This window comes from Homalodisca vitripennis, chromosome X (genome assembly GCF_021130785.1).
Source record: "Homalodisca vitripennis isolate AUS2020 chromosome X, UT_GWSS_2.1, whole genome shotgun sequence".
In the NCBI taxonomy this organism is placed as follows: domain Eukaryota; kingdom Metazoa; phylum Arthropoda; class Insecta; order Hemiptera; family Cicadellidae; genus Homalodisca; species Homalodisca vitripennis.
The window spans coordinates 40,628,647-40,772,825 of NC_060215.1; positions in this window are offsets into that span (position 1 = coordinate 40,628,647).

The window sequence follows — 144,179 nt, forward strand, 5'->3', positions numbered from 1 at the left end:
GCAGTCTCTACAATATTACGGCATTCAGGAAATTACATTATCTGTGAATTCCAATCAGTTGACCTACTTGTCTACCTGGTTGTTTAAAGGTATTAATTAAACACATTTTACCTGGAGGTGAAGAAATTCAAAGGGGCTCTTGCCACTGTTACGTAAAACACACATTCAATTTCTTTGATTAATACCCGTGTCATAAAATCGTCACATCAATTCCGATTTCAGTTCATGAATCCGTAAGATCCTGATTATTTGTTTATAAAGCGAGTTTGATAGTAAAACTCATCTTCCTTGCATCCGAAAAGGGTCAAAACATTATTTGATAAATATTAGTCCCATACGGAACGGTTGTGATTAAAGCCCAAAGACTAAGGATATTTACAATGGACTGACCTTAGAGGTCTATCACTTGGGTTTGAATGGAGCTGATCTTTATGAAAATGTCTCCAAAAACATTCATACCGATTTAAGTGCCATAGACTTATAAGAAGTCCCTTTAAGCGAAAAAGGCTTAAGCCCTAGGGCTCAGTTTTCTTGGCTCTAAAAGCAATCAAGAGAATACCCTCCCCCTTTAAAATCAATTCAGTAAGATTTAAACAGCAATTTGGGCCAATATCCGTAGGCACAGATATAGGCATACGTTTTCCGTATTAAGTATCTATGGCTCTTGAACTTTGTCTCCTTGGCAAAAATAATACTGAATAACTATAACTGGTTACTATTTATATCACAGATGTTTTTTATGGTGCATATTACATTAAGTACATTATTGTTGTGAGGAGCTGTCTTCGGCCCAGAGGCTTTGCTCCTTTGGATCCAAAGGGACTCTTACTCTTAGTTTAAATCTGTTGCATGGAACGTTTATATGAGTTTATACCAGTGTTGAGTCAGATCAATACACTCATAAGCCGAGCACGATAGCTGGGCCCCAATCCTTTGACTCAGAGTTTTAAACAGCTCGTCTGGGTTAAAGTGTACCCTAAAAAATGTTTATGCAATGTTTTGGACCAATGCTTCACTATGGTATCAATTATTGTAGTATATATAGATTTTATCCTAGGGCTGTGCACCCTCAGATCCAAAGTTACTCAATAACCATCCTATTTTATCAATTAGTTATTTCATAGAATGTTCATGTCATTTTTTTCTTATACATTGCTAAAAGACCCGAGGCTGTTACGTTGAAAAATGTTCAAATATGTCCCATAATATATTTATGATCATTACCATCTAATTAATTCAACTGTAACTGGTTTAAATTTAGTGCTCTGCTTCCTTTGGTGGGACAGGCCCAAAACAAAAAACTTGACTGCAGGGTTTGCCACCACCGAATTCGAAAAGATCCCTTAGAATTAGGAATGAATATAATAAAAGGTCGCATTCAAGTTGCAAATAGTAGCCTAGTTCTGCCAAACCCTGAAAAACGCTCTATTGATGATTCTAAACTATCTCTCTTGCGACGTAAATTAATGCATGTAAACTGGAACTTTATATTAGATCCAGAAGAGAGCTTTGCCGATCTGTTTACAACCTTTAAGGACATCTTTGATAGTGTTTTTACTTCTAGAACCATTAAACCCAGGTTTACATCCAGTGGCAATGCTGATAAAAATAAATCAAACCGTGTTAAATATGAATCTTTGTACACGCCTGAGCATGCTGGTTTAAAATCATGTGCTGTGTTGTTTTAGGTGATTTCTATAAATTTGCCCCTGATGGAGTCTTGTGAAATAAATATTATAACATGTATACTAAGGCTAAAAGAAACTACTCGTTTAGGGTTATGGAAACAAAAAAGACATATGGCAAAATCGTAAATGAAGCTCGCAACTCCTGCAAAATAAGCGCGGGACAATGTAAATAGCAGATTTAAGAAAGCACTACGTGAATGCCACTACATCTAGAAATTCAGTTCCTGAAAATAAGACTCACAACTTTCGGCTATTTTTCTGCTAAATGTTACTTTTGTGGACAAGATCAGCATTCACGCACTGCCCTGCTAAATATGCTCTAAGTATAATTTGTTCTACATCGGGACATTAATACAGAGTCTTTAGGTCAAAACAAAAGAAAAATAACATTAAAACTTTGAATGTTGTTATGACTAGTTCAAATGTTTTTACTCCTATTAAAGCAGCTTCTCCTTCATTCTTAAATGTACTGTTGTTAAAGTATGCATCAAATTAGAAACAGCACATAATCAATCGGTATTTTATTCTAATGTTGATGATGTTGTCAATGCCACTACACCAATAAAGCAGCTTCTCGTTCGTGCTTAAAATGTACTGTTGTTAAAGTATGCATTAACACGTACAAAGTAGAGGCATTAATAGATACCGGAAGCCCGGAGAATTTCTTAAGCGATTTCTTTGCTCCTCGAAATAACATAAGACTTTTCCCTGTTTCTGGGAAGGTTTAAATGACATCTACTTGACTTAGTTCTCAAATCGTTGGCTACTGTATTATTAATGTAAAACTTCTTAAGCATTCATACACAGTACTAAAGATTGCAGTTTTAAAAGAACTTTCTGCTGATTTTGCGGTAGGTAATAATTAATTGAAATATTATTCTCTAATGCAAATAAATTTTAGTGGAAATAAATCTTCACTTAATTTTCGTTCCCTAACTCATTCTTGAGATGAACCTTTACCTTTATTCAGTAACCTGACTAAAAATATTTGACCGATTGCTATTAAATCTTGTATGATTGATGAATGATAAAATATCCATTAAAGTAAAGTTGGAAAATTATTAACAGGAAGAGTAATTGAGGAAACTCAATCATCGTGACGAGATCAAGCTCTTGTTACTACTAATAAAAGTAACAAAAACGAATATTGATTGATTATTCTCAAGCTATCAACCGCTTTTCTCTATTTGACTCTTATAATCTACATAGCATAGAGCATGCTGTCTCTGAAGTATCGAAATACTCTGTTTACAGCACCGTCGATTTGACAAGTGCTTAATCATCAAATATTATACCAATACGTGAAAATGAAAATAAATTGAGCTAGGGGTAGGATTTATCAATTCACAAGACTTCAAATTGGGGTAATAAATGGCGAATTTCCAGAGGGTGATTGATGACATAATACAGCATAATACGATCTGAAAATCTGAACGTAACCTTAGAATACTTGGACGACTTAACAGTGTGAGTAGTCAACACGAACTTGATATTAACCGAAATCACTGCCTTCGTACGGTCAAGAAGTTTTGCCTTATTATAAAAGATCAGAAAGGCAAATATTTTCTCCAATCAATAAAACTATAAGAGATAAGTATCAGAACTATTAGATCTCGTCAGGACAGACTTAAACCATTGGAAAATCTACCATTTCCTACAGACACAGCTTCAATTTGGAACAATCTGTACGCTCACATCATTCTAAATTGGTTCCGCACTATTCAGATTAAGTGTGAGGTCTATAAACAACTAATAAGTTCCCAGTTTCATCTCAGTTTGCCTCAGATATTGGAAACTTAAAACGAGGAAATTGGAATCAGCCATGTATGCAATAGATGTAAATTTTGACGCTGAAACAGATGCATCTTAACATTCCAATGCTGTTAGTCTTTCACAAAATTGACGTCCAATAGCATTTTTGTCGAGAACCTTGACGTTAAGTGAACAAAGATATTCAGCAGTTGAAAAAAGCTAACGCTAAAGCTAACATCATGGGTCAAAAATTTGTTTTCTTCATGTTTAAAAATACTCACTCCCTTGAAATTAAAAATGAGAAAATACTTTAATGGCGCCTAGAACTTGCGTGCTTATAAATACGACATAGTTTACAGTCTTGGTCGACAACATTAGATAGCTAACACGCTATCTATGGTTAGTGGATTACCAGATAGCAACCAATTGTATCAACTGCATGTTAAACTTGGCCAACTGGGTAAGAACTTAAAATATACCTTACTCTTTGGACGAAATAGAGAAAAAGACTGTTACTTGTCCCATTTGTGAAGAAAATCCCTCGCTTTCATAAGCCATACATTTATTGTTTACTACATTTACTATTTACTGGCAATAGATTCTCGCATTTTCCTTTGCTTACCATGCTCTGACATGACATCAAGCACAGTAATGGAGAAGCTATGTGAATTGTTTTGCATACTTGGATTCTCCTCTAATATTCATGCTCACAGGTGTTCATGTCATATCAAAAGAATTTAAAGGCTTTCTTAACTCAAAAAGTATAGCGACAAGCAGGACTACATATCATAAACCACAAAGTTAACGGCTAGTTCGAAATTTTTGTTAGGCACTGCTACAAATATGACACCGCAGAAACTAAGGTTTCTTCTTTCCACAAAATCATCATTTAAGAAATTCTTTAAACGGCCAAGATTTGCCAACCCGGCTACGTAAATGTGGTAAGTGTTCTTGAAGAGAAATGTAAGGCAGAATAGGTACGATCCTCTGGTCGACGAGGTTAAAGTAATAGACGTAAATCTCAATTATGCAAATGTATTCCCAATGACAGAGATGAAAAGACAGTGTTACTGAAGCAGCTAGCTCCGAGGGGGCCAATGCCAATGTATTCTCGTAAGACGACCAGAATTGGTCTCCGTTTGTTGTTCTCAAAGAAAGTCTGATCATTACGGAGTTACGGAGCCCAAGAGGGTGGCCGATCTCTTAGCGAGATACGGTTCCTTAAAGGGTGCCAGATCTCTTTGTAATTTTGATCTTAACAAAGTCAGAGATTTGCAAAATGCTGTATTTTTGGGAAAGGTAATATTTTTGTTTATACCAAACCACATCCTGTCCTAAGGTGTCAGAGTGTTAGTTGAAATAAGCTTATGGTCATAACAGAATCACAGTATTCCATGCGGAGGTCACAGTTGTACTGAAGTGCTTCTGTGAGAACCTGAAGAAATTGACACCTTTACAGACCTGTAGTTACTTAACCTGGTTGGGTTCCAGGTTACACTTGATTTCGAGGTAATAAAACCACTTATGTATTGGCAAATAAACATCATAAACGACGTCCATGGGGCCTCAGCCGTTGTGTGTGATATTCCAAGAGATATGCATCATGGTAGATGGAAATCCACGCCGGAGTTCAGGATGGATGTTGTTTTACTCTCTCCTTCCAGAGAGATTGCCAATGAGGCATTACAGCTGGGGAGAGGTGTTTGGCGACGGATAAAAAAGCTTGATACTCACCACTGTCATCTGAGAAAGCATATTCGACCAAGACCCTGTATATTGGATGACCGGGAGCACGCTGAGGCGATTGGTCACATAGATTTTGACTGCGATGAACTGCTTGGTGAGGGGTAGACCTTTGGAACGGTAATCAAAGTTCAGGTGATATCTCACAGGGAGCACACATGGATACCTTGCAGCACCTCGTTGAACTTCTTAAACGGGCTAGAATTTTCTGAACCCCTCTCTTTACTTGATCGAGTACGGAAAAACCCGTTATACTCGGATAATGTGTTTAGATTTTTAGGACTGCCCTTTTTGAATAAACTGCTTTCTACTGAGTCCTCTCACCTTCCATCTGTAACGGTGGGACAGCAGTCAATAATGTTGGATACCATATGTCAAAATTTAAATATATTTCTAATGGCTTGCAAAATTATCTAGTTATAAATCTCAAAATTACTTTTCACAGATTATTAAGAATTCAAATTAAATAATTCCTTTTAATATAGATAAACCAAAATAAAGGGAGAATGCACTATGATTAGAGTAAAGAATGCAAACAACTTAGTGTCAGTTGAATCAAGGAGAGGAAAATATTATTGCGTAAATTCTACTAAATATCAGAAAAAAGTTTAAAAATTGTCTGATATCTGACCTAGTATTTTTTAATCTAAATTCCAAAAGATACTGAACGAAAACGTGTTCTTAGTTTTCATATGCGTGTGTGTTATTTTATTAGTGTTAACAGTTGCAACGTTCACAACATTCTTATAATGTTTTCAAATTATACTCACCTGCAATTATCAGCTATAAACACTGCGGTACTACAAGGTTCAATAGTCATTGGATATTCAGAGCCACCCCATTAATACTCGCTACAATCCTTCCCGTCAGCAGGGGATAGCTTGCCGTATTGGGATAAGCCGCCCATCTAAGTGTTCTTACTGAGGGGCTAGTTTAACGTTGGCTGCAATTATCAGCTATAAACACTGCGGTACTACAAGGTTCAATAGTCATTGGATATTCAGAGCCACCCCATTAATACTCGCTACAATCCTTCCCGTCAGCAGGGGATAGCTTGCCGTATTGGGATAAGCCGCCCATCTAAGTGTTCTTACTGAGGGGCTAGTTTAACGTTGGCTGCAATTATCAGCTATAAACACTGCGGTACTACAAGGTTCAATAGTCATTGGATATTCAGAGCCACCCCATTAATACTCGCTACAATCCTTCCCGTCAGCAGGGGATAACATGCCGTATTGGGATAAGCCGCCCATCTAAGTGTTCTTACTGAGGGGCTAGTTTAACGTTGGCTGCAATTATCAGCTATAAACACTGCGGTACTACAAGGTTCAATAGTCATTGGATATTCAGAGCCACCCCATTAATACTCGCTACAATCCTTCCCGTCAGCAGGGGATAGCTTGCCGTATTGGGATAAGCCGCCCATCTAAGTGTTCTTACTGAGGGGCTAGTTTAACGTTGGCTGCAATTATCAGCTATAAACACTGCGGTACTACAAGGTTCAATAGTCATTGGATATTCAGAGCCACCCCATTAATACTCGCTACAATCCTTCCCGTCAGCAGGGGATAACATGCCGTATTGGGATAAAGCCGCCCATCTAAGTGTTCTTACTGAGGGGCTAGTTTAACGTTGGCTGCAATTATCAGCTATAAACACTGCGGTACTACAAGGTTCAATAGTCATTGGATATTCAGAGCCACCCCATTAATACTCGCTACAATCCTTCCCGTCAGCAGGGGATAACTTGCCGTATTGGGATAAGCCGCCCATCTAAGTGTTCTTACTGAGGGGCTAGTTTAACGTTGGCTGCAATTATCAGCTATAAACACTGCGGTACTACAAGGTTCAATAGTCATTGGATATTCAGAGCCACCCCATTAATACTCGCTACAATCCTTCCCGTCAGCAGGGGATAACTTGCCGTATTGGGATAAGCCGCCCATCTAAGTGTTCTTACTGAGGGGCTAGTTTAACGTTGGCTGCAATTATCAGCTATAAACACTGCGGTACTACAAGGTTCAACAGTCATTGGATATTCAGAGCCACCCCATTAATACTCGCTACAATCCTTCCCGTCAGCAGGGGATAACATGCCGTATTGGGATAAGCCGCCCATCTAAGTGTTCTTACTGAGGGGCTAGTTTAACGTTGGCTGCAATTATCAGCTATAAACACTGCGGTACTACAAGGTTCAATAGTCATTGGATATTCAGAGCCACCCCATTAATACTCGCTACAATCCTTCCCGTCAGCAGGGGATAACTTGCCGTATTGGGATAAGCCGCCCATCTAAGTGTTCTTACTGAGGGGCTAGTTTAACGTTGGCTGCAATTATCAGCTATAAACACTGCGGTACTACAAGGTTCAATAGTCATTGGATATTCAGAGCCACCCCATTAATACTCGCTACAATCCTTCCCGTCAGCAGGGGATAACATGCCGTATTGGGATAAGCCGCCCATCTAAGTGTTCTTACTGAGGGGCTAGTTTAACGTTGGCTGCAATTATCAGCTATAAACACTGCGGTACTACAAGGTTCAATAGTCATTGGCTATTCAGAGCCACCCCATTAATACTCGCTACAATCCTTCCCGTCAGCAGGGGATAACTTGCCGTATTGGGATAAGCCGCCCATCTAAGTGTTCTTACTGAGGGGCTAGTTTAACGTTGGCTGCAATTATCAGCTATAAACACTGCGGTACTACAAGGTTCAATAGTCATTGGATATTCAGAGCCACCCCATTAATACTCGCTACAATCCTTCCCGTCAGCAGGGGATAACATGCCGTATTGGGATAAGCCGCCCATCTAAGTGTTCTTACTGAGGGGCTAGTTTAACGTTGGCTGCAATTATCAGCTATAAACACTGCGGTACTACAAGGTTCAATAGTCATTGGCTATTCAGAGCCACCCCATTAATACTCGCTACAATCCTTCCCGTCAGCAGGGGATAGCTTGCCGTATTGGGATAAGCCGCCCATCTAAGTGTTCTTACTGAGGGGCTAGTTTAACGTTGGCTGCAATTATCAGCTATAAACACTGCGGTACTACAAGGTTCAATAGTCATTGGATATTCAGAGCCACCCCATTAATACTCGCTACAATCCTTCCCGTCAGCAGGGGATAACTTGCCGTATTGGGATAAGCCGCCCATCTAAGTGTTCTTACTGAGGGGCTAGTTTAACTTTGGCTGCAATTATCAGCTATAAACACTGCGGTACTACAAGGTTCAATAGTCATTGGATATTCAGAGCCACCCCATTAATACTCGCTACAATCCTTCCCGTCAGCAGGGGATAGCTTGCCGTATTGGGATAAGCCGCCCATCTAAGTGTTCTTACTGAGGGGCTAGTTTAACGTTGGCTGCAATTACCGTGCATCTTCAACAATACTGCGGGATCTGTAGCTGCAACATGGATCACTTAATAAGAACTGACTCACTTTAAGGTAATGGAACCACCCCTTATTCCCCTTATTCCATTCTACAGTGTACATATTAATTGACTATGGTTTGTATATTTCAATGACAGAAGGTGATTATACTAAAAATTTGCATTGTGATTTGTCTATTACAAAGTAAGATCTACATAAGTAATAGATTACACAAATAATTACTAATGTTAAAGATTATACTTGGTTATTAGTATTCTATAACCTTAAATATGACATGAATAATTAAGTATGATTAAAATTAAGCGTTAATTATCATGGTTACTCGAAAGTGCATTAAAAGTATTTTCTGAATAATCTTAACCTAAGAAGTATCATTTGTGTTGAATATGCCATCATTAAGGGTACAAATAATGATCAATAAAAGATTTCGGAGTTTCAGAAATTTAGTAATTGAGTGTAATATGATTAAAAACAGTTTATTAGCATCACCTTAAATCATTGATTTAATCACCTCAGTTGTGAATGAGGTGAGTAAGCAACTGAGTTAACAAGACGTGTTGTAGATTATTTGGATTCTAAAGCACTGCATTACAATACAGTTTTCAGTCTATTTTCTAAAGTGAAATCCATTACCACCTTTACTCCACCTCGAGTTCTTCCACTTAGAGGTGTAGTGGAAGAGAAGACTTTTAAGTCCTATATTTGCATCATTTTTCATTTTATATAATAGAAAACACTCTTTTCTAAAGTAGGAAATTATATTTAATTGTTTACTGTTATGAAATTACACTATGGCAATACCCAACAACTTAAAACATATTCCTTGACACTTTTAGACATGGGGATTGAATCAATTAGATATGTTACAGTAAACAACATGTTTTCCATAATGTTTTATTCAAGAAGAGATAAGCTGGAATGGATATTGTCTGTTTAATATCCGTAACAAAACGGTGACCCGTGCACAGAATATAAAACAGTAATTTCAGGTTGTAGGAAGGAAGCTGTCGCTGAGTGTAACACGTTATCTATCACTCAAGAGATGAAGGAAGTTGATAGCAACTTGGCCGCTCGCCTAGAGCTTTTAGCTCCTGGGTATGATGAAGCAGACGACTTTCTAACAGTCAAGAAAAGTTATGACACTTTGATTTTGTTGTATTGATTAACGCCTTGGTTTGAAATTTTAAAATTAATTTGACACTTTCTTTCTTATACAACAATGCACTTAACGGGCGCCATCTGTATTAATTTTAAATATAGTTTGATATTTACTTGTTATTAATTTGTATTGAATAATTTATGTTTAGAGGTGTACATATTTTTAACAACATAAGTTTAAATAGTGATTGTTTTAAATTCGGAGTTTAAGGTTTGTATATAAATGTATCATGTTTGAAACGTATTTCGGATTATATTACATATGTTATAATCATTATGTCTAATTCATGGTAAGCTAAAACATTCATAATTATAAATTTTTAATAATAAACTCTATAAATTAATAAAACAGTTAGCACTACTAATGTGTAGTGTTACTGATTTTTTGCATCACTGAACGATGGGAAATGTCCGGAAAATCCGTTTTCCTTCACTAAAAATTTTCAGTGAAATTAACATGTAAAGTGTCTTTTCAGTTTGGATATAAAAGAGTACTGTGGTTATTAAATGACGACTAAAATTACTTAGCCAACTTTTAATGTAAAAAAATTAGAAAACATGAATTTCAAAACACGTGTTAAATTACGATGCTCGTTTCATTTATGGAAAGGAATTATTTTGCTTTTGTTTTTTTATCTTATTGTCGAAGTTTAATCTAGTGAGTTTTTACGGATTGGATATTTAAATAAATATTTAATCTGAGACTAGTTTAATGATTCTTACATAGAAAATGTAACAATTCAGAGAAATGCTATGTACTGTATGCTTATTGTGAGTTTAATTTTGTTCAAACACTATAATAAATATTCTTCCAAAATTAAAGATAACACTGATTAAAGCACATGGTGATACGTTACTATCTAGAAATACAAAACCGGAAATTCATCGCCTTTGTGTAAATGTTGATATGACAACAGTGAGGGACCTACTGTAATTATACACGAACACACTAGGTACGGGTAATCTCGTTAAGACCCTCCAGCAGGAAGATGAGATTAAGTAGCTCTATTTAGTTATTCCAAAACCGTTTCGCTGATTCACCTCTCTTGCTAAGAGAAAGATTATCTCAGTAAATTGTTCATTAAGAACTTAAAATAAATATAATAATAATTATTATGTCTCTTTCAGTCCTTCAGTCCAGCAATATCTGTGTTCCTTTAGGAACAGCGATGCTACTTTAAATAAACCCTTTGCTACTTTAAATATAGTCATGTTAAATTGTTTACATACTTATAGGCCATCACAATTTTGTTCTTATGTATTGTAGCCACGTCAATATACGATGGGATAACTCCCAGATTATGTTTAATCAACTGTCTCATTACGTAAAACAGTTTTCAAAATTTCAAAAGGACTGTCTCAAACAGTTTTTTTAAAAATCGATGAAAGTGTTTTACATACCTGTTAATTGAAATTTGGATGTTCTGAAAGAAATAGCTTTGTAAGAATACATATTTAAAGAATGCTATTAATAGATACATAGATAATGCTATGATAAATTGTAGGCTCTTTATTGAATGAGCTCTTAACTTTGCTCTTGAGTTCAATGTTATCTTGTATAAATACACTCCGCTCTACATGCATCAAGCTATTCTAATGATCACAGATAGCTCGACAAGCGCAGTCCCTTGTCATGACAGCATCAGAATTGACATAACACTTGTAACAACTTGTAACATAAAATAGACAGATAAATAATTTTGTTTGGAACTGGTATTTAAATATTAAAATTAGTGAGAAAACACTTTGGCATAAACCGTTAATTCATTAGGTTGGTATTACTGCTAAATATATTATGTTGACATTATAACAAATAAAAAATGATATTACCTGATAACATTAATTAAAGAAAATTAAATGATGTTTACAAATTACATTAGATACATAAGGATGTGTGCTGCTCCTTTCATTTGTATTTCACACACACACACACACACACACACACACACACACACACACACACACACACACACACACACACACACACACACACACACACACACACACACACACACACACACACACACACACACACACACACACACACACACACACACACACACACACACACACACACACACACACACACACACACACACACACACACACACACACACACACACACACACACACACACACACACACAGGAAATCTGAAATAAATGCCGTTAAATTCTACGCATACCTTAATGTTGCCTTCGTATTCCGTCCCACTGGTCTTTAGCGTTAATCAACGCTAGTTAAGTCCTTGAAATTAACTCCCGGAAGGTGCAGAATGAAATTCAATTTAAGTTTACAATGTTCAAAGCGCATCGATGTTTCTTTAATAATGATTTCTAGGTAATGGTTATACTTTGAATTTAGAGCTCTGGTAACCATTACAGTTTTCAATTTTAATTAGAATTATAACAGCAATGCTAGAGATTCCCTAATTTGCAGCAGCGTTCCCAAAAGTGTAATCTGTATTTTAGTCCTGTTAATTAAAGTAACAGGTTTAGATTGCTTTATGCTCACGAGCGTCTGGGTGTCATACAGGGAATCAAGATAGGTTTTACAACGAATATTTCTCACAATGATCACAAGGACACACAGGGATTATAAGATACATTTCACCACATTTGCAGGAATTTGTGATGTTATGCTGTTGAAAACGCAGTAGTTTAGAAAAAAATGTTTAAACAATAAATGTAGGCCATTGCAGTATTTAATATCCTCAGAACACTGGGTAGTAAATTAGAAAATATAAATAATTTTATACACAATACCAAATCAAAGCGAGCTATACAGATTTACATGACAGTTAGCTTTTTTATTCGAATGCTTACACCGATTGGATTGGATTCTTAGTAACTTTATTTTCGATGCCGCAAGATAAACAAAATCAACGATCGTAATAAGCAGATTTTTGTATAAAAAGAGCATTCTCGTCTCCAAACTAAGCTCCTTGTTTAGCCAAGACCGCTCGCCGATATAATTTCCCCCCTCCAATCAAGTGAGCTGATTCAACAACCCACAAGAGCTTCCGGAGATGGGGATATCTTCCCAGTACAATCTCAGGATGATAATATATGGTTATTGATTGGTATGTCTTCTGGTTTCTCCCTGTATGCCGTAGGGAGACAATAGTAGTACCGAATTTTAATATTTTTCAGTTTTAAGGTATTGTTAATAACATAACATAGAAAAAGTGGCTTTTTAAAGGTTTTGCCCTATTTATTCCATAATAAAACTAAACTACAACGCAATATACATACAACAAGTTTAAAACAGTATGACATGTTTTTACCAGGAAGTAGTCTTTCGAGGAGAGTAGTAATTGAAAAATTAATTTCCCCTTACCTTCTGTATTACCACTATATGAATTATTATCATAAGACAGTAACGTACTAAATTCTCCTAAATATATAAGGTATAAAGGAAATGTCTTGAAAAAGGTTACCTTAATTGTAATTTATATTCTTCATATTGGAATATAGGTATGTATTCCATAAGCAAAACATCAGTGTCAGAAAATCATGGTTAATGGCTAACTAATTCAACGCTTATATAAAAAACAACGAACATAAATCGCTAAATATGTTTTTTATATTTGATTTCATATTTTTCAGAAAAAGATACTGATGTATAAATGTAAACACTGCAAAAAACATATTGATGGATCACAATGCCCTATTAAAAGGAAATGGAAATAAACGTAGTAATACGAGTACAAATGATAAACAGATCATTTTAATACACGGTATATTGCAAGTAGATAAGGTCAATAATTATTAGTCTGAAAATCGTGTTTCTCAAAAGGTATCATTGATAATTAGTATGATTATTATTATCAATAGCAAAAATTAATAGTAATATTAATAAACTATGGTTTCAAACCATAATTTTTAGGGCGTATGGCATTTTACTGCGAACTATTTTTACCCTGTACGTAGATAAGGCAAATATATCTCTGTACTGCACATTATATAGTGCCGATGATTTTTTCCCGATAGTTTGTAAAAAGTGGTATTTACATATCTTTGTATTTTCATGTTTTTAGAATAGGTACTTTTGGGCATGTTATGAAATATTCCTATGCAAACAATACGGTTTTGTTAGAATAAAAAGTATCATTTGCGCATAAATGTGATAGAAATCTACGTATAAAAAAACAAATAATAAAAACCTTCTTTAGACATGGTTGATACACTGGCCGCAGCGTTTAAAATGGGGTTGTTTATAGGCGCCCTGTAAAATTTCGGAGAAATTCGTGCAAAGTTTCTGGCAACACATTTTTAGTAATACATTGTAACCACAGAAGAAACTAAGAATAATAAATTTGAAACGGTAATACATTAGACAATCTTTGATGAAAAAAGTAATGCTACGATGTATAATACAATGTTAATTTGCCTATACAATAAATGGTATTGTTTCTATACTAACAAATATCTGTGATGTTACTACATATTTCAATTGTAAAGAGTGAATATTTAAATTTCAGTATGCTAAGAGATGTGGAAAACCCATTTTGAAATGTTTTACATGTCACATAAAATAGTTCTTCCAGTTTTAATTACAACACTAGAACAATAGAATATATTTAACAGTCTTTTTAATACATTAGGACGGACAGTTCTATTTATATTTTGCATTGTAATGTTTGTATTGTTCTGAGTTTGACTGTTCTAAGCTTTTAATACATGACATATGTTTGTGTATTGAAAAGAAGTTTCAATTTAACGTTATTTTATTTTATTTCCAACGGATCAACCATTACAAAAGCGAGCATAATAATTTACAATAATAATAATAAGTTAGCAACAATGACTAAGACAAAACTAAAAAAATAAATGAGGTGTATGGATAGTTGCCTTGTAATATGTGTATGAGATACAATAAACAATAATAAATATCAACAAAAGGCAACAAGGAACAGCCGTAAATACTAATAAAAACAACAAATAGAAACAGATAAACTATATGAACAATATAAAAATGATAAATGTGATATACTAACAACAATATAAATAATTCAATAAAAATAACAAAACGAAAATGCCCACTGCCAGGCAATAAGGCACAGTGAGCCTTGCTCCACTAAGACAGTTAGTATGGACCTTTAAGGTGCCATCAATACACTGAACTGGGTGGTCACGATGACACTGATGGGTATGGCCCTTTAAAGGGCACCATAAAAAACCAAACACGAGCACAGGTGTGTGTGTGTGTGTGTGTGTGTGTGTGTGTGTGTGTGTGTGTGTGTGGGCGCGTGCGTGTGTGTGTAGGTGTGCGTGTGTGTTTTGAAATTTAAAGTTGCGTGGTTAAGCACTGAGAAGTACATTATAGCTCTCTTGAAGGCAGCCAAGGAAGCGCATAAAAAGTCCATGTTTATCAATTCAGTTGCCATTCGAACAGTGTTGATTTAGCTAACTCGAGAACTATATCAGGTGACTTAAAAGTCCCCCGCCCTTATTAACGTTCTTATGAATAGAGATGATGATTTAATTTGGGGAATGTTTATATGACCTGAGGAGGAACTGAGGAGTTTTTTGAGGTATGAACATTTTTGATCCCATACCCCTTACAAATAAGGTATTTTAGGAGTAAGGCAACATTTTTAAATAGAAACCCCTAGCAAGTAACGACTAATTTTAAAAGTATTGTAAAAACTTATTATGATAAGCATACATTCGAAAACGATATAGAGACATTACGTGCGAATATATCAATTTACCACACTTACACATATACTCATGAAACGCCTTATGCGTATTAAATCATAAAAATTAGATCATATTGTATGCTCATTGCATGCTCAAATTAGATAGTACAACACACCCATTACTATTATCTTTAATATGGCATACGTTCCATAATTCTATGATCAAAGATAAAGGTATAAAGATGTTTGCTGTTTAACATTGTTTTTATAGGGTCAAGCTTGTTTCATTAAAGCCATCGTTTTATATCTCAGAGTAGAGCAAAAGCGATTATGCAAGGAATATTTTACATTAATAACCTTACCTGAAAACGAACAGTTTCTAATTTATTTATATTTTTATGCATTGTTGCCATTAAGATTAAATAATCGTTTTAAAATATCAATTGTTAACTTTAATTACATAATTTTAGGCTAAAATGTTTTTTAAATTTTAAACTTTTTTTACACTACCAATAGTTCTTTGATTCTTAATGATATAAATAACAATAGTCGCGTGTAGGTGTCGGCAGCTTCTCAAGAAATCGACATATTTCATACGGTTTTACTTTGAGTCCCGCAACAAAGGCGTTTGCATGAATGTCACCACTTTGATGTCAGCCGCACGGTCTCAGTCTCACAGTTCAGTGCGATTCACACAAGGGCCCTACAGGCCAGCCCTTCTATTTTCCACATCGGCTGCTCTTATAGGGACGACATCTAGTTGTAACATATTAACAAAACAATTTTAACTATTTACATTTCATTAAGAATGTTTCAAAACAATTAGTGTTAATTATATATGTGGTTGAAAATTCTTGCATGCTAGTTAAGAAAGTCAGAACTAAACGGTTCATTATTAAACCGACATATCAGAGTATTGAAAAACCTAACAGGACACCAAAAGGATAGTTGCATAGACAAAAAACAGAGGGCATGACCGCCCTTTGACCCTTTAACTACAAAGTCAATACAATTACTTATCGAGCCAAGGAAAACCTATTCACCAAGTTTCAAGTCTCTAGGGCCATTCTATTTAGTATTTCACACAGACGGGCTGACTGCCCTTTGACCCTTTGACTACAAATTCAATACAATTCCTTATCGAGCCAAGGAAAACCTATTCACCAAGTTTCAAGTCTCTAGGACCTATCTATTTAGTATTTCACAAAGACGGGCTGACTGCCCTTTGACACTTTAACTACAAAGTCAACACAATTCCTCATCGAGCCAAGGAAAACCTATACACCAAGTTTCAAGTCTCTAGGACCTATCTATTTAGTATTTCACACAGACGGGCTGACTGCCCTTTGACCCTTTAACTACAAAGTCAATACAATTCCCTCATCGGTCAAAGAAAAACCTATTCACCAAGTTTCAAGTCTCTAGGACCTATCTATTTAGTATTTTCACACAGACGGGCTGACTGCCCTTTGACACTTTAACTACAAAGTCAACACAATTCCTCATCGAGCCAAGGAAAACCTATACACCAAGTTTCAAGTCTCTAGGACCTATCTATTTAGTATTTCACACAGACGGGCTGACTGCCCTTTGACCCTTTAACTACAAAGTCAATACAATTCCTCATCGGGTCAAAGAAAACCTATTCACCAAGTTTCAAGTCTCTAGGACCTATCTATTTAGTATTTCACACAGACGGGCTGACTGCCCTTTGACTACAAAGTCAATACAATTCTTAATCGGGCCAAGGAAAACCTATCCACCAAGTTTCAAGTCTCTAGGACCTTTCTATTTAGTATTTCACACAGACGGGCTGACTGCCCTTTGACTACAAAGTCAATACAATTCTTAATCGGGCCAAAGAAAACCTATCCACCAAGTTTAAAGTCTATAGGACCTTTCTATTTAGTATTTCACACAGACGGGCTGACTGCCCTTTGACTACAAAGTCAATACAATTCTTAATCGGGCCAAGGAAAACCTATCCACCAAGTTTCAAGTCTCTAGGACCTTTCTATTTAGTATTTCACACAGACGGGCTGACTGCCCTTTGACTACAAAGTCAATACAATTCTTAATCGAGCCAAGGAAAACCTATCCACCAAGTTTCAAGTCTCTAGGACCTTTCTATTTAGTATTTCACACAGACGGACGGACTACCTTTTGAGCCCAAAATCAATGCAGTTCTTCCATAGACCATATTTACGAGAAACATATTTACCAGTGTAGCGTTCTCCTACGTTGTAACTAAAACCAATGGGACAACAGACAGAAAACTATCCTTATTGTTTTTTTTTTATTTATAAATAACATAGTACCCGCAATAATATAATATTGTATAGATTAAATAGGTAAGGAATGTAAGCTAAATGAAAGCAAAATTTATTTGAGTTGATTATCTACGCTTCGGTATACTAGTATGACAAATTTATGGTTATCCTTTTAACAGAGCCCGATATTCCAGCATTATGACTCAGATTAGTTAGAGTGAGAGGGGATCAGCTGATCTAACCGATGTTTTTAGTGATTGACTGACTGCCTCATAGTTTAAATAACCAACAAGGGATGGCCATTCATGAAGAGGATGATGAGTAACAATGCTTAATGGATTATGTTGAATGTTGAATACGAACGTATAATATAGAGAATTTTATATAATAATTTGCCTTCTATTTAATTACTACGTTTGTACTGTTATAAGAATAATATGTTTAATACGTAGGATATATAAATGGTTTTTTTACTTTTCAGATTTATGCAAGACGGATACATGGTATATCTTAGGGCATATGATAATAACCCGCCGAGAAAAATGTATCCTTTTCACTTTTTTATCAGTATTTGAAAAATTATGTGGGTTTTTTGACAACTAGTGCCTCATAGTATGAAATCGAATTTCATGAGAACTAAAATCCTCATAACTCCAAATTCTTCGGCATTAGAATCCTCTTATTTATTTTGATGATTTACGTGTCTTTTGGGAAACCTCTTGCTCTACTTAACGACACCTCTTTAAATGTATCGGATTAAAAAAAATATTATATGAGGAAGCAAATTATATACTTCAGTGATTTCATGAGAACCGCCTGATTCTCAATGCAGAAAATACAAGCGTTATTGTATTTTTCATGTCTAAATCAAGAACTCGTAACTCAATCTCTTTTCTATTGGGAATTAATAAATGCCGTCGGTTTTTGAGACTAAATTTCTCGGAATCGGTCGTAATAGACGTCTTACGTTTGGCGCTTACTTCGAACAAGTTTGTAACAAGTCAGCTCTGGAATCTTTCCTTTGAGGCGGCTTTATCCTCTGATTGACAGTAAAGCTTTCCTTGTGGCATAAAATGGGATTATCTATCCATACCTCTCTAACGGAGTTGCTTTTGGGGTCATGGAAGCGCAAAACTAAATATCTTCTTAAATTGCAAAAGATAGCTTTGAGAATTATATTCAATAAAAGCAGTCAATTTTCGTCTTTTACTCTATAAATAAGGAAAATAAAATATTACAAGTTTTTGTGTCTGGCATATTAATCTCTTTCATACTGTCATCTTCGGTGGGCACTATGTAGTGATTTGAACCATGTATTTCTGCATATACAACTACCGTTTTCAAAACCACCTCGTTGCGTTTTGAAAACGGTGTGAAACTTTTTGGTGCACTGACGGAACAGTTGAGGAAGGAGAACGGTGATGATTTAGGGAACAGATTAAGAAAAAATGGAATTTTTTGAAAGAGAACGATTATAATGTTAAAGACTTCCTGACTTATAGCAAAGTTAATTAAAACATTTAGTTATAAGGAAATAAACTAGTTATGAATTCATATTATCTTAAGCTGTACTTAGACTAGATACATAATATACTTTAAAGTTGATGTTTATTGTGCAAACTGGTGCTTACCTTAAGTTGGTTGAAGTATGCTCTCGAGTTTAACAAGTATTCTCTTCTATTTTTCAATTAAAGAGGATTAAATTTGAAAATTAAAGAGGATCGCCATACTCCAGTCCAATGGGTAATGGATTCTATCAGGAGACTCCTTTTATGGTCAAATCTGATCGCCGCTCCGTGATATTGTCCCTTAATAATAAATATCATCTTTCGCAACATGAAGCGAGGCTGAGTGGGATAGACGATGCCAGATTGCTCTGTAGCAATCTATTGTTAACAAAATTCTTTCTCATCCTTGGTTCTTGATTCTGAGACGGTTTTGCATGATTTGATATGTGGGGTATATGTGGGGACAGGACTGTCTCTGCTGTATGGAGATGCCAGTGACTAGGGACTTGAAGGGAGGATGGGTCAAAATATATGCCAGGATACCTTTTAAATCCTGACTTGTGATTTAGGGAGCATCATGCTATTGGAGAACCAATCCCAGGAGAGTTTACTTCTACCTGATTTATATCTGCCAGTAGAACCCATACTAAGTACAGCAAAAACCTATGTGTCACTTAAACCTGGGCGCCCTACTGAATGTCCAGGAACGGCACATCACTAATCAGAAATGTCTAGATATTGCGGTAAAAAGGACCTGTCGATTGGTCTTAATTTACTATAGTGGATGACTGTTGGAGTTGGTGGGGCTCCAATGTTAAAGGGTTTTCAAACCGAGAGAAGAGAGAATATCGTCTTCCCAAGTCCGCCTTATCCGCTTTGACTGGAGAAGGTTTAGAACAAAGCCTCTCCTACTTTCAAGGTGATATGACTAAGATAGTATAGTGTCCCTTCTCATGGGAATTCGGCACAAGGTGGCCCAAATCCCCAACATTACCCATAATCATTAATCTGTCACTCAGAAAGCGGCATAGAGGTCTTTGTATGACCAAGCCCAATGAGAGATTTCCTTATTAAAAATTGTCATAATTGTCCTAAGTTAAAAAATGTTATTGAAGGACAGATTGACAGGATGGCATTCAAAAAGAACTTCTGAATAGCTGATGGTGAAGGCTTTTATTTGAACATTACTGGTGATGCGGGTGTTGTTTGTTAAGAAACTATTGCCTGCTTGATTTATAACAACCTCAGCTATCCCTATAATATTTTCCTTTATGCCTGAAGTTGTAAACCTCACACAATGTTACCATTTGGTGATTTCGCAGTCGTGCAATGAAGGACGTGCTTATGAGTGTTTCTTAGATCTCAGATTCTTACACAATCCAACATATAGTAGCCAGCACATAGCAATAGTCCTCAGATTAAATCTGGATTCAGTCGCTGGATTTTCACACCCAAGGCCTGTTTGGGCGAACTCTGCCAGAAATACCTCAAAGTAGATTCTGACACTTATCAGCTCTTCATAAAATTAACAATAGTAATAAATGCACGATAATAACTAAAACAAAGCAAACATTGCCAATAAGAAGTAAAAATTACAAAATTCCGTTTAATCTCGAACCCCCAAAAGTCCTTGAAGCCCAATTAAGGTACGCATATCTTACTCTGTGATAGAAACAAGCAAACGCCAACTGCTAGTAATACATTAATATTAATTTGGAACGTACAAAATTGTGAAGATAAATGATTACCTGAATGAAAAAATGATATCAAACTAAATAAGTGTGTCATAAACATAATTTTCTTAATTAGTCTAGTTTATCAGTATTCCATGAGTGGTGATGAGGCTTACTGGAATAAGCAATGGTCAGTACTTATTATTCGTTACTTTTGTAAAAACAGCCAAAGTGCTTTTAGTGATTTAAAACAAACGCAAACAATTATATTGAATGAATAGGGTGGTTAGTTTTACTGCAAAGTGGATGAAATGGTGCGCTGTGTCGAATGGAAATTAGAGAATGGCCCTAATTGGCAGAAGTGCCGTCCACTTTGAGCGCGAGTTGTTTATGCATGAACCTTTTAAAGTGGCTGAATCACCGCTTGAAACATCACTTCCTATAATCATCAAACGTCTTCACGTCAAGAAATCATATTTCACTTTTTATCGATATAGATTTTATCAGCCTTCATCTCCAAACCTTTGTAATCCAATGATATTAACATCCTAACACGTTTTTCTCGGATAATATATGAGCGAGTACAAATTGCATTCATTTTACCAATTATATCTGTCTTCCTCATACAGCTCATTACGAAATCAACTAACTATTTACTTAAAAAACATGAAGATCAAGTATTGTATAAGTTATAAATTAAAGAATATTTAATAAACTCTAAAACTCATAACGAAAAGCAAAAATTAAATTAAAGTTTTAGTTTATTAATACACCACTTTCATAAATATGCTACGGTATTATGAATATGGCTGAATTGGAACTCTTAACGTAGATGAATCTCTTGATGTGATTCTCTTCCTGCCAAAAGTTCTTACGGAAAGACGGCCATTCTTTGAAATCGTTCTGCAAGACGTACGAGATATGTTTTTTTTTTTTGTATATTTTGGTTACTGGTCTTTCCAAATTTACTTTTGTTAGTACGTTTCACGCCTTCGCGAGTTTTATTTTGGACAGTAAGTAAATCATTAGTACATAATATATCATTTAACTTAATATAATTTAACTTCATATAATACTGTAAAGCGTGATTTAGATAACACTTAAAACAATTCAAATTTAAAATGAATCAAAAGCAATAACTTATTGCATCTAAAAAAATTAATAACAAGTTCCCTTAAGAGTATGAAATTTAAAGACTGTAATCCAAAATAGATATTACTCTATACAATCAGCTCTTCCAGGTTTTTCCAGTACCGGTAAGAAATTTCATATTTTATAAATAGAGCAGAATTATTTTTATTCTGACTTAATTATTTAAAATAAAACTGTGATCTTGTAGGGGTAACTTCAGATCATACAGATGACATATTCGACTGTACACGTACTTTGGATAAATGAAGTTACTTCTCAAAAGATTAGTTATTTGTAATACAGATCGTATCGGAACACCGTATATTTTCCTACCAATCATGAAAGCTGATTCTAAAGTTCCAGTTTTAGACTGTGGATCAATGACAATAATAATTAAATTTGTTCTATTTTTAGTCCCGAACCATTCTATGAAGCACCATATAGAACTCAAACTGTCCACTGGGAATTGTACAGTTGTTATACCCAAGGGCTAAACACGTTAACTCATTTAACCCTGACTTAAATGTTCTATGGCATGGACTGTATCACGTGGTTTAAGACGTAATTTTTGGCTCCATACATATAACGTAAATGTTAAAGGTTATTTACTATACCGTCCATCTTAATGAAATAAACATAAAAACAAACATGTAAGTAATAGATGCTATTCACCATCCGTAAACCATAATCCTCCACCACCGAGCGTTTCACAAGGGGTAATTCATGGGTTCGAAACCATCATTTGAATTTAAAAAAAATGATTTTGAATACAATTATAAATCTGTAAAATAAAAATAAAATTTGTGTAATGAAATCCATCAACTAATTATAAAAATGCTTTGTCAAATACTTTTAAATTTTGCCTGTTCAAGAATATATTGGCGTTTTTGGCTTTATAATATACGATTATCCATTTTTGGCTTATGAACATAATAATAATTGTATAAATAAAATTAAAATTTGTGGAATAGTGCCGCAAATTTTAATGTTTCGTCTTAGATCAGTACTTCTTACCATTTTAGAGGATGTATTTGATTTACTCACTCGACAGCAATGCTTAGCCAAAGAAATAAAATTTGTAGTTTTAGGCTGTGATTCACCTTCTTAACTTACAATTTGTAACTAAATTTAGGATACATTTTCTTAAATCTATCTGTACGTAGATGTTCACCTAAATTCAAATATAAACATGGTACAAAATTATTGTACACATATTCGTAGAAACAATGTTTATTATTTATTTCACGTATACGACTAAAAAAGTAAAACACGTTCAAAATGTCTCACTCCTATAGTATTAGAAAACTAACTCAAATGCCATTGCCCTTGTTTGAATAAAAATATAAATTTTACTATACAATTTTTCCAGTAATTGCTCTCTTAACTACTCTAACTCTTTTTTTCCATTTTTTGCCTTTAAGATATATCCATACTTTTAGACAAACATTATTATAGAAGGCATCTTCTACACACCACATTCGTCAAAGGTTTTAGATATTATGGTCAGTGTATAAGAATCCAAGCTAATATAAACATGCACTTGTCGCTGGTTTTATTACTTGGAACCACAATGTACTAGACTTTTCCTGTTATTAATTACTAATCTCCACCACCAAATCACAACACCCACTACCACCCAAAAACCACCAATATCTGATTATAAAATCTCAACACTATCTCCTCTCTTCATATTAATTATTTCGAATCTCAACTAGGCTCTCCCTGTATATAATTTGTTTGGAGTCTAAAAACTAGCTCCACCCTGCTTATTGCTTTATTTGAATCTCAATATTACTCTCTCACTGTTATTAATTACTTGCAATCTCAAGTCTAATATATCACTGGATATTAATTAATTTCTTGGAAACTTGACACTAGTTTCTATAAATGACATATCTCTTCTAGGGTGAATAACGCAAATAATTTTGATCAACTTTGATTGATGAATGTTTGGCTAAAGGTTCAAATATGTATCCTATAACATTATAATTGATATCTGATATCCCCTGGAAGTCCCTTCTATACGTAAAAATACTTTTAAATACTTATACACATTTTAGGAGATGACTGATATTGCAGCACAGTTATTTAAGCTTTCTGCAATAAAAACATATTGCACTGTAATATCTAGTACGGTTAAAAGTTATAAACTAGTTCTCCAAATATTAATGGGAAAAAAACGACATACTTGTGCTTGGTAGAATACGTAGATTAATATTTTATCAAGGTTATTCTAGGTGAAAAACATTGCAAAATTCTGTTTATATAAAAATATATTATGATACAACGAATTACGTTCACAGCAAAATTAATTAGTTCTCTTTATTTAGGTAATTTCATATTCTGGATAATCAATAATGTACAAACTTGTTGTTTATATAAATAATGTTGGTTGTAATTGTCCAGGTTATAATACTCAGGTGATTAGAATGTCACTCATTTTAGTGTGAAGATGGTTAAGGATATTATTTCATATTACTTGAAGAGTACTTTTGAAAATTATAACTAATTTCGTTAAGGAAACAGGGGGTTTCCCGGACATTTGCCATCGCTCAGCGATACAAAATGACAAATGACCAGAAACATCTGTTTCCTTCACAATCCTTTCATCGGAAAAAACAATAAACAAAGAGTTAATTTTGGATATGAGAAATTAAAGGAATACATGGTTGCTACTCTGATGAATTGATGTAACAGACGTGATAATTTATAGATATTAATGGGTTGATATTCAGAACTAGACGTTTAAAAATTAGCAAGAGTCTATTTTGCTAACTGTAAATTTGCTAAGTGTAGCAGATAAATTTGCTAACTGTAAATTTGTTCTTAGTAGTAGAAATGTAGGGCTAAGTATAAATCTAAGGGTTTTACAAAATGTGTTATTATTATTGCCTGGTTATACCATAATGATTATACCAAAATATATTTGAAAACTGAATCCTTTATTCATATTACTTTATTAAAAGGGTTGACATTATTTTAGCAAATATAGTAAGTAGTGTGTACGTTGCTTATATATATTGATTTGTAAATTAATAGAATTGGATATGCCAGGCACTAGTTGCGGTTTAAAGGTCACATTTCAATACTATGACTATTCGCAATAAAAGTAATCAACTGGCCGAGACGTTACGTAATTACTTATTTCTGTAATCATTTCATAATGAAGGTCACTACGTAACTGATAGGATAGAATGGGTTTAAATGTTTAGATAAACAACAGGATTAATGGCAATGGAAATAGTAATGTTTTCAATAAACATGAAATACCATTCATATTAAACAGTGGTGCACCAACAAAGTAAGTTCTGAAATAATGAGGTTAGAGTCTTAACTCAAGAATGCAGTAAGTTAAAGCTTAGATCAAGAGTTTTGATACAGTACGTGCACTTCAGATTTCGATGGTAACTTATTGGTTCTTGCCCACCCCATCCTACTGAACTCCGGCAAGAGTTGATATAGAGGGTATGATAGGGCAGAGTGGATGGGGAGGGGGTGAATCCCCCTGATCTGGCCAGTCCATTACTTATTACTGGTATACTCCGGTCACCAAAGTTATCCTCCAAACCATTTTTTCCTCTCGCACGTGTATTATCGTAAATAATTCAATGTTTGTGTATTTTTCAAATGGTATCAGAAGATCTCAAGTACACCACTCATACATTACAATCTGAATTGTGTTTTTATTTTTCCTGGCTAATCTCTAACAGGTTAACTACTCCTATTCTATTTTTAAAGTGGGACGAGAATTATGATATGAAGCTGTATGTTTTGAGATATTTCAATCATAAATAATTTTCAATACAAAAAATATCCATCTAATATTTTATAACAGTTTGGTTAAAATTCCCTTGGCCTATTTCCTTAGTTTTAATTTACCATTTCTGGGAATATACCTTTTGATAGTTAAATTATAGAATAATTACATACAGTTAAATTTAGTTACAGATGTAAATAAAAACTAACTTTGTCAGCTTACTCCTGGATGAGTAATGACAATTTCAATATATCATGGTCCAATGTTTTATATAATCTAAATAAATTGGGACACAATATTTTATGTTGTGTCATGCAACTTAATTCATTTAAAATCAAAATATGGAATTAATCAAAATGTGAATGGCCATTGCAATGTTTTGACGGCTTATATTATTTTGGTAAGTACAAGACCACTTTTCAGTGTTTGGTAGTTACAATATAAAGACTTCTGATGGACTACCTCGACATATGAAAGTTTCACATAGATGTAAAAACTAAACATTATAAAAAACAATTTATTAACTCATCATAATTAACAAAGTTGGATATCCAACACAGTTACCAAAGCCTACGAAAGCATCGCCAAAGAAGCTAATTATAATGACATCTCTGAATGTTTAGCATATTTTTAAAGTTTTAACACTGAAGAAGAAAACAAATGTCAGTTCTCGAGATGCAGTATTATATTTTTGTATAAGGTTATCAAATGTCCAAATTCCTTATAAGATTCCGATATTATACGAAGTTCAACGTGAAACAATGCGCATGTCATTTAAGAATTTCAGTAGAAACATATGTTATAATATATTGTGTTTTGTGTATTTCCGTATAATACTTATTGATAAAATGTAAAATATTTTTGATACAAAACACTATAATCAAACAGAGATACATCCAAGAGTTGGGTATGAACAATCATTACAATAACTCGAAAAATATTTCTTTGCTCTCTAATATTAGTTTTGGTATTATTTCTTAATTGACAACCAAGCGTATTTTGATTTTAAAATCTAATTGTTATTACTAATATTTTACTTTTACGTTTTACTGTTATGGTATGTGGTGACGTATGTTACTTATCGTAGAAAAATTGTATTGTTCCTTACATCGCTGAATGAAATCTATATTTTGAATACAGTACTACGTTCTAAAACTATCAAAAATGAAAATAAAATGTTCAAAACACTACATTTTAAAATAAAAAGTTACTCTGTAAAAGCCAATTTTAGAATTAATTTTACTAAGAATTAATTTAGAAAGTAAATTTACATAACAAGCTTTATTTTTATAACAGTATAATTTTAGATTGCAGTGTATAAAAGAGAGACGGGGATGTTAGAAATGGAGAGATGGCGATTTCAAAGGTAAATAATAAAGATGCCTGGGTTTTGCTATTAAACTTACGGCGAGTATCTCTGGCCTGTTATGAATTTTTTACAGCGTCGCAGTATCTGCATACAACGTCGTATCCTCGAGACGGCATAGAACTATCCACGGATGACTGAAGTAGAAGGAAAGCGATATCACAGAGACAGAAAGAGTGAGAGAGAGGTGGGCATTACAGTTAGATGAAGGTAGCTTTACCACGGTTACAGTTACCTGGCAACCGGCCTACACTGATATTAAGGTTACGTCACTATGACATCTCCTTCCTTTTTTGCGCATTTTAATATTTATATGTGAGAATTTTTCGGTTTTGTCACAGAAACCGTAAGTAAAGGTTACAATACTTGATCTGCTGCACAAAAAAGTTGTCATAGTGCGTATTCAGTTACAAGGGTACATTTTATAAATGGAAAAATATAAAAATGAAAATTACATATATATATATAATTAAAAATAATAATTATAACTATATTATTATAATATTTATATTAATCGCATATATTAATTTTTATGTTACGTATTCATGTTTTTGCTATTATTTTAATACAACCATACCAGAAGGAGAACTATTTCTGCCAATATAGGATTCAACAGTTTGAAATTTGTGTTATGATTTACTTTAAAAATATAAATTCTACTTCCCAAACTCGTACAGATCTGTTCTAACTTTAAATTAAACAATCCTTCTGGATTATTGCTGGAGGACCATGTTGTTTTTGTCTTTTTCAGAACATTCTGGTAGATATCACATGAGGGTCACAAATGCCTGGAAGAAGAATACTCGTAAATATACCCACTGCTTGTTCAACAAGTAATTATATTCAGTAATATTCAGGTGAATAGGAAGACGTAAAATTATTGAGCTATCTTTCGTGGTGTTGTTATCTTTGTAATTTTTATTCACTTTATTTCCAGAAGAATCCGGGTCTACTAATAAGTAATTTATTTATCATTATTTATTATAACCACTGTGACCTGATTATACTATTGTCCATTGATGCGTGATTAGTCTAGAATCTAAATCTAGAAAAAATCTATAATAGTTTCATCATATCTGAATTTTATAAATCTGGACCATTCCTTTAATCACGTATGTCCTTCAGAAACGTGGCATTAAATTACAATTGGGCTGTCTTGGCTCATTGCCATGGAGTTTGGTAAAGCCAACGTAACGAAAGTGGTTGAAATTTAAAATATCCTAAACAATATCACCAAACTGTCAAGAACTTGCCACGAAAGTGTTTTAAAGTAGTGGGATAAAACTGGATTTGTCTGGGAGAATAATTTTTGACACTAAAAACTTAGTTTTCTAGTCTGAATTAGCGCAGTATTTAGTAACTTGCGCAGAGTTCGATTGCCTAGAAGAAACAACACTAGAATAGGCTGGGAACAATAAAATTTATAGCCATTGGTTACTTTCACAAAAATAAACTATAATAACTATAACATAAGTATTGCACTATTCTAGGTTTATCGGCTGATCTACAACAAAGACGACACGCTTATTTTCATATATGACAAGGCGAAATATGATGTTTCTAAATCTATGAGCAGCTGGTTCCAGGATATATCGATCTGCAGGTAATATATAATATGTGTTGGTTTACCTCACCTGGTAAGGATGTAATAGTTGTCTTTGGCAAAGATCGATAATGGACGAGGCAACAGGGGCTTGGAGACAAAAGTTTTCTGCCAGTTAGTCTTGGAGTTTTCTGGGCTTTAGCTGTGGATCCTGTGTGAGCGTTCAGATCTCCGAATCATAGGTTTTTTCGTTTCTCAAAGTGTTGCTTAGTTACCGGTTTAAGATTTTATTCTTTGGCAAAAATATGGGGATGTGGTAGTTGATTTGGACCGTAGTTTCTTTAGAAAGACACGTTCGTCGATTGTTTAATGAGAGCTGCATCCTTATGTTTTCTCCTTCAATAATAAAGCGTTTCGAATATTCTCAAGACTATGTAATATTGTTATAAACAGAAATTAAACAACAAGATAGCTATCCAATATAATACAGCCATTAATAATGACATAGTTTACAGAGGTTATTTTAATTGATAAGAGGAATGGCAAAAATGGAGTCGAGATATCCCGGCATTACTTACAAACACACAACACAGCAGTTTTACGGATAATAGTATTGTAAATGTAAAAATTAATATGCGTCTTATATATTCATTCCTTGTCGAGTATCGAATTGAAGACCTGTATTCTGATTAGAGCTGTTGGTGTTATTAGAACTTCTTTGAAAATGTATATAAATTATTGAATAAAACTAAGCAGGATAGAAACATCGTTTCAAATGTACCCCTATATTTTGTAACCAATTCAGCCTTTTATTTTTAATCTCTAAACATATTTTTCAGTTGTAAACATTTTTAAATTTAAAAAATCAAAATGATTTTTAAATGTCGAAATTTTTTGGAACTGCACTGTTATTTCTTGGAAGGTTAGGTTTTCAAATAGTTTTTGGTTCACATTTGGAGTTTCATAAGTTGTTGAATAATTTAAACAATACATATACAAACATGTTATTTAGATTTTTCAACCCTGTACATTTACAGCAAGATAAATAGAAATCTTCTGACCTGTGTCAAGAGGCCTTTAAAATAAGGTACCACACGCCCCACACTTACATTAAAGATATCCCAAAAAACTCTCCCCCAAAAACTCATTAAATATTTTGTGGGCTTAAATTTAATTTTATCGAACTAAAAAATAGGGGGGTACAGTTAAAACGCAGTTTCTATATCTACACTTGTCATACTGCAAAATACAGTGTCCCAGGTTGTCTGGTTCACCTTGTATTTAGTTATTAAAACTGTTGTCCACAATACTTAGATTATCCCTTATATCGTATAAAACACAATTAAAGGTATTAAAAATAACACCATAAATAAGTTAATCATTAAATTCTTAATAATATTTTCAATTAATGAAAAATATTGCATAAGACATTTTTCTTTAATAATAAGTATTATTTTAAGGTAAAATGAGATAATCAACTTTAGCATCGTTTTAAAGCTTAATTATAAATAAGCCCTTAATTATATATATATATATATACGAGGTGTGTTAGAAAAATAATGAGACTGATTTCATACTAACCAAAGTTTTTATTATTTTCAAACAACAATGTTATCCCTTCAAAGTAGTTTCCTTGGGCAGCTATACATCGGCGGAGTCGTCGTTCCCACTCTTGGTAGCAGCGCTGGAAGTCTTCAATTGGTATGGCTTTTAACTGGTCGGTCACAGTCTTTTGAATGTTCTCCAGAGTTCCAAAATGACGTCCTTTTAGGACATGTTTCAATTTCGTGAAGAGGAAAAAGTCACAAGGACTTAAATCAGGTGAATAGGGGGGTTGAGGAACAACAGTAATGCGTTTTGAGTTCAAAAATTCACAGATGGAAATGGCCGTGTGACATGGAGCATTGTCATGATGAAGCATCCACTTGTCTGCAATTTCCGGTCTCACACGGATCACTCTTTTCCTCAAATTTTCAAGGACACTTTTATAAAACACTTGGTTGACAGTTTGTCCTGGTGGAACAAATTCTTTGTGTACGATACCTTTCCTGTCAAAAAAAAAACAAATTAGCATGGTCTTGATCTTTGATTTGCTCATTCGACATTTCTTCGGCCGAGGAGATGACGAAGTGTGCCATTCTTTACTTTGCCGCTTTGTTTCAGGATCGTACTCAAATATCCAGGATTCATCACCAGTGATCACACAATTGAAGAATTCTTGGTCATTAGCAATCCTCTCAAGAAGATCAACGCACACATTTTTTCGATTGTCCTTCTGTTCAGTTGTGAGATTTTTCGGCACCAATTTGGCACAAACCTTTCGCATGTTCAAATCATCTGTCACAATTTGATGCACGGTGAAAGTGTGTTTAAATTTTAGCTGTTCACTGATCATCTTTATTGTTAAACGACGGTCTGATCTCACAAGCGCCCTCACACGATCCATGTTTTCGTCCGTTCTTGAAGTCAAAGGTTCTCCCTGAGCGAGGTTCATCTTCAACGTGTTCTCGGCCTTCCAAAAATGATTTGTGCCAGCGGAAAACTTGTGCTCTCGATAAGCACTGTTTCCCATAGACCTGTTTCAACTTTTCAAAAGTCACACTCGCGGATTCACCAAGTTTAGCACAAAACTTTATTGCACAACGTTGCTCTAAATTTCGATGCTCCATTTCTGTGACGCACAATTAAAACACAACTTTACTAATGGCGCTGTCAAAACTAATGTGTTAACTGTACGGAGTTGTAACTCGGACTGAGGAAGTGGAAGGGATAAATAAACAGGTTTAGCGTCAGCCGGTAGACACAACGTTGCCAGATCTCCCGCAGTGTTACCAATCTCATTACTTTTCTAACACACCTCGTATATATATATATATATATATATATATAATGAATAAAGTATTTAATTTATAAATTTAATTTTGAGAGACGTCGCTTGTAGTACATTTTATTAATATTTTTCAGCTAAATCAAAATTAAGTTTTTTTTCAAAATATTTCGTTTAAAAGATGTACGAAACGACATGCAAATGATTTAACATCCAAGATATTACAAATAATTTATATAACCACAGTTTTTTTTAGGAAAAAATCAGTTCTCGTTTAGTTTAGAATATCCTACTACTCATCCTAACCGACATTTTTACTTTATTAGACTTTTCAAGATTTATCGCTCGCGTAAACAATAGAAATACACGGTTATTAAGATTATATCAATTTTATCACGTTTAATTTTGTTTTTAAAAATTAAACACAACGTAGTCATCCGAATATTTAAATGAGTATTAAGTCATTTATTGGTTTTAAATATCTATAACTATTTTTTTACGGGTGAATCGAGCAGGACAAAGAAGCAAAAGCCGGAGGAGAGGAACAACGTGGTTGACATATTGCAAGATTGATGCTCAACACTTGAGTCCCCATAATTTGTCTGCAGTGGCTGTGAATAAGTTGAGTTGTCTGAGCCCACACGTACCTCTAGTGTTGCGACATCGCTTCGTCTTGCACAAACAAGACATCAACTTAAACAGTTACACTAATCTTACATAAGGTGAATACACATCGTTACGTACATGACACTTAAAAAATATTTTTATTTGTAACAGAACATAAACTAATTTGAAATTATATATTTACGTTTAAACATATTATGAATAAAAAGGAAATACATATGATATTTTACAGAATATAGAATGTGTTTAACATAGTAATCCGTATTAATGTGCGCAATTGCCAATGTAGCCAATATGTATTTCGTACAGTCAACTGAAAGAATTTAAATTTAAATCAATATAAAAATTTAGCTTAGATTTTTAGATTAATAAATGTACAAAAGAATATTGTATATAATACGTGGAAATCATGAGTAGAAAATACAATATGTTAGTGAGACATAACAGATAACTTCGCGGAATATATTATACGAGCACTACAACCATTGTTTTTTTCTTTTTGCTTTGGACTGGAAAAATTGTATAAGCCATCATCCCCGGTTCGATATAGGTGTGTTTCCTTCTGCGTGGATCGAGAAGCGTATTTCTTGGTCTCAAGAGTCTCTTACGTTTTACGAAGGAGATCGGTTATTTAAACAGCACGTAGTAGTTGTGGATTAGAGGAAGGAAAAATGCAGTTAGGCAGGATGGTTGTAAACAGGTGGGAAGTCCAACTAGTATCGCTGACTCAAACGCATTGATGGTATGTGCTTCCGTTCGGTTGGTAAGTTTCTAGGACCTTCCTATCGAACACGCAGACAGACAGGCCTGGCCTTAAACCTTTTGACCCCAAAATTAATAGTGTTTCTTCTTCGGACAAAGAGGATCCTATCTACTCAGTTTCAAGTTTCTAGGACCTTGCTAACAAGATTTATCCACATACAACCGTACGACGGACAACGACATTATTTCAACAAGGCCTTTCGAGTTTTGATAATAGATGTTGTCGGATTTATCTGATGTTTGTTTGACCTTGTTATATGAACAGGTTTTTGACTCTGACATGGACGTTATAATCCCAAACTGAGTTGTAAAAGGGGCGATGCCATATATATATATATATATATATATATATATATATATATATATATATATATATATATATATATATATATATATATATAATTGACTCCCAGATTGTATTTGGGATTTCTACATTGAGTGGCATGCATACTGAAAATATATATAAACTGAAAGTAACACTGGATGTCACCAAAGTACAAACATCCTTGCCTCTTCGTGGGCGATCAAGTACTGCAGTACGGGATTTGCTCTTGTCAGAGGACGGAAGTCTTTGTGAGTATATGCCTAAAGTCTTGGCTCAAGAGGGAAATTACAATTAAGGTTCATCGTGTCAGGAATGTGAACTTTAGTGCGATTAATATAATTACCACCAGAGCTGCAGGGGCTGCGTGGGGACAATAAATCTGTCCAATTCTGTCATTTGTTATAGTTGCATGCAGCAAACAGGATCCATGATATCATTCCTTTAATTTTATATTTATACTCCTGTTTAACCCTTTCGACCTCACAGGCTTTTGGAATAGTACTTAAATGCCAGCGATTTACCGCAACAAATATGTTAGAAATGTCAACATTATCTTACCCGCTTTGGCATTCATTTGCAAAATAGATACTTCTTTTTTACTTAATTTTCAAGATTTAATTATCTATGTGTAAGGCATATTCAGGGCTATAATACTTGTGGAACTTATTTATTCGTGCAATAAATTCTACACAATACTAAACACACCTACTATAGGTTGTACCTTAAGGTTTATACCTTTGTAAAATGCTTTTATTTGGTCTTCATGAGAGGTACATAAACAGTATCAAGCAATTATAAGAACATTTTCCCTTGGCAGACTACTTTGCATAAACGTACAGTTAAAGATCAACATCCATACAAAATTGTATCTGTTGACCTCTCTTAAAAAATAAAATATTTTTTTTAATTCATACTCTTTTTTATAAATTTACTTGCATTAGTAGTAAAATTCAAACAAAATAACCTTAAATAAAACAGCGTTGATTTGAAAGAAGAATAATAGTGTAAACAATAATTGAAAAATAACTAACAACTAATTAACAAATGAGGTCCAACAACTCAACAACTTTACATGTTCTTTTCATTTCTGGGTTTACCAAATTGTATTATCATATTATTAATATATCATTTTAATATTGTATTATATAAAAATAACTATAGTAAATTATTGTCATACGGTACAATTATTAATAAGTATTAGTTACAGATCTGTCTTATAAACAAAATCCTGTCCATGAAATCTGTCCTGTTGTTGTTTCATAGACGGAACAATGATGGTTGTCTTGTACAATAAATAGATACTATCTGAGACTCTTAACCAAAACACAGATAGGTGGTCGACCTCTTGGGTTAGATTTATTTCTCTTTATCTTAGTAATTATCTTTTTTCTGAGTTGCGTATTTATTTTTTGTCATTTTTCACGTAGTTTAGTGTGACTTAGTAAACTTTCTTGTTTAAATGTTTTAAATATTGAAGGTAATATGAATTGTTTGTTATTATTCAGTGATGCAAGAAGTTAGTAACACTACGTTTCTTGATCTGTTATGTGATCTCTTCTTCAGGCGGATAGCTTATCTAATGCATAACTACATTTTTAGAATTGGCCGCAAAAGATGTTTAACTTTAATAGAAGGATGGGCCACTGAGCAATAGCAAATGTCCAAAATATCCCGTTTGCTACCTTCATAAACATACCATCGTCATAAATTATCTTTACAGTAAGAATTTCAAATCTTGTTCTAAAAAAAATTAGGAATATTATTATTAGTTTTAAGTATTCCTCCGAAAACCAACCTCTTGTTTCTTTACTCTGGAGGTTCGTCTTCTCTCGTGATAAGGGCACTATTGCACAATTCACCGATAAAAATATTGCGCGCGCGTCTGCTCCTACGCGAACGTCGCAAATTCGTTACGACTTCAATACCAAACTTCTGGAAAGATTTTTTGCTTTGTTGGAAAAGAAAATTTCAATCTTCATTGTACACATTGCTAATGAAATTCTAAATGAGGGAAAAAAACGTTTTAAAATGGAAGTTAAAAACGTAATTTTCAAAAACGAAATGTATACCTAATAATGGTATTACTCTACATCTCTGAAGCATATGTTTTATATTGTGTGTATCGGCGAATTTCATAACATGTAAATAATTTTTGTTAAGCACTTGAAATACATAATTTATTTTTAATTATTATAGACATTGATTTGATTGTTGATATATCTGTTAGAATTAACTGAAAATTATTTGTTGATTTGTAGTCATTTCCAAATTGTTGATATTTTGGTTAGGATGCATCGTAATAAACTGATAGTTGATTTTTACTTGTGCTTTTTTATTGTTGATATTTTTTTTAGAATTGAGTTTTAAATATTTTGATATGGAATTTACTGTTCAGATACTTGTTTTGTTAACCATAAAAAATGCATGTCAGTGCATGTTATTATAAAGTGAATAAATGCTAATTGTTTTCAAGGAACACCTTGAAAAAAGCATTTTTATAATGTTGTGATAAGGATGATAACAGACTGCCTGACAACTAATGATGAATGAAATTGTTTTTTGTTGTGTTCGTAGTATTTTATTTATTTATTGTAAACTTTCTTAAAATAAAGGATCTCTCTCTCCTCCTCTTCTGAATCTTTTCTCTCTCTCTTGCTTCTAAATTCCTTAAATGTTGACGTTATATATTATAAGCACTTGCTATTGTTATTTGCTTTATAGTTTATGTTACTATATTAACCTTGTATTGCTAGTACTGCTTTCCAACCTTGTTACTTGTTTACAACTTTTCCTTTTTATATTGTTTTATCGTTTATCACACGTCAACTTTATATTTTAGCAGTCCTTGTGTTTGTTATTTACGTCACAGTTTATGTGAATTATGGTGATCCTATATTGCTAGTATAGTATATTTCTGATCTTGTTCCTGTTTACAAATAGTTCTTGCTATGTTGCATACTAATAAGTAGTTGTTGTAATTTTCGTTACTTGTTAAGAAACTTGTATATAACTTATCTACTTTGTTGATGAACTGCTCAAAAAGGCATTGCCATTGATTTTTAAATAAATAACAAAACAAAAGTGTAAGGTATGTCCAGGCCAACTTATGTGATGGTGCCCAATATACCAATAGTCAATTTAGTTCCCTGTATGACAGTTCTTAGTACTTTTCACCTTCTAGACAAAATTATTTACCAGACAATGTTTAAAAGTCACACATTTCAGTTTGATAAATTATAATAAATTTTTGACATGACCACATTTGTGCATATGCATAAAATACGAAAATGGACAGCATACAATACTTCATCTAAAATGATCTGGGAACTCCAATTCATATTTATATTTCTTTTACCAGAAATATATAAAGATTACACGTTTCGCGTACATTAAGATGGTGGTTTAAGATTGAGAAGAAATTAGATTCATATTTCCCATACATGTTTATTTATTTATGAACGGACAATCATATTCGATGAGTAACTCCATGTTTAATAAGACTCAATAAAACTGCAAAGTCCTTTTTTAAAATGTAAAAGTAATATACTAGTTACATCTTAAATCAAACACGCACAAGTGGGCACAAAGACAAATATAATACTAAAATTAAAAAATAAATTTTAATGTATAATATAACAAAACAGGCTATAAACAATGCAGGAGATAATAGCCATAACAACAATATATAGCCTTCAAAACCAACCACTAACAAAATAAATATCTAAGCGAATATAAATGTATTTTTCTGATATTATAAGCTCTTTCAAGCTAATGCTCTTTCAATGTTGGAATATTTTGAGTTGACAAACCTCCGTAAAGAAGGTAAGAAGCAAACAAAATAATATATTGGTACCGCGCGGGTATTATGGTGCGAGGGCGTATGGTTGTGGGCGGTTTCATACATTTATATCTCAAGAATATATGCTCACTATGATTGGCTGTAATATTGAATTCGTTAACAATCTTACTATGACACAGTATAAGGGAATTATTAAACAGTATTAACTTATATTGCTTTTATATTATACAGGGTTAAATGCATGCATACACTCTGCTTAGTTTTGATTGATAACGATGGAGGGATGGGACTCGGGTTACCCTTCTAGGAAATAGAAGGGACTTTTTTAGTCACTTTTATAACTTTTTCCCCCAAAATGGTATGTGGGGGTGGGGCGGCTCAAAATTTTAAAATAAAGTAAAGTTACAGAAGCACTAGTAATTACCATTACGTTAAGCAATACAGCGGCTAAAACTTACTAACCCGTGTTTTTTTATACCAGATGTTCAACTGCTGTCTAGGAACCAAAAGTTCTATTTCCTAGAAAGAACTGTCACGAGTTCCTTCCCTCCATGTTTATCCATCAAAAACTAAACAGAGTGTATCCATACTTTTAAGTCTTACTGTATAACTCTGTCCCTTAACATCTGATTATGTTGTAATTTTCAATTCAATTTAATATTAAATAATAAACTGAGGTTTTCTAATAAGCAAGAGTATTTTATGAGATTTTTGGTACATGTACGTTATTGTTTAAATTCCACTAAACTACAGTTCTAAACCGACCGATTGTAAGATTGTACGATAAAACAATCTTCATGAACGTCTTTTTTATGTTTTTTTTAAATTACACGAATTGGCCTGTCTCAGCCACGAAACAAAACTACCGCGAGATGTGATCTTAGGTATTATTTTGCGTGTTAGGTAAAAGTAGCTAATAAGGCTAGTACTTGCTGTAAATAGTAAAATTAATTTATTGTACAGTCAATAGTAAAAGTAATTCAGTTCATGCCTTTTTGTTTTTGATGATTAAACCATTATGATTAAGTCATCTTATATCTAATTAGTTTGGGATTATTTCAGGTGTCTTTGTGGTCGTCAAAATCTCGTCTTAATCATCCAACCTTCGTAAAGCTAAGATCTGTGGTCGTCAGCTTAAAATTAAGTATTTTTATGTGAAAAATGATTTGGGGTTATTTGCAATTTCAAGAAGGAAGTTTTCAGGAATCGGGCTTAGGACTATTTTTCTAAAGGCTATGCCAGGACATAAAGTCAGTTAGCAATATTCGTCCCAGGGAAAATGTCAGCACCTAACAGTGTTGTAATAAATTATTACCACCAGCTCTAAAAGCTAAGATAGATTTATTAGTGTACACCCCCAGTACTTCGGTATAGTCTTCAAACTCAATTTCAGTAAATTTATGATAGTTGAGTTGCAAGTTCCCATTACAACTTGCATTTAGGTTTAGGTTAGGTTAGGTTTAGGAGTGAAAAAGGGCAGAACAGTCAGACTTATTATTAGTGTAAATGAAAAAGTTCTAAACGATATGGCACAGTAGTAAATAAAAATGAAAAGTTACAATGAATATTTACAGAAAATATTACAGACAACACAAGGAAATAAAATTTAACAAAATTAGACGTAAAGGGACAAAGCAAAATATAAAAAAATATATAGAGCAAAAATGTAATAAATTAATAACAAATGGCGATAGAACATGTTGTAGATGGCCATGATTAAGAATCCAAGCTCATCAGTATAGCTATTAACGATTTAATTACTTCAATATCATAATAAAATGTACGCAAACATAATGCGTGTTACATTATTTTAAACGATAGTGTTCGAATTTGTAACATAGTAATTAATACGTAATGCTGTAACTCTGTCGCCAGGTTAGAGCAGAGCAAGCGTTCCCTTCCAAGGTGACACGAGAACAACCTCCCCATCCCTAGTATCGATTGAAAACAACTGATTCATTCAATTGTTGATAAAACCCCTATTCAATCGGTTGGAGTTTATCGTATCGGTTGAATTTTTCATTCAGCTGTTTTGCTCAAATGACTGAAACCATTTGAGCACTTTCAGTCGGTTGGTTTTGTTCTATCAGTTGTTTTTATTCAGTGACTGAGTGCAGGATAAAGGATATTAGTTTATTTAATATGGTGTAAATGTGGTGTCAGTTCTAGTAAATATGTATTTTTCATTATATTTACTTTAGCTAGTTTATATTAGTTTGCAAATTGTATTTGAAAGTAAACACGGAACATAAATATGTTTTCAATATTAATTGTTGTTAATTCAGTCATTCGACTGAACATATGAAAAACCAATTGAAAAGTCGGTTATAAAATTCAATCGGTTTTCCCATCACTATTATTGACTACAATCCCTAATCATTGTGGAATTACCATAGAATCGCTGGAATAGGGAGGCTAAACCCTCCACCCTTACCCATCCTTAATATAGTGTCACATCGGAAGACCTTTTAAATTGAAGTGTAGTAATGGTTTCTTTAGGTTTTATCCTAGACAACAGCAAAACAATTGATGATGAATGCAGGCCAATTGAAAATTACAACCTTTAAACAAAGCTTTTGAAACTATTCCGATGTAAAAGAAACGAAAATATTCTTATTAGTAGTAGCAGTAGTTCATATAACCAGATGGTGCCAGTGTCGCTAATAAGCTAGATCATTAGTGCGCTCTAAATGTGATACTTGATCTTCCGTCCTGGCGTATTTTTTTACCTAAGCTAACATACCTGAAACATGTTGTTTTGTAAAAACTCTACATGCACGCTATTTATTTATATTTGTTTATTTATTTACTTTTTCAAATTTAAAAAAACCATTAATGTTTAGAAAAATTCAAAACCAAAGAGTGGTTTCTTGTGAAATTTAATTTTTTGAGAAATTAAGGGCGATTCGATCAAACTAGGTGTAGTTTTCTTCTTCCATCGTAGGTAGAACTTTAATAACCATGTCTAGTGAGTACAGTTGGGTTATCGCAAGATACGCAAGTCAAGCAACAGAGAGCGTGGCTACTCCTTGGATGGGTGACCGCTGAGCGATCCTGTCCTGGCAAGTAATCCAACTACACGGCGTCTGGTGATGGTTCGGAAGTTATCCGTTGGTCCCTCGTTTAATTGATAAACATGGCATCTTAGCTATAATTAAATAACCCAAATACTATTAGCCATATAATAGTAATAAAACTATATTTTACTTTCACTTGTTTTTCACATGACGGGTAAATGTACACAACTTCATATACTTATTCCTGTTTCCAGATAACACGATATTATCTTTCATAATATGCAAACAAAATGTCTACTTGAAATCCAAGCTTGTGAAGGGTTAAATATTTGTAATCAATGCCTTGCAAGCATACAATTTAGGGTAATCAAAGGTAAATTACATGAATTCTGGTGGATTACACCATAGCAGCAGAAACCTGCTGTAATGACAGACGGAGTTGGCTGTACGAATCTCCTGGGAATATACCTCGATACCGGTTTCACTTGGAGGAATCATGAGGGCAATACTTTCAAACAATGTCTCTCCGGAGAGGATTAACTAAAGCGTGATGTTCTGATAAGGTCATGAAGACATCTTATTACTTTTTGGTCCACCCACAACTAACCTTTGGAAGAATATTTATGAGATAGACATTTAAATCTCGACGAAACTATTTATTTACCTATCAAAAAAGAGAGTTGACCGTATAATTTCATATATATATATATATATATATATATATATATATATAAATTTTAGAAATTGAGGAACTGTTTTTTCCCCAGAACTCTACATGATTTGCATCTACATGAAAGAAGCAACTTGTGTAAGGTTATCAGAAATTTAGCTAATTTTGATAGAATTGATCAAATCCATAAAATCTTAATTCATTCAAAATATATGGATTAAGAGGAAAGATGGACAGAAAGACGTGCATCTCAAACCGGATTAGTGTATATTTACATCGTATTACATATCTTTCGTAATAAAATGCTCTCATTTACTTCACCCCTAATATAAATTTAAGTTAGATTGCTTGTTATTTGTGCTTTCAACATTTGTCTGGAGATAACAATAAAGTTAGACCAGATTACTTGTAGCTCCTATCAGTTTTAGGGGGTACACCTAAAACAATAATTAAATTACGGAGTCTTGAAGGGTTTGGTAATTGGAAGATATGATCCGTAAAATAAGGTAAGTACAGTCTGTAACCCTATATAAATAAAGTATATTAAATAATTTTTGTATTACGTTTATAAAACATACATGATTACAAAGAAGCTACTTCCTACAAGCCAAAAACTCATTTCTTCCTAATTAAGTTATAGTCTTCGCAAGCACACATATTGGACTTTGGGGACTAGTACATAGGAGTGTGCAAGTGAATGGGAATAGGTGTTACTTTTTCATAGCTTATTTATTGGAAATCACCAAAAACATGTAACGGCTTACTGCACCACAAACTTAGAAGTGTTTCTTACGTAAAATCATTGATTTGATTATGAAAAGAAATGTGGTAGAGAATATTAGTACATACAATACATACATTGGTATAATATGAATGTTGAGTTTAGCTGCAGTTTAACTTCCTCTTAATGCAACCCCTTGAATTTGATGTTGTTACAGATCTGACTCTTGGAATTTGGAGCGGTGTTCTTCTGAAGATATCGCAAACAAATTCAACAATTCTCATCAGGTGCACAATTGTACTACGATGTATTGACATGACCTCTAAGCACTGAGGAGCAATGGAATTTTCTACACACAACGTTGCCATGATGGGAAGGATTGAGCCATGTTCATTTTGAGCTTTTTCTTCGTCGACTTTTTTCGATCTATTCAGACGAACATGGCTCCATCCGGCAGTCAAGTCTGTAACAGCTTCAGACTCCAGACGCTGCATCAAGAGGGAGGTGAATTGGATCTCAACTCAACATTCATATTAAATCAACCCTTCCCAACTACATTGATATAGTTGCTCAATGTCAATGTTCAGTTTACTGCAGTTCACCTTCCTCTTGGTGCAATGTCTCAGATCTAACACTGTCACAGACTTGACTCCTAGAATCAGGAGCCCTGTTCGTCTGAAGAGCTAAAAAAGGTCGGTGATGAAGAAGCTCAAAACGAACTCTTCGCATCGTTTCGACATCAGAGACACCCAGACTACAAAATACAGTATAATGTATTCTCACTGTCTCACCAGGAGCAGAATTGTGAGACTACCTGTTACTTGGAAAAATTCAACATTCACATTCAATCAACCCTTTCCACCATAATTACGTCACGCATGTTGCACAGTTTTCATAAAATTAAAGCAGAAGTTGCCAGAGACTATTCCTGTAGTGAGTATATGGATGGTTTGTAACTGAAAAACGTTGTAACGCTGCAAATATTCCTCAATAACAACTGCAATATTCACCTGACACGTGGTTATGAAATAATAATATTGGAGGAAGACGAACCAAAACAAATCCCACATATGTGTGTGTGTGTGTGTGTGTGTGTGTGTGTGTGTGTGTGTGTGTGTGTGTGTGTGTGTGTGTGTGTGTGTGTGTGTGTGTGTGTGTGTGTGTGTGTGTGTTCTCTACTTGAGCTGTCCCGTGTTCCGCTAGTAATGTGTAAGGAATCTACTTCTTACACTCAAATCGTTGAATGGCGCCTTCATTCAGTGCGACACTGTTAACATTACGTTTCTGCACTGTTGGTGTGGAATAACATCAGTGAGGCTACGAACGGACGAATTTGTTTTGGTTTTCATTGCTCTCTAATTCTTACTATCATAAACAATCATTATTGATTATTCAATTTTATATTTATTTGCTGTTGCCTAAGTTTCATTGTTTGCTATCTTTTCTCATTTGCTGCATTTAAGAATTTAAATTTGAATGTATAATGTAGCAAGACATGCCGAGAAAGATTCCACATGACTTGATGAAACTTCTTTACTACAATAATGGATTCTTGACGCGTTTTATCGTGCCAGCTTCTTTTTTGTACGCTTGTCTTTCTGCCTATCTCCAAGTCTTTTTAATATTGAGTTCAAACCATACGTCCGTAGGACATCCAAGGGTGATTGAACTAGATTTGAAATGTTATTGCTACCTAAGAGAAGCCTGGTACAACATGTGGTGTGGCGTATTTCTACGTTATTATAATTATAAAATACTAGTCACATGCACAAACTAATTAACCGATACGTACACTTTAAATGCGACTAAAATTTATGTCAGGTATATAAAACCTATTTGTGTTAAAGCTAAGTTAAACTACACTTAAGAAATTGTAAACATATGAAATGTTTAAAGTTTAAGAACTTTGAATTAAGCCGCAATTGTTCGATGGATTTAATCTAAGACAATATAAATGTTCATATGACTATAAAATATATCTGGACTCGAAAAAAGTTTCCCTGCGTGAATTGCTTCCTTTCAACAACAGTATTGGAAACTGAAAGTCATCACGGATTGAGAGCAAGCTGAAAAGATTTCTTGTTACCTGGGCTTTAGCAAAGAAGATTGACAGAACCGTTTGGAACAATAATTTATTTCTACTTTTGTTCGAAATACATCGTGAAAGGTTTTATATTTTCCAATTTTCTCATGGATTTTTAACACTTTTAAAAAGGGAGCAATTTAGATTCAACTAATTCATAATATCATGTTTTTGGAAATGAAGCTGTACGTTAAAGAAATTCTAATATGTTTTCTTATGACCGCATATTTTTGTTAATAAGCTCGCATTTATGTAAATTTATTTACATGTATTTATTATTTTTTATCACAAATTTTCATTAGTCCTGGGAAATAATACTCTACTATATCTAATTGAGGTCAATATTAGCACCCTAGTTTATCAATACACGATACAAACATAAAGTAAATAATAATTATTTCGGTATATAAAAGTATATAATAACTTTTTGAATATATATCAAAAGTTTGTTAAAATATGCAACAATCGAAGCCTAGGACCCATAATAAAGTCAGTGACGTAAGATAAGTATAGTGTGAAAATCTGACGTTAAGCAGGAAGATGACGTTTTGAATGAAATAGGAAAACACGAGCTGTGACCCATAACTTGTACAGACTCCATTCATAATCAGAAGAAGGAAACATTTCAAAATTGTATTAACAAAATGCGACATTCCAGAAAATTCCGAAGCTCACAAACCTAATGATTGAATAAAAAGATATAAAAAAATAAACTAGTTGTTTATATCACTAGTTATAATAATATTACTGTACAATAGGCACAGTTCATACTTGTTTTATTGTTTCACATAGAATTAGTCTCGGTAGAACCAAGATTCAGCCTGATTTACGGAGTACAAAACATTGTTCTCAAGGGGTCTGAGCTGTAATGTTTCTGCTGGTACCATACGCATTCCTGTTGCCACATTTCACGTCGATTTATCATGTTTTGTACTTTGTGAGGTTCTAAGTTGCACCAACTATTAACCTTTTAAACAAGGAAATAACAATTAAATCCAAGTAAAAGATTCAAGATTTCAAGATAAATATATACAAGAATCCAGTTTAAGAATCAAGTATATAAAAGCGCCAAAAGAATAGAGGACTGATTGTTACATAAATTTAGGGCCACAACGAATGTTAACCAATAATGAACAGTACTCATTTACGGGAACAATAAGATATTATGTAATAATGAACAAAATATACGGCAAGATGGAGGTAACCCGCAGTAACTTTTCTGCAATGCCTGGTGGTTCTAGAACTCTAAAGGGATCTCATCTATATCTCGAACATTATAATCTCTCATAGAAATCTCGCTTTCTACTTCTATTATTCTCAGCATCCTTCTCTCCCTGGAGATACATCCTGTACAAAGATCGTGAAACTGTGAGTAAAGGAAGGAGGCGCGAGATTGACTCCGGTGCATTGTAAAGCTGGAAGATATAACATAACAGAGCGGTCCTTCATCTAACATTAATGTCTCATCTACCTGCCAAATCGCACTCCTCCTGTTTCCAGTGCCCTTAGATCCCAGGAGATATAGGATTGTGTGTAGGTGTCATGCACGATTACAAAGAGGAGAGAACGTCAGATTTTATCGCTCTATACTGTAGAACAGGATGTTTCCAGGCACCCCAATGCTGTATGCACTTTCACATCTTATTTATCGTTCAAATAACTTTCTTTCTACTCTGTCGTTCTCGGTTCCTTTGATCTCAGAGGACAGGGTCTTGTACAAAGGTAGTGTGAAAGTGATACAAAGCAAAAGGGAGGCAAATTTACAATAATGTTACGAGCTAATTAACCACATCTTGATAAAATATTATCATTTCACACTTTTCCTTTCCAAACCATTACCATACCAGTGATGAACAGTATGTTAAAGTAAATTTAATGTAAATTTTTGTCATCTACTTGTCGTGTTGTTCGTTCTATTACTATTTCTGAATGCCCCTGGCTTAAATCCTAAGATATATCACTTCCTGCTAGTAATCTGTAGAAATTAATTAAAAGAGAGAAAAACAATACGTAGACACCGAGAGGGAACGTTAGGCTCTGTTGAGTAATATAGCTTATTAGGAACGAACTTCATACAATGAACGAACATCATTTTTGCTAAAACGATTCCTTTCTATCAATGTCTTCTTCGAACTTCCTTTGGATTTCCCTTTTAAACGCGCAGACTTAGCAACGGCGTAAGAGAATTCTCGTGTAGTTTAGAACATAATAATTGTATGAGGGCTTAGTTGTTATATCGATTCGTTCGTTTTACATTTCTGCCTACTCCAGCTTTGTATCTCCAAATGTTATAAATACATTGTCTACTGGTTCCATGGAAATGTTATAAAAGAGAACAGTAGCCACACCGACAGTCACTGTACTGTTAATGGCTCGGAGATTTGTATCGCATCTAGCTTTAATGTCTGATCATTCACCCGTATCGCTTTCTCTGTCTCCTATCCTCCACGTTCCTGATTTTTTACCGCACTATACTTGGTACAGGTATAGACTGCTGTAAAAAGTTTTATTCGTGATAATTCTTTAGCAGATTTCTACTGTGACATTTTTTGACATGGTTAATCACTAGTTTGTAAATAATTTCAGTTGCAGTAAACATGTTGTGGTGAACATGTTATGAAAATGTTATGAACTTTTATTATTGTTTTCAATATATGTATGCATACACTTAGTAGATCTAGTAGTAATTTATTTATAAATATATAAAACATTAACCTCTATACAGGTATATGTGATACTGTTCATTAATTTTAATTATGTAAGAGAAAACATACGATTTATCGTTGGAAAAAATAACAGTAATAATCACTTCGACAAATTACTAGTAAATAAATTCGGCGTCAAATGAAAAATTGTAAAATATATTAACTATATTAGTGATATAACACTGTGATATACCATCAAGCAAAACACAAGCAAAAATTACTTTCCAGAAAGTCGATAGGAAAACGATGGCTGAACGACGAAAACGGCTGATTATTCAAGATTCGGATTTGACAAATGTGAGTCGTTTTGTGCGGCGGCTCCAACATCTATCTTGAGCTCCCCTAGCCTTAACAATCTCCCTCCAGAACCCCCTTCCAGCCAGGCAAGTCTACTCTCTCTCTCTCTCTCTCTCTCTCTCTCTCTCTCTCTCTCTCTCTCTCTCTCTCTCTCTATCTATCTCTCTGGATAATAGCTGTATTTGGTAATCACGGAAACAATTTTAAAATCAAGTATTTGTAATTTGAATGCAATACTACTGTATTAGTATATATGTCTTAATATCAGTTACGATTGTCATAAGATAGGTTACATATTAGAGTTACAAGTAGGTTTCATATTAAATACCAGCAAACCCCACTCAACATAAATGTCGCTATATTTAAAGTTATTATTATCACTCCACTGCTCGGATTATTCCAGCCAACTTTGCAAACCACAATTTTCCAGAGAAAGGTAGAAATAATATTTTAGTACACAAAAGGAAGAAGCTAAATGATGCAAAGCACCCAAATAAGGTTTTAGTGTCGGTACACATAGCTGCTTATGTTGGCACAACTGGAACTGAGTAATGGGCGGCAGCATTCCTGGGGTTGAATGGCTAAAGTGTGTACAAGCACAGTGCATTCCTGTGTGTTTTGTTGAATTCAGTATCCCTCACAACAGCATGTGTGGACATCAAAAAGATCTTTGGAATAATTTCGTTAGTTATGTTGAAAACACTTGAAAGTACCGGTAGCAATGTTTTTAATTTTGCCTAAGAAAAGTTTAATTTTTACGATTGTTGCTTTTTTTATATAAAATTAAATTTTCTCCAGCATATTAGAAAGTTTTCCTCCATTAATCGCAAAATACCATTAAAAGATAGTTAAATGTGTATAACCACTATTTCCTTTGCATTTTTTTATAGTAAGACATATACTAAGTTATTGACTGAAATGTTGACAGTTGCCTGTATACATCCTCGCATGAAATTCTCATATACCAGTATAACGCCTCGTCTTTTGTGATGTGCTACGAAGCTAAATATGTTCACTGGGCCGTATGTGCCAAGTTTGGCGTAGCAAAAAAATAGATTTTTGCGATGAACAGATACGGTGTTCAGATTTTGGTACTGCTATTAATATAAATTATGCAAATTCTTGTTGTGAAGTTTCATTACCCAAATACTTCTGTTTCAGAATTCAAAATGTACGAATTTGTAAAACAGTAGGTTTGACGCATTGATAGTCTTACTAGATTAATTACTTTAGGAATCTTATATCTCATACGTTATGTAATAGGTTATGTGGAATGTACAAGCTGATACCTTTCGATTAATAAAATAAATTTCTATATACAAAACCAAACTGTCTTTAAAATAAACTTAAGTTACTTCATAGCTGAATTGGAATGTAACGTAATTACCTAACGTAAATAAGCCTATTCAAACAGATAATGTCAGTAACTAAATAGATAGAGCATCAAAATAAAACATAAATATAAAACACGCATTGGTCAATTGGACATCATTCATTGAGATCAACAAGACTAGATCAAAACGCCACTATAATCAAATTCACTAATTATTTTATCAAATCCGTACATTTTAAAAACAACAATCCTTGTTATCATAACCTCTAGGTTAGTCTAAAGTAGTATTAACGTTATGTAGTATGTAAATACGATACAATATTAACTGAGTTAAAACAGTACCCTCACATTAAGCACGTGTACAAATTGTGCATAATTTAACGAAGCATTTGATACGGTGATGCTCATGAGACCAATAGCATTAATCTGTGAAAAAGTAAGCTTTCTTTATTGGTAAAGCATGGTATTGCTTATCCGTGGCTCTATGATTTCTTAAAGAGTCGTTTTTAATCTTGAAACATTACAAATACCAAATAAAAGTAGTGCAACTGCTTAAAGGTGACTTTACAAAATTTAAATCACTAAGCTTATTGGAGTTTGATATTGATGACATTAAAATTAATTGGCAAAGGTTTTAAAATGTGTGGTCATTTCATGAGTTATTATAAGTAAGTATTCCTCGTGAATAGGTTAAAAAGGTATTTTTTTAAGTTTTCCGTCCATTACAGTGGCGCAGTCTAGCGGGGACGGCAGTTCGCGTGATAACCGAATCAAGCAATGTCGAGGGTTGACTGCTGAAAGATCGTGTCCTGCTTGCCCATTATAGTTTGTTTTTCTAAAGAAGATCCCTGACGTAGTCTGGTCCCGGCGACCTCTCTCACACGCTAAACATCTCACTCAAATTCAAATAAACACCTATATTACCTAGGAAATAATTTTTTTCCCGTTTGGGTGTTATACCTAGGGCACACTCTAGAGTGTGTATGAAAGAAGTTGGTAAGTAAATAAAAACAATTTATCTTTAAACTAACCCCTGAACACTTTAAGAGTCTTAAAAAAGTTAAGAGAGAGTTAGACAATAGAATTATGGCATATATAAAACTTAGGTGGTTACACAAAGTTTGAAGCAATGGTAAGAAAAGCCACAAAATTACAAAAGTTCACACAATTACAGAGTATAGCATACATTTTGGCCGGCTTTTAAGGTAAATTCTCTTCTGTGCGACACGGCGCGGCGGTTTAAAGTTACAAACTACACCTTTATCATCTTGACATTGAAAAAGGTATTGACTGTCTAATTTTACTTGGTGAAGATGGGGCTAAGAAGCCCATTAACACTTACCTTTGGAACCTACCCAAAGAGAGGAGATCGGCCTAGAGGTGAAAACAAACTGACTTCAGATCCACAACTGTAGTTTGTTTTTCTAAAGAAGATCCCTGACGAAGCCGGGTCCCGGTGACCTCTCTCACATGCTAAACATTTCACTTCAAACGTCCACCACATTAAGATAAACATCTATATTATTTCGGAAATAATTCTTTACTGTTTGGGTAATATTCACCCATGTATTCGAGTATAAGAAAAATATTTAGTGTTATAGTGGATTGTGTTAACCAAAAATATGGACAAACACACGGTTTCCTATTTTAAATTTGGGCTTTCTCCACTTTAGCTCATCTTTATTCCAAAAGTAATGGCAGAAAAAATAAAGTCTTGTACATAATTTTTTGCATGTCTCTTGAAAAATGACTTACCAAAAGTTGAGAGTTAAAGTTAATAACTAAATGAAAATAAGATTAACAATGTTGAGACCTTAAGATTTTTGAATATACTATGTATGATCATTATGCTATGTTTTCTTAAATGACTAAAAATTTTAGGCTTAGTATTATAATGCTTGCATTATGCAATAATTTATTCCGATTAAGACATAAACTAAATGAAGATAATGAATCGCTCTATAAAAACGTTATTCAGTCTATTTTAATTTTCTGAGCGTCAGCGAAGACTATTTACTCTGGAAGGTGGAAAAAGGGTGTCTATAGTCAGTTTGTCTGTCCGCAGGATATCTAGAAAATCTACAGCCAAAGCGCAGAAGGCTGCTGTGGCACTTAGCAGGCTTATGCCAAACAAAGGTGGCCCACGAGCCAGTGTAAGGAAAGTGCTTGGCTCGGTGGCGCACTCAGTGATGCTGTATGCAACACCCATATGGCAGAGAGCTATGGACCATAACCAAAGTAGAAAGAAGCTGGAGCAGACACAACGGAGAGTAGCACTCCGGGTGTGCAGTGCATACCGGACTGTTTATACGGAAGCAGCTCTCGTGACATCTGGAACAGTGCCCATCAAGCTCCAGGTAGAAAAGAATAGCGAAGCGGACAGGAGTTCTGCAGGAAGAAGAGCATTACACCAGACAGTGGCAGGAAGCGTGGTCAAAAGACACTGGAAAGGCAGCATGGACAAAGAGACTAATTCCTGACATTAGACCTTGGATCAGCAGAACTCATGGACAGTGCAGTTATTATCTAACCCAGGTACTGAGCGGACATGGGTGCTTTGGCTACTATAGGCTAAGAGACGCTTTGCTCGGAGCGACACAGATGCCTGTGCGTACTGCGGAGAGTGCGACACTACTCTTCATACTGTGTTTACATGTCCACGGTGGAGATACCAGCGGAAAGGAGTCGAGGAGAATCTGGGAAGAGCTTCTACAGTGGAGAGTATGGTGGCACTGATGGTGGAGAGCGAAGACAACTGGCGCACAGAAGCTGACTACCTGGGAGTGGTAATGAGAAGAAAAGAAGAAGATAAAAGGCATGTAAATGTAAATTTAAGAGCTGAAATAAGAAGATGCCTAAGACAAAGAAGGTAAGCAGATGACTGTCCTCTCACTTTGAAGAAATACTGAAAGGTGCTACCAAGATGAAGAGGAGTAGAATTATAGTGGGAGGTTTTTTTAGTGGAACCACCACATACCCCCATTGAGCGGACCCAATGGGAAATCCGAAGGGATTTTTCCCCCCTCTCGAAAAAAGGATATCTTGAGAACGGATTAAGTTATGCACTTGAAATTTGACATATTTTCCAACCACTCAGTGGGATGGTTCAATTCTTCTTCTGTCTTTCGCATGATATCCTGAGAAAAAAATGAGCTATGGTCTTTAAATTAGGCATAAGCCTTCATTTCTACGAGGGAAAGATCGAGTTTCGGATAATCCACGTTCGCCCATTGGATATTTGTTGAACGTTAGCTACGCCTATCACTCAAGCTGGAATCTCGCGTACAAATTGATTTATATATTTTTCATTTTGCATGAACAAACAGCAAAGCCTGTTATGCGACACGTATTTTGACGTTCTCTTTATGTTATATGATACTTCTAAATTTCTTTACGTGGCGTAATGGCATAGTGTACATTTGTTTGTTGGAAATGAAAATCAATTCCAATCAATGACAACTTAATCTCTAAATAGTTTTAAATATTTCAATATAATTAGTATTATTTAACCCATTATTGCGATGTATTCGTTCAACCAAAAGCTAACTTATTAAAAATATTAAGTTATTAACTATGCACACTTTATGGGTTTGATATGTTTCGACATCGAACTTGTATTCTTGCAATTTCTTTCTCGTTTGACTCCAGATCGAGCATACTGTATATTCATGACTACTACATTTACTACATTTCTTTACAGACTTAATTGTAACTTTTTATGTATTTACAGTGATTATTTTCTTCCCCTAGTGAAATAAGTACGTATGTTGCGATTATAACTATTACATTACAATAATGTATTTGATTTTAATTATCAATACTAATGCGCAATTTAAAGTAACACTCATAGATGCCTATTAACAGTGTACCAGTATATAAATATGAAAGTTCACGTGGAGGGATGTTTACCACATTATGCAGTATTTCTCTTGAAGGCTTTATTGTACGAGTATATTAGATCCTTACAAAATAAAACCATCCGGAAATGCTGCTGAGATGTAATAGTTTTGAAATATTATTATATAGTACTGATTTTCTGGGGAAGGGCTACCTTTGTTAGCCAATAAGTTTATTCTAACGGTTGATTTCATATATCAGTACATACAACAAATAAAATTGGGATAAAAAAAATGTACTCTTACTCCAAGATTAGTTCATAAATAAATAAATAAATAAATATATATATATATATTTATGTATACGTAATGTATTTATATATATAAATTTATATATGAATAAGTATGTATGTATATAAAAAATGTATGCGATGATTTACTTATTTATTATTATTTTTACTTTATAATTCCAATAATAACTTACTTGTAGAATGAAATAGCTCATTTCGTATTATTTTTATTTGTAATTTAAATTAAAATCGAAATCTCGGTTTAGGTTAGTAATACGTATTTATTAGTTATTTCCACCAAATACTGGGAAGCTAACATTTACACAATTAAACGTTTGGCTTTTAATCTGCAGCGTTGTATATAAGTAAAAGAGACCTTTAATTTGATGTACTACTCGAGTTATGCTCTCTTGCTATAAGTGAAAACTAAGATATTTTCTGCAAAAAAGTAGATATTTAGGTATAGGAAAGAAGTGAAATGTTTAACTGTGTCATTTGCAATGGTTAAAAAATATAACGCCACCTCCGCACTTTTTGTACACCCTTTACATAGTATATATGTATAAAGCACACCGAGTACAACTCCCTGTGTCTAATGTGGTAGTGCAGGTAAAAAAACCAAAACCATTTCATTAGTCACAAACTTTACGTCGTGTATCGGATCTTGCCGAGAGACCTGCAATTAAATTCATGAAGCAATGTATGTTTTTAAGTGTGTGGTTTCATCGTTTAAATTCTCCACTCCTATATAGACTCCAATTATAACTGTTTCTATAACATAACTCACTCCTCATGTCTCCTTGGAAGGCTGCAACTTTATAAATATTTAGTCGTCAATTTAAACGATGATTTAACTGGACAAACAAACAGAGACGACAATAGAAGGAGCTCATAAATTTGCCAACTCGATGGAATTTTACATCCATCAAGGCCATGAATGAAGCGGGTGTTTCCTGTTCCGCAGCAAATGTGAGCGTTAACCTGCACAATAACACGGTGATAGCTAGAATTATGACAGCACTGCGGTAGTCACAGAGAGGGATACTGGAATGGCAGGTATGATTTATACAGCACCTGTGGTGAACACTGGAAACACTCAAATACTTTCAGCTTTTGCAACTGAAAACAATCTTCCATTTTTATGACGTAAAGGAACTAAGAATTTTATACACTTATATTATCTCATTGCCAAATTTATCGGATCAAAAATAAAGTCTTATTTTGCCAAACAGGTTATATTGATTTAGTACGGACATTATTTTATTTTACTCGGTAAGTTCTTAACAGTTCTCTAATTTGTCTATGAGAGAGAATGAAGTTCATGTATGTATGGTTTTGGTTACAAACTTAACTGTAATACAAAAAAATTGGAAAGTTTGATTCAATATATCAGGCAGCACTATTAATACTCTGTTTATATTCAAGTATCAACAAATAAAAACCAATAAAAATTAAGATAATTATGTTTAACAAAACCTTATAATAATATTACAACTAACATAAGGTGACTAAATGGTCTCTTATTATTTTCACACGCATTTCTCAAAATTACAAAAATCAAATAATCATAATTAATAGATTGTCTAGCATGTGATCAAATCAAAAAGAAGAAACGCTCTTAACACCATATACCAAAACTGTATATACATATTTAATCACAGAATAAATTAAATTAATTTATCGTTAGTGAAATCATAGCAAATTGTTTCAAACTATTTAATGTAACTGTAGGTTTTTTTTTAAACTTAAATGAAATAAGTATGAACGTTTTCTCTGCAGTTTTTTTTTATTCATAGGTAATTTGTAATTCTCAAATAGTTGAAAAGGTCATCACTTTTCATATAACAGTTCATGTGATGTATTCCAAATGTCCTTTTCATGTATGTGTTGAACATTTGCATTTTTCCATCCAAAGTGGAGAGAAATTACACACTAGCCGATGTTTACTGGGAGAATGTAAATTCTGGAAGAGGTCGCAAGGACGGAGTTCGCCGTTATGAACGTTAGGGATAAATTCCATTTTCGGTGTAGCCATTTTATGCCTTGTCATTCCGGATATTCTTTTTGTTAGTATAAAAAACTGCTCTCGCGGGATAGAAGTATGAGGGATAATTTAAGGCTAAATTGTCGTAACGATCAGAATCCCAACTTAAATTTTCCAGTAAGAGTCGTGCACACCGCTGTGTTAAAGATGGTTCCTCCAGGCTCAGCGAAAATATTTCAGACGGACTTTAGTTGTACTGACCAACACATACTGGTTTAGTATCGCCGGGCAGGAATAAAATCATACCATTATCCAAATCAGCTGTGACAAATGGGTCGAATTAAAAGTAGTCCAACATGAAACTTTCAGATCAGGGTGGAAAGAGATATACGATACCTGATTGATGCGGAACGTAAGTCATGCACGAAACTGCTGCTGCTGAATATTTACAACACTGTCTGTAAGAAGACATCGTCCAAAATCTCCAGCAACCCATCTTACTTTTCAAAGCATGTCACGGGAGGACAAAGAGCGGTTAATAAGGTACATATATTTTAATAACACAGTGACCGGGAATCTCCGCCAGTAGGAGCTATATATCTTAACTAGTAGGAACTATAAGCTTTGCACCGTGAAGACGAAGGGGACAACGTAACTTTATGAGCCTTTAGTGCCATTTTACTACGGAATATCAGTTTTGTAAACCGACATTCACTGTGAAAATGACTCATTGTCCTTATTTTTATTTTTCCGTTTCACTAACCCAAAAGTGTTGGGAATTAATGAATTTAGAAGCAACGTAGCCTGTGGGATACCTGTGGAACTCCTTAAGTGCAAAACTTGCGAAGCTCTGGGCGGGCGGACCTTCCTTTACCTGCGTAGGAGCACTACTGAGAATATAATAAGACCCCACGTAACCCCATTTTTGGAATGCCTTGCCTGAGATTTACGCCCTCTCTCCACCCCATATGCAGGGAGAGAAGGACTATGTGATAACCAGGAATGAAAAAAGTGAATTTAGGATCCCTGCTCGATGGAACTAATCTTAGTGTGAGCCCTTTGAGGGCTTAGTAGGCACCCTCTCCTACTGTAATGCACAAAGACGGAACGAGAGGGAGCTATGCCTGAGCCGGTAGGGTTTTTTTAGTGGGGCGAGTGTCCTACTCATCAGCGCTCCTATTGTGAAGGCAGTAAGCTATAAGCATTCTTCCATCTATATGTGTATGTGTCAGCCAAGGTGACAATTACATTTAGATTTTTTTTTAAATTAAAAGTTATCCTAGGTACTGTGTGTAAGTTAACTTGCATTGCATCCTGGTGGAAAAAGACGCAGCCGAAGGATAAAAGCAACTTGATTATTATAGAGAAATTGTAACAACCTCACACCATGAAATGGTTTTTTTCTGTAAAATTTACGGAAAGGTAATGAACACAAGAGACAAAGAAGGTAAGCAGATGACTGTCCTCTCACCTTGAAGAATATACTGAAAGGTGCTACCAAGATGAAGAAGAGTAGAATTATAGTGGGGAGGTTTTTTTTAGTGGAACCACCACATACCCCCATTGAGCGGACCCAATGGGAAATCCGAAGGATATCTTGAGAACGGATTAAGTTATGCACTTGAAATTTGACATATTTTCCAACCACTCAGTGGGGATGGTTCAATTCTTCTTCTGTCTTTCGCATGATATCCTGAGAAAAAAAATGAGCTATGGTCTTTAAATTAGGCATAAGCCTTCATTTCTACGAGGGAAAGATCGAGTTTCGGATAATCCACGTTCGCCCATTGGGATATTTGTTAAACGTTAGCTACGCCTATCACTCAAGCTGGAATCTCGCGTACAAATTGATTTATATATTTTTCATTTTGCATGAACAAACAGCAAAGCCTGTTATGCGACACGTATTTTGACGTACTCTTTATGTTATATGATACTTCTAAATTTCTTTACGTGGCGTAATGGCATAGTGTACATTTGTTTGTTGGAAATGAAAATCAATTCCAATCAATGACAACTTAATCTCTAAATAGTTTGAAATATTTCAATATAATTAGTATTATTTAACCCATTATTGCGATATATTCGTTCAACCAAAAGCTAACTTATTAAAAATATTAAGTTATTAACTATGCACACTTTATGGGTTTGATATGTTTCGACATCGAACTTGTATTCTTGCAATTTCTTTCTCGTTTGACTCCAGATCGAGCATACCGTATATTCATGACTACTACATTTACTACATTTCTTTACAGACTTAATTGTAACTTTTTATGTATTTACTTACAGTGATTATTTTCTTCCCCTAGTGAAATAAGTACGTATGTTGCGATTATAACTATTACATTACAATAATGTATTTGATTTTAATTATCAATACTAATGCGCAATTTAAAGTAACACTCATAGATGCCTATTAACAGTGCACCAGTATATAAATATGAAAGTTCACGTGGAGGGATGTTTACCACATTATGCAGTATTTCTCTTGAAGGCTTTATTGTACGAGTATATTAGATCCTTACAAAATAAAACCATCCGGAAATGCTGCTGAGATGTAATAGTTTGAAATATTATTATATAGTACTGATTTTCTGGGAAGGGCTACCTTTGTTAGCCAATAAGTTTATTCTAACGGTTGATTTCATATATCAGTACAACAACAAATAAAATTGGGATAAAAAAATGTACTCTTACTCCAAGATTAGTTCATAAATAAATAAATAAAAATATATATATATATATTTATGTATACGTATGTATGTATATATATATATATTAAATTTATATATGAATAAGTATGTATGTATATATAAAATGTATGCGATGATTTACTTATTTATTATTATTTTTACTTTATAATTCCACTAATAACTTACTTGTAGAATGAAATAGCTCATTTCATATTATTTTTATTTTTAATTTAAATTAAAATCGAAATCTCGGTTTAGGTTAGTAATACGTATTTATTAGTTATTTCCACCAAATACTGGGAAGCTAACATTTACACAATTAAACGTTTGGCTTTGAATCTGCAGCGTTGTATATAAGTAAAAGAGACTTTTAATTTGATGTACTACTTGAGTTATGCTCTCTTGCTATAAGTGAAAACTACGATATTTTCAGCAAAAAGTAGATATTTAGGTATAGGAAAGAAGTGAAATGTTTAACTGTGTCATTTGCAATGGTTAAAAAATATAACGCCACCTCCGCACTTTTTGTACACCCTTTACATAGTATATATGTATAAAGCACACCGAGTACAACTCCCTGTGTCTAATGTGGTAGTGCAGGTAAAAAACCAAAACCATTTCATTAGTCACAAGCTTTACGTCGTGTATCGGATCTTGCCGAGAGACCTGCAATTAAATTCATGAAGCAATGTATGTTTTTAAGTGTGGTTTCATCATTTAAATTCTCCACTCCTATATAGACTCCAATTATAACTGTTTCTATAACATAACTCACTCCTCATGTCTCCTTGGAAGGCTGCAACTTTATAAATATTTAGTCGTCAATTTAAACGATGATTTAACTGGACAAACAAACAGAGACGACAATAGAAGGAGCTCATAAATTTGCCAACTCGATGGAATTTTACATCCATCAAGGCCATGAATGAAGCGGGTGTTCCTGTTCCGCAGCAAATGTGAGCGTTAACCTGCACAATAACACGGTGATAGCTAGAATTATGACAGCACTGCGGTAGTCACAGAGAGGGATACTGGAATGGCAGGTATGATTTATACAGCACCTGTGGTGAACACTGGAAACACTCCAAATACTTTCAGCTTTTGCAACTGAAAACAATCTTCCATTTTTATGACGTAAAGGAACTAAGAATTTTATACACTTATATTATCTCATTGCCAAATTTATCGGATCAAAAATAAAGTCTTATTTTGCCAAACAGGTTATATGATTTAGTACGACATTATTTTATTTTACTCGGTAAGTTCTTAACAGTTCTCTAATTTGTCTATGAGAGAGAATGAAGTTCATGTATGTATGGTTTTGGTTACAAACTTAACTGTAATACAAAAAATTGGAAAGTTTGATTCAATATATCAGGCAGCACTATTAATACTCTGTTTATATTCAAGTATCAACAAATAAAAACCAATAAAAATTAAGATAATTATGTTTAACAAAACCTTATAATAATATTACAACTAACATAAGGTGACTAAATGGTCTCTTATTATTTTCACACGCATTTCTCAAAATTACAAAAATCAAATAATCATAATTAATAGATTGTCTAGCATGTGATCAAATCAAAAGAAGAAACGCTCTTAACACCATATACCAAACTGTATATACATATTTAATCACAGAATAAATTAAATTAATTTATCGTTAGTGAAATCATAGCAAATTGTTTCAAACTATTTAATGTATCTGTAGGTTTTTTTTTAAACTTAAATGAAATAAGTATGAACGTTTTCTCTGCAGTTTTTTTTATTCATAGGTAATTTGTAATTCTCAAATAGTTGAAAAGGTCATCACTTTTCATATACAGTTCATGTGATGTATTCCAAATGTCCTTTTCATGTATGTGTTGAACATTTGCATTTTTCCATCCAAAGTGGAGAAATTACACACTAGCCGATGTTTACTGGGAGAATGTATTCTGGAAGAGGTCGCAAGGACGGAGTTCGCCGTTATGAACGTTAGGGATAATTCCATTTTCGGTGTAGCCATTTTATGCCTTGTCATTCCGGATATTCTTTTTGTTAGTATAAAAACTGCTCTCGCGGGATAGAAGTATGAGGGATAATTTAAGGCTAAATTGTCGTAACGATCAGAATCCCAACTTAAATTTTCCAGTAAGAGTCGTGCACACCGCTGTGTTAAAGATGGTTCCTCCAGGCTCAGCGAAAATATTCAGACGGACTTTAGTTGTACTGACCAACACATACTGGTTTAGTATCGCCGGGCAGGAATAAAATCATACCATTATCCAAATCAGCTGTGACAAATGGGTCGAATTAAAAGTAGTCAACATGAAACTTTCAGATCAGGGTGGAAAGAGATATACGATACCTGATTGATGCGGAACGTAAGTCATGCACGAAACTGCTGCTGCTGAATATTTACAACACTGTCTGTAAGAAGACATCGTCCAAAATCTCCAGCAACCCATCTTACTTTCAAAGCATGTCACGGAGGACAAAGAGCGGTTAATAAGGTACATATTTTAATAACAGTGACCGGGAATCTCCGCCAGTAGGAGCTATATATCTTACTAGTAGGAACTATAAGCTTTGCACCGTGAAGACGAAGGGGACAACGTAACTTTATGAGCCTTTAGTGCCATTTTACTACGGAATATCAGTTTTGTAAACCGACATTCACTGTGAAATGACTCATTGTCCTTATTTTTATTTTTCCGTTTCACTAACCCAAAAGTGTTGGGAATTAATGAATTTAGAAGCAACGTAGCCTGTGGGATACCTGTGGAACTCCTTAAGTGCAAAACTTGCGAAGCTCTGGGCGGGCGGACCTTCCTTTACCTGCGTAGGAGCACTACTGAGAATATAATAAGACCCCACGTAACCCCATTTTTGGAATGCCTTGCCTGAGATTTACGCCCTCTCTCCACCCCATATGCAGGGAGAAGGACTATGTGATAACCAGGAATGAAAAAAGTGAATTTAGGATCCCTGCTCGATGGAACTAATCTTAGTGTGAGCCCTTTGAGGGCTTAGTAGGCACCCTCTCCTACTGTAATGCACAAAGACGGAACGAGAGGGAGCTATGCCTGAGCCGGTAGGGTTTTTTAGTGGGCGAGTGTCCTACTCATCAGCGCTCTATTGTGAAGGCAGTAAGCTATAAGCATTCTTCCATCTATATGTGTATGTGTCAGCCAAGGTGACAATTACATTTAGATTTTTTTTAAATTAAAAGTTATCCTAGGTACTGTGTGTAAGTTAACTTGCATTGCATCCTGGTGGAAAAAGACGCAGCCGAAGGATAAAGCAACTTGATTATTATAGAGAATTGTAACAACCTCACACCATGAAATGGTTTTTTTCTGTAAAATTTACGGAAAGGTAATGAACACAAGAGCAGAATACGACTTCAAATTGATGTCGTATAACAAGGTGCGAATGGTAATTTACGGCACTCTTTGTATATACTCGTATTTATTAGTCCTTAGTACTGCTTTAATTCACGATACAGGTTTCCTTGAAATATATTTTATAAAAAATCAAATAGAGTCAGAATGTGTGCAGTACAACAGTATCATTTAAAAAATGTACACAAAAAATGAAATAATGTTTGCCTGCATAACACCAATTAGAGTTTTATAGTATTTCCTCGGTATTTTTTATATTATTGTTGTTATGGTGTTTTGTGGACATACCTTTATTTCTTAGTTATACTTGCACATTTTAAATAAATATGTATATTGTAATGCAGTTAAACTGTACAATTTCCAGTGTTTGTGGATTAATATATTAAAAAAAAAAACATCAAGTAAGAACAGTCAAAATAATAACAAGCAATATTTGATAGTTAAACACATTTAAATATAATAAAATAAAGATATATGGCTCTGTGATGCATGTTCTAAAATGTGTAGTTTTTGCCTATCTGCGTGTTTTTTTTTTTTTTTTTTAATTGTGCTGTTAAAGTAATTGTTCCAAGTAACTGTTAAACTTTAAAATTGAAATTTATAATATGCTTATCTATTAAAATGTCAAAATACTTTACTCAATAAAGCTCAAAATGGTGAAATGTTTAATTAAAAAAAATACATAAAACACGTAACCTTTTATTTTACATATATTGTTTACTTCATAGCATTTCCCTAAATAAAAATTACAAAACCGATACGCTTTTTTAAAGCTTCATCCTCTAACAAACGTTTTTATTGTTTTCGGCCAACAACTTTTGGGGGATTGGGGGGATTTGGGGGAACTTGGGGGGAGGGATTTGTGACTTGGTTTTTTGTACAGTAAAATGCTCGATTTCATGGGCACTTCCGTATGTGATACTCATTTCTGAAGCAAATTTTATCACCAGTGAGCTGAATTTCCCATCTGAGAATGTTTGTGACGTGCACGGATGTTGTTGTCAGAGTTAGTTTGACCTTGTACGTCGATCCATTGTTGGCTCAGCCAAACACTTGATGCCAGGACAGGTTATCGTTCTCAAACCGCGCCTACAACTTCCCAATCTTCAAGTGAAGGTTTGTGATGACTTATTTGACACCTTGTGCTGCTAAAATTTAACACTACGTTGCGCAACGGATGACGGAACGTGTTTCAGTTGTAAGTATTGTGAGCAACTGGCCACCGAGCAAGTTTTTCCAAATTTAACGCATCGATCCGAACCCGGCCGCTACTTACTTGCTTTTACTTGGTGATATCCCACTAGAAGCTCTTCTGTGCCTTGGTCGTCATATTGAAATGGGCCTCTTCACGATTCTAAGTATTCTTCTACTGAGTAGTATGGCCGTTCCAGCAGATATTCTTTGAATTACACAAGAATATAATCACTGAATCACTGAATCACTGAATAAGTGCTACTCATTGTCATCTAACTATTACTGTTGCATTGTTTTATGTAATTTTTGTAAGATATTTAAGCTGTCTTGAAATGTTAATATATAGCAAATAAGTACTTTAATGTAAAAATGGTGGAACCGTTGATAAATAAATAAATAAATAAATAAATGAATTTAATCTTGAATTTTTCATAATTTTCAATTTTCTTGATTTCAGCTGGCACTTTGTTGTAAATTTTTCCATTCATTAACCTAGGGCTCTCCTTTGCTAAGCTGGATTTAACTTGAGGATCATATATATTTTCTTTTTGTCTGGTAGCATACTTATGGATTTCTAAATTTTTCCGGAATATTTCAGGCTTTCTTCGAACTATTAGTGCAGATTCAAGAATGAATTGTGCCGGTACTGTAAGAACTTTTAATCCAGTAAACAAAGGCTTACAGTGGGTCAGATATGGCACCTTACATATTGTTCTTATAATTCTCTTTTGAAGGAGGAATACCCGTTGGGATGATGGACTGTTTCCCCAGAATAAGATGCCATAGTTCACAGTGCTGTGAAAACATCCAAAATAAACCTTCATTAGAATATATTTTTCCACTAAGGGCTGGAGACGACGGACCATGAAGCATACAGCTGACAATTTAGTTGACATTTGCTCGATGTGGTGTTGCCATCTCAAGTCATCGACAATAGTTATGCCCAGATATTTTATACTTCTGTCTATGCATATACTTGATCCTTCTAAACAAAGTAAGGGGTCGCAGTCTAATTTTTTTCGGTTGTGAAATTTTAATGCCTTGGTTTTTCCTCTGTTTAGTAACAGTTTGTTCTGCTTGCACCATTTACTTACTTCATTTAATCCATCTTGTGCTTTGTATTGAAGAAGCCCCATGTCTTTATCATGAATCAAGTGACTGACGTCGTCTGCAAACATCCAGATTTCACCGGTAGCGACAGATTTTGGCAAGTCATTCACATAAAGGAGGAACAACACAGGGCCCAAATTTGAGCTCTGTGGCACCCCTGTGTTAATAGCAGGTGAGACAGCAGAGCGGAAGTGTCTCGTGAGTCCATCTTGACTTGAATGTCTAATATTTACAACTTGTCTTCAATCTTTCAGATATGAGATGATCCAATGTAGTGGTGCACCCTTAATTCCTAATGTTACTAGCTTTTTAAACAGTGTAGGGTGTGACAGGAGGTCAAAGGCCTTGGTCATGTCATAAAATATGCACAGTTGTTCCCCAACCACATCTAGGTTGTCGTACAAGTTCACTACCAGGTCAAGGATTGCATCGACAGTAGATCTATTCTTCCTAAATCCATATTGGTTAGGGCTAAGTAAATTTCTACTGTTCAAGAATGGAATTAATCGTTTTAGGAAGACCAATTCGAAAATTTTTGAGATGGCACTTTAAACTGCAACTGGCCTATAGTTTTTTACTAGGTCTTTCTCACTATTTTTATGGATCGGTACAACTTTAGATGTTTTAATTCCCTTCGGAAATATACCTTCATCGAATGATTTGTTGATAATTTCAGTGAGAGGCTTTGCAATCGTGTCTTTACACGTTTTTAGTAAATTACATGGGATATCATCTACACCCGCACTGTTTTTAGAGCTAATCTTATCAATTATATCCAAAACTTCTAGTTCATTAGTATGCTGGAGGTGAAAATCCTCCGCAGATGGATGGTAATCCACATCATCATGGAAAGATTCACAATATCTATCCTCAGTTAATTTTCTTATTTCCGAGATAAAATAGTCGTTAAAAATATTCGCCACATTACTTGGGTTAGTAATGGGTTCGTCATTAACCTTAAGTGTAATATTACAGCTATTTACAATATCGTCACATGTTAAACTTTTTACAACATTCAAAGATTCCTTATTTATATTTTTGGCATTTTCGATTTTCGATTTAAAAAACTGTTTCTTAGCGTGGTGAGCAAAACACTATGCCGGCTCTTAGCGTTGTGATACTCACGCTTGGAATTTTCAGTCGCCTCATTGCGCGTTCGCCAGTACATTTCTTTAAGGTTCTCTTGCGATACAATAACCTCTTGGGTTATCCATTTAACATGTGAGTTTCCTTACAGCTAAAAATTGTCTTAGGAAAACATACCTCAAACATATATATATATATAAAAGTGGAGTAGAAGTCATCAAATGGATCGTCAACACTTAAGTTCATATTATTACTATATACAGGCCAGCATTGCTTGGACATCAAATATTCAAATGTGGTTAGGTTAGGTTTTGTTACTTTCCTCTTCTCGATTTTCTTAATTATACTAGCAGAATTTAGATTTAGGCTAAAAACTATAATACTGTGGTCAGAAAGAAGTGGTGGCAGCACATCTACAGAATAAGAGCGAATTTGCAAATTTGTGATAAAGTAATCGAGTTGACTTTGTCTGTTCGAAACCTGATCAATCCTCGTAGGGCTTTTGAAGGTAACATGAAGGTTACCCGATTGTAAGATATCAGCAAGATACTCTTTTTCTAGGTTATCCTCTAGATTATCGACATTTAGGTCACCACAGACCAAAATTGGAAAATCACAGTAATCATTCTTAACCGTTTTGAACGTGTCTTCTAGGAGTTCCATGAACTGTAAGTAATTAGCCTTGTAGGGTGGCCTATATACATTTATTAGAACAAATTTAAATTTGTCACATGTTACGATAATTCCGCAACACTCAAATATATCCTCAACTGACAACGTATTAAGTTTATTTATGAGACTGGTCTTGAGAGTACAGTCTGTTCACATAAAGATAGCAACACTGCCACCGGTTTTATTTGATCTACAAAAATTAGTAACTTGAGTATAGTTTGCAATTTTAAAATATTTATTTTTTTCATTATCTAACCACGATTCTGCTACACACACCAGCTCTGAGTTTTGTTTGTACAAGAGTGTCTCTAAAATTTCCACTTTCTTCACAATTGATCTACAATTTAAAAATATTAATTTAAGGCTAGGCCTACTACTAGGGTTGTTAGATACTGACTCCACTCCCCTATGACAGATGGAGTCTAAGGATATTTTTTTTTCCTTAGGCACGGTTTGAGGCCCATTTACTTCTTCAATTGGCCTAAAACCTCTCTTTGATAGGATAAAGTTATTTATTAAAATACCATCGGGCCATTTATCACTGTCCATAACTATACTAGAAAACTGTAAAGAAAAGCCCACCTTAAATGACTTGTATGTAGGATACCTAGTCTTCAGTTCCTCACATACTATTGGTTTCCCTTCACACAATTTACCAACATATTCTTCCACTGCTTGCTTATCAGTGTTCGTCTCAAATCGAGATGCAAAAATCCACTTGGTTTTGGATACAGCTCCGAAGTTGTTCCCGTCAGTTTTACCTGTTCCAATAAAAGGCTTGTTTTGCCGTCTGGCCACGTTGCCGTTATTAAGTTTGCGATTTCTCTTTCTACTGTAAACTACAAATCCATCCTCCTCTTCAGTATTTTCCTTGTTACCGGTTTTAGGTAATGCCTTATTTAGTGTATCTCCGTAACTAACGCTTAGATGATTTACTATTTCACAGTTCAGATCACTATTTTCCTCACGGTTTGCCTTCTTTGATTTCTGTTTCTCTGTGACGTCAACTTCCGGCTTGTCGGCAGTCACATTGCATTTTAACCTTATATTTCCATTAATTACATTATCAAGTTTTTTTGTAATAACAGAATTATTATTTGTCACTTCTCTTAGAATTGAATATATCTTCCCAATACTTTCATACAAGTTACAGTAATCGTCAATGTTCAAACTTTAGTTTTTCACTTTATCCAACCTGTCATTGCAGTCCACACAAATCCATTTGATTTTGTTTCCTAATTTCTGGATTCCATGAATATCTTCATTTCCCAGCCCCACACAACTCATATGGAACAATTTATCGCACAATCCTTCGCACTGTATACCCGGATTACTTTTATTTGCTATTTTCCCACACGCACCGCACGGATTACGCACTGACCGAGCCGACATCTTGACCGGAGAATTGATTAACTGATAACAATAAATAATAGAGTCTGGCTTACATTTCTTCATCCCTATCGAATTCGTTCCAAATCAATACTCTTAGATTTAGGATAGGGATTTAGGAAGATAAGATTTAGGCTAAAAATTACTTTATTCAATATCCGACATTACAGCATCCAATAAAACATTCTATTCACAGACTCGTACATACTGTGTTCCCGTGGATTGCAACTATAAAACCGTTTTAGTAACGAGGATGACCTAATTTACGTCACCGACGACATCATGCTGATATAAGTTTACTAGGGCAGTCATTTCTGAGGGTAATAAAGTTGAATTTTACTTAGTGGTGGTTGGAAGTATTAATAAATAGACCTCATCTTTTTCGCAAAAAGCTGCAGTTCCCATTGGATTTGAAAATTGAACTTGGAAATTAGACTCTGATAAGGTGGTTGCCCTAAATTAAACCCAACTTGAACGACGCAATTTATAAAACTAAACCAAAAATAAATCATCCCTGTTGACATATTTAACCATAATGAAGCAATTTACTTCTTCATTTTTTAGAAATGTAAATAAAAAAATAGGATAATATTATCTCAACACTTGGCTTCTATCGGCGAGAAAAAAGAATTCCTTTTAATACAACAAATGTAATCATCGTTATTTTAAACTGAAAAGTTTTTTCTGTATCCACTCTCTTCTTTATTCTGTTTGATTAGATCCTCGCACAGGTTAGTGATCCATGAGGACGGCCAGAAGAGAACTTTAAGAAAGGAGAAGGAAAGTAAAAAGAAACTGCTGATACCTCTTTGTTCTTGCATCCTGAGCTAATAGACACATCGGAATATAAGTTCTTTACTCTGCTGTAAAATGTATGAGTCCTAAACAAAAGTGAAAGACAAATCATTATTTTAACCAAAAATTTAAACTAAATAGTTTTGAGCAGACTGCAACTAAATACTTTGAATAAGGAAGGCTACTCAATACAAGCTCTAGATATAAGGCCATATATGCTTTTTATTTGTTCAATACACTTGAAATGCAAATAAATATTTTTATTCTTATAATTTCACATTAAAATGTAAGTGTATTTATCTTACTTCGAAAATGAAAAAATACATGAATTTATGTTTTTGTGGTTTTAATTTGAAAGTATTCTTCAATTGCCGAAAGGCATGAACAGTGAGAGCTGTACAGTCTGTTCCAGCGGGTACCATTTTGGTCGAGCTTCAAGCATTGTTATGTACAGCCAGTGCCTTGTTGCAGTAGCTTATTTTTTATTTAGAGTATTAGACATTCGTGTTATTATTGTTAATTAATAACTGATCCTTATATAACATAACTCTCCCTTCCTCCGCGATTTTAGTAATGAGTAGTCTCCGTCATATATGCATGTCGTGTAAAAGTGACAATATCTTTGCTCAACTTTTAAATACGAAAATCTCCGTAAGAATATTCAAATTTATATGCATATGGTATTTTGTGATAATTCTTTGAGTTGTTTGAAAAAAATTTCAATATCTTATTATATTTGTTAAATAACTGAACGAATACCTGGGAGAAAGAATTTCTGATATTTATAAAGGAAGAATTAAAAGGGTGTACTGTATTATTATTTTACTGCTACCTGTAAAGAAAACTGCGATGGTTCAAATAGTTGTGAAATAATGATAAAACTGTTAGGACTTAAGCTCACAGTCCTAAGAGCATGTAAATACAAAAAAAGTACTGGAAGAATCTTTTTCTTGGAAGAATATTTGAAGCGTATACTAAACGTATAGGTTCAAAAGTGACTTTTGTGAATCATCTTGAAGAACATGTGCCTAATTTTCCTCAAATATTTTAGTTTACACTTCTGAAACAACAAAACTTTACAACTTTTATTTTGGTTTTCCCGAAACAATTTGTTTGGCGAACTTGTTCTTACGGAGTAAATGGGCGAAAGGGGAACTATAATGGGCTGAGGTGCCCGTAAAGATTAAAAGGCTCTACAATCCAAAATATAACACTGAAGAAACTAGGTATGCCGCCACCTACCAGTCTATGATGACCGAATAGAAAGATCAAATCTTGTTAAGGGAAAGTTTTCTTAAGGTTAACAAATATTTTACTGAGAAAAATGGATTACTCTGCCTGTCACGAGGAAAGAAATGGAAAACATTAGAAGGAAAATTATTCTTATATTACGAGTAAGGAGAAAAAATGACCCTGGCAGAGCTGCCCAGACTCGAATGTCCCTCCCTTAGACACGGCGAGAGTCCAATCCTTCACTTCCAATACCTCACGTGGGATGTTGCGGTATAAATGGTACAATAAATAAAGGAGGGTTGTTAATTCTATATTAGAAGTTGGCCTGGAGATAATGTATCCAAACTACATCATATTTCCCATCAAATAACGTTGATTACTCTCAAAAGTTTGTCTAATGATAATAATAGGAAAACCTTAAAATAGTATCTTCGGTTTTTATTTACATGGTGGCTCATTACGGTATCGGTACCGACCCCATACCACAATGTTGTATTGTAACACCGACTGCATGTAGACTACGTACACAATACTTCAGTGTCCCATGGACAACACCTGAAAAAGCTGTGTGAAGGCATAGCTCAGGGTATTGAAACGTTTTTAATACCCTACACATACATACCCCTTACAATATATCGTCTGATAACTTTTTCCCCATTATTCTTGTTGTGTTGTTAACTGTTGTTGTTGCTCGGTTATTGTTTCTGCTTGTCTTTTGTTACACATTTATAATTACGACTGTGCCTCTTGGTTATATATTTACATTTATTACTTGCATTTGTTGGTTTTTATAGTTTTTATTTTCTCTGTTGGTACCTATATATATTTTACTCTTGTTATTCATTTACAGAATTTTTCCCATTGTTGTTTACTTTATATAGATTATTTGCAATGTTATTATTTATCTCTTTATTTATTCATATGTCACGTCTTAGACAGTAATGTACATGGATTTAAGTTAAATATTTATTTTTTTCAGTTTTTATTTACCACTATCAGTCATTAATATTAATATTTTTTTACTCTTGTTATTCATTTATAGTTTATTTTTCATTGTTATTAATAATTTTATAGTTTACTTGCACTGTTATTATTTATCTTTTTTGTTTCTCCATATGGTGTCACATCTTTTACAGTAGTGTATTTAAGTTAATACTATCACTAATTTATTATATACTATCACTAATTTTTATTATAATTTATACATTCTTACTACATTAATTATACGTTAATTATGCCTAGATTTGATTTAGAGTCCAGTTGCATGTTTGGTTTGGCCCTTTTATTTAGGTATTATTTAATCATCTATCATAAGTTTATAAATGTAAATTGGTTCTTGACAGTTGAAAGGAAATAAATAAATAAATGCACTGAACGTCTAGAAGCTAGCTCATTTTTCTACCTATTAATACACCAAGGTACTTATTATATTGACACGTTCGTAATTACTGCGCAGCAACCGCAGACAGCTCCACGAGGATCGCCGCAGGAATGCAACCTGTCGGCCTGGACCTGGATCATTTGATTTTTTTATATAAATTACTATTTACGACAAAGTCTTAAGGGGAACCTTCTGTATAAATGATTATGTGTTACTCTTAAATTTTGTTTGTTTGTGACAGCCTCAAATAAACAACCTGAATTATTGTTGCTTTCTTTTAAAAACCTAATTCCTTTGTTCTTTCCTGTAGTACCAACACAAAATAAAAAATTCTGTAATAACTGAAATTGCAAAACATACCCAAATGACTTATTACTATAACTCCCAACCATTAATTATTAATTTTCTTAACCAGGTCATGAAACTGTTCTGGTAACCTTGGTCTTGATTTTGGTTTTATTGTTAGCTCGGGAGCCGGGAACCAATTTGGATTGTGTAAGCAAAATACCTGATCTTCAACGGAATCAGTCGACGAGTTTATCCTAACAAAAGAACTTCCCATAACAGTGTTACCATTAGTGAAAATTAAATTTAAGAGGGCGACTTTATAAATTGCTAAGCAATGTTTTTAATGGCAGTATTGTTTAACTGTACATACTTATAACCAATCGTCAATCACCTAAATAGTACAGTAGTTTTATCACGTTATCCAACGATATGAAGATACTAAAAGTTGCAATGTTTAGTCAAATATTGGCTCTTATATCGTTTTCTGACACAGTATTAACTTTTAACTAGTACCTGTCTAACGGTGGTATAAAGTGTGTCATACTTAAAAATGTGACTCATAAAAATATATAAATTTTAAATGTGTTTGATACTTTTAATCATTAGTTAAAATCCCATTTTAATACTCACAATAAATCTTACGATTGATTTATTTCTTACGGAAAATTTTCAAATATTTATTTTAAATTGTTTATTAACTAATAGAAACGAAATGTGATGCAATAAGACTTTACAAATGTTTATTTTGTAAATCATTGTAATATGCATTAATTTAAAAGTAATTTCCAGTTTTCTTGTGATAAATACCAGTTTAATTTTATAAACCACAGCCAGTATTTACAGATGGCAGGAATTGATTCACATCCTTGCCAAAACCTTTTTGTAAGTAGAAAGTTAGTATTTTTTGGACTGGGTGTTAGGCATAAAATGGATCTGGATTTTGGTCATTTGGTTTATTAAGTTGGTTAAGTCATATGTTTTCTCCCCAGCCATAAATCTTATACCAACTAATTATTCGGTAACGATCATATCTACAATCTGTGTAATTTATTTGACAAACAAATGGTTTTAAAAATGTTTTAAACGTATATCAACATATACTTATAACATCAACTAACACTTAAAACAACATGAAGCTATTAAACTCACGTTGTTGCGAAGATCGTCATCAGTGGAGACGGCCTTATCGGCCATGTCAATCTCCTCAGTCATCATGACACCTTCATCTTGCTTGGCCTTAGTCCTAGAGGCCTGAACAGTAGGCCTGAGGCTCCGCACTACACTGTCACTAACACTGCACTACCACAGGCAGTTTGTAGCCACTTCGATAGCCTCTCCACGTCATGGTTTCTTCTGGAATCTAGAAAGGTAGGTAAGTACTAGGAACGGTGAGAGGTACTATTGCTCGGAATTAATCTAAAGGATTTTGGAACTTCAAACCGCTTTCATCTAAATCAGTGTGTTTGCTTGTGGAAACAAAACTGGATAGACCAAAACATTCATAAGACCCAATAATTTGGAGATTTCAATTACTTTATAAATGGCTTGTATGGAAAAACTGTCATAATACAGGAAAATTATATTTAGAGCTCTAAAGTCATACTTACTTTCATGAACGTTTTGTTAAAAACGCAAAATAAGAAATACCGTGAAATAATCAATATTTGTTAATTTGTTTATATTAATCAGTTAAATATCAATTAGAGAAAACGCAAAGCCCGCGAATATTATTTTCGTTACTGTCATATTGACTCGAATACCAGTTTGTTAGATATACATTTGACATCACGATATAGTTATCAAGTTTTACTACAAATACAGTTATTGCAGCTTTTTATGAAGTTGGCCAATTTTTGATATCAATATGTTAAGATGATGTTCTTAAAATAGCACTGCATATTTATTAAATTATAAAATTCCATATATTTTACGGTTTAGGTTTACATTAGAATTATGGTTGAATATTGTAAGTTATAATTAATTAAAATACTATATATAAACCAATTTTATCTGCTATTTATGCATAAGAATACAAATATTAATTTACTAAAAAAAGGATGTGAAAATTTCTTTTAAATATTGTATCCCGAACTATGAATTTTGTTTCACTGTATTTTATGTATATATATATATATATATATATATATAGAAATATATATATATATATATATCTCAATGTTTTCACAAATTACATCAATAGGTCAACATTTACATCAACATAACCATAGCCTTAATAATTCAAGAAAGAGATTATAATTTGAATATAGACTGTTATAACACTTAACAACGTAGACTGTTACAACGCTTAACAAATGACCGTTAGTATCTTGGCACGAGAGCACTCTAATCACTTTAAACTTAAAACGTTCGGTTCGAGGTAAGACGAAAAATAATGGAGACAGAAATAATTAGATCCTAAATAAAATTGTTTCCTTACTAGGAAATAAGTAATTGAAAGAGGAGAAATAAATCGATAGAGCGTTTAGTTGGCGAAAGGTATCGGCGGACCGTATTGAAGGTGGATGATAGGGGGTGGAAGTCAAGGAGTACAGTAATTATGTCGCCATTGAACACCCAGTGGGTGGGTGACTTGCAGGGTGGCAGAGGGGGGTGGTGAAGGGGGGTAGCTCGGAGATTCCAGCCACCCGCAAACACCTGCAACAAAAACAGTTGTTAGACTTCAACAACGCTTAGTCAGTCACGGTTCGTGTGTTTTAAGGAAACTGTGGACATTGTTGTAGCCATTGTTCTGTGCAGCATTGCGAACTTTGACTTGTCCACTGATTCTGAGTGATTTAATAGAACAGATTTCAAGAGTTAAAATAAGCGAAATGCAGATTTGATATGAGTTAATTTGTGTGACTACAATACATGCAACCATAGCAAGGACATAAATCAAAGTTGAGATACTAACACAAAATTTAAAAAATGAAATTGAGAATGCTGAATGTGAGGTGATACAGAAAAATGTGATTTCTCTGAAAAAAAAAAAAAAACTTGAATATATTTTACTCATAAACTGGCTATAATATGGTATTGTATCTTAATAGTGAAACCCAATGGACGTAATATTTATTTCTAACTTTGATATGTATAAATAATTCCGTGGAATGTTTGTCTACCCATTCTTTTGCAAGTTGTGAATTTTATTTGGCAAATTTTTCTATTTTCAGAAGCTGAGGTTTTTCAGAAACTTACTGAGATGATTGAATCTTCTTTGTATTGAGCAAGACGAAAAGTCTGGTTATCTATTAATATCCACCATATTTCTAATTTTTTCTGTTCTTGATGTTGAGACTATAAAATGAGTTGTTCTACGCGAGTTTATAGGGTATTTTTATTTTGAAATCTTCTTATGATAGGTTCGACACAAGAACTGCGACACTCCATTGAAGTTTCTCAGTTCTAATCGAAACTAGCTTTAGTTTCCTTTATCCTCCACTTACAGATACAGAAGCAGTGAAGCAGTCTAGATGCTCAATTCAAGTTGTTCCAGTTAGTGTTCCCAGATGATCGGAGCAGTGTACACAAACATTAATATTAAATTCAATATCTTTAGTGTCTTAAAACACTTGAAAAGAGTTCTTCTCTTGATCTTATTACAAAAGGCATACTAAGAGATATATAATAAAATGATATAATTGACATTACTTGTTTATAAACACACACACACACACACACACACACACACACACACACACACACACACACACACATATTTGTGTGTGTGTCTATGGTATAATTATCTATTATTTTATATCGTATTTAATATGGTATTAACCCTTTACTTTGCCTGAACCCATGTAGATAAATCACGTTGGCTGTGTCTTACTTTACATACTGTTTCTCCCTCACTATATACAGCCAACAAATTGTTGAACTAGCTAGCACTATTACTGGTTAACCCTTTACTTTGCCTGAACCCATGTAGATAAATCACGTTGGCTGTGTCTTACTTTACATACTGTGTCTCCCTCACTATATACAGCCAACAAATTGTTGGCTGTGTCTTACTCTGATTCATGTATTTCCCTGTATACGGTATATATTTTAATCAAAATATTTATAAACATACCGACATAATGTTAGGCAGATAATTATAGATCATGTTTACTGATAAGTTGAATGTTATTTATTTACCATACACTAAAAGTAATACTAGAATTAAATTATCAGTACATCGATAAAACCTTAAGATTATAATTGGTATGAAAAGTAGTGGTATAATAATTAGGCAGACACTAAATATTACTTTTATTATATTATTACTAAATGGAACATTATTTTGTTATACTTCAATTACAAATGTATATTTCAATAATGCTTTATTGATTTATTTTATTAGCACTAACTAATAGTTTGTTTCGTGATATGACAAAATATTGTAAGTATTGATTATACAACAACTAAGTACTATTTTGCTGATTACAAACACAATGCTCTATAAGATCTTTAATGATTTAAAGTTAACTAACAGTTTGCTTTAGTTTCCTCCATTTGTTATAAAGTAGATATAACTCTTATTGACAAGTAAAATCATATTTATTTTATGAGAAAAATCTATCAATATGTATAGTTTTTTATTACTGTATTATTCGTAACATTAAGCATTTTTTCTAAAATAAAATTTCCTTCTTGTTGTTTTCCAATTTATAGTATTTTTAGTTTCTACAAGTGAATGATTAAACATAATTTTTAATGTCATTCCCTTCATCTAATGTAAACTCTGTCCTGCAATAATGGCAGTTTTTTTATTCTTAAACTATTCAAGTTCTGCGACTTATCTTGGTAGATTTAAAAGAATATCATAAAATTTTAATATCCAGATTATTATCCTTCCTCGCTGTCTTAAGTAGTATTAAGTTATAAGTAGTTTTGTCCCTCTTCATAAACGGTTTTCATGACTCATTGAATTTTATTTAAATATAAAACCGTATATTATCTTTTGTTATTAATTTGTCAACAAGAAAATGTTTAATTATTTCTGTATCCATTGAAAACCTTTAACTATCGATGAATAAATTCTGTTACATTATTCAAGTTTTAAAAAGGCCACCAATACTCTCGTTTTGTGCAGCTTTGTATAGGTTATTTTCAACAAACAATGCGTACTGAATTTAAAGCTTATCTTTTAAAATTCGCCAAAAATAAGATAATAAGGTAGCCGAAAAACATTTTAGCAAGTAAAACTAGAAACGTTTGGAAAAATCAGCGTTATAAGTTAAAGCTTACTTCAATTCCTCTTAGGTAAACCTTAACCAAACGATCGCTCTACACAAAGCTTAAGACTTTAAAAGGAGAGATCAGGAAACAAGTTCCTAAAGCTTCACTTTTCTCTAAACGATATCGTAAGCTGCTTCTTTGTGAAGAGCTCCACAAAGATAATTCAGAACGAAAGTTTACTATCATATTAGGCATTAGTGAAATATAGAGTGTTTTGTGGTTCGGAGCAGTAATGATAACGTTCGAGGAGTTTATCCAGGTAGAATATATGTATTGATAATATTGAGGAACGCTTTGATGATGAATTTTCGTAAAGCAGCTCATAATTTATACCTTAAATGTTTTATGGTGGGGAGGGGAACTACCAAACTGCAATTTAGAAACTAACCAGCTTCAAAGACATTACCTATTTTAGATATTTTATTAATAATGAGCATCATTCAATTAAACTGGAGACTATGTTTGGGCTTGATGTCCAACAAAGCCAATTTATGTGAAATACCGCTCTCTGCAGTTCTTTAACACAATACCCACATATTTTGAAGTGGAAATTGTAGATATATTCATAAAAAAGCGTTTTTGTACGCTTTTCTCGTAGTGTTTTAAGAGGATCTGCTTTACTATTTGGAAATTTGTTGCACTCTTTAGAATATTAGTTTAAACAGTTTAACGATTTGCTTTTTAACGACTATTTAAGAACCGTAGTTTCTTTAAATAGACAAAGAAGTGTGAAGAAAATATGTTTATGAGTAAAAAAAACGTAATTTTTCTTCAAAGGCGATAAATTCAGGTCTAAACCATTTGTTTTGTAACCACCCTCACCCAATGACAGTACAATTGGCATCGTGTTATTCCTGCAGGAGTTCCAATGTCTTTCCACAGGATGTGAATTCATTGTAAAAGTTACTGCATCGTTCACTTTTGACTTAGAGTCTCCTTGGAACGCTGTGTGATAAAAACTTTGGCTGTGACTAAAGATGTCCGGTAATCGTTCATAGTAACCTATCATAAGGTTATTAAACACCACATCGCTTTAGAATATACCGTTGTAGTAAATATTAAGTAGAATGGAGTGGAAATTGTCGTGGAAAGTAACAGATGTGAGAACCCCAATAAAGGTTTAAAAAATGCAGTGATATTTATATAAATATTGTGTTTTATATATGTAACAAAATGTTGTAAATATGTACTAACCTAAGAACCGTTGACAATATCGACACTCACTGCCAACTTTACAGCCAAAAGCATAAGTTTTCTGAATAATTACAGAAAAAGTATAAATTGGCTAATATTTATTGTGATACGGGCTACAAATACTTTTGTATAAAATAGACACGGATTTTCACAGCCAACTCACACAACACAGCTTTTATAGTTACATATACACCATTAATGTCCTGCCTTGCTTATACAGCCATGTTATGGCATATTGCCACTACAAGTCTACATCCGGGAACATCCATATTGTTTTTCTTCGTCTTCAACCTTCTAAATTTCTTCTTTTACAGTTATTGTTTATAAATTTCAGATGACAAACGATATTTTTATTTTAAAACTACATTTTTTATATTGGGCTTAGGTACTTTAAAATGAAATTTTTATAGGCAACAATTATGAAATGAAAACTGATAAAGTATATTGTTTTTACGACAGTAAGATTATCACTACATTAATAATAATCATTGAATTTTTACTTATGTTATATTATATTGTTAGTTATTTACAAATGTTTTTATCAATTGATCTTTTGTGGTTCATTAAAATGGTTTGTGTACTTCCGTTCGTAATACAATTCAAATTATTGGAAATACAGAATTTAATTTATGATACTATTGTACCCTGTAAGCTGTTGCGTTGGGTACATTCGGATGTGTAATATAATCATTGAATTATATACATAGTGAATATAATTAAAGAATTCTAAATACATTACAGAGCGTTTCAGGACTTTATTTTCAGAATAGATTTATACCTCAGTTATTTGTCCCCATGATATATAATTTTTTTAATAGATATACATTCATATACATAGTAATATACGTATTTATGCACCATAACAAACTACGTATATGATTGTAGTTTATAACAGGAGAATTCGAAAATTTATTATTTTATACACTTATTGTGTATTTTTTTATTTTATTATATCGGTTCGTCAACAATTTAAATCTTAATATTATTGTCGAGTTAATTTAAACTACGGTTTTTATCACATAAATCCTAAAACAGGTAATAATTTGTTATACAAAATTAAAAATCAAACACTTTTGCTAATGCTTTTATTATTGCTTATTACACTGAGCTATAAAATCTGTGAACGTTGAACCATTAACCATAAGGATTTACTAGTTTAAATTACAAGCTCTCAAAGAACGTGTTTCAGCCATTTGAATGGCGTGAACTTGTGAATAAACCTACGAGAGTAACAGTAATTAATCTGAGCCTCTCCTTGACAATGTTGTAACCCACCTTGATTGTCATGTTTCGTGTTACACCTTTTTCAGCGCTTTGTTATATCACGACACATAATTAATATGAATGCAAAATATCGTTCTCTCCCTGTTGAGTATTTTACAAACAAAATGTTTCCTTCTCTTCCCATAGTTTACAAACTCTCTTGATAGACAGAAACAAAATCAATGGAGCACACATCTATTTTTAATCTGATTTATTGACACCAAAGATTTATTTTTTCTGCCTTAACTCCTATACTTCGAAAGAAAATCTGAGATTACAATTTGGTTTGTACCTGAAAGTGAAGCTGCAAGTATGAGAGACTAATAGTTTCCAACTTGGACCTATTTAATCTTTATAGGTTATATTAATAACATAACACATATTCTGAATTGTTAGGTCCAGCTTTATGCTTATAGTATAACGATATCTCTAGTAAAGGTGGATCTGAAATCAATAAGGGTAAGCTAGACTCAATCAATATCCATGAACTTCAGCAAAACTCTGATAGTTCCTTTACCCATTAACCTAATTCTTCGTTTTATTAATTAGATTAGAAATAGTGGAATTAAGAGATAGCACATCGTACAGGATATTGGTGTTCTCTTTGATTCTAAATTGATATTCTCAAAAAAGCTTTTCAAAAGCTACGAAGAACTTGGGTGCTTGGTAATGGATCGCCAGGTGTTTTAACAAGAAATAACACTTACAATCTGTGGTCCTTACCCATCTTCGGTTCGACATCGTCTTCCACATGAAGGACAATACGTCACAAATATTTAGTAATTGACGCTGCACAGCAAACATTGTTTTTCTGGATGGTCTGAAAGTGTTCTGAGCTGATTTCAATAGATCTATGAACGAAGAGACGACTGCCAGTAGATACGGCGTGATCTAACAGGAGATACATATGAGAGTTCCAGGATGTACGTTTTATAAGAAGGATCTATTTGTTAATCCATACTTTCAATTATGCACCTAAAAAATTCCTTTTTTTAAATTCACTTGTTTTGAAAATTATTATATAAAATTAATTCCTTAGAAAATAAATTTAGATATTTCTAACGGAGCTTGGAAATTAAATGTGGGTGTTACTGAGGAGCTCCTGTTCCGATCTTAGTTTTAATAAAGTCTCATTTTCTCAAGTGTTCAGGGCTGTTTGGGATCCTTAAAGATTTAGATTTTGAAACTGGTTCACAAAGCATATTTATCATTTAAGTTGTTCACAGGATCACATCAGACGGAACGGTTCTCATATTCCAAGTGCTCCTGAAAATGAACAGATCATTTCAAATCATATTAGACAAAACAACTGTTGCTTGTTAAAAAGGTTTTCCTAAAATTGGTTCTATAAGTCCCTAGGATTATTTTTATGGCAATGCACACGGGGTTGTCATATGCATAATATAAGACAAGATTATATTCACCTAAACTCCCAGGGACCATTTGAATCTTTTAGAAGAGGATTCTCAGTTTATTAAACTCATTTTTGGCTATAAATTAAAAGAACTATGTTTTCTTGAATATGTCAAGGCACTTTGCTACAAATTGATATATTATAACTTGAACTGGCATCAAGGTTATACATAAGTAATGATATATATTTCAATTAAAATTTGTATTGCGTGTAATTTTACATGACCTAATTCACTTGAAATGTAATTTTTCCTTGAATGACGAGTGACATATACACACATCTCTGTACAGCACGTATTCAATAAAATGAAATAAGCAATAGCTGTTCGGAGTCAATAGTTCCCAATTATGTAGCTGCACGTTTAAAAGTAGAATTTGAGACGATTCGTATGGGAACAGTAAGGTTTTACTGAAGGCATTGATTTAGCAGAACACAATGGTAGGTCTGTGCACGGGTGGATGGTCTGGTATATCCCCACTCCACTGGTTCTCTATAGAGCTCTGTTCGATATTTTCACTTCACTAAAACCCGTTACAGAATGTTATAAATAGCGTCAGTAAACTCCTCAACACCGCATCAGTTCTGTTGTTGCATAAAATGGTAACTGAATAGTTTTGTACAATCCTCCAAACCGTTATAGTTTATCATTTTCAACACATTTAAATGAACGCATTCGTATGTATGACATTTTATGTAAATGTATAGGCGTTGTTACATTAGGAGAGTAATGGTTTATAAATGAAGTACCTGAAGATGAATTCATCGAATTCGAAATGTACATTGTACACAATAAAATCTATCAAAAAGTGTTAAAAGTTGTTTCATTGTATATTATATCGTTTATCAAACCCAGTAACAAAATAGGAAACCCTTTAGGTAAAAAAGTTCTTAAGTGAATGAAACCTGTTTACGTTATTTGGTGTGGACTGAATCAATAAGGAAATAAAATGCTTATGAGATAAAATCTCAAAGTCAAAGTAAATAGGTATATGAAAAGAAATACCCGGCCTCAAAAAATTTATGTAAATAACTGTAAACTTTTCACAAGGCTTTTAAATATAAAAGTAGGAGGTTTAATAAATACATTTTATTAAATATATGTATAACATTGAAATAATTCATGTATAATAAATAACTCCTTGTAAATTGAGAGGAACTAAAAAGAGTAAGCCGTTACGAAATACGGTCTAGATTGCGTAGAAACCTAAGAAGGAACACTAGAATCTTCATCACTAGATGGAAACACAAATCTGGTAATGAGGTTGAAAAATACAAAAGTACGAACCAATGTTAAAGAATGTAAAGCATGTGTGCTTGGTGTTAGCCATACGTACTTTAGAACACATGGTGGTCTCATTAGGCAGATTCTGGCCAAGTACCAAATCATATCAGACGAAACGCCTTTGCAATTTAGCAAGGTATTTTTCTTTTCTTCGATAGAGATACATGTCTCTCTATTCATTGCATGATGGGAAGAAATGTATTTTTGCCGATTAAGGACATTTTAAGGACTGTATAATTGATATTTGTACAGTCTCGATGTTCGTGAATAGGATTAACCTGCGTGGTTGTAGCGTTTTTAAAGCTACATTGATTTATTTTTTTTTATTAAAACTTAAATTAAATAAAAATTTTGGGATCGAAATATTGGGACTTAATTTTAGATTAGATTGTGAAATTTCAGGGTAAAAACGAACATTTAATCCTTTGGCAAGTTAGTACTGGTAGTTTTAAATTGTTAGGAAGGCAGGTTGACTGCCTTGAATTGATTAGAACTTGTCTTGTTGCGAGTATTGTTCTCCTGGTTTGATACAGCTGGACCAATGAGAAAGCACCACGGATGTCCTGCAAAGTTGATTGGAAAGGGAAGTATTTAAGCGCCCGCTCATAATTTTCGCCCTTCTTTTGGTTTTTTTTTCGTGAGTAAAGTTAATTGCAGTGCGCCGTATTCCTTAAATTTTTCCGCGAGTGATTTTGAGGAAAAAAATAAATTCAAAGAAACTGCAGAGCATTCTGAATAGCTTATTCTCGAAGAACAATAGAGCATAATAGAATCATACGAGTTACATTTGGTTCATGCTTGCAAGAGAAGTGAATTAAAATTGAACTTTGTTAATAAGTTTAATTGAGATTTGGAAAAGTAGTAATTTATTAATATTTAACTGGAACTGTTTTATTGTGAATTATTAATTGAAAATTAATTGAACTTTAATAATTGTTAGAGAGAGAGTTGTAATCTGAATTGCAGAGACTTGAAAGTTATGGTTCAAATAGTGTAAAGAGAAGTTTAAATTTTTATTTTGAATTTTGAGTGAATTTAGAAGTGAACATTTTTATTTTAGTTATTTCCAAGTGGTATTTCATTTTTATCTTAAAACTTTATTATTTTATTTTAGATGAGAGCTCTGATTTTTATTTTGATATATTTGATTAATATTTTTATTTCTTGCCAAAGGAATTTTTAAATTTACTAAACGGTTTGTCAATTCTTTGTGGAAAATAGAGTGACAAAAATTCTGAAACGTTGAATTTATTAATTTGCCAGTTAAAAATAAATCCATTGTTTTTATTTAGAACTGTGATTTTTATTTTAGACAAACCAGATAATATTTAATAGTTAACAAATTTAGTAATACATTGTACTTAATATTCACTAGGATCTTTACTAATAAAAAAATATTTTATATCGTCTTGGATGTATTATTGATGATTTAAATATTAATACTCTGGAATATTAATATCAACAATCCAAGTCGTTATAATGACTGCGCCACTCTGCTTGTAAAGTATCCAGTGAATTAATAAACTTATACAAACTGTTATAAACTTTGTTAGAAAACTTTGGCAAGAACTTGTGTTGTCTAGTTAAGTTGTGATAGTTAAGTTAAATTTATTTAACCAAAAATGGCTCTCAAGGTAGACTTTTTAAGTAAGGACAATTTAATTTATGAACTGTGGTTCCGTGGTGTATAAATTATTACTGACGACAATGTAGATAAACTTAGGAAATTATTGAGTAAACATACCAACTGGCGGGACCGTGGTGAGCTGCATGCAGAGATATTTCGGCACGTCCACTACACAAAGTCCACATGGATGCATTTGGACCTCTGCGTAGATCTTCAAGGCGGGATGAATTCATACTAATCATGGTGGACGACTTCACAAGGTGCAATTGGGGTCGTACCTCTCAGTAAAATGAATTCAGGTATGGTGTTGTAAACTTTAGAGAGTAATATTTTTAAAAACTTTTGGTTTGCCAGAAATTATTGTGAGCGACAACGCTACTTACTTCACCAACGAGGAGTTAAGGGCAAATCTTTTCAAATATGGTGTGAAATTAATCACTACAATCCCGTACAACCCCCAGGGTAACAAATCTGAAAGATATTTAAGAAACTTAAATTCAATTTTGACTTGCTTGTATAGTGATTGCAAAAGGAACTGGGACTCTGATTTAAGTAAAATTCAACAAGCAGTTAACTCGTGTGTGAATGACAGTAGAAAAATTTAAATAAACAGTTTAATTAAAAATTCGAAGTTAAGGCCATATAATAGAAACCACCGAAAGTTTAAAATTAATGATGAAGTGTTTTGTAAAATACCTGGACACAGAAATAAATTGGATAGGAAATTTGACGGACCATACAAGATTGTGATTATTATCTCAGAGAACAGTTATATAATACAGCACACCAAGGACTTAAAAATTTTTGAAAAGAGTGCATTTACAAGATGAGACCCGCTTAAAGTGAAATTTAATTGGAACACTTGGACAGTTAAGAACAATAGGAAAATTTTTTCTTTCAGCATAAAATTTAAAGAAAATCCCCATATTAAAATGTCATAATTTGAGTAACCATAGGCCAAGTCAAGGTTTTGTGTTTTCTTTCAGGTATTAAAAGAAAAAGGGGATTTTTATGACATATAAATAAATATTTACATGAAGAGGATAATTTACATGGCCTCAGGACTTTAAAATTAAGAAATGTAGTATTTAATAATAGTGTCTAGAACCATTATACTGTCTGATATTAGTATAAGACATTATATTATTGTTTGTACTAACATTCCTTCTTGTGTGTCCAATTTCATGTTGTTATTTGTTTATAGTGAATGAATGAGACAGAGAAATTTTGGTCAAACCCCCCCCCCCTTGTAATCCAATGTAAATAACGTGTTAGTAATTAAATAAAGGGTCTTAAATATTTTAATAAAGTTTATGAAGGAAAGAATGAGCAATCTTCGAGTTGGATAAAAATTAAAATTTTTTGAAAACGAAACGAGACAAGCTCTGAAAATTTCGACATAAATGGTGACAAAGGGGACTTATGTCATAGTAAGAGAGAATGTTCTGTTTATATGTGGAATGCTGATGGAGGTGAGATACGGAACAACACTCGCTATCACTGGTCACACCCGCGGACGGCGCGCCGGCTACAACAGCGAGGGGGTGGTGACCTACACGACGGATCCAAGGGACGACACATGCGACCGTGAAGACGAGCACTCACTGACTGAGGAAGCTGATGTCCATACATAGACATCGACAGGAGGAGACCGGAAAGGACAAAATTCCTTGGACTGGGAACGACTGGTCAACTATAGATATAGTAAAATTAGAATTGTGAGGGTATTGGTAAACGGACTGTAGGTCCAAGTCCTAAAACTGTCGGGGTAATTTCTTACCTGCTTCTGAAGGGGTGGACCTACTGTCCGACCTACGGGTTTCTTTTGACGAGGGTTTGACAGGAGATCGCCGTACTCACTCTACTGCCCTTGAACGGATGTTTCGAGATCTATACTCTATATCTGCTAAATATTATTCCGTTGACTACTGCCTTTTTACTAGTTCTTTCTGACTTGCTACAGAAGAAGACACCTACAGAAAGATTGAAACAAAAAGATAAATGCATAAATGAAAGTCGGGTTTATTTTCTTAAGTACGGTATATTGTTAAGTAATACCACCATTTGTAACTTAAGAATTGCTGTTTCGGTTATAATGGTCTTTGCTTTGTGGATTCGTTTTCATCCCGCTATCCAAAACAACTATTAAAGTAGGTATCGTAAAATGCACGGAAAAAATCAGGTAATCAGAACAAGAATTTACACTTGTTTTTGTACAAATATATATCAGAGGAGTAATAAATAATGTGCAAGTACGTTTATTTTATGTACCAATGCTTAAAGGACTTCCTTTTTTTAGAAATTAATTTACTTTAGGTGGATCTAATGACCACATAAACATTTCCTCCATGTAATATGAAAGGGGCATGTCATCTCACCTGGATGTAATCATCAGCTAAAATAGGTCCAATGCCATTAAATACTTTCCCCGCTGTAAATGTAATGATACAATTATTGTTTGAATCCTAAATGTACTAAAAAGAAATATGTCAGTTTTGTAAGATAATGCTTCTGGTTTAGCTCTTATATTAGGACAGGATTAAACTTGTCATAGCAAAACCGTGAATACCAAATAACATAGCAATTCACTGAGCAGAACATCTTACATAAAAAACGTATACTGGTATTTATTTTTATCAGCTAGGTTTTCTAACTTTGTAAAATTTACAGTTTAATTTAAAAAAGAGATATAATATTTATGTAGGGCTATCATATAAATATATAGCGCTAAACAATAATAAAGTACACAAAGATGCAATAAACGTCATTTTCATAACATTTCTGTTGAAAAATATTATTTTATTGTTAATCGTCCTCCTTTTAAAATTTTACTATGGATATAAATACATAGATGAGTAATATACGTTGTTTTAATTTGTCACCTATCTGGACTTAGGGCAATAGTCCCACTTATTAAAATTTGTATAAGTTATTATTTTCTTCAATAACAGTATCCGTCGGTAAAGTAATTTTCTTCCAGAATTATATTTAAAATTTGTAAGTAGAAATTTAACTTACATTTTAGGTTAATCTAGTGTTTACTATTCAATTCAGCATTTATTTGTAAATTGTAATTAATCATGTATTGGTAATTCAAATATAATAATTGTTTAATAAAAATCATAATTAGTTTTCATAACCTTTTGTAAAATTGTCCATACTGCAAGCATGTTTTTTAATAAACATAAAGTTCGTTGTTAGTACAAATAATCACCAAATTTCCCTAATTTAGTTATACCTCTTTTAAAAGTTTAATTTTTAATAAATCTTACCTCCTGATATACATGTTAGTACTCGTATATACTCGCACTCTTTTGTGTGAGCTATGTGTCTCTGTAGACAGTTTCATTGAATTTTTGGTTTATAGGCCAAGAGCCACTATTTTAAGGTAATACAATATTTTGTCTATGTATAGTTATCTATTTAAAGTAATTTGATACAATTATAAATGTGATATATTTAATATGATCTAAAGTGTTGTTTTAATTAATAACAGTAAAAATAAAACAATCAACTATCCATTTCAATTAACGTGTACTATGAGAACGTGTCTACTCGCATATACCGTATTATACTAACGATGGAACCAAGATAAGGTATAATTAAAACAAACTGTAGATGTTTATCATTCATTAGGATATTGCGGAATTACTCAGGTAGTAATGTAGTGATGTATGGCATTTGTTCAAATTTAATCCCAATTAACAATTCACTTTATATGTGATACCTTGAGTTTTGGTTTGAGTAAGCTGTTGTTTATATTTACTGCCTAAGCAGTACGCTGTGCGTGTGTAGTGGAAGTATCACTCACATTCTTCCACAGAATGAAGATTAAGCGCAGGTAGAAAAGTTATTTCACGGCCAGGTCAGTTTTGAAACGGGTGTCGGCGTGGACTAACTGTCCTACCCTGCAAAAAAAGTGACGTCAGCCACCCTCGTCAAAACTAGGCGTGGACCTACAGTCCTACAATCGAGGGTATTAGGATCTTTACTAATAAAAAAAATATTTTATATCGTCTTGGATGTATTATTGATGATTTAAATATTAATACTCTGGAATATTAATAACAACAATCCAAGTCGTTATAGTGGTGTGTACGCTGCTGCGAAGCTTCTTAAAAAACACTCAATTGTTCATTCATTGGAACAGAACTTTCTTGAAGGTAGAATGTAAATCGAAACATTTTATTTTTTTACTGTATCTATTAAACAAAAACGTATATACAATTAAATTTAGATTTAATTAATAGAGAGTTATAAACGTAAACCCTGTTGTAATTAACGATTGCACATTGAGTACAACCCACTAAATTCAAGATTTTAGACAAGTCTGTGCTATAATTAACCAGATTGTTATGTATATTTAGATTTTTCAAAGTAACTGATATTCAGATCCAAGGGCTCTCAGTTATAGCGCCTGATTAACAACGCCCAACTAAATGTTAATTTGTATTGTACGTCACGTGTTGAATCCCTGGCTCCGCAACGAAAGTCGGTGGCACGAGGTTTTACCGTCGCTGGAGATCACTTTGTCTGAGTGGAACTTAATCTCTTCTTCTCAACAGCTTAGAGCAAAGTTATAAAATATCCTAGGACCATTGAGAAAGAAATGAAATTGATTGCTAAAGGAGACTTTACTCAGGGTGTTCACAATTTACTCTACATAACTTCACTATATGATTTTTAAGATCAAAATAAGTAAAACAAATGTTATGTAAGTATAGTCCTATATTGCTTAGTTTGCCGTCTATCTGCAGATTTGTGTTTTTAGGAAAAATTTATATATGGTCATATACTGAACTTTTAGCATGTTTAGTCTAATTAAGACCTGTTTCCAAATAAAGTTTCAGACAAATTTTGTATCAGTTTTCAAAATTTGCGGCCATATAATATTTTAAAACATTAATAACTTATAAACGGGAGATTTATGGAAACTCCATAAGAAGAGTACAATATGGATACCTTTAGATGGATATTTTAATGCCAAATTTATTTCGTTGCTGCAAATAAGAATGAAATAGTAAAGGATTTCCTTAGCATCACCCCCCATTTAAAATACACTAATGGAGTTATTAATGATGTTTAACTGCTGATTAATGATCATCTGATGTTGTAACTAACGGCCGAAATTACTTACTCATTGTTGTCATTTGAACACATGTTATTATTAAATTTTCTTGGATGCATCTATTGTTGTATTGCCGAATTACAATACAATTTTTTTTATAAGATCTGTTTTATTTGTTTATATAATATAACCAAATACCAGTTATTAAGCATGCAATAGTTTACACTGTATTGTGCTAATCATTTTTAAAAATTTACAGTTGGTTATCATATTTAATAGTTACAATATTACTAGATATTCTTGTTTATTGAATTTAATAATATTATTAACAGTAAGAAACATGTACAACAATAATAAATAATATTTACAAGCTACCTTGTACGTGGTTTTAACTTTGATGTCTTTGCAATTTCTGAGACCTGGCTCCAATCCAACACCCCTTCTGACTACTGCATAATACCAGGGTACAAACGTTTAGGGAATGATCGGCCTGCTGTCAGCGTGCAGGGACGTACACGGGGAAAGGGTGTAGCCTTGTATGGCCTTGTACATAAAATATGACATCGCCTATGAAAAATAGTCACTTACTCAAGAATTGGACCCTGGTTTAGAGACCCTGTGTCTAGTTGCGAGTTAGAAGGGAAAAAGATTTGAGTTGTGCTTGGTTAACAGACCTTCAAATGTTAGGCACACTTCTCTTTCGGCTATGTTCACTCTCTCTTTGTTAACCTGGTAGTTGAAGTCAGTATTTATTTTTTATTGAACAACTGCAGTAAATCTAATTACTTATACATACTCTTGAAGGAGACAAACACAGTACAAATGATCAATGAACCAACGAGAGTTACTGCACCCTCAGCTACTTTGTTAGATCACCTTGTAGTGGACAGGCTATTTGAGATCAAGAAGGCCGGCGTCAATGATGATCCTAGGAACCAGGATCATAGAGGGGTGAATATGACGGACCACCACCTTGTATATTTTAGTGTACTGTGTAAAAAACTGAACAAAAGTTTATAACACATAGATATTTTAAAATTTCAATTACGAAAAGGCTGTCAAGAATGTGTCAGAAATTGACTGGAATAATGCTAAACATATCAAGAATGCGGACATAATTAAACAGTAAATATAAAAATAGTTTTTGATGTGCAAGCGCCAGTTGTTTGTAAGCGAATAACTAGAATGAGAGCACCGTGAAAAATACTTTGATAAATAATAAGATTAAGAACAAGAAGAAACTTGAAGAAAGTTATGGAAGACCAGGAGTAGTGGAGGCTGGAATAACGACAAGAAATCAGTTAAATTCCACTATCTAGCTTTTAAAAAAGAAGTTATTTACAGCAAAAAAGCTTATTTTCAAATTTAAGTGGCTTGCTTAAGACAATCTTATGTTCTCTCAGTGGTAATGAAAATGGAAACATACCACAAATTCCAGGATAGAAAATATTAATAAGGATTTTGTAGGAATAGAAAATGAATGTAAAGTTGACGAAACTGTAATAAATTATATAAAAAAATGTAGTGAGAAATTAATCTATCAACTACTTTTATTTTTCACCAGTATTTATGAATTTTATTAAAACAGCTATGAATGAAATTTAAAGTAGAGCAGTTGGCAGTGACAATCTGTCAATTCAGATGGTAAAAGCTGTCCGTTAGCTTTGCTGTAGAAGCCATCATGCATCTGGTGAATGAATAATTATTAAGTAGAACATTCCCAAAAATATGGAACTAGCATTGTTTCTTCATTACTAAAGGTGAATTCCCTTAACTGTATCTTTTAGTTACTACCCATATCAATACTGCCAACCATGTCAAAGGTTTTGGAAAATATCACTTTGCGCCAAATATTAGTTTACAAGAAGCATGAAATAATATTACCAAGCAGACGATCTGGGTTTAGGAAACCCCAGCATATTTACTGCCCTGGTGAATCTGTTTAGTGATTTTATTGATGCCAAATGTGTGAGAAAATATACCTCTTTGGTTTTATTGGATTATTAGCAGGCTTCTGACTCTATTGATCATAAATTACTGACTGTTAAAATGTATTTCTTTCGGTTTTGTTAGAATTCTATTTTGTGGATCACGTCAAAATTAGATGACAGATTACAGGTTGCAAGGTTGGGAGGTGAAACTTCAGCTGGACTAGAAAAAAATCGATGAGTTCCTCTAGGAATCTGCTTGGATCTTATATTCTTTGACATGTACACCTCTGACCTCCCAGTTGTGTGCGGAACTGCTCTATCCATAGATATGCAGATGACTGTAATCTTCACTTGTCATATGATTTGGAATTCATTGAAGAATCCATTGCTCAGATCTATGCTGACCTTCAACGTGTATACACCTGGTCAGTGACTATGAACTATGAACTTAAGCTAAATATATATGAATCTAATGTGACCCATCTGGCACCCCAAAAATCTTTACAGAATCTCAGTGAGAAAGGCGTGAGGGTTGAACTTTGAAGGCATGTGCATATTCGCTTACTACTAAAGCAAAAGTATTAGGTTTTATACTTGAAAATGATCTCACATCTTCTGATTACGTCACTCCTCGCAATTCAGAGAGTTTTTGGTAGTCTGAAAGGCCTGTAGATTTAGAAATATGCAGCCAGAATCTATCAAGTTACAGCTCATGCAGTTGCTGGTTCTTTTAGTATTCTATTACTGCAACAGAATATCAAGGAAGGACACTAATAAGATTTCAGAGAATACAAAACGCAGCATTACGCTACGTATTTGAGAAGTTTTCAACACGTATCCACCTATCGGTTTGATGCTAATATGCTTCAAATTGAACCGCTTTGAAGGGTATTGACCAACTGATTGCATAGTATTCTAAAGTCTGTAGATCCTCACTACTTGTGGGAGAGGCTGCGATTCCGAAATGAGGTCTCCCAGCGTAGCACCCGCCATGATAAACGGCTTCACTTCCGAAAAGTGAGGCTAGAGGTGGGCAGGAGAAACATCTCTTATTTCTGCCTCAACTGAGATTTTAAGGAATATCTCCAGCTTAAAATTTAAGAGCCATTTAAAAGCGTTGTACCTATATAGCAATGTAGGATTGTTTCTTTATATTTAATAATAATATTATTCATAGGTGTGATATTTGGCATTGAGTTGTTCTGTAAGCCAGATATATTTCTGCGAAACGCTCGCAGTAAAAGGCATTTTTATTTATTTACAATACTGAAATTATGTAACTTAATTTATGTTAATTATATGTCATAATGAGAATTTGGAAAACACACAAATAAATTAAACAAAATTTAAAGCTCAATTTAGCAAAACAACATATACTGTATACAAACAAACGTTATAACAAGTGTACACATTGTCAAAAGTTGATTTAAACTGTTGGATACAACAATAAGCTGATCATTCACAGCATTTAAAAATCATAAGACCAATATTAGGGTATATTAAATAGTGTATTTAAATTTAAATTCCAGAGTATCAATAATGTGTATATCGGTTTTTAGAAAATTATTGATAAAATCCATCTGATGAGCTACAAAGTTAATTTAATAAAATAGATTATTACTCATATTGTCATTATAATTTAATGCGAATATTATTAAATGTTTAGGTGTAATGACTTACTGACCCGCCTCTCACTACTCAGAAAAAAGAGAGCTTCCGTAGTTTGATATATATGCAGCTTTCGTTTATATACATTGATGGCTACAGCTCATGACGAAGATCATGTACTTAGGTCCAGTTAGATTTTGTTAAAAAATTATTTCATATTACTTCTTAGATTTCATGACTATCATTTATTTTTTACTGCTAACACGTTTAAATCTTGAGATACCTCGGTCTCACTGTGGATAGCCATCATCAGTCCACAGATTTTGAATCAAAACTGGCAGAGCCAATAATGCAAATCGGCTAAAAAAGTAAGTCGGAGCTGTATTCCGATTGGCTGAAGTTCACCAATCATCGAGTTGGTCACCAATCATCTGACGTTCATCATCGAGCAATATGGCTCCCTTATTATAGTGCATGTTGTTCGATAATTTGATCATGCCTTTGTTGAAGTAATTTTATTATTCTTAAATAATTTTATAAAATTTGTTAAAGTAGTTTTGTTTTCTTGATTTCTGGTGTTGTTTATGTTGTAACCATTTACAGCAGAACACAGTAGCGCTAGATAATTTTACTGTATTCTGGCTTTTGTGTCTAATGTGTTAAAAACCTCGTCTGGATAATAAAAACTGCTGTTTCTGCAATAGAATTCTATCCACAAATTTATAGAATTTCATATGCTGTGGCGTATATAAATAAATTAAGATCTTAACTGGTTGCTTTTCTTTAATGTTTGTGCAGACTTGACTTTTGTGTAAATCAGGCCATGATAAATATGTTGGCCTATTAATTAACCTGCCCTATTCAAATAATTATTTGTGAAAGGAAATAAATCATTCTTAATTCTTTATAGTTTTGTTATTGTATCTCTTTAATACCCTGCCAATTCCGTGAATTTTTTCTTCAATGTAAGGAAGATAAGCCACTTTAGGCGTTAACCAATTTAATTAGGTAAGAATTTTGGTCCTCTACGAAACCCAAGTTTTGAAATCGATTTTTATAAGTTTTATTGATCTGTTTTGTTGGGATTTATTAATTTATTTAACCCTCAACGGCAATGCCATTACATTAGACAAACTTGGTAAATAATATTATACAATAACAAGTAATAATAAATCACTATTAAACACTAATACTTAGGAAATTATTACTTAAATATCAACGAAGCATACTTAGACATAAACAAATTAAATAATAAGAAAGATCAATATTTCATTAAAAACAACATGTAAACTATAAAAAAGCAAAGAAAATTGGTAAATTTAATAATCTCTATGTGATACCTGATCAATAATAATAACATTATGAGTACAATGTTCTGTGAAACAAATATGTATAATGATATATTTCATTGCAGATGAGATAAAATTTCAAATTCTAAATCTATATTGAGGAAATAACAATTTTGAAAAAAAAAGAATAGAAGAATAATAAGAAAAATCTAATTTATTCATAAACTGGATAAACAGGACCTTCAATCCAATTTTCGTATAGTGGTTTTAAAAGTACGTTTCAACGTTCCATCGATACACATAATTCAAATTTAAGGAAACTGTAATAGAATCAAGGAGTAATATTTCATTAAAGAGTATGGTGAGGAAACCCTACAATTTGGTGAAACTGGTTCTCCTCTGAGGTGGTCTGTAATCAACCATATGTTCTTAAATCTCAACGGATCCGTAGTAATTGCTTCATCGTAAATCTAATTTCTCTGTCTATTTTCTGGGTATAGAATCCTTTGTTCATACAGATTTCACGTTTATTTCTAATCACGTAAGTAGTGCATTTTCTTATAACAAAAGTAACTTTTGGGTTCACTAATATGAATTGCCATTTTTAACTGCAAAGTGTGTTATCGACAAAAAAATCCTTAATCCCACCTTGAATACAACACCATTCATTGTAACAAGAACTAAAGTATGTGCAGGATTGCACAGATGAGAAAAATGATATAATTTTTGAATTTTCTTTCGTTGATGTCATGGAATTCTGGGATTCATTAGAGTATATGAGCGAAAAGAGCTGTCTTCTTACTCATCTACGTAGATGACTTGTTTTTTTTTAATGTTCTTCAAGTTGCGATGTTCCAACTGAAATGATAGGTGTACAAGTACTAAACTATTGCTTTCATACAAAACTCCGGTCAGAGTTTGTGATCCTCTAATATTTTACGGAATTTAATTTGTATTGTTAATACTTTTTAGGTGTTTTCGTTCTTTGCCTGAAATGAAGTTTTGTTAAACTGAAAGAGCTGTTGAAATTTGTATTGGTATAAAAATCCCAAATTGGAATTTTAAGAAAATAAAAAAGTATATTTATTATATGATTAATAAATTTACTGCAGAAAGTTGTATGCAGCCAACTGTTTCTCTGTTTTAAGGAAGATGTTTAGTAAGGATAACCAGCCGAGTAATACTTAAACTGGCACAAGAGAGCGCTATTGAATATTCAACGGAATAAACTTCAGCTCTAAGGGATTGATATTAAATCTGACATCTTGCGCACCTTCATCGTGCAAATCATCCATATATTGTTGTACAACCATTAAACGCAGTAGACCTAAACAGTGTGACCAGAAGAAACAATTTTAGCTACTATTCTTTATGTATCTTAATTTCTTTTTTGTCTAGGCTGATCGCGATTACGAGCTACCAATATGAATTAGAAAGAATATTTGTACAAATTAAAATAAAACCTAATGTAGGTAAAAAGTAATCTATGCATCTTTAACTTAAAGGCCTATTATTTTTCCGTTTGTTTGCTAACAAACTTTACTAAAACATTAATGTTCCCTACATATAATTATCATTTAAAGCAATTTTTATTACAATCGTAGATATAATACTTGTGTAATATTACTTTACCTACGTTTAGCAATGGCAGGTGTCTATTATTTTTTTACTTATTGTACTCTGAAGTATCTTAAATGTTATCGAAAGTTCCAACGTTAACTGTTATCGATGACAATATTGTTGACACGATTATTCCTTCAGGAGCTATATCCTTTCTCTATATCATCAAGCCCAAGAATATTATACAAAACCAAAAAAAGGGCTCAGCCCATATAACTGCAAATATACAATGTAGGATAATCAGAAAAAAATGCAACTGTCAAAATGTGGCATTGCAATCTATGTTATAAACATTCGAAATGTTTCTTGGATTTTAGTTTTTAGATCTTTAGGTGCACACCTAACGTGTTGGCTAATTCGTGAAGATGTAAGGCGTTTTGTTTCACCAACTGAACCAAAACTACATGTCAGAATACGAAAAATACGGTCATAGTGGAACACAGTTACAGAACTAAATACGCAATAAAATTCTAAACAGCAAAGGTGACATTACAAATTCCATAATAATATCCAAGGATGGTGAAAAACACCATCTACATGATTGACATAGAAAATAACTTCTACACCGAAAATCTACAAGTTATATTTATGTTTTAAATATTATTAATTTATTCTTTGTATTGTAAGAGTCATATATATATATATATATATATATATATATATATATATATATATATATATATATATAATTATATATATATATATATATAATTCGTTATTAACAATTAAAATTCACTCTATGTACATTGTATTACCGGTTTACCGTTGAAGAGTAACAAAATAAATATAGTATAAAATTATCAAACATTAAAAAACCTGTACAGTAATGAGGAAACCATATTGATCACTGTTAAGTTGCCAATTTATTGGTTAAGTTACAGCCAACCTCATTAGTTTTCCATGACTTTTAAATGGATTCTTAAGTTCCGTCAACATTCAGTGCTATCAGAAATGTGCCTTATGTGTATCAGCACGATAGTGTCGTTATCGGAAGGTTTAAACAGAAATCTGCTTCAGTCATTGGCAGAATCAATGTTAATTATAATAAATACTATTTAATCCTTGTGAGTTCTTAGTCATTTAGGCATTTGGCTTCAGACCCACTGCCTATATACCTCTTCGATAGACCTTTAAGGGATTGCTTGAAAATTTGTGTATGTATGGTTCGAGAAAGATAAATTCAGATACTATGTTTAAACGTGTCTTTTTTATAAAAGGTAAGAAGAGTACGTCATTGAAACGAGTTGCATTGTCCGATGTAATCTATTTTCTATCAGGTTTCACTGATATTACATAAAAAACTTCAAACTACATTTGTTACTATTTGACACATAAAATTATCAGATGGTTGTAATCAGTTTGTTTACAAATTTATTTATTCCGCAATCACCTCGTTTTCATAATAATGTTATATGACATAACTAATAACAGCAATGTAAAAATGTTTGCTAACGCTCAGCCAAATCGCATGAGGTGACATGCACAGTCATGGAACTTGATGTTGCCTATATATAAATGAAGCATCATACAAAATTTAATCTCTGTAGGTTTTTTTATTTTCGAGATATCGTGCATCAGTCATAGACAGACAGACAGAGGGACAGAAAGAGAGAAGAACAGACAGAAAATAAATTTTTCTGGACCCTAATTGATAAGATTTGCGAACCCTTAGGCAATAACCTATGTGTGATGACACTTATATGACATAAAATTCATTATACGAATGCAATTATATTATTGCCTAGCGCGCAAAGTAATCCCAGGTGAAGCTTATCTTTCTAAATTTTGTCCAGAATATTTCTGTTTTTATCATTTATCAAAAGCTTACGTTTAAAAAGTCAAAAAGCTAATTGGATTTTCGAAATATTCACATACAATTTTTTTTAAATATATTTTATTTTATTTTAAGTTTTGCAAAAATGGCATGTTATGAGAATGTCAGTAAGGCTTTTGATATTATGTGAACCATTTTGCCACGGTAACGTTTTAGCGCAATTAGGATTTTCGCGTGGATTTCGAGACTACTTGACAAGCATGTATAGTTCGGGAGCCGAGAGCCAACTTGCATTTGTTGTAATAAAAAAGGGTAAAATACCAAATAATACCGTTTTTCAAGGGGCATGTTTTCTTAATTTTACGCTTTTTCCAAAATAGGCTGTTGTAGCAGCGTCAGTCAACAGCAAAATTACACTGAAAGTCGTCATTTTATTGTTCTCGAAGCTATTGTTTTCGTTGGTTTATAATTTAGCTAAATAAATATAAGTTGTGATTAAAATCATTGCTATATATCTAATCCTTTCGATACAGTCTCGTTGTGACCTTCGATAAAATTAGTGTTTCTGATTTTTCAGGAGAGGGAGGTACAGATGTCGATATTGAGTGGCACAGAGGGCAAGCCGGTGAAACCACCGAATATATTTGTCGCCAAAATTTGAAGCAGGTGGTCAACCTAAGGATCAAGTAGTTGAGGACTACGGAAATAGAAAAAGTAAAGGATAAGGTGAGTTTGGAGGCTGAATCGGAAGAGGAGGTGAGGATATTAATTTTTAATAAGGAGGTGAAGTAGGTCGGACTTTAATTGCAGTTTCCAGAGCGTATGGGGACTAAAATTATACACTTTTTCATAGAGTAAAATGTTGATAGTAATATGATGTCAGTAGAGAGAATGCTAATATAGAACAGGTTTCAGAAGAATTTCAGGAAACTAAGTATTATTGTACTTAGTCTAGAGCGATTTAATATGGCGTGGGATTTAGCAGGAGGAAAGAAGATTACGTAGTGTTTAACTTGTAAAGGAACATTATTCACGTACAGGAAGTGAGCTGGAGAGAGTTTCAGGTTGAGATAGGCGACGAACGAGCGTGAATAGTGGCAGTAACTTTGATATAAGACTTGCAATTCTTAAAGGTGATCAAAATTCATACTTTAGCCCCTAGATATATAGCAATAACCTTGTTACATATGTTCATCAGTAATTCTATTTTAAAACATCATTGCCGAAGCAATACAAAAATTAAAATATTTTCAGCATCCGCGTTGCCTTTATTATACAATGAAAATAAATACAAAGGTACTGAACTCAAACACCAAAACATTAATTTGGAATTAAAAAAAAATTAATTAGGCATAACACTACAGCTCAAGCTTGGAAAGATACAATATTGAAACTTTAGGACTATATTACTTTGTCACGGTGGCTATTATGATTGTCAGTAACAGCTGGGCACGTGCCATTTGATCGAAATCGATCTCTTTCATCCTTTGTACGACTATGACAGCGATGAATACGAGTGTGGAATGTGGAACTTCTCATTCCGCATATAGCTCTTCTTGTTCTTCACTTGTTTAAAGCCGTTATACCATAAATTCCTCTAATTTCTCTCATTTTCTACCCTTTCAACATATCTGTAACAATTTGAGTCCATTATTCCTTGATTGTCAACGTTACCAGATTTTGCGCAAATGTAGACCTCTGTTTGGCTTTAATTCGATCAGAGTTATGTTCATTGGGTGTGTGTGTGTGTGTGTGTGTGTGTGTGTGTGTGTGTGTGTGTGTGATTTATGTTTTTTTCTTTTGGTTTTCTTTATTAATGAAAACGATGCCCAATAATGGCAATTTGGAGTTTGAAAATCATTTTTGGTACCGCTCTAAACATACGCGTTGTAACATGCACACACGTCAGCTTAATACTGTTTTTATATTGCTGACTGAAAGTACTACGTAGTACACCTATTTAAATCCATTAAGAATGAGTTCAACAGAACTTGTTAAGTGAGGACGTCAGCTTAATACTGTTTTTGTATTGCTGACTGAAGGTACTACGTAGTATACCTATTTAAATCCATTAAGAATGAGTTCAACAGAACTTGTTAAGTGGGGACGTCAGCTTTAATACTGTTTTTATATTGCTGACTGAAAGTACTACGTAGTACACCTATTTAAATCCATTAAGAATGAGTTCAACAGAACTTGTTAAGTGAGGACGTCAGCTTAATACTGTTTTTATATTGCTGCTGACTGAAAGTACTACGTAGTACACCTATTTAAATCCATTAAGAATGAGTTCAACAGAACTTGTTAAGTGAGGACGTCAGCTTAATACTGTTTTTATATTGCTGACTGAAAGTACTACGTAGTTACACCTATTTAAATCCATTAAGAATGAGTTCAACAGAACTTGTTAAGTGAGGACGTCAGCTTAATACTGTTTTTATATTGCTGACTGAAAGTACTACGTAGTACACCTATTTAGATCCATTAAGAATGAGTTCAACAGAACTTGTTAAGTGGGGACGTCAGCTTAATACTGTTTTTATATTGCTGACTGAAAGTACTACGTAGTACACCTATTTAAATCCATTAAGAATGAGTTCAACAGAACTTGTTAAGTGAGGACGTCAGCTTAATACTGTTTTTATATTGCTGACTGAAAGTACTACGTAGTACACCTATTTAGATCCATTAAGAATGAGTTCAACAGAACTTGTTAAGTGGGGACGTCAGCTTAATACTGTTTTTATATTGCTGACTGAAAGTACTACGTAGTACACCTATTTAAATCCATTAAGAATGAGTTCAACAGAACTTGTTAAGTGAGGACGTCAGCTTAATACTGTTTTTATATTGCTGACTGAAAGTACTACGTAGTACACCTATTTAAATCCATTAAGAATGAGTTCAACAGAACTTGTTAAGTGGGGACGTCAGCTTAATACTGTTTTTATATTGCTGACTGAAAGTACTACGTAGTACACCTATTTAAATCCATTAAGAATGAGTTCAACAGAACTTGTTAAGTGAGGACGTCAGCTTAATACTGTTTTTATATTGCTGACTGAAAGTACTACGTAGTACACCTATTTAAATCCATTAAGAATGAGTTCAACAGAACTTGTTAAGTGGGGACGTCAGCTTAATACTGTTTTTATATTGCTGACTGACTGAAAGTACTACGTAGTACACCTATTTAAATCCATTAAGAATGAGTTCAACAGAACTTGTTAAGTGAGGACGTCAGCTTAATACTGTTTTTATATTTCTGACTGAAAGTACTACGTAGTACACCTATTTAAATCCATTAAGAATGAGTTCAACAGAACTTGTTAAGTGGGGACGTCAGCTTAATACTGTTTTTATATTGCTGACTGAAAGTACTACGTAGTACACCTATTTAAATCCATTAAGAATGAGTTCAACAGAACTTGTTAAGTGGGGACGTCAGCTTAATACTGTTTTTATATTGCTGACTGAAAGTACTACGTAGTACACCTATTTAAATCCATTAAGAATGAGTTCAACAGAACTTGTTAAGTGAGGACGTCAGCTTAATACTGTTTTTATATTGCTGACTGAAGGTACAAAGTAGTAAACCTATTTAAATCCATTAAGAATGAATTCAACAGAACTTGTTAAGTGGGGACGTCAGCTTAATACTGTTTTTATATTGCTGACTGAAGGTACTACGTAGTAAACCTATTTAAATCCATTAAGAATGAGTTCAACAGAACTTTTTAAGTGAGGATGTGAGGAAAGACGATAGAAGGATAACATTGTTTAGTGTATATTGTAGTTTAAGTAACAAGTTGGGTAAGTTTTGAGAATGTAATAACTTGTAGCGAGTTAATTTGAGAGGTGACAGAAGGAAACTTCAACGCAAACTGTTGAATAAGGTTTGATGATGGTGAAAGGCTAGAAATATGAATAGGTGCTTGAGAGCAATAAAAATACCACAACTAACATAGAATATCAATAATGACAGAATGTATGAAGAAGTGTGTTTTTGTATAGCATATGCAGAGATTCTCTGCATTAGCAACCACAGGTCATAGTTTTTTTATATTAAATGAACTAAAGAGGATAAAAATAGGACCTACTTGGCTCATTATTGAAGTTGCTTTAAATGGGTGATGGGAGAAAAGATTGAAAGTACGCGGTATTGGATAGAGATTATGTTTTCCTGTGATTGAGAGGAGGACTTGTCAGATTGTTCCAAGGAGGATTCCAAGGTTCTGTATATTGATTTTGATGCTCATTGATTAAGATATTTGGGAGACTGTTGAGTGTAAATGATGGAGTCTGATTAAGACAGCTGTGGGAAGTAGGAGACTGAGTGAAAGTATTGTAAGAATCCGGAATATGAAGGTGTTGAAGAGAGGAGCTTGTGATGCGATGCTGCCTGCTCAATGGAAAATGAGACTGAGAGGGATACAGGTGTAGTTAACTGGGTTGTGTGTTACGGTCTTGATGGCTGGTTATATTCCACGGGGCAGAGTGGGAGGAGAAATGTGAGGAGAATATGGGATTAGTGTGTGTGGGAAGACTGCTACACGATTGTGTGACTGAGACTACACGACTCACTATTTGACATTTATTTAACATTTAATTTCGTGGGATTTGGGTTCAAAGTGGAAGTGGAGTGTGTGTACATATTGCAAAGTAAGAGAGCTCAGTATATTTGCAGATGGAATGCGAGGAGTTTGAGGAATGTAGAGAAACATGAGGAACATCTTGTAAGAAAGGAATTTGCAGTGGTAGAAAAAGAGAAGCGTGGTGCATAATGGAGACATGTTCGAGCGTTTTAGGAAACCGGTAAAGAAACTGAGAAGAAAGAAGAATGGGTAAGAAGACCGAAGAAAGGCATTAGTTGTAAATTATTCAATGGAACTATTCGGTAAGGTACTAAAAAGTGGTCTTTAAATACAGACTTTGTCATTTTGATCAAGAAATATACAAAAGGGTTTAAAATCAGGGCAAGGGAAATCTAAAGTGTAAGTTTGTTTGGAGAGGACTTTTGTGAATAAATGAACGCTTTATTTTGTTCGTGTATGACTAATTTCTTTATTTGAAAAATTATTTTGAAATTAGACGAGAGCATGTCCGTAGAGAGGAAGGAGATTAAGAAGTTGAAGATAAGAAGGTATGTATGACATGTAATGATGTACACTGTGGCATTACATCGAGAGGCGTTTGTTTTGAAAGGCGGTGTGAAAATCGCAGAAAATGATCGGCTACACAACACGATTAAGACAAAAGAGAGATTAATTTACAAAAATGCCTGCTAGAAAAGATTTTTGAACATAGGCGGAGGGGGGAGGTGCGATGGAACATCATGGCATTTCAAAGACAACCGAAAACGATTGATGAAATACGTGTGTCACTTATACACATGTGGTAACTGGAGTTCCATTGTTGAGTGACTTACATGCTGAAAAAGTATGCAAGTGTGGACAGAACCAGTCTTTGAGGCTAGATACGCCTCAAAGGTACAAATTAGAGGTCATACCAATATTCCCTTAGGATGCACGATGTTGACATACTTTGTTGGTTAAATTTCACGGAATTTGGCCTTATTAAAGCATGGGTTACTTGGTGAGTCTGGGTCTATCATTTTGACCACGTAAACTCCATATTATTTTTAATTTGTGGTTTAAATAAACACCAGACGTGTAGAGGGCAAGATGTATACGGTAGATACACCGACGGTTATCCGTCCACCTCTCCCACAGATTGAGGTCAGGTGAATAAAACAGGGGTCAGTGCTGATAGTAACGGTGCAATTTTCCGTTTCTATTTTTGTTCTTATCTATCTATTTTGTTGTTAATTAGTAATGTAAAAATTGTGGAAATGTTGACAAAATTGGTATATATTTTTTACTTATTGTCAAGGGCTGGAATCATAAAGCCATTCTAGTGACTTACTAAACTAATTCATTAGTTCTTAATTATTATTACCTGCATATAACTAAGTTCGTATACACTTTTATTATGGACAGTTTATCTCTTGTAGGAAACCTGTCTTAATAATACATCGATATTTAATCGATAGCTAATTCTTTTCTCTAATGATTAATGTGACACATATAACATTTATAAAAGAAACTCCAATTTTAGAAGTGATTACTAACTAGACTATTCATTGCAAACTACGATTCTTTCCTAAAAATTCCAACGCCTGTGTTTTTTGTTCTATGTTTGAAGCCATAATAATCAGTACAAGGTGTGTATTATTAGGCATCCAAAATCTAAGCACTTGGATAGGCTTATACGAGTATGAGGACTTATTTCGCATTTATTTTAGTCACACAGATTTGCTTGAAATTATACAATCTAACATTCATATTATACAATGATATGATATATTACAATATATCACTTGGGGACCCTACAGAAAAAGGGAAGAAATATAATCCAAAGTTTCTCCATACTAGACATGTATATCACTATTATCACACTGTCAGAGAATTCTGCAGGTTAAGAAAGTTTTATAAGGGTTAAGAAATGTTACGAGTGCATTTAGATCTATTTTATACAAAATTAGATGTCTGTATAAGGCCAAACGTATTGTTATGGTTGTGCCATTTTATAACTTTATTGGGACCATAAACAATGAAAGTTTAATACAAAATTCCAAAGCCTTACCATAACAAAGTGCTTTAGAAGAGCAAACACACGATTTTTAGCCGAACTTGTGCTTGATTATCAAAGCTTTTGATCTTTATCTTAATTTCACTGGAATTTTATCTCGATACGTGTAATATTTTCTATCTTTTGTACGCGAACGTTCAAATAGACATAGTTTGTGCTACTGAAGCACCTACTGAAATATAGCGGATAAGTTTTAACTATTTTTATTATTTTTTCTAAAACATTTGTGAAACCATTAAAACATTCAAACAACGATAGGAAATACACCAACTACAACTTCATCCCTGATCATTCTATTACGGTCGAAATTGGCGTGTCATTTTGGGTAAAAAATTACTTTGGGGTCTTGCACAGGTGTACTTGCACGCATTTACGGATTGGTATTTTAAAAATAATTTTTTGACACAGACAGTCCAAATATTGTCATAGAAACTACCAACGGATATGTACAATGAATACTATACCAATGGCTGATTTTTACTGCAAATTTTTCGTGACTATGGATGAAGAAGAAAACAAAAAAGTACAAAGCACTTTTCCTATTCCAGGTGAAACAAAGTTGTGAATCAGCTGGGAGACAAACACGGCTCGTTTCCTGTTCCGTATCCGAGCCGGAAGTGAATAAAACACACAGCGCCATTTGTGTGATGTGTCTCTACCATGTCCCAGATCTGTTCCAAGTTTCCTGGAGCAAGTCTAAAACAGTTACAATAGTCCCTGAACTTAATTAATCTAGAACACATGTGTAGTTGTCCTAACACTCTGGAGATGTTCAGGCTTAGCGTGTATAGTTTAGTTGCGCTAATATGTTCTCACAACTTCTAGGTAGAAACTATAAAAATTGTGTCTATTATTCCTAATCATTTATACAATACATATTAATCTAAATGCGTTAAGGATTAAACACTATTACAGTTGAAAAGAAGTGTTCCATTTCAATAAATTACAAGTAAATGATAATATATAGAATATTAACAAAGTTTTTTAAAACATGAGAACTATTGCAATTGATTTTCTTTTTTCGAGTTTTGGAATTGGCAAATGCAACATTTTTCCCAATAGCCATTTTTCTTGCTAGTTTAACGATACACTGGTTTTGCCAACAACTAACTGTTGTTGGCTAAACAGCTGCCCTACCAGCTTTTTCATTCTGATATAGAATTTATAAACAACTCTACCTCGCCAGCATCAAACATGTATAAACTGTATAGACTAGTGTACCTCACTATCTTCAATCCGTCATAGACTTCATAGAAAACCGTACCTCGCTAGCCTCAAGGCGTCCCAGCAGTACATAGGATTTCGCGGTAGTCGGAAACGAAATTTATATATGTGTGCTAAAGATTAAAAATGTAACCATAAATTTATAATCCAAAACAAATATGGTGTTTTTTTAGTCATAAGACTTCGTATTTTGGATTATGGAAATGTAAAATATACTCTACAATAATTGTAGCAGTTACTGCTGTCCATTTGTTTTATAGTAAAGTTTTAGTATTACCATTTGGCTATTTTCAAAGTTCGCATATTTTGTCAACAAATAAAATGCTTCATATTCCATTTACAAATAGCCTACTTTTATACCTTACCATAACAATATTATATACTAACATTATTTAATATCATGATTCAAATCACGCTTGAAATCATTTAATTTAATACAATAATTCAATAATTCGACTGTATTATCTGTACAAACTTTGTAACCTTTTCTGATACATCTATCAATTTATTTGAGAAGTTATTGAAAAAGTGAACATTTTTAAAGGTCTTATGTAAATGTCTTGGTTTTAAATGTTAAATACAATCAATTTTAAGAGTATTTTATTGTGTGATTCAATTGTTTTACTTAAAATTGTTAAGTTATATTTTCTAAAATAGGAGGAGGATAAATATTAATAATAACATTAATTTTAATATTGGTTAACTATGTTGCACAAATTTTATATTTTTTATATTCTCTATTTTATACATTGTAAAGACTAGTAGTAAAACAATATTTTACTTGGAATATGTTGGGATTTTTAAAATATAACAGGTTAAAATAATATGATTTAAGTTAAAATATAATAATAAGAATTACTGATAGCTGTGTTAATAAACAAGCTGTCATATATTGGGGGATTAAGCCACATAGTGATGGAAACACCAACCGTCACACCGGTAGGTAGTTGTAACTCGTCCTATATGATTTAAACTCACCGAAAAACAATAAAACAAACGCAGTAGGTGCTAAAATATGATCGGCTGACAGATCAATGTTATAGCCTGCAAATGGTGGTATCACTTTACTCCGAACTCAGCGTCACCGCGGCAGCCGCCTGGGCCGCGTTAAGTCGTAACACATTTTATGGAACCGCACCGTCGTGAGAACTGCATCCAGAGATGTGTCCAGCTCACATTTATTTGTTTGGGAACTGCCCAAGTACTCGTGCCTGTGTGTCAACAGTGGTGTCGGTCGTTACTGAACAAATAGCCTTTGTTCACGGTTTTGAGTGAAACTGTGTTTCAGGCAGCGCTGACATATCATTCAACAGCGATGACGAGTTTCTGTCGTTTAACATTCTGGGACACCGCCTATTTCGTCGACTGACTCCTATGCTGGAAGTGGGGTGAAATTGGCGAAGGATGAATGAGACTTGATTGTATGAACGATTTTTAAAGTTTGGATATGATGGTAATGTAGGCTAGTGTGAGTGTTTAAATGTTTAGAATACATTGTGACGTTTGCCATACAATGTACGATTGTTACGGACAATAAAATATTTTATTTTATATCACATCCTCGTAAGATAACACTTAAAATAGAGCATGATGTTGGGATAGTAAGGAGCTATTATTCTTCTTCTATAGGAGTTATCATTTTCTTTCAAAGATCTCAATCATTCAGACAATGGAGCCCGAGTGACCCACATAAGAGTAGACTACTGCCGGTAGAACTTTACTATTGACGAATAGGACGGATATTAATCATACGTTACAAAAATATTACTATTTTAACTCGTACGCATTTTAGTGGCATCTGACGGGAAAGCTATCATTTAATGGTAAACTTCAACTGATATAGTGGAAAAGTTAATATTTCTTATATGTTAGGGTAGATATTGTTCTGAATTTTCATTTGGTTATAATAAAAAGAACATTGCAGTAAATGATATCTATTATTACATCATGTTTTATTACATTTATAATTTGAAACGTGTTACTTAAGAAAGTATCAAAGACATAAAATAGTGAAAATACATACCAAATTTAGGTAAAAACATATTACATTAGTTTACAAAAGTAAACAATTTATCAATACAAGCAGTAAATAGTTTTTATACGTGTTAAATGTTTAAAAATGTACAATTAACTCCCATAAAAGCACATACTGAAGTGAAATATATAAAACCAAGAAATACCATCTTTCATGAAAATGTTTTACCAGTTCTTGTTGCAATTTACATTTTGTGCACCTGAGGTTTGCGGTATACGATGAGCACAATGCTGTGGGCGTTGGAGTCATCCTATAAGTACTTTAAACACTCAGTTTTGTGCCCCTGGTCACTCTGGTAAATATTGTATCAGCGCTCTTTTGTAGAGTTTTATTATGTCAGGTCTAGGGCAATCTCTTTGCCGAAGAGCAGCAGCCCTGAGCCGTTCTCTATGTGCAAGTCATAACTTCACGAGACTCTATGAACTATCGTTTGTGATTCACGTGTAAAGCGATATGCTAGTAACTTAGATTCACGATTTCAGGAAACAAATTTTTCATATTAATGTAGCTGTGGCTTAACAAGGTCAAGTACTACAACCATTAAAAAATTGGCAATGGAATGACTGAATGAATTTGCATTTACCCCGCCAATATGCAAAGGACGAAACAACAATACGTGTGACATTGTCGTCAGGAGTAGTTACTAGTTAGCTGTGTATTTTGTTTATATTATCTGTCATTTAACAAAATTTTCCTGATTCATGATGAGATTTACTTACATCATGAAAGCATAGATACTTTATTTTATCGATTATACATATAATACTAACAGTAACCAGACATATATAGAAATCGACACCACTTATATTGTGAGGTTCAAGACGGTTTATGTAAACGAAACTACATTCGCGTTGGGGAGAGGAGGGCACGAGAATACAAGAAGCGACGGGTCTTTAAGTTAGGACTTGTAATAAACCACCAAAACTTTATGGTTAAAATGGAATTAAAACAGCTTGGATTTACTGCTGACCCCACCATACCAGTTGAGGAATATCTGTATTGTTTCACCGATATTAATTTGAAATATTTACAATCCGAAACGGTTGGGAAAGTAACCTTGTCCTAAGAAATAATATTGTCAATAAAGGCATGGTTTCTTGGTTCAACACAAGGTGTGTTTATAACAATTGGCCGTGTTGCAATGACCTACTTAACGTTGGATGAACTCATATAAATGGTTTTGGTGTAGCAAGTTATTTGCAACAAAAACTGGAATAAGTTCAAAGAAACAAAGTCGTATATAACATTAGTAGATGTAAGAGTACAATAATTCAGACAAGTTAGCTCATTAACGAAAAATATTTCTATTTCCATTTGACGATATACAAAAAAATTTAGTAAATTAGTTATATATAGCACTGAATATAAAACAACTTATGCTATCACGACAGTGTATTTATAAACCCTAAGTGCAACATTCATTATAACTATGAAATATATTACATTTCATACTAAAAGAGTAGTATGTTCTCCACGAACATCAATTATTAACGCATTTAAAAATGAACTATTGTCTTCCAGAGTACATAACCAAGATCTCAAATATTTGGATGGATTACCTGACTCAATTCCGGAATGCACATGAGTACTTCCAGGCTTTACTGTTTCGTCGGGCAAAACCGGGTCACCGGACTGCACCTATTACCCGGACGTTCCCGACGACGCGGAACGCACTTTCTTCTGCTGCTCGCTTTGGGAAAGGCGCCGCTACGAGTCAACACGCACTGTTGGTACATTTTCGGTAGACTCGGACTGCCATGTGATAATGGAGGGTCAGGAAAACTGGGCTTGTTTGTCGCACTTCGTCCAGGACATCATCCGTGCAAAAAAGACTGATCTAGATCTCACGCGGTCTAAACCTCAGTTCTACGAAGGGCACATAGGCGCAAGCCCTGAGAGCTTAGGTTAAAATCAGACTTAACCTGAGTGACACACGGTTTCCGGGTTAGGGTCCTGAAGTATAGAGAATGTTTATAGTGGAAGATTATTGTCAGAGTCTCAACTACAGCCTGGCCACTTGTGTACATAAATGCATGTTCCTTCTTCTCACTAGAAAGTAACAAAAACTATAAAATATGATCTCAAATATTTATAGCATCTGGAGATCAGTCCAAATTTATTATAACATTGGAAAATGTAAGTGAATCTTCCTGGACGTGACTACCTCTAAATAACAAATTATGTTGTCAAGTCAAGTGCAAGTGGTGAGATGTTTGACTAGAGCATCAACCTACTCATTTAAAGTTTCGACAATGCCTTCAATACTGTATATGAAGTAGTTTCAGAATAGGAAACTTCTAATTTGGAAGTTGGGATAGATCTTCACCTGTTCTCAATAATAACAAAACTATTATGATAGTGTCTCAATGATCTCGGGTAGCCAAACCGTTTATCAGAAACACCATTTACTGTTTTGGAAATAAAACCGAAAAGGCAAAGATATTTGGTTCGATTATCCAAAAAATTGAGATCTATTACTATTCCTTACTCCGAAGAGATCATCACCTTCAGTCACTATATGATGGACTGCAGTGAAGAAGAGACATTAATGAAGAGTTTCAGTCCCCATTAAGTTGTGATCAGAATAGTCCAAATAAAAAAGGGGTAATGGCTCATCTATCCCGCGTCTGATGTTGGATCTCAGAATTGTTCTCTCTGACGTATACGAGTTATTACACATTATTCTAAACGCCAAAAACGTGTTAAAGGCAAATATTATGCTGAATATTCCCCAAACTTTAATATTGTTCAATACATGGCTTCACTCAACTCTGAACAACCGATCCGGATAACTTGGAGTTAAGAATAAATTAAGTCAAGATAAACGAGGTTGTACTTCTTCATGTTCATTAGTTATTTACGTAATGGAATTAAAAGGGATTAATCGTATTTCTATAATATATTAGGATGGGTTAGATATCAAAATTTATTTTTAAATTGATTTTGTGCGCGATTTATGCTGCCCATAATTTACTTTCTTTTTGAAATACTCCTTCAGTGAAGTGTCTGTAAATGTTCATGCTTTTTAATCTTAAGCAATATTTTTGTAACTAATATTTATACGCCTATTTATTAATCTTATACTTACAACTATTTTGTATAATTTTATAAAATGGTTCTGAATAGTACAGTAAAAACAACAAAGTTTAAATTTAGTATTTAGGTATAACATTGTATTAATACTCAATTAAGACAGTATTTTTTTACCTTTTGAGAATAAATTATTATTACTACTTTTAATCCCAATTTTTTGATAGCATACTTGGACTATTCCTTTTCTTACATCGTAGTTCGTAGATACGATGTGCAATTGTGCATATCGGTTAAGTGAATAGCGAAATTTACAACCCATGTAGCAGTTCCTAACATTGGCACGGTGAGGTGTTTAAAACTGAAAGAGCAATCAGCAAACCCGTACGAAACGGTCATTGTTATCCGTTACTGTCTGTTGCATTCGGCAATTCTCAGAACAATCCACACAGAAATGCAGAAAAGCCACAGCTCAGATAATGGCTGGTTGATTTCTCGCTTTTAGCACAGATTATATGCTGGCTGTTGATGTTCGTTTTGTTTATTTTCAGCATATACATAGCTAAAATGTTACGATTCATGGTGTTTCAATAATGTTCTGTACATTTCGCCTTAGTTGGTCTGCAGAACCAAACAACTTGGATATAGATTTATTGGAATAATTCTACCTACGTGAATGAGTAGATCAATGGTACTATAAAGAGGTATTGGAGAAGGAGAAAAAGAATAGTATGAATAAAATCATCATTAATGAAAGATATCAAATTGCACTGAGAGTCATAGAAATCAATAGACATTCACTCGAAACTTATTTGTATACTATATTTTAGACAAAAAAGTATTTTTCTGAAAGATTAATTAACTTTGTTATAAGACCAATCATAAATATATCTCTGATTATAGTTCATTGCACATTTACTAAAACTAGAACACTACTAGAACTAAACTAAAAAGAGTATTACATTTTAATAGAAAACGTGGCATTTGGGAGAATTTAATTTGTTACTCAAATTACGAACTGAAACAACCAATAACAGATACTGCATTAGAGATAATTTGAAACACACTGAATAATTACATGATGGTAAAAGGTAGTGATTATCGACTGTCAATCGTTTTATAAAGGAACTCTATTCGTTTAAACGAACCTGGATTTATTGTACAATACATGTAATAGAAGGGAGCTGTGATATTATTTGGAAGAGTACTAAAGATTTATTAGGATAAACTATATTATTGGTGCATTAACATTATATCTTCAGAAGAATTAAAAAACTTTACGGATCTGTGAGTGCACTGGTTCACAATAAAGTACGATATATATGAAATGTAATTTCAAAACTAATGATCAACATTTTCATAACCTGTCAAAGATTAACTTAAATACTTACTATACGTTTTATCTCAATAAAGGGTTTAAACACATTACTGTAACACATTGAAATGCTCTGAGACACCCTTTTTGTTCAGTAACAGAGCAGCAAGACGTTACCGTTTTACTTTCCAGGAAAAGTGTGCATATTATTGTATTAGTAAAAATGTATCACTCTTTTCAATTCACAAATAAAACTCCTATTTTAAAAGTAGTCATTATTAGAAAGACACATGTTTAAAGCATAGCATACATTAATTAATTACTGATCGTCAGACAGGGTTGAGCGATTGGATGACACAACACAAGATCAGGTATAACAGAAGAACTAGTAAAAACTCTATAAATCCATGACAAATTTTTATAATTTTAGTACCATATATTTTGTGCTTACGTTGCATATATTTTAATAGTTCAATGTGTACCAGGACAAAAACTTAATTTTCGATTACATAAGATATACAGGACTGTACATATGCCGTCAGATGCATATATTACGATTATTTACTTCGTAATACATGAAGTTTAGTTTCAATTCTCTTGTGGAGTGTAATCATTATCGACCCTGTTGATTAAAAAGTTTTAAAAGTATTGCTTAATCTTTACACGTATTCAAAAAGTAAGCTATGAAGCTATGTGATATTCCATACGAAGGACATGTTTTTTTCTAAACAGATTCTCTTTTTTGTACATTTCTAACTATATACCTAACAAAACGTCTGCATTCACAAATTCAATAACTTCTGAACTTTAAAATGAATTGTAGAGTCGAAAATTCTCAGTTTTAATGGTATCTCATAATAAATATCAAGGAAAATTCACTACACATTGTTATTAGGAAATTGATTATTGAAATTGTGTAACATCAAAGCGCTTTATTTAGTAACACTGTAAATATTTTCAGTGTTTCATAGGTAACTAACAGATCCAAGTGTAACAAACGTCTTAGCTACAAGTCCCGAACACTTCAACTCAGAGCAACGCTTTATCTAGTCATTCCACATCAATGACTGACTGCTCATCCGGACTTTCCACCAGACCGCCTATCTCCGAGTTTATTACCTCTTTCTTTCATAAAACTCATTCAATCAACTCTACGCGTGAGAGAATTTAAAATTAGGAATGTCTTTCTTTTCTTAATAATGTAGACCATTTATCAGGAAATGAAACGTTTTTATTTATTCGAGTTGGAGTCAGAGCTATATATATTATAATATAAATTAAAACCAAGATACAGAACTTAATAAACAAGTAGGACAATATTTCTATAGCTATAAATACTGAGAAAACATTAATATCAAACAAAATACGTTACAAACTTATATATATATGGTCAGTTAAACAGTCAAATTTATCAATTAAAATGATTTATTACACTATATAATAATGTAAAATATCGCTCATTAAACTAGTCACCTACCCACATGCACCCCACTGGTCCCACCAACCACCACCGATACACAGCTCTCGATATTTCAATTGTCAGGGAGTGAGTTTCAATCGCCAAGTTTGGAATATTTGTGAACCTATTGAAACATGACAGGTGGACGTGAATATGCAGTAGAGAAGCTCCTCTGCGTGAAGGTCGACCACATATATCTAATATGAAGCTAAAATTATCGGACAGGTAAATATGGGGCTTAAATTGATGATTGAGGATACATTTGTGAGAGAAGGATAATCACGCTGTTGGATTTTAAGAAAAGAGAGTAAATGGAAATAAGGAGGAACGTATTCAACACGCCCAAGATTGTTAATAAATCTGATACAATAACTTTGTGCTTACTGAAACCTGTCCGACAGCTCAACAGACACGTCATTCATCACTATGTCACATTAATTAAAGTGAGGGAACACAAGAGTTTTAACTAGCATAACTTGGACGTTAAGTGGCAGGTGTAGATCAAAACGTCTTAAACTGTGAGTGCTGCCAAAAACTATGTTGCAAGTTACAGTTACTTGATCAGTCCATTTTTTAATTTCTGTTCGTATTTAGTCCGAGATTTTTTATTTTTTATTGGCATTCGAGTTCGTTATTGTTTAGTATAGGTTTTGGTACATAGCATAAAAGATTGTTGAGTCTTGTGTTACCTATAAGGATGGTTTTTAGTTTTGCTTTCATTTAGCTGCATCCAGCTGTTTTGGCCAAGAAATAATTAATTCAATAGTTGAGCGCAAGTCTTTTTCGTCAGGTTCAATGTGTCTCTACACTAAACCGTCGGCATATAATTAAACATTTTAATATCTAATTAGTAGTCACGATATGTATTTCAAGTGGAAAAAGAAGGGGATCCAGAACATAACCCTTGTGAGACGCTTTATCTTAGTTATCTACATTACAGTATTGATAAAATACTGCTTACTTAATATTTATTAATATGTATAGTTAAAAGTATGTTTTAACTAACAACTAAATACATTCCTATGCTCTAAAAGTAATTAATTACAGATAATACTGAAATAAGAAGTTACTTTTATGTCAGTCAGGACACCTCTTTTTATATACAAAGATTAGTGGAAACCACTTCAAGCTTGTCGGCCAATCTTCATTCGTTGTACAATCTCAAATTCGTGCATTAACTCTGAATAAATTATTTACAAAAACGGTTAATTACTGTTCACGTTTTAAGTTCGTTAGCCCACAAAGATTTAAATTTTTACAAAATCTATTGTTACATTAAGATTCTAAAAATCGTATAATTAGGTATGCTATATAAATTTGTCAATATTTACAATTTTTGTGAGTTTCTGAAAAACTTGTGAATTTCTATCGACATAAAAATTTCAATTATAAACCGTTTTAAGGAATAATTTCTGATTTTTAGTTTAGAATATGGGTCATATCCCCTGTGAAGTCAGTTCAAATTCTAGGATTAACCAAATTTTGAAGTTACGTTTGCCACGGTGATCAGTACGCCAAGAGACAAAAAGACTTCCTGAAAATTTAAGAGAGTTTGAACTTTAATACCATTTTATAAATAAACCGACAGTTAATATTTGTATCATGTGGTAGCCTGAATTTTTACTTTAAATATAAAAATATATACTATTTTACAGTACACCTTTTAGTTTGTCCTAATATCTGCAAAGGAAAAAATTATGAAAATAAAAGAAATATTTATTTTGAGATCCTGTTGTGGCCTAAAACAAGGCATAAGGTTAAAATTTAATTGACTTTATAGATAATACAATTCCTGAGTAAAATATTGAACTAAAATATTTTTAGTTTGGTCACAATCTTGCTATAAATAAAATATTACGCTCCAAACCTTCATCGCCGTCTTTTTAAAGATTTGGCGGAGTTATATTTCTTCTTGTTTCATAACACTACATTATACGTGATTACAGAAATGCACATGCTACAGACGTGTGTAGTTACTATTTCAATTTTCTTAGCAATTTTAAATTTTAGCCAGTTATTAATTGTGAATAATTTCTGAACATTTATAAAATCCTCTTGAAATGAATGGATGTAGCTTCTTCTAATTTCGGGCCCATTTGCAATGGCTAAATACTTTAGGGTCTCAATTCATCTTTTAAGTTTTCAATAGAAATAAATCGTATTGTCTACACTTCCCATAGAAAATTTGGACCTTTGACGATATTTTTTGACCAGTGAGTAAGTAATGAGTATCAGATATGTCATCGCTTTTCAAAATTGCTGAACTAAAAATTTCGGTGAAAAATGTATTCCCATAAATATAACTTATAATCAGTCAAATATAATTAGTCTTAAATTTCATATTAGAGTAGTATAATAGATTAACCAAGAAATGTTTAAAGAAATTACTACATTTTTAGATGGTGAAATTTAGTTAGAATGTCACGCATGGAACGCACATTCCAAAATTGGCTCTTAAAACTGGTTTGATATAATCTCGCATATATTTCAGAATATAAATTGGCTTTATGTTTACTTTTGAAATGTGAAAATCTCAATCCTTCTGTGCCTCACATTGTTAAAGTCTTGTGCTTAATTCTGGAGCTAACAATTCTTGGATTAATTTGCATCTAGCTATAGGGAATTTATAGCTCGGAAGGGTTAACCTGAAGACCATGATTAGGCATAAAAGAGAAGTATGATACTTTCTAATACACTTTGACAAAAGCCTTATGAATGAAAGATGGTTAGAGGTTAAAAAGTTTAGCTACATATTCAGAGCGTTGAAGTCTAACAATCTTAATTATTTATATAACATTAAAATTAACTTAATTAGGTTTTACGTGTAAAAATGACTTTTTAATTAATAATACAGTAATTATTGAATGGTTTAGATCAAAACTCGTACACTACCGTTATATTTCAACGGTAATATATATAATAATATATATATATTATTAATATATATATATATATATATATATATATATATATATATATATATATATATATATATATATATATATATTAACTAAACAATTTTTTATACAAGTGTTCAATCTTTCCTGAATGTTTTGACGTAAAACAGAAATTTATTAGTTAGATAGTAATTAGAATAGTTAGGAAAAAATTTGAATTCCTAACTATTGAAGGATGTAAACCTTCTCACATCCAAGTACCATTATGCGTAAAAAATCATATTTTCATTCTCAGGCTTGTTTATTTTAATTATAAAGTATGGTAGTATTTCAGTTGAAATTGGTTACAAAGGTATGAACTGACCCACGAAAAGAATTTTGGTCTTAAAGTTTGGTTTCATCATCTTCTCTAAAACTAATGTTTTTTCAATGTTTGCTCTGATTTATGACATTTTCCATGCCAATAAAACGCAAAGTGTTATTGCAGAACTTTCTGACGATGTTTGTGAGAGAAATGTTTGTCACAGCAGTGTTATCCGTGTCGACAAACATTTACCTCCATCCTCGTACGGTCGTAAAGCTCCTCAGTAAGTGCCCGGCTAAGTGCTGATGTTGGATGTTAAGTGGCTTTGTCACCAGGGATCACTCCGACTTCGAGAACTTATCCCCTCCCTACACAGGGTTCCATATATCTCTAGGGACAAGGGCCGGGATTCCTTCTCCGCTACCATCATCATGCTTCACTGTTTTTTAAAACTGCTAAACGCCGTATAAGCAATCTAGTAACAGAAAACCATGATGATATGGTGGTGAAAAAATTGTCAGCTGGATTAATATTTATAAAGTTACAGAGGAAAGCCTCTGTCTGTATGGTATGTGTATATAACTTTCCTGAAGACTGGAAGATTTTTTCAAACCAAAAGGCGTTTAAAGTGAAATGTTTAGGCCATTTTGTAATCAAACACAATGAAAATGGCTGACAACAGATATATGAATATTTTCCAGCATGTACATGAATGCATACTCGCTGTTTTAGTTGAATATTAATTAAGGAAATTTAATACTTATGTACAAATACATCCATTATATAATACAAAAATTTTGTATATTGTACCTTTCCTTCATTCGTTTGGTATAGACATAATTTCGTAATGCCCAAATTTTAAATTTAAATACAGCAATTCCTCGTAAAATAAATCAAATTGCAATTTTCTCAAATTTTCAATTTTTCTAATATGTTAGCATTTATAGAACCATTTTAACAAAATAGACTACATATTATGAAATTTCGGTACTAGAGACTTAATACCAGGATACTTCTTGCGGTTGTTTGCTTTTTTAAAATTCTTTACTATGTTTTAATAAATATGCCACAAATGGATTTAAAAACTTCAGTTGAATCGTTCAAATCGGTTTTTGGATATGTTAGTGTTTTTTTTATTTTTTTTATTTAAAATTCACATTCTTTTAGTACAACTTCTTTAAATACAAATTGTGCTACTGGGTCATGCGACCTTGCCTTAAAAACTAGTTTGGTGTTTGCTTTGATATTCATTCCTAAATGTAATGACAAAATCTTACTTTAACCTCCAAAATAGATGGTACGCATGGAAAACCATTATACCAGATGGTTATAGATGATTTGCAGGCTTTTTAACTTACAATAAGTGCACAGAATAGTATACTTTAGAATTAGTACTATTATTGTGTAAACATAATTAGTTTGTCGTATGGGTGACCACGTACAATACTAGGTTCAGTTTTAATCTATTCATTAGTTTTTGATCGTCGAAACCCGTTACTGCATTCACCAAAACAGTGTTAATGTAAAGCATCATCCATACATACTTATATACTTCTTCTACTTACCATGTTTATTTATTTAATATATACGGCAAAACACCATTTCACATCTGCATCATAAATAGTCTAACCAAGAAGACTCATGTTTATATAAAGTGATGATAGGTTTGTGTCAAGCCATTTAAATTCAAACCACAAGTTATTACAAGGTTTCTACACAAATAAAGATATTTCACAATTGTTTTTGTGACAATGAGGCACTTCAGTTGGTGTACCATAAAAAGCCCTTCCTGAGTTCTACTCAAATCCAAGATGGCGAGTATTCCAAGATGGCCGCCGTTGTTGTCATCCTAAAGGTTGCGCTCTACCTTACAGACCCCGTACCATACGCGAATATGATAAATGTTCGACTTTTATAGATGCGTATCCAGAATTTTGCCTCATCCTGTAATTACATACCATTTCATTTCTGGCAGCATTTCCTTTTATTTATTAAAATAAAGACATAATATTATTATTTTAACCGAATATCGACACACCATTAATAGCATTCATATTCTTTTCTAAAACTATTCCAAAGAACCTATTTCCGGATCTAAAGGGGTTTTTGGAAATTTATTCACTAACACAATACACAACTTTAAATCTATTGAAATGGATATAGAATACCGAGATATCTTTGTACACGTCAACTCTCTTGTGCTCTCATTCATTCGCTGGTTTAAAGTTTAAAGTGATAGCACACCCATTATCTGTTTCATCGCGAGAATACATTATTGCATCTACTTTTGCGAGTACTACCTCTGCTGTATCAGACATTACACAGATTAACAAGCATGAATTTGAATGAGGCGTTGAAGGTAATGTAATTGAATGGATATAGCGACGCAGCGTGCGCAGGAATGAGAAAAGGTCAAAGGCCATCCAACACCATACATGTTAACCTTACTCTGCACACATTACTAACAAAATATTTATACCTGTTATCCTATAGACCAGTTATTTATAGATTTTATTTGTCACACAAGAACTGTTATATGCCTTGATCGAAATTTGTTCATCAGAGTACCCTTATTAAATTGATTTCATTTTCGAAAATATCCTTTTCTTTAAAATAAAAGTTATAAAAGGAGACAGAACTGTAACTCTAGCACCTTCAATCGATTGGATGTCAGTTAAAATTTGAAATTTTCACAACTAAAGATGTAATTATTTATTGATACTGTTATTTTTGGAACACAAATTATGTAAATATCACCTTTTTCTCAAAGGTTAAATTTAGTTACATATCGAGTCAAATTTCATTTTATTTAAGTACATTACCTTCACCGTTGTTTGCATTAAAGTTCATGCTCATATAGTTCTCTACCAACACTCATAACATTTCATTGAATCAATACTGAATAATAAACCTTAAAATAATGACTATTAATTTTATTTTCAAAGTATATTTTTTAAGTTTTAGTAAAAAAATGTGTATAATAGGTTGATTAAACGTTTACTGAGAATTGTATCCACTTGATGTCTGTATAAAGTGAGAAATACCTGTACTTCAAAGAGTGGATGGGATATTGGGTGGTTTCCATCTTTTATCGTCTAACAAGCGGATGCAGGTGTTGTGGTTTACATTATGGAAAATGGCAAATGTATAATCGATAATTAAAGCATTTTATTTTGGATATGGAGTTTATGATAGATTTTAGAACTTTTAAAGTACACACACATCACGTTATTTAAATTATAAAACTCTCAGAATTCTCTTTCCCAAATTAGACCACCAGGTTGGACTTACTTGAAGTATTAAAATAAGGTATAAAGTATTACAAAGATAAAATATTTAGGCGATTAATGTTTAAAAATATACCAGGTGTCTTAAAAGTCCCACCCCCTCTTAATTTTCTTTTTTTGGGGGAGTAAGTAAAAATTTGTAAATAGGAACCCCTCAATATATACAGCAAGTGACACCTCATTTTGAAGACAAATCAAACATTTACTCTCTACGTTTTTTAAGAACTTATGACACCGAATCATAAAACACGTCATTACAAGTAAGTTGGTCATATAAACATACCCTCAAGAAAATCACTTAATCTCTTAGTTTCTAGGGGGGTTGGAACTTTTTAAGATACCCGGTATAAAGGTATAGTCAAAAATATATTTTAATCTCCTATACAAATATACAAATATTGCGAGTACACTGCACATTGTTAATTTAATTGCATTTTATTGAAGCAAAATCACTCGTTTTAATTATCTTTAATACTAATTTTTATTCGAATTAATATTTTATCCTTATCGCAACATTTTAACATTATCGTAGGGAACATTATATTTTGAAATCCAACCAAATATTCAAATAGTGACCCCACTTAAGAGGGAATGCAGTCTTTTGTTTTTCTGCAAACAGAAATATTATTACATCGATCTCGACAGCAGGCACCCCTACCCCCCAACCTCACCCATCCAGAACATCTTATCACTCCGCAAGCAGCGCAAAGGTCATTTTAGGACTTTTTGGGAAATTCTAAGCTACTTGTCCTAAGAGTAAAGTATTCCATAAAAATATGGGCACTTAAAGCAGAATAACTCTTACAAAATAACATTTCTAGACAAACAGTTATTTTTAGCAAATAATCAACAAATACGTGTGGTTACTTAATTTTAAGTGAAATCCACTGTTTAAATTAGTCAAATATAATCATTTTCAACCAAAATTGTAGAATTTTTAAAATAGAGTAATTGATGAAGGTTATTAAAAAATAACACACTTTTATTTGTTGAACGATAAAAAATAAAAACGTATTAGTTTTAACATCATATTTCCTTTGAGATCTTTGCAAACTTTTAGTATAGGGTGAAGGTTTTGTGGAATTTGAAATTAAAAAATTTTAAGGCCACCATTTTAGATTTTGTATGAAAACCCGTTTTATTGTTTTGATATTTCTTGTTATTATAAGTCGGTATCAAAATTTTATTTTTGGCTTGCACGAGATTAAGAATATTTTTGGCTTAGAAGAATATTACAATAAAACATCTTTCTAAAACACACATAGACAGAAAATTTAATTATTTTAAGACGTTCATTCATAAGAACTATGTTTTTCCCTCAAAGTTAGACACATTTTTTCTAATTTTACGGGTTGCTTTGGAATCATCCTGTTTATGTAAAATTTCCAGTTAATATGTGTGGTTAAAATAAATAACGTAGAGTATATCTTATAACAATTAGCAAATGCCAGCCAGCTAAAATTAACCAATGTTATAAATTGTAAAGCATTTTATAATGCGAACTTTGGAAGCAAGCATTTTTGATGTTTTAAACACTAACACACTTTGTGATTTAAAAATAGTTTAATATGTAGACTTTATATATTTAATTCAATTAATAAATAAAACTTTAACAAAGTAAAATTTAAAATTAATTGGAGTTAAACAAAAACTAGTTATTATTGGAATAGCTCTAATATTTTTAAACAATAACATATGATTGTAATAATATTTATTTATATAACAGTGGTCATAATTTTATCCAAAAACAAAAATTAAACTATTTTGGTTAATTTTGTGCAACAAAAATCTTTCAATTTCCTAAATGGAATTTCTGTAGTAAAATCAAATCGTGTATAGGTATACAGTTGCTTTTATATTATTTAATGTTGTAATATAGTCTATTTAATCATAATTTATATTTTTAGTGTGTTGGTAAATCAACTAATATTACATAATACAATTTTAACATTTATGTATAGAGTATTGCTAGAAGTAAGGCCTTAAAAGTAGGTTTTATAAGGGTTTACGCTCAATTAATTTCTTTAATTGCTAATAAAAATCATTCACTCATGTTTAAAGGCCATTTCATTGAATGTTGATTTTATTGTTCTATTTACTAAAGGGATAGCCATTACAGTTCAACGCTAACATAAATGTGATGTGTATTTTTATTACCTTGCCTGCACCTAAGTTCATACAAAATATGAATCATTATGTAGTTATAGTTGTAACTTTAAACTAAACACAAAGTATTAACTTTTAATTTAAACCGGAGTGGAGTTCCAATATATTTTTAAGCAGTATGACATATGCATATTCTAATTTTACATAAATATTACAATTCTTTCTACCTAAAGCTATGTCTAAATAGCATAATCTGGTGTGCGGACAATTGAGAAAAAGATAAAAATTTACACTACTTACACAATTTTTACACAGCTATTATTTTACAAATGTAATAAAGTTGTATTTTTATTTATTTTTATATACAGACAGGTGTACGTTAACTACAGTGCGATGAGACATAATGTTTCTTGTATCTTGTTTACGCGTTTTTCTAAAAGAAGAATTTATAGTACTGTCAATTGGTCGTAATTTAAGATATTTTACATTTAATTGAAACAAGTGAAAGACAAGACCAGACGACACGTTTCAGCGATATTAGTCACAACCGGTGCAGCCATTTCACTGAAATAAGTTCCCCACTATATCAGTGTAAGTAACTAACTGCATGTGAGTCAGGAGCAGTGTCAGTGTTGGCATGATACAGACAACAAACCTACTGTACGTGAGCGAGAAACTAAACTCAGTTATCGAGTTCCGAACTCTATTTGGCGACCGAACTTTTAATCATGTTCACCTTCGCAGCTTTTTGGAACTTTTCCACTTTTACAAATTGGTTCCTTATTTATAGCTAGAGCCTAGGACTTTAATGTGTTTGTCAAAGTAGGCGTCATATTGTTGTTATCTTACCTATAACAGGAACTGCTATGACTAAAAGAAAAACTTGTACTACCATATGAATATGTTACAGTAGTAATATTCTTTCTATAAAATTTAAAAAAAAATTGATCTATCAGAAACTATATTTGCATATTGAGCAAACTACTTAATTCAACTATAACATATATGCGTTTATATAAAAAAGCTGATATATTTTACAGGGTGACAAAACTCAGCACTAGCGAAAAACCATATTCCCGGATTAGTATCCAACTTTAATATTACATTCAGACATAGTCATAGTCATAATTTCTTTATTTGTACAAGAGTACAGAGGCGAAATTAGGTTCAGGCGACTGTTTATTATTTTAATCCGTATTAAATCCCGAAAAACATGCGGTCCCTAAACCCATACTTACCAATCCTAAACATACTGTCACACCGGAAGTACAAATACAATGAGGGGTTTCTCTACTTCTCCTCCTAAGTGAACAACATCACGTGGTTTGTACAGCTAATTACTATCGGGGTTGGGATTGTCTGATAGAATCAATTTGCCCAAGGCACTAGATGCATATTCTATGTAAGATCCCTTTTGTGTTACAGTTTGAGATACCTAGCAAATAGAAAAGACGACGAGTCGGATCAGTATGAGAAAAAAAAATAATTATAGAATTCATTCTAATATGGAATGAATTTTGAAGTTTCTTTAGTACAACACGGTTCCAGTGTATTTCTCAAGTACAGGTATAAATCTTGCACAGATCGGTAAGTGTGTAGGATTTAAGAACGTACTCTGCGTACTTGGTCTTGAGATTCCAAATTAAAATTTGAATTAATTCGGGGAAAAGCAGGACATATTGAAAATATAAACAGGTTTATTTATTACAGCCAGAGATATCAAATCAAATACACTTACTTCATGAATCCAAACATGTTCTTAGTTCTAAATTAATCTGTTAGTTCTAAAACTAAAACATTGTAATATCCAGGGCACGAATTGTAAAAATCGTGTGTAATATACTTTTTCTTGTGATGTTTTGAAAGATAAACTAGGATATGTACCTCCAGACATTTTCTCCCGTGATCTGTAAATGCAACTATTAAAGATTCCAAGAGCTCAACAATTACAAACATTTTCTCAAATTTTTTTGAAAAAAAACTGTAAATACTATTAAATATATAGTATAAATGATATATTTATATGGTATTAAAACCAGCCTTTCCACTTTTAACTAAACTAAACGAACAAATTTTAATTAATGTCCATAATATTTATGTTTAAATAAGGGGGTAAATATTCTTTTTTAAAGTGTTTTATTATATCAAATTAGATAATATTTTTTTTTTCTTTTTTCTGTTCCCCAATCTTGACCCAATTTCCGTTTTTTTATTGTTTTCTTTTTCGTTCGAGGAATTTTGTATTATATTTTTATTTACATGTTGCACTACTTTATATAATATTAATTCTACTATATTTGGTGGTATTTACGTAATAGCATTAAAACTAGTGTATTAAATAGCAATCTATAACTTTAATCAAATTACTAAATAATCAATGTTTTTTTTTCTGTTCCCCAATCTTGACCCAATTTTCCGTTTTTTTATTGTTTTCTTTTTCGTTCGAGGAATTTTGTATTATATTTTTATTTACATGTAGCACTACTTTATATAATATTAATTCTACTATATTTGGTGGTATTTACGTAATAGCATTAAAACTAGTGTATTAAATAGCAAACTATAACTGTAATCAATTTACTAAACTAAACTAAAATCCATAAATAAAATGTACACATTGTCTCGTACCCTCTCATGGATGTATATGCTAATTTAATAAAATAATAAAGTGATAACGTAACAAATAAGCTTAATTTTACTTTAAATTACTTAGTAAATACACACACGTATACACCCTGTACATTTACAATAAGTAAATTGAAAACATTTTTAAGTGATCTTTGTCAGGAGACCTTTAAAATGAGGTACCATACGTCCCACCTTAACATTTCAAAATGTCCCAAAAACATCCCACAACCCAATAAAACCTTAGATTTTTGTGGGGTAAAAAATAATTTTTTCGAATTATTTGCCCACAAAATAGGGGGGGGGAGTACAGATTGAACGGAGTTTTAATCTTCGCTTGTTATACCGCCTACAATCAGTGGCTCAGATGGTGTTTTTCATATATATATATATATATATATATATATATATACGTAAATTATCTTGTGAGAAAAGTAAAGAGTATGCAATTGTAAAGGTGTTCATAATATTAATAATTTCTATGTTTAGTGAGTATTACAAAATACGAATTCGATTTATACTAAACAAAGGTGTTTAAGTTATAATACTACAATTACTTTAACATTTATACTAAGAAATGTGTTTCATTTCTGACAGAAAATGTTTTAAAAGGACTGCAGATTGCCACGGAAAAACAGTTTCAAATTGAAGAAGATTCAAATCAAGATACTCAAAGAATTCTCAGTTGAAGGTTTCTGGAATGGAAACTATTTCAATTGCGACTAAGCAGGACAAAACTCTATTGTATCGGACCTCAGGGTGGCTCTCTAGTACTCTTTTATTCTATTTTCTCTCTCGACCTTACAGGGTCGGCGTAAACGTTACGGTTACGGTTCTACGTTACTTTTATAGAAGCAACTCTTCATGGTTGTACTTTTCGAGTTGTAATCACAGAGTTTCTATATTATTTTTTATAAAATTAGGCCCCCATACATTAATATTCTTAGTTTTTCCTCTAGCATTTTTCACATTTTGTTTAATTTATGTTTTAATGAGAGTAACAAGAATAAGTGCAATGCGACTTTAGTCTTTGCAAGTAACACGCTTATGGGATCTAATTTGGCTTAGCTATGTGCAGACCTGTTGATTAAATTGTAAAACCCCTATCTTAAAAAACTACGGTTTTAGAACTTTTTTGTATTTCTGCCACCAACATGGAATGGTTATTAATACTACTGGTATATACGTCACCGGAATCGGATTTATTAAATGCCATTTTTATCATATTTGCAATACTCTACAGGAAGATATGAGTTATATAACTTTCTTTACAAGAAGTGATTTAGCCACAGAATTCAAAGTGACCTTTTCATTACACAAGTTTAAAATCATGCCTCCCTTATTTCTCTATAGTAAAACATCAGTTTTGTTATTTCAAAAACCTGACTTGAAGCATTACTATTAAATCGAAAGACTTGAATCACAAAAAGTAACTTCAATAGTAAATGTAATGTATAAACTTGTGCTTCTAATGAATAGGACAAAGGAAACTTATTGCTTACTTTAAATTCAGAATCTACAGTTTTAACATTCTACTACATTTTTTCTGTGTTGACGCAAGAAAAAAATATCAACAAGGAAAAAAAGATCGAGAAAATGTAGGAGAATAAGAACTAGAGACTAAAATGGTTTCTATGGAGCTTCAAAAGTTTAAATTCAATAACCGCTGTTTCTTCCGGCTAAAAAAAGAAATTGATCTGGCCCAAACTATCTCTGGGGGCTGTCTCTTTATCGGTGAAAATCTTGAATGAATATTTCAATCAGCATCTTCCATTAAAATATGATAACTATCGTTTTAAAATGTTTGAATTCGTGCTAATTTTCTAAAGTAATTCTTGTAGTATTTATTGCTACAACAGCAATCGAACTCTTCGTTTTTATGTAATTACAGTTGAAGTATTAATGCCATATTTTATAAGCAATTAAGAGGATGTTGTTCCACTTTAGTTTAAAAATATATTGTAACTGATGTGAATGTTTTATTGAAATACACGCCGAACAGAACGTAAAAAAATATTTATCTCAAGAAAGAACTTTTACAAATGAATAAAAAAAATTAAATATACTTTTTATTCAAACACACTAAATTTATCATTCGTGATACTGTATACTGGACGTAACATGAAACTGCGTATATAAGAAATTATTACCTCGCATCTTTCTGTTGAAAGTTAAATCAGTAGAACGTTATATATGAAGATTTATTATCATTTGAGGATCAGGTATCATGCGCTCACGACTCCTTGGAAGTTTTAATGAAAAAGTAAATCTTACCAACGGTTCTGAATTAGCCCATTAATCTTCTTCCAACCGTAAAAGGTACTTTGGGATATCCAACTTGTTAATCTTGTAATATCTTGTTAAGCGTTCAATCTGTATGAAGTATATTGTTGATCAATTGAATAATACACAAACACCAGTATCGTGCTGCACATGAAGTATTACAGTATTTTTTACACAACATCCGTATCCACTACGGATTTCTATCCGCAAACGGATACGGACTCCGTTACGATGCGTCCAATGATTATGTACGGAAAACATAATAATACAGATAAATTTTCCTAGATTATAGGTTTAATTTTCTTATTTTTAAATTTTGAGCAAACATGGGCTATATATTCGTTCCGTTCCATATCCTTTTCTATTCAGTTTACTGACGGTGATCACCTCCCGGAGCGATAAGTCTACAGTTATTTCCATCTTAATGGGTGATATATTTAAGAAATACAATAAGAACTAAGATAGCAATTACATTCTGTAATTAAATTTTAATCATCATATAAATGCTGTATTTGGTTGTATTGGTTACAAAAACTATACTCATTCAATGCTACGGATTGAGGTACAACAGCAATCAGACAGCAATCGGACTACCCTCTGTGAGTGAGAGGCTTAGTTAGTTCAGGTAAATATAGTAAATTTTGATCGGTAAAGTTAAAGTTACGAGGCGCAGCCCAAGGGTCAGATCTCGGAATAAAATGAATTATTCAAATCAGCAGACCTCTTCCGTATGAGTAATAACTAATACAACAAAAAATACCAAACTCATCAAATATCTTTAGCGTGATACCTACAAAAAAAGTGATGACTTTCATTGTCTGCAAGATGAAAGGAAACTCTTTTGTCAGTTAACATCACCTGGACCAATAAACACAAGTTAACCAATAACCTCATAATGAACTCATCAGTTTCGTCCATCTCGCAATTTGAGCTTCGGTTGATACTTTTTTGGTTCTTTACGGCGAGTTCAACCGATAGGATAGATATTTGTTCCATCATGGTTAAAATCAATTTTTAATGGTTTGATGAACTTCAATGAAGGATATGATATACCCACAATATCAGGGTTTAACGCAAATATTTTTAATCGTAAGATTGATATACTTTTGGGAGCGGAGTATTTTACTAATCGAGAGGATATACAAATGGCATATGTGACAACTCCGTAATCAATATTGAATTATAAAATCGAGGAAAAGTACTCACGGAATTATTTAATATATTTTTAGAAGCAGTAATCCAGTTCACATTTACACGGTATCTGCAGCTAGAGAAAAGCTTCTGAGACCACTCGGAGGTTTTATGAGTGAAACGCTTCCTCTTGAGATAAGATATAAAATTGGCTGAAAACTACTTAGAATGGGTGAAACATTAACCCTATTTACTGCTATTCATAGATATGTTGTTGGCTATGAATAAAATAATCGCTAAACTGCAGCAACATATAGCATATAGTATATGCAGCTATAGTAGGATTACTATAGCAAAAGCATTTTAGTGCAGTTACAAAATGAAAGATGATGTCAAAAACCAGATTATCCCCCAGATGGAAATTTAAAGTATTAAAATTTAGAATAAGTCTTTTTCCAACTAATACAACAGGTAGGAGTACACCAGATCACGTGTTATGTAATGGGCTTCGCTTAGGCTTAATCAAAAATTTCAAGTATACTGTTCATTTCATTATTGACAGATAGAACGGCTGAAGAAAATTTACATCCCCTGGCAAAAAAAGAGAAATTGTGTCAGCCTACTGAGTGATTGGCTTCAACGACAATTAGCCAAAATCCATGCAAAATCTTAGTCACTCATTCTTCTCTATGTAGAAGTGAAGTTTCATGCCAAATTTCCAGTCCATAGATGACATTTTTCTCGAGACATTTTGCCAAATGATACATTCAAATCTTTTATTAAATTGCGGTTAATACCAGTGTTTAAATAGCATAATTCTATAACAAAGTCACCATAAAATGATGTTGCATGTGTTGGAATAATTAAGTTCCATATGTTAATATATGTTTCTTTTACTGTATGAATACAAATTACTTGGTATAATCGCTTATGAGTATACTGAGTGTGTTTAAAAATTAATTTATTCCGCCATTTTCTCGTTGCCATCATGGTTACTCATAAGGTCAATGTACAGATATTTGCCAACGCTCATTTAAATTTCATAGAGTGACATGCGCCATAATCGAACGCAGTGTTCCTGAGTATTAATAAATGAACCTTTACGGATAAATTTCAAGTCTATATATCAGTTTTCCAGATATCGTGCGGACAGACAGACGGACAGAAATGAGGTTTGTCCAGCCCCTCGAGTGATACGCTTACCTAAGGCTCAGCCAATTAACGTGATTTCATGAAAACGGTGACCCGTTCTCTTCGTTAACTAGCGTAACACCTCCAGGGACGAATTTGAAGTGATGATATTTTTGAGATCCAAAGATTTCGATGTCAGGAGATTATAGTGAATGATTTAATTAATTTACAAATTTAAAAATAGAATCTATTATTTCTTGCACTGGAATAAATCCTACAATTAATGGAGAAAGAAACATCCATTCCAGTCATAGCCTGGATAAATAAAAGCGTCCATAGTGATGGTGTTATTTTGAAACAGAGTTTCAAAATAAATTTAAAGGACATAGTACGGTGGAGAGAAGTAACTGTGAGGGAACTAAAAAAATATTGACTCTAAATAGACTGTACCTAAAGTAGCTATGACGGGAAGGGTTTGATCCCTTGTGAATATTGAGTTAAGCTCCAATTCACCTTTCTCTTAGTGCAGCGTCTGGGATCTGATGCCGTTACAGACTTTATGTGTAGAAAACTCGCTTGCTCCACCGTGCTTAGAGATCGTGTCTATCATATCGTAGTGCACTTGATTGTGCATCTGATGATACAAGAGTGCAATGAGAATACCTCTTCGCCTATATTACACTATATATTGTGGTCTAAATGTCTCTGATGTCGAAACGAGTTAATGACTTCATTTTGAGCTTCTTCGTCGACGATCTTTTTTTATCTCTTCAGACAGACATGACTCCAGATTTCAGGAGTCAGGTCTGTAACAGCTTCAGATCCCATACGCTGCATAGTGCAGCGTAAAGCACCAGATAAGGGTGAATTGGAGCTTACCTCAATATTCACACAGAATTTACCCACATACTCTCTTGGAAAACCTTTATATAGAATATTTTAAGATAAAATATATATTTTGAGACAGTTAACAATACATCATCACCTCTAATATATACTTTTTGTCATCTATTTCCTGTCATTTCCATAAACCATAGAATGGTAATTCTAAGCAATATATGGGTCAACCTCAATTTTTCTCATATTACAATATAATGTTCCAATAGTCAATTAGAAAAGGAAATGACTAGAATTTCTTGCCGGAAAGCAGTTATAGGGAGCAGGCAATCGCCAGACGGTCATATATTGCTTAGAGTTACCTATTAATGATCAGGGGCACTGACGTGATCTGGGCTTCAAATTTGGAACTACTCGAGTTAATTTTTTACTAAAAGAGCAAGCAGCGCGAAGCGCTGCGCAGCTGGCAGGCATCGTGCGTGATCCTTTTTTTTATTAAAAATTTCTGATAAATTGTTATTACATATTACAATATAATGTAGGTAATGTATGTAAAACAATTTTAAACACATAATTACATGCTGGAAAGCAAAGTAAACCAATATAATCCGCCCAATACAAAATCTCCGTAAAAATCTGGTAAAGGAATCTGTGTCATTCCTTTGGCCTGAATCAATTCAGTATAGACGAAGATCACGCACGATGCTTGCCCGCTGCGCAGCGCTTCGCGCTGCTTGCTCTTTAAAAAAAAAAATTAACTCGAGTAGTTCCAAATTTGAAGCCCAGATCACGTCAGTGCCCCTGATCACTAATAGGTAATTCTCGCGGTTGCCTGCTCCCTATAACTGCTTTCCAGCAAGAAATTCTAGTCATTTCCTTTTCTAATTGACTATTGGAACATTATATTGTAATATGAGTTGCCTGCTCCCTATAACTGCTTTCCGGCAAGAAATTCTAGTCATTTCCTTTTCTAATTGACTATTGGAACATTATATTGTAATATGAGAAAAATCGAGGTTGACCCATATATTGCTTAGAATTACCCCATAGAATTATTGGATATGAAGGAGACCATGGATGGTAAGAAAATAACTTGGTTTTAATCAGAACAATAACCCTGGAACTTGTGCCAGTTAAATATCTAAGATCTCTTGGTATAGAAACGTGAAATTCATTGCTAACTCTATATTTGTAGCCCCCTCAATATTTGACGATTCAATATATCCACATCGATGATTGTAGTTAATTGTATTGTCTTCCAAAAAGACACACTAAAAGATCGTCAGCTAATATTCCAAATTATTGAACACTTAGTTGCATTCAGGTATAAACGAGTGCAAAGACATTGCTGCTAGCTAATTCTTCGATAACGTTACTGCAAACTCGCACGACATAACGAAACCTTTGATAATGCCCGTAATAAAATCCTCAATGACATTAAGTTTTAATTTGGATATGTGCAGAACCTGTTATTTGTTTCTAACACTGCATTCTTAGATATGTTTATACTTAGGATATTTTCCCTTGATGTTTAGACGGGTGAATCAACTATGGACCATTTGCAAAACCCATTCTTTGCGAAATGTTCATCCGGCGCCTTAAGCATAGGCAAGTACTCGTAAATCATACAGCATCGCTATTAAAACCACTAAGTACAACACTTCCCCCAGGAGGGCTCACTCCTGGCTGGTTTAAAGCATCCAGTCAGACTTATACTTGGTACAACAAAACTTGTGTTTCTTCAATTTGGGTAACCTTATTGATGTTCAGCTAAAATCTTACTACTAGTGGAAATACTTACCTCCGGTAAAATACAGGTAACACAAGACAGAAACAACAATATGTTTTTATTCAAAAGGGTACTTTTACCTTGATCCACCTTCGTGTTTTGGAAGGACAGTCCCGCATCCTTGCCTCATTATAACACTATTTGATTGCCCTGCGGTTGATTGCAAGTTCTGTTCCAAGATCGTTTACATAAACTATTATTTGTGCAGTACTACGATACAAATAATATATAGTAATAGTTTATCTATTACACTGTATTTTCAATGTTAAATTGTATCGCAATCACCACAATTTCATTAAGTAGGAAAGTTTTCTTCTAGACGTTTTCACACATTGTCATAAATTGTCTAAACAACAATTTTATTGTTTTCAGATCCAAAATTTCTGACATTTCAGCATTTCCTCATAAAGTGATTTACAGAGTAGAAAATTTTGGACACCAGGTGTGTGCGACGAATATTAGGTTTATTTTAATCGTTCTTTACGGCAGTATTCGGAATCAACCATATACCGCTGCTGTACAAGAGAAAGAAAATGAGAAAGAGTGTGTGCTTGTATGTGCGTATGATAAAGTGAGGAGCAGACAAGAGCGGGGGTGAGCCTACTCTATCCACTGAGTAACGAAATAAAGTGACAACTACCACACTACACCTTCTAACTTTTCCCAATCCCATCCAAGTTCTGTAGGATTTCTCTAACTTTTAATTGCATTCCTTGTCTTATAAATTCTCTTGGAAATCCATATTAAATTGCGGTAATCTAATCGATTTTCATATGGTTTTCTGGTAGAATATTGTAGACAAATAAGATGAAATGCCTCAGATATTTTTTTAACATTCAATTGTCAATACACCTAATATAATGCTATTGATGAAATGAATACAGAAGTATGACTAAACTTAAGTATGATGTGAAAATAAAGTTTTTGTTTACTTGAATTGTAGTTACAAGAGATATAAATGTGAAATGAGATGTGGTTGCACTTTAAAATAACTTTAAAGAACTCATACACTAATAGCGTCTCCTGTCAACTTCAAAGAAAAACTGTTCTACATTCAAATAATCCCGTAGCGCTATTTCTCTAAGCAGCGATGGTTGGCTAAAAGCATCTAGTTCGCAGTCTTCAGACCTTTCAATTTTTAATGTATTCATAAACCTGCTTTTAATTAAATCACTTCTGTATAACATCCATCAAATCCCTCTTTTGAAGAAGATCAGAAATTTGTTAAACTGCAAGAGTAAAAATGAATGGTAATATACTAAAGAAAGTTCAACAAGCAAGAGAAAACTTGGACTTTCAGCAGCTGTAATTTTATTACTTTCTGCTCGTAAGTGTTCTTTGGCACTTCAAAAGTTCATGTTCAGTTCTCTACGCTTTAAGACTGATGTTTCTTGTTATCCAACAACAAGTTCATCTTGAGTGTTTTATGTGCGGTAAGTGTTACTTATCATAAATGCTATGGAGTTTTCACATAATCTTTAATCTGATACCTTTTAATTATTACAATGATTAAATTAGTACGAAATTATGCAGCTTTTAAGTCATTATATCTCTAGAGGATCATCAGGAAAAGTCAAACATTTATGAAATCTGCCATTTAGTTATTATTGCGTAGAGTGCCAGAATTGCATTTATTACTCCTTGAAGTGCATGCATTATTTAAAGAATGAATTAAACAATATCCTTTCAAAAAACACAAATTAGCATAATAATAAAAAATAAATTAGTAAACTAGTTCTACCATTTCTTCCTATAAATAAACAAGTACATTACTATAACATTACAGCGTATCCTACATTTAGAAATACCGTACTATTAGTGAGAGTTTATTGACTCATAACACTTTATTTACTTAATTTTAGTCATAGAGTTATGAGCTATGTCTAATTAAAAATACACCACATTTCCATACACGCATTTTAGTTTTCCTTTTATAGTATATATTTTTGTAAATACAAATCATATGACTAATATTCATTTTATATCGTTTTCTTGATCATAATGATATTGCATAGTTTTTTAGATTAACAGATCCCAGCACAAGTTCAAATGTCTTAAACAATCCACAAATTAGCAATAATTCAAATAAAATATGTATTAAAATTTTCCATCAAAACTTAAGGGGCATAGGGAACAAATGTGCGGAGGTCGAGACTGTGTTTGCAATGCAGAAGACGTCGACATTTGTGTGTGCTAGCGAGCACTGGCTAACAAGTGACGAGGCATCAAACCTCTCACTACAAGGGTACAAACTCGTAACATCGTTCAGCAGATCTGAATCTTTTCGGGGAGGATCTGCAATATATTCTTGCGTGATGACTTTTCCCTGGAAAATAAAAACTCGTGAGGATCTAATGCAGCACAGTACCGAGCTCACCTTAGAAATTTCAGCCATTACTTTACCAGAACTCAAAATCACAATGGTCAGCATTTACAGGTCCCCAGCAAGCTCTCTTAGCTCTTTTTTTTCGGCCATCTTTCTGTTTTTTTTAACAAAAACTAAACAACGAAACGTTATAGTGTTATCCTGGCTGGCGACTTTAATGTCGACATTCTCGTTCAGTCCCACGACTCTGCACTTTTTCTTAGATCTTCTCTTCTTCACACGGTCACAGTCTTCTTCCAACAGTTCGTGGTATAACCAGATTTTATCCCAGTGGTGGGTCGTTGTTTGGACAATATCTTCACAAACCTTCCTCCTAAAGATTTTTCTTCGGGCATAACATCAACTTGTTTGTCAGATCACGAGGGTAATTTTCATTCAAATATCAAAAACATTTCCAAATAAAAAGAAACATCAAAATAAAACTATTCTTACTCGCAAACTTCAGTTTGAATAACAAGAATACATTTCATCAGTATCTTTGCAATGAAAACTGGAGCAGTGTATACCAAGAAAAATTCAGTTGATATTCTATGTTTTCAAAATTTTCAGACACTATCATCAATTTTTTCAATCTTTCTTTCCCTATTAAGAAGAAAAAACCGTGCCAGCTTCTAGAAGACCGAAGTGGATCACGAAACAGTTCCTGGAAAGCAGAAGAAGACTGCAGGATGCCTACTTCCTGCAGCTGAGATGTCCACCAGAGCTGCGAGCCCATTACAACCGCCTGAAGCAAGAACATCAAGCACTTCTGAGGGAATCCAAATCTAGACATGCCCAAGAGTATATTTCCCAAAGCCGAAACCCAGGAAAGGCAACCTGGGACATCATCAACAGTTGTCGACCAGGGAAAAAAAACAATCAGCTAACAAGGAGTTTGAACTCGAGGCTGAAGGTAAACTTCTCAAAAATCCAGTTGAAATTGCAAATGTTCTTAATAATTCTTTTATTAATGTTTCAGAAAAACTCAGTCAATGTAACCGAAAATTCTGGCCCTTATCCACCAACAGCACCATTGCCCACTATCTTAGACACTTTCTTCTTTTTCGACATCACCATACCCGAAACATCAAAAAGCCATCAAAGCCTTGAAAAACAGCACATCAAAAGATTTTTTTCAACTTATCAGCCCCCTTTCTTAAAGGACTTCGCGGTAGGTTTGGCTCCGATTTTAACCTATCTCTTTAACTCATCAGTTTCAGAAGGAAAATTCCCTACCGATCTAAAGATAACCAAAATTGTTCCTATACCCAAATCAAAAAAATACCTGTGATGTATCTTCTTTCCGACCAATAGCTATCACCCCAGTTATCTCCAAAGTTTTTTGAAAAAATTGTACACAATAGAATGTTCAACTTTTCTAAAGAAACACAAAATTTTTATCTCCTTTTCAATATGGCTTTCAACCACAGATGAACACTGAAGTAGCCATTGCTGCAGTGATTAAAAGGATCCTTTCATCTCTCGACGCCGGTGAGAAGGGCTCTAGGCTTGTTCTGTGACCTTAGTAAGGCCTTTGATGTAGTTGATCATCAAATGTTACTTTCCAAATACTTTGCAAAAATACGGTTTCCGAGGTGTTTACTTTGGATTGGTTCCAAAGTTACTTGCAAGGTCGTATGCAATATATGTCCAAATCCAGGATAGCGGCAATCAGTGTTTTTCCGAATTTTCTATCGTCAAAACAGGTGTACCTCAGGGCTCGATTCTTGGTCCCCTTCTATTTTTGATTTTCATTAATGATCTTCCAGATACAATCCTTCTAAATCAAAATAACAATGTCCTGTCCCACAATATCTCTCTTTGCAGATGATACTAGCCTGATTTTCAGCAACAAAAATTCAGTTTCCCTTTCCAACCAGTTCTCTGAAGTGTTCATCCTCGCTCTCTCACTGGTTCACAGTAAATAAGCTTTTTCTTAACACTTCAAAAACACAGGTTATGGAGTTACAATCTCAAAAAAGCTTAAATCCTCTAAGCTTATATACTCAACTGATCGTTGTCTCAACGCCCCTCCGTCCCCAAACAAGCGCTTTCAAACGAAACAGGGTCAATCAGTCAAACTCCTAGCCCGGTAGGCATGAAGGCGCTGCGTCCTGTGCCGATTTAGTCCTAACATCTGATATAAGGGTAAATACTTTGTATAAGTATTATATGTAAATATTTTGTTTATTATACGTGTATATTATTGAAATAGATTTAAAGTCTGGTAACAGTTTGTATTTATAAAATATAAGAAATATTTTTAAGACATGCATTTCTTGTTATGATTCCCATTTTCTTGTTTTATGTATTCAAAAATATATTTCACATCATGTACATAAACTGAAATAATGTAACTGTCATTCATATTTCAACTTCTGTCGGAAAACAGGTTGAGGTTTCTAATTATTATTAAATGGTTAATCAAACAGTACCCAACGTTCAAATTAAAGTTAAAATGAAAACGTTGCAAACAAATTAAAACACTAAAAAACACTAATACTAGATTTTGACAACTACAACTCCAAAACATGCACCATGAGGAATTCTATTGACAGTGCCGCAGCCACTCATCTGAGAAGGACGAAAGATTTAATTTCTGTATGTCTGTATGACCGCACAATATATCGAAAACGGAATTGATTTATATATATGGTCATTGATTTATAGCGATCACTTTTAAATTGCTATTGCGGTTAACCGTACAGTGACGGGAAAATCGCAGAAGAAATAAATTTGTAAGCAAACTGTGTACAGTCCATATGACATTTTTAGATGTGGCATGGTAACACAAGTACCTATCCATCCGCAAGATATTTCTAAAAATGTCTTTGTTGTATGCTTTAAATTTTATATGAATCTTTTATTTATACATAGACAAGAAGGAGCTCCATTTTTGGCGCATGTATACTCATGCTTTTCGGCTGAGCGTAATATATTAGGTATATTGTAACATATACGTACTTGAATTCTTCCTGTGCGCTCCACTACCCGTGTGTTATTTTTATTATATCTGATTGAGTTCATTTATAAGTCTAGGTGAGTTACTGTAGTCGACACTATATACATCGTCTGATATCAAACCTTTCTTACCACTCAGTAGCTAATCCCATCGTGTAACTGTAGAATATTTAGCGTATCAACTATACCATGTAATCGATTTGTTAATTACATGTATAAAGTTGTTAAAAGAGGTTTGTTTGCATTGGATAGTTTTTAACAGTTTAAATTAATCTATGGTCAAATATCAATGGAATGAAACTTAAATATTCTAACTACAACTACAGAAACAACAGTGAGGTAGTCTCAGGGTAAAGGCTCGGGTGAGGTGGTTCCTTCCTCAAAATGGTGTCGTTAGCAGAAAATGCAATAGTTTTATTGCAACCGGTCTCGAGTTTGCGTGTCCCTTCTGAATGGGTCTAATGAAATTACGTGGAAGGGGTTTATAAAACTATTCTCAGAAATTCCGTGAGGGGTATTGGGTAAAGGGATAAGTCTACATAATAGCCTTTCTTCCATATTATAACATCTGCTCCTACCTACCAGGTGTCAGCAATAAGATAAATTTCTCAAGCCTCAACCACATCTGACACTTGAAAAATTAGCAGAAATTAGGGAACCCCTAATATCCTATATCACACGACATTTTAAATACAATACAACCATGCGATATAATAACTCTAAATAAGATTCAGTGATTACAAAAAACCCTCAACAATAGTTAAAAAACTTTACAATAGTAAAAAAATTGATGACACATTTGAAAATAAATTGTTTGCAGATAAAAACAGAAATAAACTGAATGCAAAATAATGAATGAAATTTAAAATAAATTTGTTTTTTTTTTAATATATGTGAGGTTAGAAAAAATATATTGTTAATTAGCCTACAAATTTTACTTACTATTTTCATGGATATAAGAGGCAACGTGATTTAAAGATGCAGCGAGCACAATCCGACATAAGACCATCGAGGTATATAAATTACAGGCTCGTGCCGACCATCAATGACACTACTGAATTTGTGACATCTCATGAAATCGAGCGGCAGATTAGCGAAATATAAAAATGGGCCTCGCTTTAAAAGCGACCGAAGGGGCTTCAGAACCAGGAAGTGGAGACACGCGTTGCAAAACGTGTGTCTTACGATGAATGGATGGCCACACCTTGTGGACACATTGTAGTGTGCAGGCTGTGCGCCGTCTCTATGACCGAGTATGAAATATTTCATCAGGTCACAATAATGGCGATGGAAACTATTTACAACACATATACGCCTGCCACTAACATGTCCTATTTGTAGAGCAATTGTTGGTGCTTTTTGAAAAACCATTTTAATCATATCTTTACCGTTTTAAAACAATGTAACTGTAAAATATATTGTTCTATTTAAAAGTGTCTAAAAGAATGGTTTGTTTCTTTGCACAACTAGTTCGTAGTTACCCGTATTACGAGTATGTATATCTTATATATATTGCAGCGTTTATATATTTTGGGGCTATCTAATCCTATAATGTGTATATCTATTATATATATAATATAATGTCAGTTTGTTCTCAAGATGTCCCTGCGAACAGAAATAAATTATATCTTTCCCAGCCCTCATAGGGCTTTACTGCGTTTGGCCAATAGAAAACCTTTATACTTTTAATTGCTTATTTATGAAACAGGTGTAAGCATTATTAAAGATTTTGAAGACTATTTTATTTCATCTATAGGCTACTAATAGATCCAACTCTAAATAACGAAACATTATCCGAAAACACATAAATACTTTTCCAACTTTTTCCAAACTGCAGACACAAGCATTTTCACAAACTAGCTATTAGCATGAGCTTTTTTTATAAAACAAACACATGTTATTTTCGATTAAATATTAAAATACAAAAAATTTATATATACTATCTGACATAATTAGTTTATATAGTTATTAACAGTAAACCTTTTAAGAAAGGAAAAGTTATTTGTTAAAACGCCTTTAACATTGCAACAATTAAAACAAAAATATTTGAAATGTTAATCTATTTAAATCAACTTTTTTACTATTGTCGAGGGAACTGCAGAGGGTAAGTTAACTGTTAAAGGTAATAATTTTAAATTTTATGTTATGGGGGATATTTTTGTTTTCTAGCCATTTTCCAAGTTCTTTTCTTTACATAATACTATAGGTTTAGTATATTTAAAACATTTTCATAAAAATATGCAAAACATGCTGTATATATGTAGTGTTTTTCAATTCGTAAAAAATAAAATAATTAAAGTACAAAACATAAAATTATAAACTTTTAAACATAAAAATTTTTAACATTTTGGTGATTGTGTATGGAACTGACGAGTGTATCAAGGGAAGTAACATAATCTAATTTAAAGAGAATGTAATTAGAAAAATATTGATTGAAAATCGTACTTCTAAAATTAATATTAAAGTCGGGAAGCTGGTCGAATACGGGTATGGGCGAGATATAGCCAGACATTTGTCTACTTCGTAGTTGATGAGAGAGAAATTCGCTTTATTTGTATTACTAAATGCATTGACTGAAATAACCTACTGATTAAATTATATACACCCAAACGTGTTTTTATGCTCAATTACTAAAATAACCGCATATGTATGTAACGGTTAAAAAGGCTCAATACTTATTACTGCATTTTTTTCAATAATTTAAGTGATACAATTGTATCAATACTCAATGTTAATTGTTGTTGTCAATTAATATATTTTATTTGTTATTTATGCTAGTTATCTTTTAACAATTTCACTTTTAGTGGCTGTTATTAAATATGAGTACAATTGGTTGCATGTAACAATAGCTACCCTCACTGATACCCTTAGATTCACACTCAATTTTGCTCGCATGACAGATGCGTTACGGAAACATCCATTTTTAATGGGCAAAGCAGGCATTTCCGAACATAAATGGTGGTTATGAAGAAAATTCCACGTATAAATCCCATTTTCCACTAATTACATATGGACAGTAAAAGATGTTTTAGAATTCTGAAGTCGGAAGTGAAAACATTTCTATTTGCACTATTTAAAATAACTGAAATTTTGCTTGCTTGAACAGTTTCAAAGATTCCAATATTAAATGAATTGTTAATAAATAATTTTAGATCAATTGGTTGAATACTGAGGTCTAAGTCCATAGCCCTTTTTGCAGTGGACTCTTGTAGTATAGAGACCTTAGAGAGCTGGAACGTTAATATATAACATTGTCGTAATGCTTTAATGATTTGTTCCTTTAGACTAAGTATATGGATTAGAACTCTGTGATTTGAAAATAATAAATAGTATTTAGTATTTATATCTTTTTTTTAATTTAACTGTAAACTGACAAATCAAATAACAAACCCCAAGGATTAGATCGAATCATAATTTTAAGAGCTAATGCTAGAATCACAAACTAGCAAAGAAGAATCACAAAATTCTAGAAGGGGCATTTAAAATTATAATAACATTTTGAACCACATGATTTCTATATGGTGGTTTGAAACGGAAAAAGAAGTTTTATGATGTAACTTTTAACATATTTTAGCTTCCATAATTTATTTTTAAGTATTATTAGTCACATTCTAATACATTTAGCATATAACTTTATAGGGATATTTTTCAATTCTCCTTTTTAAAAGATGTATGTATTGACAACACGTTTTGTCGGCATAGTCGAAATGTAATTCTCCTCATTTAATTAATTTTCTACAATGAAGAATGGTTAAATGATGGTAGCCACTTAACCTATTCTTACAGTTAAGATTCTCCTTAGACTACTAGATACGATTATATCTTAATATATTAAATCTTAATCCTCTAAAGAAACTCTCCATGACTTCTTTTTCACCTCAAACATTATTAATAAGTATAAATGTGTATGAACATGTATATATCAATATTCCGTGCAGGTATTAGAAGCATTTATTAAACTTCAAGTATCAACTTTATTCAATCCACAAAGTAAATTATTTATAAATTAAGAGATATAGATAGATTCAATAACATATTGAAATTAGAAGAGGATGTGAACGAAAAATAAAAGTACAATTTGCTGTGAACAGCACTAAAATTCTATTAATTTGTTTAAATATTACAAATAAACTAATTTTATAAAATTATATATTTTTTTGGCATGAATTGTGTATAGTTTATATAGAGAATCAAAACTAATTCGTAAAAATGTAAGTTTTAAATAATGAACAATTTACGTTTTAAATAATTCATTGTATATGAGCTAAAATTACTGATTACTTTTCCAAAATTGTATGTAATTTTTATCTACTATTATTAATTTGATCTATATTCTTGATATTTAGAATTGCTATTTATCGTTACAATTTTCCATTTTTTTAATATTTATTTGTATTCCATTTTTATCACTCTACTTGGTAATGTCTTATCATTATTGCTTATAAAGTATATCTGTATCCGGTAAAAGGGGTTTATATTAATATAGTTTTAAAATTAATACAAAACAAATTATTACATTTGTAAATTTATAGTGGCAAGAAAATAATTTACGCTACATCAATACGAGCGCAACATTCAGCGCCGTACGACTGGTGCGCGGCAACATCTCGCCACATTGTCCGGCTGCACGCAGTTGACACAAAGACCCTAGTAGACTAAAAGAACCTCTCAACAGTTTAAAAGTAGGTCGTTGTCTCAACGACCCTCTTACTATATTTTATCCATTGAGTTGAAAAATGGGTTGTTGTCGCTACGACCCTTCTTCAACATTGCTTATACATTTCTCCATTTTGGTCCGTTGACACAAAGAATGGTTTGAGTAAAAGACCTGGTTCTCTCAATATAAGCATTTAATATAATTTAGGGTCGTTGAGACAACGACCCATCTTTTGAAAATATTCAAACTAAACATGCAAAAAGTGGCGTTGTTGTTACGAACCCCAGTTGAGTAATTGACCCTTTTCATTCATTTTACTGGGTCGTTGTCACAACGAACCTATGTAGAAAATTCTTAAATATCAAAATGGGGTCGTTGTCTCAACGACCTGTAGGACTAAATTACCCTGTCTTATTTGTTATTTTCTCAGAAAGGGTCGTTGAGTCAACGATTAGTAGTGTAAAAGACCCGTCACCAAATCTACATCAGGTCACACCATAACTCAACCAAAAATAGCATTGTGCACAGTATTCATCAAAGTATTTTGATTATACTTTTTTATGCCTTCTCCTCGCGTAATAAACGAATAAAGAATATAAAGTTACGGTACGCTACGTAAACTTTTATCAGAAACTCTGCTCTGTATTTATTATATACAGCACAGATTGGGCGAATTGTTCAGTTACACGTTTTAGGTTATAGGTAGGTTGTTCTGTACCATCTATTTTGTTATCATATATGTATTTGCATTGCCGTTGGAAATAAATATAAAATAAAATAAAAAAGGTTTAGGTTTGGCTATGCCAAATCAGGGTTATCAGCCATATTTCTTTCAACAGCTCCCACAAAGTACTTCAGAATTGAAGGACTAAATAAAGCTCATGTCGCGCAAATAAAGGTGGAGTAGGAGAATTGTCAGTGAAGTGTCGCCGCGCCGTTAAAACGGTTGAGCTCAATGACGAACACTGCACACTTGATAGCTCTTGTCAGCCAACCCCTGCCTCACACCTCTTCAGTCCGCTTCATCTGTGGCCGTTTCTGGCTCTGGAGGAGGAGGGTCATTCATGATTTACAACAAACTCCAGATACCAGGACCTATCCTCTTCGGTATTGTATTAAACATGAATAGCGCACAAATCGTGTATTCTATTATCGTGGTAACAAAACACATTTGCAACTACTTGCGTACTTAATTTAAGGTTTTAAATTCGTAGAAAACCGTGAGGAATAACCTTTTTTATAGGCTACCGACATGGCAACTTTAAAATATTTCTTGTGTAACCTCAACCGATTAAACAAAACGCGGGTCCACAATTTGAGGGAAAACCAAGAGCAACAACAGCTAATGTTTTGATGTGGAGACAATGATAATGATAAAACATGTACACCGTTACACATTTAGCATATATTATAGACTTTTTTTATTCTTTTTGTCGGTTTTCGCGTAAATCTATTTACACATTTGGACGTCCACGTTTTTTTAATTGGTGAACATATAATTTCTATTGTCAGTACTGTTAGGCTTTACAAGATTAGTAACCTTGACAAATTACAATGATGTTGAAATTATTTATGAATTGTGGTACCTTCAGTTCACACAGATATAAAAAGTTTGATTTTTCCTTATTATTTATGTTTATTTGTTATTTAATGTATGTCTACATTATCCTTGTTATTTATGTATCATTTACCAAATCATATAACACATCCGCCAATGTTTTCTAAACAATTAGTTTATACGAGATATACTATGAACAAATAATGTTAATTTTTATATTTAAAAATTAAATTATGTATATACTAAAATAATATTTTTGCAGATTTATAAATTGTACGATTAAAATAATAGAGAAATTAATTAATTAATTGCTTTTATAGCATTGAGGAGCAACCAATACGTGGTAGTAGAATTGAAATAAAATGCACTCACATTTTTAATAATTCACTATAAGAAATATTGTTGATGTGGTACTAATGTTAATTGAAATTGAAATACAACTCATTCATAACCCACAGTTTACTCAAGAAATGGCTTCAAACGTTAAATGACTCTTCTCACTAAAACTTACTCAAGTTGTTTAAAACTATAACTTCCCAAAGTTTACTGATTTTTATTCGTACATTTCTTCCAATAAAAAATATAAAATTTTGAATCTATTTCTCTTTAATCAAATGAAAAGTTCTCATGTAAAGATGCCCACAATAATTGGAAACTACAAATATGGAATTTTTAAATTAATAATCCACAGGTAGTATAGTGGATTATTTATATTTTCCATATAAATAATTCTATATTTTTGTATGAAAAAACCTGTGTTATTTTCAAATTGCATTCCTTATTATAATTAGAAAAAATCGATTGCAACAGATTTTGGTATAGAAGGTAAATTATACGTTACTTTTATAATCCTTTAGGGTAAGTAACTTCTTTGAATACAAAAAAATTAGGCTACAATTTCATCGCTCTGCGTGAATTTAGGCATTCAAAGTACACATTGTAGGAAATGTTGTAATCAGCCTTAAATAAAAACACCAGAAAACAAAAACGTGAAGTTTTTGCATTATGTAGATGATTTATAACTTTATAAAATGTAAAAATTTTTATTTAAGAAAGTAAAGTAAACACTTTGTTTTTACGAAACTAACACGTAACCACAACGTAAAACAGGTCTCTTAGGACAGTCAAAACATTAATGGGTGATGTGTAGAGAGATAGACTAAATTAATTTAACCAACCCGAGTCGTAAAAACAATGAAAGGTTTAGTAACTTATTATTTAAACTGATACGGCTCCAAGTAAACCAAAAATGCAATTAAATTATTTATCACATACTCGAATTAAAACACTTTGTGGCTAGGAGAGAGGGATGTATACTCGTATACAGGGTGATTCATGAAGTTCTCCCCCCACTTCTACAGCACATTGTACTAGTAAAAATAATGAAAAAATGTTATATAAACATAGGTCCGAAAAACGCTTCGTTAGCGAGTTACAGCTAGCGAAAGATTTCGCCTGAATTCCTGGGTAAAGAGTACTCCTGGGAAAATTGATATAATCAAAGTCTAAAATAAAACAGAAATAAGTACCAAAAAATCGATTTTATTCAGTATAATACATTACTAGTTTTAAGCAAAATTAATCAGGTTGGGCCAACCGTACGCACCTTTTTATAATAGATGTTCGAAAATGAGGCCATCATTATCAATACATTTTGCAGCACGTTTGTGTATTGCTTTTGTTGCGTTTCTGAATTTTTCAGGACTTCCCTGTATCTGCACAGCCGAATCCATAATACGGGCAATTAATTCATCACGAGAATTCACTTTTGTCTTGTATACAATTTCTTTCATCCATCCCCAGATGCAATAATCCAATGGAGATAGATCTGGTGATCTTGGTGGCCAAGGGTGAGGCCCTCCACGACCAATCCAGTGTCCAGGAAATTGATGATTTAAGTAAGCAGAAACGGCACATGAAAAGTGGGGAGGTGCTCCGTCATGCTGGAAGTACAAATTTTGTCTGAGATGTAAAGGAACATTCTCTAACAGCTGCGGCAACTCTTCTTGAAGGAAATGCAAATAGAAACTCAGCATTTAGGCGTCCAGGTAATATGAAAGGTCCAATCAGCCGATTGTGCAAAAGGCCACACCAGACATTGACGCTAAATCGGTGTTGAAAGTTCTGTTCCACTACCTCATGTGGATTTTTTTCTGCCCATGAGTGTTCATTGTGCAAGTTATCGACACCATCCCGAGTGAATTGTGCCTCATCCGTAACAAAATACGCTTGTAGAGTTGATTATTAATATTCAAAAAGTTGCAAAAACTCCAAGTGAAGCGGACCATCCCCTAGCTGTAGATGTTGAACCTTTTATTTATGAAACGGATAAATTTGTTTCGATTAAGTGACCTCCACACCGTTGACTGCGAAACTCCTATCCGCCTAGAAATACGTCATGTACTTACACCTGGACTGCGATGAACAGCATTAATAACAATATCATCATCAAGTTGGACAGCTCGTTCATAATTGGTTCTAGTACTTGGTAGTGATCCTGTTTCCCGAAGAGTACGAAAAGTTCCTGAAATTGTTTTGGTATCTGGAATCCTCCTATTAGGGTAACGTAGTTCATATTCTTCTACAGCAGCTCTAGCATTACCATTACAGTAACCCAAAATAAAAACCATATCAGCGTAATTCCTCTGATGTAAATAAGTAAGACATTTTTTCGCTGAATAAACAATCGAATTATAACTCACAGAAAAATTGCATTTAATAACACGATTCACAGAACCCGATCTCCTGCTGTAGCTTGCAAAACACCACTAATACACAGTTCTAACGTAACAGTACAGAATACCATTGTTGATCAGCTGTTATTCGTGCTTTACCAACTTAGAAATTAATAAAACAAAAACTGCATTTCGATGATTAGTAAACAATAATGGGAAAATGTTTGCTTCATTTATTTTTGAACATTTTATGTAAATTTTTATAAAAAAAAAAAAATACCGTAATAAAACATATTTTTATTTACAAACAAATTTATTTAACAAGTTTATCTTGTTTTCTCAATTTTATCTCATCATTAAGGAACAAACATTTTGTTTTTGTTTTATTTTAACTAAATACCGTACGGTATTCCTTTACAGCTAGTAATGTATTTATACTGAATAAAATCGAATTTTTTGGTACTTATTTCTGTTTTATTTTAGACTTTGATTATATCAATTTTCTCAGAATTAAATTCTCTACAATTAATGTTTATTGATTTTATGTATTTATTACCAATTTAACAAAGTTATTGTACATCAAACTTAAAAAAAACATTGTTTCGTGCCCCAATTTTTTGCATTTAACCCTGAATCCCTCAAAAACTACTACAGGTACAGTTCTGAAACCTATTTTATTAGCTTTATCAGGTAAAAATACATAAGAAATCCACGATATTTCTTACTTAATTAACCTTTCTAAAAGTTCAGTATGGCTTTATTTTACTCTTTACCCAGGAATTCAGGCGAAATCTTTCGCTAGCTGTAACTCGCTAACAAAGCGTTTTCGGACCTATGTTTATATAACATTTTTTTCATTATTTTTACTAGTACAATGTGCTGTAGAAGTGGGGGGAGAACTTCATGAATCACCCTGTATATGAGAAGGTTTTTAATATTATGCAAAACTCACCGAAGTTGTCTTCATTTGTCACACATAACACGGCACAAGTACAGGAATGTGTCCTCCTCCAAAGATAACTGTCACAGCGTACACTGTCTGTAGGTGAGGGTACAAAGCACAGTTTACAGAGATCAGTAAAATGGCATTGAGGGAGGGCACGAAAAATATACACGGGGATATCTACAAATTACCGCACCTTGTGAGTAATTACACTAACATTATAAAAGCTGAAAAGAAGAAGGAGGGTGACGCGACGGGTCGACCAAAGCCAGAGACTTTGTCCGAGATGTACTCACGCACGAGTCATAGTTAAGAATGAGCCAGGAGCGTGTCGCGGCAGAGACTCACGCAAGATCACGCCACCTCAATAGAGTCAATAGGATCTATCTTTAATCTCCCCTATCAATAGGGAGTGATCACGTGACCCTATACTACTGTCTGCTTTTATGTCGTCAGCCAATGTAGCCTATTGAGTGTTATATATAAAAA